The sequence below is a fragment of the Solanum dulcamara genome, chromosome 8, assembly GCF_947179165.1.
Source record: "Solanum dulcamara chromosome 8, daSolDulc1.2, whole genome shotgun sequence".
NCBI classification, from domain to species: Eukaryota; Viridiplantae; Streptophyta; class Magnoliopsida; order Solanales; family Solanaceae; genus Solanum; species Solanum dulcamara.
In genome coordinates this window covers 39,853,627-39,997,805 of record NC_077244.1, presented here as the reverse complement: position 1 = coordinate 39,997,805, position 144,179 = coordinate 39,853,627, and the positions used below count along the sequence as shown (strand labels likewise).

General features: G+C 36.2%; 1 long non-coding RNA gene and 1 pseudogene across 1 annotated transcript in view; both read left to right on the top strand.

Moving 5' to 3' along the window:
* Positions 1-33,676: 33,676 nt before the first annotated feature.
* Positions 33,677-105,523, top strand: LOC129899890 (acid beta-fructofuranosidase 2, vacuolar-like; annotated as a pseudogene).
* A 35,671-nt stretch (positions 105,524-141,194) lies between these two features.
* Positions 141,195-144,179, top strand: part of LOC129900233 (uncharacterized) — a 4,065-nt gene continuing 1,080 nt past the window's right edge. Inside the window, exons 1-3 of the long non-coding RNA XR_008769585.1 lie at positions 141,195-141,362; positions 143,016-143,046; positions 143,374-144,179. The exon at positions 143,374-144,179 is cut by the window's right edge and continues 1,080 nt beyond it. This is a non-coding gene — a long non-coding RNA (uncharacterized LOC129900233). The remainder of the gene's footprint in view (positions 141,363-143,015; positions 143,047-143,373) is intronic.

The following is a 144,179-nucleotide window of genomic DNA, read 5'->3' as shown; positions in this document are numbered from 1 at the left end:
TACTATTGTTTCTTGGGTGGTTATTCAGGATACAATCAAATCTCGATTGCTCCCAAGGATCAAGAAAAGACAATATTCACTTTTCCCTATGGAACTTATTCTTTCAAGCGTATGCCATTCGGATTGTGTAATGCACCTGCAAATTGTGAAATCTGGATAGAGTGTTAGCAAGGTGCAAAGAGACAAATCTTGTACTAAAATGGGGAAAATGCCATTTTCTAGTAAATGAAGGAATTGTCTTGGGTTATTAAGTGTCAAAGCAAGGGTTGGAAGTAGATAAAGCCAAGATCGAAGGATAGAGAAGCTACCTCCTCCGATTTCAGTCAAAGGAGTCCGCAGTTTCTTGGGTCATATTGGGTTCTATAGAAGGTTCATTCAAGATTTCTCAAAAATAGCCAGGACCATGTGCAACTTTTTTGAGAAGGAAGCAAAGTTCACATTCGATGAGAAGTGTGTATGGGCCTTTGTGTTGTGGAAGAAGAAGCTCACAAAAGCTCCAATTTTAATTGCTCCCAATTAGGAGCTACCTTTTGAGATTATGTGTGATTCCAGTGATGTAGAAGTAGGGGCAGTCTTGGGACAATGAAAAGAGAAGATCTTTCACTCTATTTATTATGGAAGCAAGACCCTTGTTCAGCTCAGGCCAACTACACTTTCATAGAAAAGGAGATGTTGGCACTGGTTTTTGCATTCAACAAGTTCAGATCCTATTTGGTAGGTACTCAAGTGATTATTTACACTGATCATATAACTCTTAGGTACCTATTCAATAAGAAAGATGCAAAGCCAAGTCTCATAAAATGGATCTTGTTTCTATAAGAGTTTGATATCGAGGTCAAAGATTGCAAGGGTTGCGAGAATCAAGTTGCCGATCACCTTTCTAGGTTAGAGAGTTTAATACATGTTGGAGAACAGTTGTAGATTAAATAAGAATTTCTAGATGAACAACTATTGGCCTTAGAGGTAATTGAATTGTCATGGTACATAGATGTTGTCAATTACCTTGTTAGTGGAGTGTATCCTCTTGATGCCACCTCGTGGTAGAAGAAAAAGCTTATGCATGATGTCAGGTTCTACATATGGGATGAGCCTTATTTATTCAAGCAAGGTGTTGAACGAATTGTGATGAGGTGTATGCCTGAAACTGAGGTGTGTCAAGTGTTGGATAGTTGCCATTCATCACCATATGGCGGCCATCATTGAGGTGAGCATACTGACCATAAGGTAATTTAATTAGGTTTATTTTGTCCTACTCTATTTAAAAATGCTGCAGGATATGTAAAGAACTGTGATCAGTGTCAACGAGTGGGCGCAATTTCAAGGAGACATGAAATGGCTTTGAATAATATTTTGGAGGTTGAAATCTTTGCTGTATGGTGAATGGACTTCATGGGTCCATTTCCATCATCCTATGGGAATCAATATATACTAGTGGAAGTGGATTATTTTTTGAAATGGGTTGAAGTCATGTCCCATCCCATGAATGACTCAAAAGTGGTAAGTAAGTTCCTAAAGAAACAAATCTTCACTCAATTTGGCACTCCCAGAGCAATTATCAGTGATAGAGGATCACACTTTATCAATCAAATAATGAAGAATCTCTTAGCTAAATATGGGGTGAGACACAAGGTAGCTACAACTTATCATCCGCAGACCAGTGGACAGGTTGAGGTATCCAACAAGGAGGTAAAGCAGATACTGTAAAAAACTGTCAATGCACAAAGGAAGGATTGGGCAGCAAGGCTAGATAAGGCATTATGGGCATACAAAACTGCTTATAAAATGCCCATCGGGATGTCCCCATATCATATGGTATTTGGTAAAGCATGTCACCTACCAGTGGAGTTAGAACATCAAGCCTATTGGGAAATCAAAAAGCTTAAGCTCGACTCAGAGTTTGCAGGACGGAAGCGGTTGGATCAATTGCACAAGTTAGAAGAGTATAGGCTACATGCCTATGAAAATGCTAAGCTATATAAAGAGAAAATAAAGTGGTGGTATGACAAGCATATTGTCACTCAAAATTTCGAACCAGGGCAAAAAGTACTACTCTTTAACTCTAGACTAAAGCTTTTTCCAGGAAAGTTGCGGTCCAAGTAGAGTGGACCTTTTGAAGTAGTGTGTATGACACCGCATGGAGCTGTTGAATTATGGAATTCAATAAAGACGACCATATTTTTTGTAAATGGACAAAGATTTAAACACTACTTCGGTGAGTAAGTTGATCATGATGAGAAAGCCATAGAATTGACAGATGAGTGAAGAACTAGCTGGGTCGTTCCGCGACAGTAACTAAGATGCTACACGGGAGGCAACCCGTGAATTGTATTAGGATCTAAAGCATGTAAATTTTACTTTGCTTGGACTTGCGCGATCTTGGCACACCGCGCCAACCCTTATCTCAAAAATTCTGCAAGTAGACGCGATTCTGACATGCTGTGCCACCAATGCGCCAGTGTCGGTTTCAAGTTTAAATTCAGAAATATATTTAAGAACCCCCAAAACCCTCCCACTACTCAATCCCTACTCTCCCACAACCTTTCCTCTTTATCTTTCTACTTCAATTCCTCCTATAAAAACCATTCTTCACCACCTATATTGTCCTATACAACTACTAAAACCCTATAACACCACTTTGTCTTGTTTGTCTAACCACCTATCATTCTCAAAACACCACCACTGTCCAAATCTGATTCTCTCTCTATAAACTCTTTATTCCTCTTCTCCAATAGCACCTAAAGAAAAACAAAAGCTTTCCCTCTCGGCTTCGTTAACTAGACAGAGGAATGGGTAACAAAAGATACCAAAAAGAGGGGGGCTTCTTCATCGGCGGAACCAACAAGTTAAAGACTACCACTACCCCGGTTCGACAAGCAAGCATTAGAGAAATAAGGGTTGGATTGGTTCGTGTCCGAAAAAGAAGCAAAGTACACTGGTGATGAATATGTCAATGAGGGTAGTCTGTAGGTGGTGTTTTCTCAAATTCACGAGATTGTGTACAATTTGGGTCTTCAATACATCCTTGAACACCAAGGTGAGTGAAATTTGAATCTAGTTCATGAATCATATGCTAATTGGAATACTGAACAGTCTAGTAGCAATAAGGTGGAAGTTAGAGGTAAAAGGATATGTTTTTCCACTCGAGCATTGAATGAATTTTTAGAAACTCCCCATTGTGACTATTCTGATTATTTAGACATAAAGTAATAACCCCCGTATAGAAATATTCATTACATCTGGTGCGGTGTTAATTCTACCATATGGTGGGATAGGGCAAAAGACATAGAGGGACACTCTACATTGAAATATGCGCATCTTAATTGTGAGGTTCAGGTAGGGTTGAAAATTGTTTGCATTGTATTCTTGCCTAGTAAGCACATGTATGAAGTGATAAGGGACATGGTTGTTTTAGTTTACCACTTGATGAAAGGGTTACAAGTGAATGTTGGGTCAGTGCTATGCCACAACATGATGAAATTCTGAAACAACAAGAGGTGGAATTTTTGTTATGAAAGTATAATTACCTGGCTGTTGTTTTCTAAGAGGGTCAAAGAGGAAGTTCATAACTTGTGTGCACCAAGAGTTCCATACTTGGTGTGTAATCTAGTAGATGTGACAAATACTAAAGCTCAAGACACTACTTATGGGCCTGTATTATCAACTAGTGATCAGCAAACACGGGATGATAGCTGGATGGGAAGGATATTTGGTATGTCAGAGTTGTAATTGCGTATTAGTGGTTATCTAGTGACAGATGAAGAGATGGAGGAGTTAGATGATCGCTATCCTCTTATGGATAGTGCCATGTACATGTACTAAATGGGCCCAGCATTTTAGGAGTCTTTGGATAATGATGAGCCCATAGTTAAAGAGATGGGAGATGATGAGGAGGACGAGAAGCCAAATGATGCTGCCACTACTTTTATGGCTGTGGATGACACTACCGCCACTGTTGGCAGCGATGATGACTGAGCTACTTAGGGAGTTCTTTTCTTCATTCTTTGGTTATGCATTAATTGTGCACTGAGGATAGTTCTTTATTTAAGTGTAGGGTGGGAGTAGGAATTCTAATTATATTTTGTATAGATTTTGTTAGTGCATGTTTATTTTGGGTTTCTTGGTAGTTGTTTTCGGTTTTTTAGCCAAGGATAGTCTCTTTTGAACTATACAAAAAAGAGTGCCATAGGTCTAAGTTAGTCTTAGTTGAAATGGAATGACTTGTTTAAGACACCTAAAGCTCTTGTATTCAACTCGAGTAATGCTGGCTTAATATTGAATTCATATACTTGTATAGTTAGTAATCTGTAGTTGACATTCTTCAGTTGTATATGTACCATATGTATGAGGATTTGTTGTGTTTTGTATGCACATATTGATAGCTAGAACTTGCCCGAAGTGTATGTGAAATGAAATGAAGATTGTGGAGTATAGGAAATGACGTAGGAATTTCTATGATAGCCTGGTTTTTGTGCCCCTCATTGTTACCTAACATGAAAGCTTAATCCCTAGTTAGCCCTTTTAAGCCTTGAAAATTTCTTTGGCAGCCTCATTATGTAGCCTATCCCCATTTGTTTCATGGAGCCCAATAATTTGAGTTGATCCAAAATCCTAAGCGCTTTGAAAGAAGTAAATACAGAACAATGGGATAAAAGAACATGAAGCTTTTGAAGTAGGGTATCGTTTTCTGGAATAAACTTACATCTTGAAAAAAAGAAGATAAAAGTTAATAAACAAAGGAAGAAAGAGGGGAAGAGAGACTCGATCATAAAAAAGGTAAGCAAGAAAGAAATGGGGTGAATTTAAATGGTTGTTCAAAGTTGAGTAAATAAGAAATGTAATGTAACAAAGCACTTGGAAAAGTTAGCAGTATCTATAATGAAATAATAGTTCCTACCCGTCCCTTAGTTAACATTACAACGTATGAAGACCTAGTGATCCTAAACTATCGCAGTCTTATATTAGCAGATCAAAACACTAAGGGAAAGCTTATAGCAAATCTTTTGTCGTACATGAAATTATTTGAGAATATGAGTGACTTTGTTATTATACACCCACTGATGTTAAACATGTTATTTGAGTGCTTATGGGTGATTCATTAGTGGTGATAGTCACATGTCCAAGTCAAAGGATTGATAACTTGTATAGTTGCTAACTGAATGACATATATGAGTTTGTTGTGTTACAGAGTCAATCCTTGAGGTTAGGAGGTGTTTAACTAGTCATGTGGTTGTATGAAATGTGAACATGCTTAGTGAGATGCCTATTGTATAGTCAAGTCGAATTGCCTTAAATACATGTTGTGTCATTGTCTATGCATAAGTCAGGTCTTTATTCAAGGACGAACAAAAATCTAAGTTTGGGGTGGTTTGTTTGCCCATATTTAGTTGTGGTTTTGAGAATATTTTAGTAGCATAATTGCATGTTTTGAATAGAATGAAGAACAAGGGTTCCTAAGATGTGTGTAGTGATTACAAGATTTTTAAAGACAAGTCGGTGCTCAAAAGAAGTCAATGGAAAAAAGTGAAAGTTGAACGGGAGAAGTAGCGAGCAAAAAATAGGACAAGCAACCCTGGCCTCGATCATACTAATGTATTACGGCGAGCATGCGAGTACCCATCCCCGGCCTCGGTCGTACCGATGTATTATGGCGAGCATCCGAGTATCCTATCCCAACCTTGACCACATTGACTATTTGGGAGAGAATCTGGGTCCCAGTTCCGGCCTCAATCCCTAAAGCATTCTTGGTTCATCATTTCTTGGAGATTCTTGGTTCGGAAATGGCATGGTTCGTCGGTTTTTGGCATTGCAGATTCTTGGTTCTTAGCCTTGGTAGTTGTAGCTATTCTATCTACTAGAAGGACTTATGGGGGTTCATTTGGGTTTTATTTAACTTGTGCACAAGTGTCACAGCTTGGCTTATGGGGGCACGATTGGGTGTAGTTACTTGTAGTTCCCTTAGATAGTACCATTTTCACCTCTGATGCTTACTATGGTTCCGATATAGGCTTATTCCTCTTTTTCATATTGTTTTTACCTTTTATGCTCAGTCGGCAATGATGAATACTTGGTACTTGTTGTCTTGGTACTAATACTACACTCTGCATCCACTTTTGTGATGCAGGACCGAGCACCAATTACCATCGTGGATAGAACGGGCATGTTACCATCAGCTTTAGAGACCAGGGTAAGCACTTGATTTTTTGGGATCATTTCTGTCTTTTTCAGTATGGATGACCCATATTTTATCTTTTTGAGACTAGCTAGTTGTTGTATATATTTTTGTTCCACTTTTGGGATTTATACTCGTAGTTTTGTTTTGTAGTAGCTCTGTACTTGTGACCTCCAACCTCTATGAGGGATCCTTAGTTATATATATCAGGTTTTGGTTTTTCTTCCTCTTGTATATTCTGTTTATCTTAGAATTTTCCATACATGGTTAGTTTTTTCCCTAAAACCCATTACTTGTCGTTTTGAGTTTACAGATTGGCTTACCTATTGGTGGGTTAAAGTAGGTGTCATCACGACCTAAGAAATCCAATTGTGACAAGTTGGTATCAAGTCCCCAAGTTCATTATTCTCACTTGGATGGAGCTAATATCTAGTAGAGTCTCACAAATAGGTGTGGAGACATCTGTAACTTATCGTTGGGAGGCTACAGGATGTCATTAGGAACGTTCGCTATGATTGTATCATTTCGTGCAGTTTTGTGTCTTATCTATTTCCTAAAAACTCATTTGTTTCAATCTTTCATAGGGATGGTTTATACATATAGAACCAATGGTGGCGATGATCCACCAGGGCCGGGAAGGATAGAGACCTGCACTGTGGCATAGGCAGGGGAGCAGCACTAGCTCTCGATCCAGATATAGCTCTTGAGCATGTAGATGTACACTAGGATACCCCTATTCCTCCTCAGTCGTAGGGGCCCCTACTAGTAGCACAGCCTCTAGCCCCACCGGTTATGATCCCAGCACTACAGGTAGTGATTTCCTAGCCCCTCACAGCTATCAGGGTTATACCATAGGCCCCAACTCCAACGGCGGACATGCCAGCGTTATGGGATCTGCCAGCACCGCAAGCACTTGATGTTTAGGCACCTCCACTAGTTGTTTCACCCCCGCCAGTAGTTTTGGAGGGTGTTATATCCTTATAGGAGCAGAAGATGTTGGGGTTTTTTAGAGACTGTCACCCCTAATATTTTCTGGAGCCATTGGCGAGGATGCCATGAAGTTTCTGACTACTTATCAGGAGCAGATCCACTCTTTGGGTCTTGTGGATTCTAGAGGCGCTGACTTTACCGCTCACCAGTTTCGTAGGTCAGCCAAGAAATGGTGGTATTCTTACTTGTAGACCAAGCTATCTGTGTTACCACCGTTGATATGGGCTCAATTCTCAGATGCCTTCTTGGATAGGTACATCCCAAGAGCGTCAGGAATCGACTTCAGGATCAGCTTACTCAGTTGAAGCAGGATTAGATGGTGGTTGCCGAGTATGAGGCTGGATTCCATTAGCTATCCTGATATGCTACGATGTTTTATGCATGGGTTGAGGCCTTAACTAAGGTTGGGGACCGAGCACTCAGTTTCTTTGGGCTTCACTTTTCTGGATGTGGTGGATCATGCCCGTACCATAGAGATTATTCATCGCTAGTCCCAAAGGGGCAGTAATAAGAGACCTAGGCACCAGGGAAGCTATAGTGGGTCCAAGTCTAGGTGCCATAATAGTTCTGACATTCCCCGCCAACGGGTCTAATAGGATAGGTACCAGCAGGGTCAGTCCATCTGGCTTGTTTAGGCCACCCTGCTAGCAGCTGAGGGTAGTCAGCCCTATTTGGGGGGTTCCACTATAGGGCAGAGCTCAAGGGGATCAGTTCTACTTCATTTTTTATTGCGTATGAGTTATCATAGGCCGCTCAGCTTCAAGTTGTTTTGATTGTGGCTCATTGGAAAACTGGGCTAGGGAGTGCCCCAGTGTCACGACTCAACCCTAGGGCCTAAATATGACATGGTGAATGAGAAACTCGAAAGTACCTCAAAAAGCCTCTTAGCATTCTTTTACCCTTTCATAGATAATGACATTAAATAAGCAAGAAGAAATCATAATAGTAAATTTTCAACTTACATATGTCCAACAATACCTCTAACTATTAGATTTAAAGGGGCTAAGACAGGTCCCTAGCTCACCCACCTTCAATCATAATAGAAAGAAATGCCATAGTAAGTGTCTAAAGATCTCAACATATTATAAGCTAGAAAGATAAATGAGTATTGTTCTCGAAACATAGGAACTCACCATAAGTAGTCTTCAAATGAAATCTCAACTACCCACATAGAGGAGAATGAGGAGGAGCACCGGTCCCTAAATGGTGATATAATATAGGCAAAAGACTATGTATTAGTACTTTGAATGTACTCAGTATGCAACCATGAATGAACATTGATGAAACATTAAAATATTTATGTAATATGAAACCTAATGCAATGCATGCATAATCAATTATATAGATATCCTTTAAAACATTCATTTTGTAGGAAAATGACCATAACCGACATTTAAGACCATGCAAGCTATTATATGGAATCCAACATAACCCCCTACGTTGGCTGGGGAAACTACTTGCCGGGTAGAACTCCGTAAACTTCATTCATTTCTTTAACTTTAACTTTAAGGGCTATTTGTGGATCCATTAGCCTAAGCCTACAAGGGATCCTATGTTGGCACATAGTTAATGAGAGAAAATGTTGCTACTAGGATTCCCTTAACGAATCCCACCTCAATGACCCATTCGGTGATAAGTCAATCCCACATAATAGTTTAATACTTCAAAATAATCATAGTATATAGCTTGAGAATTCAAAACATCATATTCGGTAGAATAGCTCATTAAAACCTTTGGTAATTCAAATATGCAAGAATTGTCCTTATTGCATAAAGAATCCATCATTCATATCATTTCATCATTCTTTCATTTCATAGGACTCCCTTTTGATCATAGACATTGCTTTCATAAACATTCATTTGCAGTCAAAGCTTTCAAGTCAAACCTCATTGAAAACGTAGTAAAACTAGGTGGGTTCAAATCACTTCAACTTTAAAACATGAATGTAAATGAAATTATGCAGAAATACTTTTTAATCCATCAATTAAAAATCATGCTTTAAACACCGCACCATGAACTTCAAGAACCTTTAAAGAGCTAAATAGAGAAAATACTTGCAAACCATCAATTCATACATATGAAATCATTTTGCATAAAAATAGACCAATAATCATTAGTTTAACCACGATTCATGCTATTAAGTAGAAATAAGAATGACCCATAACAAAATCTTACATGAAATCAAGAAATTTAGTTGTAAGAGTTTTGGCCTACATGGGTTGAAGAACCCATGGATGAATACCCACATACCATAGAGTAAAACTTAAAGAAAATAAACATAATTTATCATATAATCAAAATACTTTAGGCATGAGAGTGAAAGGAATACTCTCATTGAAGCCTTACATACCTGCAATCTGAAGTGTTACTCAGAATTGAAAGACTTAATAAACACTCTTGAATCCTAGAGTTTTCTCCTTACTGGAGATTTTTGTATATTACCCGGAGTATATGAATAACTGGAATAGTATTTATACACTACTAAGAACTAAAGTTATATTTTGAGAATCAGTAAAGGAGTATATAGAGAGAAGAGTTGCTTGAGAAATCTTGATAAATAAAATGATGAAATAAGGTGGGTATTTATAGGTATGAAGGAGGGAGCTAACAATAATTAAAATAATTATAAAGAAAAATCTAAAATTTTGATGGGAGATTGTGGAGTCATGGGTAATGTCAAATGGAGGACTATTGATGTCATTGATGATGTCAAATAGATCTAGATCTTTCCATGGTTGGTAATATAAACCTTCTTTTAACGGAATACCTTTTTTCGAAGCTGCGTTTGAAAATGATATCTTCCTAATTAGGATTTGGTGTATTCATATGAATTGTTTCTATAGAAGTCTACTTTTATTTCGTTTAAGGATCAACCAATTTGGAGCATCCTACAGTGATATATGATTTTTCTTCTACAAATACTATATTTCGTCATAGCACCATGTCTTGGAACAATTAATTTGTTTGACCTACTTAACCTCCAAAACATAAGATATGGTCTTGCAAAAGTTGTAGGTAATGATGTTTGGGTTATTCAAAAATTTGAATCTCCTAATTTTGACCATCCTATTAAAAGTTATGCCTAAAATACAGAAGCAATATCAGTTTCATCGAGAATTGGAATATCATATACAATGTTTCTAGGGGGTGTTACATTATCTCTCCCTTATGAAAATTCTTCCTTGAATGAAGAAAGACTTAGCTTGAGTAGAGTAGAGTGTAAACAAAAAACCCATCATTAATGCAATAGTGCAATTTAAAACATCATTCGAAACATATGTCATAATTTTGCAAGCATATGACAAGAAAAGTTGAAATGCAAGGATTTCAAGTATTTGAGCAAAGACAACTTAATACCTTAGGTTTGGATAGAGGGAAAAAGATGAGGGTATCGCTTAATCATATCCGCTTCCTCTTCCCATGTAACACTTTCGATTTGTTGATTCCTTCAAAGGACTTTAACAGATGCAACTTCTTTATTCCTCAATCTCTTAACTTGTTGGTCCAAAATTTCAATCGAAACTGCTTCATAGGTCAAGTTTTATTCAACATTCACTACTCTTAAAGGAACAATGGAACTAGGATCACCCACACATTTTCTCAACATAGAGACATGGAACACCGGATAAATCATAGGCATTTCTAATGGCAACTCCAACTCATATACAACCTTGCCAAATGTCTCACGATTCTACAAAGCCCTACATACCTAGGGATCAATTTCCCTTTCTTAACAAACTGAACCACATCTTTCATGGGTGAAACCTTTAGATACATCCAATCATCCATATTAAACTCAAGATCCCTTCTTCTAGTGTTGGAATAGGACTTTTGATGACTTTATGCCATCTTAAACCTTTCTCTAATGATCCTCACCTTTTCTAAAGCATCAAGTACCAAATCGGAGCCCAACAAGGTCATCTCACCTACTTCAAACCAACCAACCGATGATCTACATCGTCTCCCATACAAAGCCTCAAATGGAGCTATATCAATATTTGAGTGGTAACTATTATTATAGGCAAACCCGATGAGCGGTAGATGATCATCTCAATTTCCTTTAAACTCCAACACACAAGCCCTTAACATATCCTCTAGTATTTGAATTGTCCTTTCAGTTTGCCCATCCGTCTGAGGATGGAATGTGGTGCTCAATTTTACCTTAGTATCCAAGATCTTTTGAAACTATCTCCAAAAGTGAGAAGTGAATTGGGTACCAGATCCGAAATAATAGATAACGGAACACTATGCAACCTCACCAACTCTTGAATATACAACTTGGCATAGTCTTCGGCACTATAAGAAGTCTTCACCGATAGGAAGTGAGCTGACTTAGTCATTCTATCAACAATACCCAAATCGAATGATGACGCTTTCGAGTATGGGGCAAACCCACTACAAAATCCATATTCACATCTTCCCACTTCAAAATAGGGATTTCAATGTCTTGGGCTAGGCCACTCGGCCTTTGATGTTCAGCCTTCATTTGTTGGCAATTCGGACATTCAGATACGAACCTTGCTATGTCCTTCTTCATGTCACCCCACTAATAAAACTCTTTTAAGTATCGGTACATTTTCATCGAACTAGGATGAATGGAGTATGTTGAATTATGAGCCTCCATCAAGATCAAATTCCTTAGGCCATCAATATCCAGAACACATAGCTGACCTTGGTAGTATAGCACCCCATCTTGCCCTTGGGAAAAGACCTGTATCTTCTTTTCCTTCACCAACTTCTTTAACTCGATAAACATCAAGTCAAGATCTTTCTTTGATTTAACATCCACCACCAAAAAGGATTTGGAACTATTTTGAACAACCATATAACCACCATCAGTACCACACAACTTCACCCCTAATCTAGCCAACTAGTGAACATCTTTCACCAACTCCCTCTTCCCTTCATCCACATAGGCCACACTCTCTATAGACACTCTGCTAAGTGCATTATCAACCACATTGGCTTTATCTGGATGATAGTGCACACTTATGTCATAGTCCTTAAGGAGTTATAGACACCTCCTTAGCCTTAGATTAAGGTCCTTTTGGGTGAACACATATTGAAGACTTTTATGATCGGTATACACATCCACATGCACCCCATAGAGGTAATGCCTCTAAATCTTTAGAGAAGAAATAACGGCCGCCAATTCAAGGTCATGAGTAGGGTAGTTACACTCATGCACTTTTAATTGTCTAGAAGCATATGCTATGACCTTGCTGTTTTGCATTAAGACACAACCTAAACTAATATTTGAAGCATCACAATAAACTACAAACCCTTCTAATCCTTCTAGTAGTTTCAAAATAGGAGCAGAGGTAAGTCGATCTTTCAAGGTCTGGAAACTCTTCTCACACTCATCTATTCATATGAATTTGGCTTTCTTTTGGGTTAATTTCATCATTAGATATGAGATGGAAGAAAACCCTTCGATGAACCCTTTATAGTACCCGATTAGACCCAAGAAGCTCCTAATGTCTGAAGGAGACAATGGTCTAGGACAATTCTTGATTGCCTCCATTTTCATAGGATCAACCTTGATCCCATCATCAGACACTACGTGACCAAGAAATGCCACCTCCTTCAACCAAAATTAACACTTACTAAATTTTGCAAATAATTGCCTATCCCTCAATGTTTGCAGCACAACTCTCAAGTGATTTTTATGTTCTTCCTCACCAAGAGAGTAAATCAAAATATCATCAATAAAGACCGCCACAAAAGTATCAAGGTAAGGTTTAAACAACCTATTCATCAAGTCTATGAACGCCGCCGGCACATTCTTCAACCCAAAACTCATCACTAAAAACTTGAAGTGACCATACCTTATTCGGAAAGCCATTTTGGGAATTTCAGACTCCCTCACCCGTAGTTGATGATAGCCGGACCGAAGATCGATCGTGAAGAAATAACTTGCCCCTTACAATTGATCAAATAAGTCATCTATTCGAGGGGATGGGTACTTGGTCTTAATGGTCATCTTATTTAATTGCCGGTAGTCTATGTACATTCGAAGTGACCCATCCTTCTTTCTCATAAATAACACGAGAGCACCCCATGGTGAAATACTTGGTCTTATGAACCCCTTTTCTAATAAGTCCTTTAATTGTTCCTTCAACTCTTTCAATTATGTCGAGGCCATCCACTAAGGAGGAATAGAAATAAGTTGGGTATAGGAGAGGAGATCGATACCAAAATTAACTTCCCTTTTAGGAGGGAAACAGGGAAGATCATCAAAAAAGACATCGGGGAACTCATTGACTATGGGAACCAACTCAAGAGGAGGACTTTCAGAGTTGACATCCCTAAACCTCACAATGTGATAAATACAACCCTTAGAAATTATTGTTTGGGCCTTAAGATAAGAAATAAACTTACCCTTCACAACCGAATCACGACCCTCCCATTCAATAACGTACTTATTTGGAGATTAGAACTTGAGTCAATGAGTCCTATAATTTGTGGAAGCATAAGATGCATGTAACAAATCCATCACAAGAATGACATCGAAATCTACCATGTCAAGCTTAATGAGATCATAAGGAATAACTTTATGCAAAATAGAAATGGGACAACCCCTATAGACCTTTTTAGCAATAATCGACTCACTAATGGGGATAGACACAAAATAGGGCTTTAATAACTTTTCGAGTAACACATCAAAACTATTAGCAAGGAATGGAGTAACAAATGATAAATTTTCACCTGAATATAATAGTGCATACACATCAAAAGTAAAGACCTTTAACATACCGATAATGACATTAGGTGCGTCCTCAACCTGTCATCTCCCATGCAAAGCGTAAAAGAGGTTGGTGCGTTGGACACCTCCTTAGGCTTGTTGACCATGAGCAATTTGGCCTTGAGGACTAACACCACCATCTTTACAATCCCTAGCATGGTGGCCCATCTTGCCATACTTAAAGCATGCATTGGAGCCGGCTAAGCATTCCCCTTTGTGAGTCCTTCCACACTTTTTGCAAGCGGGGAAAGTTTGAGGAGCAACATTCTCTCTTGGAACCATTGAATTAGCACCCTTGTCCTTGTTGAACTTTGGAGGAGGAGTATTGGTGGAACCTTGTCCCACAAACTGTTGCCCACCTTGGACTTTGCCATTATTACCATAACTGAACCTTTGAGGGTTAAACCCTCTACCATCCACTCTAGCCTTTTTAAACCCCCTTGATCTCTCTCTCAAATTTTCTTCTTCAATTTTTTTGGGTAAGTCATTAACCGACAGATGTACATATCCTTGACCAACATGGACGTTTTGCACTTCTTGGACACCAAGCTTGAGACATCGAAAATAAACTTGCTCATCCTACCTCTTGGGTCAGAGACCATAAAGGGAGCATACTTTGACAACTTAGTGAATTTGAGAGCATACTCCCTCATTCTCATACTCCCTTGATGGAGGTTGATGAACTCTTGGATTTTGGCCTCCCTTAGATCCAATAGGAAGAAGCGGTCTAGGAAGGTACCTTTGAACTCTTCCGATCCTATCGGCGTCATTTCTTTATCCCTTTTAATGGCCCATTATTCATACCATACTCGAGCCACAACTTTGAGTTGATAGGCCACTAGCTCGGCCTTGTCATTCAGTGTTACACCAATAATAGCCACAATCTGGTTCACCTCATCAATGAACTCCATAGAGTCCTTATCTAGTTTAGAACCATCGAACTTAGGCGGATTCATCCTTTGGAAATATCAAATCCTAGAGGCCAAATTTTTCATTTGAGGAGGAGGAACACCTTGATTTCCTTAGTTGGCTACGACTTGAGTTAACAACGTAATGATATTGCGAAACTCGACATGGTTTACCCCTTCCTCATAATGTGGGGTAGTGGGAACTAGAGGAGATTGGTCCTCATCATCAACTCTTTCTCTTAGAGGTGCTCTTCCATGAGTCATTATCTAGAGAACATGAAATGGGTCTTTAGTTAAAGGAAAGGTTAGGAAACTCTAAGTCACGACGTGAATTTGAAAAAAAGTGAAAACTTTCCTAAATATCCCATAGTCTCCTATTCATAGTTATGGCGCACTTCACAACCATGAACAAGATCCTATTTGACATGGTATGTTAGACTCCGAGAACCATTCAAAACCTCAGGCTCTGATACTAAGTATGTCACGACCCAAGCCTAGGGCCTAGACATGACATAGCGAATGAGGAACCCAAAAGTACCACAAACAAGCCTCTTAGCATGTTTTTAGCCTTTCATAAGTAATGACAATAAATAAACAAGCAGAAATCATAATAGTAAATCTTCAACTTACATATATCCATCAATACCTCTAACTTTTAGATTTAACGGGGCTAAGACAAATCCCTAGCTCACCCTCAACCATAATAGAAACAAATCCCATAGTAAATGTCTAAAGATCTCAATGTATCATAAGCTTGTAAGATAAAAGAGTATTGTTTCTGAAACATGGGAACTCACCAAAAGTAGTCTTCAAATGAAATCTCAACTAGCCATGTGGAGAAGAATGAGGAGGAGCATCGATCCCTATATGGTGATATCATGTAGTCAAAAGAGTATGCGTTAGTACTTTGAATGTACTAAGTAAGTAAGCATGCATGAACATTGAGGAAACATTAAAATATTTATGTAATATAAAATATAATGCAATGCATGCATAATCAATTGCAAGCAAATGGTTTTTGAAAAGCGTTAGAAATAGTGGTCATAGAGATATCCTTTAAAATATTTATTTTATGGGAAAATAATCATAACTGACATTTAAGACCATGTGAGTTATTACATGGAATCCAACATAACCTCCTATGTTGGCCGGAGAGACTATTTGATGAGTAGAAATCCATCAACTTCATTCATTTTTTTAACTTTAACTTTAAGCGCTATTTCTGGATCCATTAGCCTAAGCCTACAAGGGCTCCTATGTTGGCACATAGTTAATAAGACAAAATATTGCTACTAGGATTCCCTTAACGAACCTCACCTCAATGACCCATTCGATACTAAGTCAATCCCACATAATAGTTTAATACTTCAACATAGTCATAGTATATAGCTTGAGAATTCAAAACATCATATTCGATAGAATAGCTGATTAAAATGTTTGGTAATTTCAAATATGCAAGAATTGTCCTTATTGCATAAATAATCCATCATTCATATCATTTCATCATTCTTTCATTTTATAGGACTCCCTTTTGATCATAGACATGGCTTTCATAAACATTCATTTGTAGTCAAAGCTTTCATGTCAACCTTCATTGAAAACATAGTAAACCTAGGTGGGTTCAAATCACTTCAACTTTAAAACATGAATGTAAATGAAGTTATGCATAAATACTTTGAAATCCATATATTAAAAATCATGTTTTAAACACCGCACCATGAATTTCAAGAACCTTTAAAGAGCTAAATAGAGAAAATACTTGCAAACCATCAATTCATAAATATGAAATCATTTTGCTTCAAAATAGATCAATAATCATTAGTTTAACCATGATTCATGCTATAAAGTAGAAATAAGAATTACCCATAAGAAATCTTATTTGAAATCAAGAGATTTAGTTGTAAGAGTTTTGGACTATATGGGTTCTTAACACCCATATACCATAGAGTAATGCTTAAAGAAAATAAACATAATTTATCATACAATCAAAATACTTTAGGCATGAGAGTATAAGGAATACTCTTATTAAAGCCTTACATACCTGTTATTCGAAGCGTTACTCAAAATCGAAGAACTTAATAAACACTCTTGAATCCTAGTATTTTCTCCTCACCAGAGCATTTTGTATACTATCTAGAGTCTATGAATCACTGGAATAGTATTTCTATACTACTAAAAACTAAAACTATATTTTGAGAATGAGTAAAGTAGTGTATAGAGAGAAGAGTTGCTTGAGAAATCTTGATAAATAAAATAATGAAATAAGGTAGGTATTTATAGGTGTGAAAGAGGGAGCTAACAATAATTAAAATAATTATAAAGAAAAATTTGAAAATTTATGGAAGATTGTGATGTCATAGGTGATGTCAAATGGAGGACTATTGATGTCATGGGTGATGTCAAATGGATGTAGATCTTTCTATGGTTGGTGAGGTAAACCTTCTTTTAACGGAATACTTTTTTTGGAGCTACATTTGAAAAAGATAACTTCCTCATTAGGAATTGGTATCTTCATATGAATTGTTTCTATAGAAGTCTACTTTCATGTTGTTTAAGAATCAATCGATTTACAGTGATATAAGATTTTTCTTCTACAAATACTCCATTTCGTCACAACACTATATCTTACAATAATTAATTTATTTGAGCTACTTAACCTTCGAAACTTAAAATATAATCTTCATAAAAGTTGTAGGTATGATGTTGGGTTATTCAGAAATTTTAATCACCTAATTTGGACCATCCTATTAAAAGTTGTGCCCAAAATATAGAAGCAATATTATTTTTATAGAGAATTGGAACGTCATATAAAACATTTTTAAGGGGTGTTACACCCAGCTGGGCTAGACTATTGGAAGAAGTACCACCTCCACCTAGAGGTGGAGATAGGGGTCAGGGCCGCGAAGACAGCCAACAGAGTATTTGAAGAGGTCCAGGGTGAGGCAGGTCCGATGACAGGGCAGATGGATATGGGGGAGGCTAACAGGGCCATTTCTATACTACTCTAGTGAGGGTAGAGGACGAGGCATTAGATAATGTCATCACCAGGTACTATATTTATATGTCAGTATATTATGATATCTCTATCCTCTACCACCCAGGCAAGGCGAATGTGGTAGCGGGTGCCTTAAGTCGAAAGGTGGAGAGTATGGGTAGTTTAGCTTACTTGACTAATGTGGAGTGACCCCTAGTCTTGGACATCCAGTTTTTAGATAATAGGATATTCAGGTTGAACATCTCATATTTTAGACTAATTTTGGCTTTTGTGGGAGCTCTACAATCTCTATTAGATCATATTCATGGCCGACAGTTTGAGGATGGAGCATTATTAGAGTTTCAAAAGTTGGTATTACGAAGTGAGGGTGGCCTGAATTCTATAGATTCAGATGGGGTACTATAGTTTGGTGGTCGCTTTTGTGTTCCCAGAGTTGGAGACTTTATTCAGTTGATCTTCATAAGGCCCAAGATTCTAGGTATTTTATTCATCTAGGCACCATGAAGATGTATCGGGACTTAGGATAGCATTAGTGGTAGTATGGCATAAGGAAAGATATAGCAGAGTATACATCCCATTATTTGAGTTTCCAACAGGTTAAGGCCAAGCATCAGCGGCTTCGTGGAGTGTTTTAAAGATTACCCATTACCTCGGATGCCTAGAGGTAATGGTAGTAGTTGGGTTATCATTGATTGATTGACCAAGCTAGCACACGTTTTGACACTGCGGTGTCTCTTAGTGCAAAGCGTCTAACTCGGGTTTATATTCAGAAGGTAGTCCATCTTTACGGGTTGCCCGTATCTATTATATCATACAGGGGGTCTTAGTTTACTTCAAATTTCTAGAGGCCCTTTCTGAGAGAGTTGGGCACCTAGGTTGATCTTAGCATGATATTTCACACACAGACCGATGGCCAGTCAGAGAGTACTATTCAACATCTGGAGGATATGCTGCGAGATTGTGTATTGGAGTTTGAGGGTTATTGGAGTAGTACTTGCCTTTAGTGGAGTTTATATACAACAACACCTACCACTCTAGTATTCATATAGACCCGTTCAAGGCTTTATATGGTAGGCATTGTTGCACTCTGGTTAGTTGTTTTGAGTCTTTATAGCTTGGGTCGCACAGTATTGATTTACTCCAGGATGTCATAGCTAGGGTGCGGCTTATTCAGGATAGGCTGAGGATAGCTCAAAGTAGGCACCAGATTTATGCTGACCACGAGCCTTGGCCCTTGCGCTTTGAGGTCTGAGATCAATGTGTTCTTGCGAGTATTGCCCGTGAAGGGCGTGATGAGATTGTGCAGGCGGGGTAAGCATAGCCCCATGTATATTGGTCTTTTGAGATTTTGAGGATAGTTGGAGAGGTTGCTTATGAGTTGGCTCTACCTTCATTATTTTCAGCTATACACCCTATTTTTTTTATATTTTTATACTATGCCGGTACATCCCATATGAGTCCCACATACTTGAATATAATTCGGCTGAGTTGGATGATCGCCTGACTTTTGTTGAGGAGCCAGTTGCTATTCTAGAAAGAGATGTTTGCCATCTTCATTCAAGGTCCATCTCTGTGGTTATAATCACATGGAACCACCTCACGATTGAGGAGGCTACCTGGGAGACCGAGCAAGAGATGCGGGAGTAGTTCCCCAACTTATTTGAGCCTCCAGGTATCTCCTTGTCCTTACTTTTGTGGATAAAATTTCTTTTAGTAGTGGATGTTGTCATGACCCTCCAGGTCATTTTCCTAATACTACTTCTGTTTCATCATTTAGAGCATTCCAATAGTGACCCAATATCATTTATGACCTGCTGGCGCTGGTAGCTCGGTCGCCTAGTCGTTCATTTCAATTTTAGACCCGTTTCCCTATTTTAGAGCTTTTAGATCCTTGTAAAATGGTGTAGCAAGCTAGTGCATGTTAGTTTGGCCTTAGATAGGCAGTTACTTTACTCTTATGAATAGCCTTATCCATAAGTCGGCATAATTTTGACTTTTGAGATGCGTTGGCGATACTAGACCTTGTGATTATTTTGTTTTGGCTTTGGTTCAAGCTTTGGTGGTTTATCAGTTGACTCATTAGGAGATTCTCGAAACTATTAGCATCCAGTTAGGAAGGAGAATATTCATCATCATCGGATAAATTATCTATGAGCCTCTAGGTACCAGCCCCGACCTATGTTCTAAATTTCCATCAGAGAGCATTTGGGTATCCAGCCCCGGCCTTTGATGACTTGCTAGTATGGCGATCATCCAGGGTACCCAGCCTCGGCCATGATTGTACTGATGTATTATGGCGAGCATCCAGATACCCTGCCCTAGCATCAGTTATACCGATGTATTATGGCGAGCATTTGGATACACAGTCCTGACCTTGACCACATTGACTATTCAGATGAGCATATAGGTCCTAGTCCTGGCCTCGTTCCCTAAAGCATTCCTGGTTCATCGATTCTTAGAGATTCTTTGTTCGGAATTAGCATAGTTCGTCGGTTCTTGGCATCACAGGTTCTTGGTTCCTATCCTTGGTAGATGTAGCTATTATATGTACTCAATGGGCTTATGGGGGTTCATTTTGATTTTTATTTAACGTGCTCACCAGTGTCCCAACTGGCTTATGGGGGACAAGTTGGATGTAGTTAGTTGTAGTTCTCTTAGATAGTACCCTTTATGCCTCTGATGCTTACTATGGTTCCTATTTAGGCTTATTCCTCTTTTTAATATTATTTTTACCTTTATTTCTCAATCGGCCTATGATGCCTACTGAATACCTATTTTTTTGGTACTCATACTACACTTTGTATTTTCTTTCGCGATGTAGGACCGAGTACCATTTACCTCACAAATAGATCGAGTTTGTTGCAGTCAGCTTCAAAGATCAGGGTGAGCACTTGACGTTTTTGGATATTTTCTGTCTCCTTCAGTATGGATGGCCCATCTTTTACCTTTTTGAGACTAACCAATTGTTGTATATATTTTTGGTCCACTTTTGGGACTTGTACTCATATTTTGTTTTGATAGTAGCTCTGTACTTGTGACCTCAAGGTTCTGGGAGGGATTTTTAGTTTTATATATCAGGTTTTGGTTTTGCTTTCACTTATTTATTTTGTTTATGTTAGATTTTTCCATTCATGGTTAGTTTTTACCATCAAACCCACTACTTGTAATTCCGGGTTTACAGGTTGGCTTACCTACTGGTGGGTTAAAGTAGGTGCCTTCACGATCTGAGAAATTAGATCGTGAATATGGAGCAGGTTCGAATAATTTAAGGTAGTTTGTTGACAACCCGGATTCGGGAAAAGAGTTATGCAGACTGGAGGGTTCGACCCTTACAGTTTATGGAGGGTGGTCATGTATGGCTTCGAGTGTCACTCTTGAAAGGCATGATGCGATTTGTTTAACATACCTCAAAAATCCCACAAAATACCTTAAGAATGCCTTGGAAATATGCCTCTCATGTAATGCATTATCCTTAATCTTTTAGGAAAATCTGAGTTAGAAATATCGATCATTGGGTCAAAACCTGTAAAAAAAATGGTCTCGGTGGATTTTTAGGACATGTAGAACAGAAGAAAGATTTTTGAAGAATCTAAAAAATAGTGTGATCCGCGACAGGACAGCATCGCGTACCTGGGGATAGTTTTCTGACTGAGTGGTCTGCGACAGAACTGCGTCATGGACTTGAAAAGCAGTTCTAGTCGAATTTAAATTTTTAAGGGCATTTTAGAATTTTTTCCAAATTATTAGTTACTTAACCTAGACATTTTTAGAACCTAATTTAACTCTATAAATTAACCTAAACCTCTAGATCTATTCATTCTTCTAACAATTCATCTATCAAATACTTTTCTCTCTACAAAAAGGCTCTCAAGGGTTTCCATTGAAGAGTTCAAGAAAATTCACTCAATTTCTCCATCAAAATTCTCAAATTCTTCTAAATTAATTGGTATTTTCACTCAAGGTATGTGGGTATTGATTCATGGATCCTTTCATCCATGAAGCCCAATCAATTTCTCAAGTTTTTCTATCAAATTAAAGTATGGTATTTTATGGATTTTGTGATCTCTATTCCAATTGCATGAATTTTGATTTAAAGCAAGATCATGAGACTATTTTGATATAAATTGAGGGTTATTGAATTAAATTGAAGAGTTTTTCCATGAATTCTCCTAGTTTGATTTCTAGGGTTCATGATGTAAATTATGAGTATTTGAATTATACTTCTAAAGGATATTATCTATATGAATTATGTATGGACCTATATAAAGTTTATGATCATGCATATCTTCAAGTAAATTTCATGATTTTCAAGTCAATGGATCATGCATCCATGTCATACCCTAATTTCAAGTACAAGCTATGGTCATGAATTTTCAAAGTATGAATTATGACTATATATTTCCATTATGATCATGAATTATAAGTATGTCTCAAATTATGGAATTTCATACAAGTTATGAAGTAAGGTGACTTAGGATCCTATGTGGTGACCTAAGGCCTAACGATATAAATTATGCAAATATGATTGTCATGATGAAAGAACAATTATCACATTACAAGTATGTTATGAAAATGAGCTACTCTATGATTTCAAGCCTCTGATCATGACTATGATATATGAAATTATGATCTTATGCTATGTATGTATTCCATGGGATTTAACTTAGCACCTAGTGAACTTGAGGTGGGCGCCCTACCAAAAGCTTTAGTAGCAGCCTCATATTCCATAAGTACGTACCATCGTAGGTTACCTTTATGGCCTAGCTAGTGGATCCACAAATAGCACATGTTCATGATTAGGAGTCTACCTATACAAAGTCGCCTCTTCCTTCCCAATGTGGATATCATCTGATTCCATGTTATAGATCACATGGTCTTATTGTCGGTTATGGTTCCTATCCCACTTGTGTATGATTTCTTAAGTATCTTATGACTTGAATTTATGTTTTTGAATACTTTGGTCAATATTATTTTCTCATGACTTTACATATTCTATCTTATCATGTGTTTTACTTGACCTTTGTATTCCATGATTTACATTGCATGTCACGTCCTCATACTTAGTATATTCCAACGTACTAATGCATACTTTTTGCCTACATTATCTCATAATGTAGGGGTTAAGGTTGAAGATCTTTATCATTAACGTAATTAGTAGGCATTCATATCCCAAGTTGTTGTGGTGAATCCTCATTGATCGGGGACTAGTTTCAAGTTACATACTATTTTCCTATCAAAAGACTTTTGGTTATGTTGTGTATTAAGGATGAGCTAAGGACATGTCTTAGCCCCCGCCCATACATATGTTTAGGGGCATCTAGTTGGACATATGTTTGAGTTTATGTGTCATAAGACATATTCATATTTCTATTCATGTTTTAGACTTTCTTATGATATTTCCGCTTTTATATTTTACCTTATGTATGCTTATGATATGTACAAGAGGCTTAGTTAGAGCCCTTTGGGGTTTTGATCTCCGTGTTACGGCTGGGCCCTAGGTCGGGTCATGACAAACTTGTTATCAGAGCACAAGGTTTTCCAAGTGTCCTAGGGTGTCCAATATGCCGCGTCAAGTAGAGTCTTATTCATAGGTGTGAAGCACTCCACACTTATGAGTAGAAGGCTATGAGGCGTTTAGGAGTTCTCACTTTCTTTCATGATCCATATCGTTCTATAGAGTTTACGTTAAGACTTCTTTTCCCTAACGGTCTTTCTTTGCGATTTTCAGAAAATATCTCCAAGAAGACCACCATTTCCAAGGGGAGAGAATGTTAATGAAGCCCAAGCTCCTCAGGCTTCTCAAGACAATGGTCCTCTATCGTACTAAGTGACTAATGCGGAGTTTCGAACTGCTATTACTATGCTAGATAGAGTAGTGACCAACAAGATATCGTGGCTCCTTCTAATGTTCCTACTCCAGCCTTAAGAGTAAGGGACTTTGCACGAATGAATCCTCCATAATTTTATGGCTCAAAGGTTGATGAAGATCCTCAATAGTTCATTGATGAGGTCTATAAGATAATGAGTATTATGGGGGTGACTTTAGAAGAAAAAGCAGAGTTGGCGGCTTACCAACTCAAAGGTGTTGCTCAACTATGGTACACTCAATGGAAGTCGGAAAGAGTGAATGAAGGTCATGTCGAATGGGAAGCTTTCAAACTTGCTTTCCTTGATCACTTTTTCCCTCTTGAGTTAAGGGAGGCTAAAGTGTTGGAGTTCATAAATCTTCAACAAGGCAATATGGGGATGAGGGACTATGCCCTTTAGTTTACTAAGCTATCCAAGTATGCTCCTTCAATAATTGCCGATCCACATGCCCGAATGAGTAAATTCATATCAGGGGTGTCCGACTTGGTTGCTAAGGAATGTCGCACTGCTATGCTTATTAAGGAGATGGACATATCTCGGCTTATGACTTTTACCAAACAAATTGAAGGAGAAAAGCTCAAAAAAATAAGGATGAGGGATTATATAAAGGGCCAGTATGAAGATGGATTCTCTAATGCTAGGACCGTTAGTAGCAGTGGATGCTCTCAACAAGGCTAAAGATTGGGGAAGAAGTTTGCTAAGGATAGAGTGCCATACCCTAAAGCTCAAGGTGAAGGAGGTGTAAATTTTAGTAATCCTTCTCCTCCAAAATGTGCAAAGTATGGAAGGAATCATGAAGGAAAGTGCTTGATTGGAATGGGTGCTTGCTATTGATATGGAAAGATGGGCCATAAGGGATTCGAGTGCCCTCTTGTAGCCAAAAAGGGTGTAGATGGTCGTCTTATAGTAGGCCAAGTGCAATAAGGCGCCCAAGCTCAACTAAGGGTGGCCAACACAACAACCGCTTATATGCCCTTTATGCTAGGCAAGAGGTTGATGAATCTCCTAATGTGGTCATGGTTATGTTATGAGTCTTTAACTTTAATGTATATGCATTGCTTGATCCGGGTGCCAACTTGTCTTTTGTTACTCCTTATATTTCTATGAGATTTGATGTGTGCCCCAAAGTGTTAATAGAACCTTTCTCAGTCTATACTCCTATTGGTGGTTCGGTATTTGCCAAGAGAGCTCATAAAAATTGTCCCGTATGGATCTTGCACAAAGTTATTCCATGTGACCTTGTTGAACTTGATATGACTGATTTCAACATCATTCTTGGTATGGATTGGTTACATTCCGCTTATGCATGTATATATTGTAGAACTCGTGTAGTTAAGTTTCACTTCCCTAATGAGCCTATTCTTGAATGGAAGGGTAATGATTCAATGGTTAAGGATCGATTCATCTCATGTATTAAGGCTCGGAAAATAATTTTCAAAGGGTGCATTTATCATATTGTGCGAGTTTGGGACATTGATTACAAAACTTCTACTCTTGAGTCGGTCCCTATAGTTAATGAGTTTTCCAATATGTGTCCCGATGACTTGCCCGGCATCTCTCCCGAAAGGGAGATTGACTTTGGCATAGATCTCCTTTCTAATACCCATCCTATCTCTATTCCTCCTTATCATATGGCTCCGGCAGAACTTAAGGAGTTGAAAGAACAATTGAAGGATTTGTTGGATAAGGGTTTTATAAGACCAAGTATTTTACCTTGAGGTGCTCCCGTGTTGTTTGTTAGGTATAAAGATGGGTCACTCCGAATGTGTATAGACTACCAGCAATTGAATAAGGTCACCATAAAGAACAAATATCCAATCCCAAGTATAGATGACTTGTTTGATCAATTACAAAGAGCAAGCTATTTTTCCAATATTGAGCTCCATTCCGGTTATCATCAATTGAGGGTAAGGGAGTGTGATATTCCCAAGATGGTCTTTCAGAAAAGGTATGGTCATTTTGAATTTGTAGTAATATTATTTGGGTTGACAAATGCTCCCGCTATATTCATGGATTTGATGAATCACATTTTCAAACCATATTTGGACATATTTGTAGTGGTGTTTATTGATGACATCTTGATTTACTCTCGAAATGAGGAAGATCATATGGGTCACTTGAATATTATGTTGCAAACATTGAGGGAAAAGTAACTATTCACTAAATTTAGTAAATGCGAATTTTGGCTAAGAGAGGTTGCATTTCTTGGCCATGTGGTGTCCGATGATGGGACTAAAGTAGATCCAAAGAAAATGGAGGCAGTTAAAATTTGGCCTAGACCGTTATCTCCTTCATACATTAGGAGCTTTTTGGGCTTAGCCGAATACTATAGAAGGTTTGTTGAAGGGTTCTCATCTATTTCTTTGCCTTTAACTAAGTTGACACAAAAGAAAGCAAAATTCCAATGGTCGGAAGAAGGTGAGAAAAGCTTCCAAATGTTGAAAGATCGTCTTATGCCAGCTCTTATTTTGACATTGCCCAAAAGTTTATATGGGTTTGTTATTTATTATGATGCTTCACGTGTCGGTTTGGATTGTGTCTTGATGCAAAATGGTAAGGTTATAGCTTATGCCTTTATGCAACTTAAAGTACATGAAAGAAACTATCCAACCCATGATCTTGAACTTGCGGTGGTTGTGTTTGCATTAAAAATTTTGCACCATTATCTTTATGGGGTGCATGTTGATGTGTTTACCGACCACAGAAGCTTGTAATATGTGTTTAGTCAAAGGGACTTGAACCTTAGGGAAAAGTGGTGGCTTGAACTCCTAAAAGACTATGACATGAGCGTATTCTACCATCCGGGTAAGATAAATGTTGTAGCCGATGCTCTTAGTCGGTTGTCTATGGGTAGTGTTGCACATGCTGAGGAAGGTAAAAGGGAATTGGTCAAAGAGGTCCATAGATTGGCACATTTAGGTGTATGTTTGGTTGATTCCAATGATGCAGGCATTCTTATACATAATGTTTTGGAATCGTCTCTTGCGGCAGAAGTCAAGGACAATCAATACAATGATCCAACTTTGGTCGAATTGAAGAAGCCGATTGCCGAAAAGTCCGTTGAGGCTTTCTCCCTAGAAGAAGATGGGGTACTATATTACCAAGGTCAATTGTGTGTTCCAAATATAGATGGAATAAGAGAGTTGATATTGAATGAGGCCCATAGTTCTCAGTATTCAATTCATCCGGGATCCACCAAGATGTATCGTGACTTGAGGGAAGTGTATTAGTGGAATGGCATGAAGAAGGACATAGAGGAATTCATGGCTAAGTGTCCTAATTGCCAACAAGTGAAAGTTGAACATCAAAGGTCGGGAGGACTAGCTCAAGAAATTAAAATTCCTACATGGAAGTGGAAAGATATGAATATGGACTTTGTCATGGGTTTGCCTCGTACTAGAAGACAACATGATTCTATTTAGGTCATTGTGGACCGACTGACCAAATCAGCATATTTTCTATCGTTCAAAACTTCTTCTGGTGCCGAAGACTATGCTAAGTTGTACATTCGTGAACTTGTGAAACTTCATGGTGTTCCTTTATCTATTATATCAAATAGAGGTACTTAATTTAGTTCATATTTTTGGAAGTCATTTCAAAAAGGTCTTGGCACTAAAGTCAAGCTAAGTACCCCTTTTCATCCTCAAACCGATGGGCAAGCCGAGAAAATAATTCAAACCTTGGACGATATGTTAAGGGCATATGTGATTGACCTTAGAGGAATTTGGGATGACCATTTTCCATTGATCGAGTTCGCTTATAATAATAGTTATCACTCTAGCATCCAAATGGCTCTTTTTGAAGCCTTGTATGGGAGAAGATATAGGTCTCTGGTGGGGTGATTTGAAGTTGGTGAGATGACATTGATTGATCCAGATTTGGTAATTGATGCAATTGAGAAAGTAAGGCTCATAAGAGAGATTGAAAATGGCTCAAAGTCGTCAAAAGTCCTATTCGGACACTAGGAGGAGAGATCTTGAATTTGATGTGGATGATATGGTGTATTTGAAGATTTCACCTATAAAAGAGGTAATGCGGTTTGGTAAGAAAGGTAAGTTGATTCCTAGATATATAAGACCATATAGGATATTAAAGAGCATTGGCAAGATAGCATATAAGTTAGACTTGCCACTTGAGTTGGCTTTGGTTCATCCGGTATTTCATGTGTCGATGTTGGGTAAATTTGTGGGTGATCCAAATTCTATTATACCAAGGGAGAACGTGAGTATTGAAGATAATTTGACTTATGAGGAGGTCCCAACTTATATTTTGGACCGCCAAGTGAAGAGGATGAGAAATAAAGACATTGCATCTATCAATGTGTTATGGAGGAATCAACATGTAGAGAGTGCTACGTGGGAAGCAGAATCGGACATGACGAAGCGATATCCCTATCTCTTTCCTTTCACTCAAGCCAAAAGGTACTAAGTTGATGGTGATCAAATCAATTAAACTCCTATACTTCAGTTCCACATGTCATTCATATGCATATATGATTCATGAAAATGATTTCTCTCAAGGACTATATTTTATTTTAAGTACGAAGTTTACATGTTCTATGAAATTTTCAAAGTGTCCTCATGTTCATGTCGGGTTTTTACATCCTTTTTCCATGTCTTTCCTATATTAGTTGAATCTCATTCGAGGATGAATATTCTCAAGGGGGAGATATTGTAACATCCATAAAAAATCCCACAAAATACCTTAAGAATGTCTTGGAAATAGGCCGCTCATGTAACGCATTACCCTTAATCATTTTAGAAAATCTGAGTTCAGAATATCGACCAGGGGGTAAAAAATATGAGAAAATAGTCTCGGTGGATTTTTAGGACCCGTAGAATGGAAGAAAGATTTTCGAAGAATCCACAAAATAGTATGGTCCGTGACAAGATCGCATCGCAGACCTGGGGACAGTTTTCCGACCGAGTGGTCCGAAACAAGACCGCATCGCGGACATGAAAAGTAGTTCTAGCCGAATTTAAGTTTTTAAGAACGTTTTGGAATTTTCCCAAATTATTAGTTAATGAACCTAGACTTTTTTAGGACCTAATTCAACTCTATAAATTAACCTAAACCTCTAATTCTATTCATTCTTCTATAATTCATCTATCAAATATTTCTCTCTACAAAAATGCTCTCAAGGGTTTCCATTGAAGAGCGTAAGAAAATTCACTCAATTTCTTCATCAAAATTCTCAAATTCTTCTAAATTAATTGGTGTTTTCACTCAAGATATGTGGGTATTGATTCATGGATCCTTTCATCCATGAAGCCCAATCAATTTCTCATGGTTTTCTATCAAATTAAAATATGATATTTTATAAATTTTGTGATCTCTATTCCAATTGCATTAATTTTAATTTAAAGTAAGATCATGAGACTATTTTGATATAAATTGAGGGTTATTGAATTAAATTAAAGATTTTTTCCATGAATTCTCCTAATTTGATTTCTAGGGTTCATGTTGTAAATTATGAGTATTTGAATTATACTTCTAAAGGATATTATCTATATAAATTATGTATGGAATGATGTAAAGTTTATGATCATGCATATCTTCAAGTAAATTTCATGATTTTCAAGTCAATTGATCATGCATCCATGTCATACCCTAATTTCAAGTACAAGTTATGGTCATGAATTTTCAAAGTATGAATTATGACTATGTATTTCTATTATGATCATGAATTATAAGTATGTCTCAAATTATGGAATTTCATGCAAGTTATGAAGTAATGTGACTTAGGATCCTATGTGGTGACCTAAGGCCTAATGATATGAATTTTGCAAATATGATTGTAATGATGAAAGAACAATTCTCACATTACAAGTATGTTATGAAAATGAGCTACTCTATGATTTCAAGCCTATGATCATGACTATGATATATGAAATTATGATCTTATGTTATGTATGTATTTCGTGGAATTTGACTTAGCACCGAGTGGACTTGAGGTGGGGGCTCTACCAAAAGCCTTAGTAGCAGCTTCATGTCCCATAACTACGTGCCATCGTAGATTACCTTTATGGCCTAGCTAGTGGATCCATAAATAGCACATGTTCATGATTAGGAGTCTACCTTAGAAAAGTAGCCTCTTCCTTCTCGATGTGGGTATCATCGAATTCCATGTTATAGGTCACATGGTCTTATTGTCGGTTATGGTTCATATTCCTCATATGTATGATTTCTTAAGTATGTTATGACTTGAATTTATGTTTTTGAATACTTTTATCAATATGATTTTCTCATGACTTTACATATTCCATCTTATCATGTGTTTTACTTGACCTTTGTATTCCATAATTTACGTTGCATGTCAAGCCCTCATACTTAGTACATTCCAACGTACTAATACACACTTTTTGCCTACATTGTGTCATAATATAGGGGTTGAGGTTGAAGATCCTTATTGTCCACGTAACTAGTAGGCATTTCTATTCCAAGGTATTGTGGTGAGTCCTTATTGACCGGAGACTAGTTTCAAGTTACTTACTGTTTTTCTGTTAAAAGACTTTTGCTTATGTTGTGTATTGAGGGTGATCTAAGGACATGTCTTAGCCCCTGCCCATACTCATGTTTAAGGAAATCTAGTTGGAGATATGTTTGAGTTTATGTGTCATAAGACATTTTCAGATTTCTATTCATGTTTTAGACTCTATTATGATGTTTCCGCTTTTATATTTAACCTTATGTATGCTTATGATATGTACAAGAGGCTCGGTTAGAGCCCTTCGAGATTTCGATCGCCGTATTACGATTAGGCTCTAGGTCGAGTCATGATAATTTGAGAGGAAAGGAAAGCTCTGCCCTCGATTCATTAGCCCATTCGATATTTTGGGACAAGTTGAAGGGGTGGCTTATAGATTGGCCTCGCCACTAGGGTTGTCGGTTGTGCATAACGTATTTTATGTTTCCATTCCTTGAAAGTATATTTCCAATGAGTCCTATGTGTAGCACTAGATTCAGTGGAGTTGGGTCCAGATCTGACATTGAGGAGGAGCCTGTAGCCATTCTAGATATGCAGGTCTGGAAGCTTAAAACCAAGGAGATAGCTTCAATGAAGGCACAGTGGAAACAACGTTTAGTCGGAGAGGCGATTTGGGAGACGGAGTCTGACATGCGTGCCAGATATCCCCATCTTTTTTAGGCTTCAGATATATTCCTTTACTTTATGCTCTAGGACGAACATGATTTTTAGTGGTGGATAATTAATGATTCGTTCGGTCATTTCGAGAACGGGTCCTCCTTTCATAAAAGATCCCTTTTGTAAAGTTAAAATGGAAATTTTGGATATTTGGTAACTACGGTTAATTAGTTGATGGATGATTTGAAATAATTAATTTAATTGGTGGGTTAGAATGTTAATTTATTTAATACCCTATATCACCTTATTTATTAAAATAAGTTAGTATGGTTGTAACTTAAGGTACATAATTAGTCTATTTGGAAAAAAAAAAGATTGAGAGGCAGAAACTTACCTTGCGGTCGATCACGAGAGGAAATCATAATACCTCAGATTCAGGTGAACTAACAAATATTTCCTAGTGTTAAATTTCCTGAAAACTACCAATTGTTGCATGGTTTTGAGGGATTATTTAAGAAGATAATAATTGTGGAATTGATGAGCAATCATTTGATAGTAAAAGAGAGAATGGTTGGGCCGTAATTGTCTAAGTTGCTGGGTTAGCAAGTTATGCCTTTGTTGTTTTATTTTTCCTTATGCTTCCGTGGGTATGTAGTTTACTTTCGGTTCAATTGGAATTTTATTTTTTTCTCTTATATTCATTAATTTGTGGGTTATGTTTGATACGGTAGTTTGAAATCAAATATAGGTATATTATATAATATGAGTACCATTAGAATTATGTTTATGGAGGAAGTAAGACTTAACCCTAAGCTTAAAATTTAAGAATATGAGAATTGGTATACTAATTGACATCAAAATTAGGAATTGACTATAGAATTGGGTGAGTTTTTGGGTTTAGGCTAGACATATAGTAATATGGGTGTTGTTAGACTCGAAATCTTATTGTGATTATTTATTTTACTAGATTACATTGATTTGAAAGCCCAACGAAATGGAAAGGCTCAAGTCCCGGAGTGATTGTTCGATTATTTGATGCAAGTGAACTTCTAAAACTCTATAAATATGTAGAATCCTCGAATTTCCTTTCTTGGATGCGTTGGGGAGTAATGGGGATGAGGTGATGGGTTATGTATTGATATGAGTTGATATTAATAAATAAACGGGTTAATAAAAAGGTAATGTATTTCTATGATTGTGATTGAGAAGTGTGAAATGCTTGATATTGACATTGATGTGAATCTTATGATAAGCCTTGATAGTTCCATTGTGATTGTGAATTGCTTGAACTTGTCATTTCCTCATTATTGTGTGAACATGTCGAATTACATTTTTTTCTTGGATATTGTGATGAGATGGAGAGTGTGATGTCGAGGTCACTTCCGGCAAGAATGTAATGCCGAGGTCATTTCTGGAAAGAATGTGATGTCGGGTCATTTTCGGCGAGAATGTGATGTCGAGGTCATTTTTAGCGAGAGTGTGATGCCGAGGTCTTTGCCGGCGAATGTGACTGATGCTCGATTATTGATTGTGAATGAGCATCCTTGCATATTATTTGTGGTGTATTGATTCTTATGTTTGATCCATGAGATACTTGTGATTTCGATCTTTTGATGACTTAACTCTGAGTGTGGAACATATTTGAACTGTATTTTGTGAAATCTAGGTTGGGCTGATTTCTATGCAGGTTGTAGTTATGGAGGTTCGGTTGGGATGAAAAGAATTTCTGTAGTTTTTAGATTTACCTAATTTTGTTAATTGACTTGCTGAGTACCGTGTTGTTTAGTACTCACACATTTCTTCTATACTTGGTAGGTTTTGAGCCTAGATAGTGAGTTTGAGTTATTCATTATCTTCCGAGGCTTCAAGGTGACTTAGAGAGGTAGTTGATTGACACCCAGTGATCTCCCTTGTTCCTTTTTATTTTATGCTTTGTTCTATTTCAGATACAAAGATATTTGTTACTTGTATTATCTTTCATCTCATAATTATTAGTGACTTGTACACGTGACAACCAAATTTTTGGGATTATTTGAGATTATTTAAGACTTTCGCTATTGTTTATTTGATATATGTAGTATTTTCGCAGTATTTCCTATAATTATTGGATTTAGACTGACTTAGTCTTGTGGGATAGCACAAGTGCCATCACACTTAGTTTTGGATCGTGACAGATGAGTAAAACAAATTACATAAAATAGAAAACTAAAATGATTATCATCCACTGGAATTGATCTAAAGAGCCTAACAATTTTATGGTAGTAAATGTATATGAAAATTATCATTGTTACCATGTAAGTAATTCCAAATTGGTTTCATGTGGAAGAATGGATAATCACATTATAATAACTAATCAATTCCATGTATTGAAATATTCATATTTTTTTCATCTCTCTTACAGGCTAATTTATGCACACACAGTATGATTGGTTTTAAGATACGGTCTATCAGACAAAACAACATAATTAAGATTATGCTATTTAATGTGGTCAAGCACATGTTTTTTTTCTGAATGATGTATTTTTTGTATACTTGGCCCAATTCTGTTAGGAGATGATGCAATTGGTTCTTTTGTTTTTTTATTATTTTAAAATGTCGATATATGCTAGCTTGATCCCAACATAAGAAAAGTATTTAAAAAAGATAATGAATTGCCTATTGGTCTCTAGTCCCATAGCACGCTGATAGTAGGTTGAATCTTGAAATATCACTATATATGTTCATTTTATCTCTGTTGTTAATTAAAAAGTTATTTTTTCCACAGGCAAACAATAGAAAAAATAAATTAAAAATTGAAAAAGAACCGTCAGTTATTCCCAAGTAAAAAGGGTTAGTAAATTTGTAGTGGTATAAAAGGTCGTAAAAATAGGTTGTCTACCATGCAAAAATAAAAATAAAAATAAAAATAAAAATAAAAATGTCCATCTCTAATTCAAAGCAAACAAACAACAAAGTTCCATACACTCAATTACCGGAGTTCGAAAACAATGATTATGGTAATTCTCCGGCAATGACAAGGTGCCGGAGACCCAAAGAAACAACCTCCAAGATATTAACTGGGCTACTGGCGTTTTTATTATTTTTTGTGGCGGTCAAATATGAAATTATGAAGCTACCGATGAATTAAATAGGGGACCGCAAGAGACGGTGTGCAATATGCTCGGTTCGAATCTAAGGTCATTGACAACTATGAGGACTTTGGCATGTGAAAAGGCGGATGGCGTCTCTGCCAAGCCACGCAAATATTTTTTGGGTGCACGGCCTATCCCGTGAATCCAAAACAATGTTGACTTGGCAAAGAACGTCCTTCCACTTTCAACCTAAGAAGAATTGAATGAATGGCTAGTAATCTTTTCTTTTCCATTGTCTCTCATTCTTTTAAAACTTTAATAAATCATGAATGATTTTTTTTAAAAAAAGCATTATTATACTGATAACAAAATTATTATATATAACAAATCGATTTGACTTTTTGAGTCTGTTCTTTTCATGACCCTTTTTTAATTGGAATGAGATCGAAAAGTCAATGCTTGTATGAAATAGATATCACTTTGATTCAATTGTACAAATTGATTATCTACATTACATTACATGACCATGAAGTTTAAGTTTTGTGTCTTGATCTCTAAAGAATTAAATGTAGGACAATATTACTTCTTGAGGTGAATATTAATTATGTGTTCTTATTTTGGCACGTGTTGGATTTTTTAATTGGTATTACGTTGATCACAAAAATTACTTGATTTTGTTCCTCGGATCCCAATGGTAAGTTCATATTTTACTACTACTCATTCTTATTTTGTTTGGAAATATTATCTCTACTTTCATAAGGTAGTAATATGGTTTGCATATATTTTATCTTTTTCAGACCTTATTTGTGGAATTTTATTGAATATGTTATTTTTATTCATATTTTGATAGATAAATATTTATTGATGAAATCATGACCCTGATTAGAATATAATAATAGTATTTTTTAAGTAGACAAATTTTGTCAACATGACGAAGACAATTATCTTTAGACAATTGCATGTGAATTTTCTAGGAGAAAACACCAAATTTCATCATGTCTGTCCATTTACAATATTTGCTTGTTTTGTTTCTCGACATCTTTTATTTTTCTTCAACCAAGGATGGATATACTCCACCTTAGTTTATTGATATATTTTTAAATCAAAAAGGTCTACAAAAAATATAAAAGCCTTTCATTAGTTCTTTCGAGTTGAGTAGGAACTTTTATAAAACATTATCTAAATTATTTATATCAAATTTGAAGTTGAAATATCGAATCAGAGAATACAAAAAATACATAAATGTAATCTCAAATAATATTTCAAATATTTGAAACCAAATGTTATATCCCATTTGAATAAAAAGAATTATTTTTTTTCACTTTTTCTGCATTAGTTTTTGTAATGTTGTTCCAACTCCAATTTTTAAAAATCATTTAGGTCCATTATACTACAAAGGATGGTATCATTTGTTCTATCAATACACCCAGAGACAGCTTTATGGGGAAACAATTTATGGGGCCATGCAGTCTCAAGAGACCTAATCCACTGATAGGTGTAGCAAATCAATGATACGATATTAATAGTGTCTGGACTGTATTCGCTACCTTTCTACATGATAGTAGCCTCATCATTTTGTATACTGGATCGACCAATGATTCGTTCTAGGTCCAAGAACTTGCATACCCGGCCAATCTGTCGAATGGATCAAATATAAAGGCAATCTGGTTCTCGTTCCACCATCCAAAATTGCTTATAAGGACTTTCCGACCCCACCACCTCGTGGACAACACCAAAATGCAAATGGCGGATTACTATTAGTTCAAAGGTTAATAAAATCGGAATCTCATTAGTCTATGACACAATTGATTGTATGAATTTTGAATTGTTGGAGGGTGTGCTCCATGGTGTATTGGGTACGGGTATGTGGGAGTGTGTGGATCTTTACCTAGTTTCTAAAATTGCTGAAATTGGGCTTGACACTTTGGAAAATGGGCCTGCAGTGAAACATGTATTAAAGTCAAGTCTTGATGATGATCGAAATGACTATTATGTCCTTGGAACTTATGATGTTGTGGCTGGAAAATAGGTACTTGATAATCCAACAATTGATATTGGTATTGGGCTAAGATATGCTTATGGAAATTTATGCATCAACAACATTTTATGACCAAGAGAAAAAGAGGAATTTCTTGGGCTTGGATTACAGAAAATGATAGTGAAGCTGCTGATATTTGCAAGGGTTGGGCCTCACTTCAGGTACAATTCAATATCCCTTTTTAGCCTATCATTTAGAATTTGTCCTTAGTTTAAAAGTCCTACAAACATAGCTTATAGAACTGATAAAAATATTAGATTATCATCTAACCATTTTTGAATATTTTCAGATTGCTTAAAAAGAGATTTTTAGATTGTAATCTAAAAGTTTCATCACAAGTTGCAAAAGAAATAATTATTTTTAGTTATTTACTAAACCCGGGCCAATGGATTGCCTTCTTATAAGTTAATTATGGAACCCGCTCTTTAGCCATTTATCTTTAGATACAGAGGGATTATGAGTCACAAAATTTTAAGCCCTTTCATTGAGATCCATGGAGCAATTCTTATATAGCAGACACTAGCTCCTATTGCGACTTCATAAAAATAATCACAAAGAAGATCGAAGAAAATGAAACACACAGAGTGGTTATTATAGTGGTTCCTGCTTTTCCAAGAAAACGTTCTAAAGAACCTTGTCATGATCCAAACTAGACTCTAGACGTGACACGACGATTAGAACTTGAAGACTCCAACCAAGACTCTTAGCATAATAGAAATACATAAATAATATGAAATCAAGAATCGACATAAATACAGAAGATAGTCTCAACACGGAAATCCCAAAATAAAGAGAATTCAACCATCAAATCAACATAAGAAAACATAATTTTACAGTCTAGACATGTCTCAACTAAACTTTAGACAAGCCATAAGACAAGCCCTAGCTCACCAAACATAAAAGAACATAAGTCTGAATAGTAAAGAAATAAGATGACTGGTTCTCCCTCGAATAATAAGGAAACCAAAAGCTAACTTTGAGTAGATGTCCAACTAGCCACGTAGATGGATAGGAGCATTGATAACGCTCAATTATACATCTCAAAAGAAATATAGACAATAGTTAGCTGTATATTTTATCCAACTAAGAGTTGGGGTCAATCCCACAGAGAATAGGTAGAAACAAGACTATTAGCTATCACTTACTAAATTATAGTTGCTACTTCCCGAAAATAAATGTACATAAAGTAAAGTGGGGGTTTTGTTTATTTATACAATAACAAAGTAACTACTAATTAGGTTGTGAACAATGTGAGAATTTAGCTAGGATTGTGTTCTCCATGACGTTTAACTCAATAGACCAATCGTGTTAGTGGTAACGTGTCAATGAGTTGCATGCAAAATCTTGCGAGTTATGTAACATCTAATTCGCCTCCCGGTCCTTCTTAGATGCATATCATTCATCTTCTCCCAGTCTCAGAATGTGTTCTTTACTAACTCTCGCTCTGGATCTCAGAGTACTATCCCCTCCTAGGTTCAAGTAACTTAGATGAAGTTTTATTCCTCCAAATTTCTGTTGTGATAATCTTTTCCTAATCACTACCTCCCCTCCGCACAAGCAATGAATATGGGCAGGTTCCCAATACATGCACTCATCGAGAAAGACTTTATAGACGAAGAAAATTTCAATACATACAAAACACTTAACGCAAATCACCCTACACGTTTTCCTACCTCGTTATTTTGTCATAGTTCCCACAACCCTCGTTGTGGGTTTAGCTATTCATAATTTAAAAATTATAATTTGAAAATTATAGACAAAATCTTAATTATGCAATTACAAATTGAATAGAATAAACTTGAAATCTTGAAGAAAAAATATAAAGATAGAGAAGAAAAAAACAAACCAAATTTTTCTAGCCTTCACAACGGCTCTTCCAAAACTCCCAAACTATAAAAGTCTAAGTCTTAGGTTAAAAGTTAGTTGTGAGTTGTATGTTAGTTGTATAGAAGAATTATTTTTATGTACTATTTATAAATGCAAAAAACCCCAAATAAAATAATTGAGTCCAAAACTAATTGGGAAATCAAAACCCAAAAGAATTGGGCTTCTGCGTGCGCCGCCTTCAAATTTTGTTGTTGCCTTCAGTGCATGACACGTGGAATGAGAGAATTTTTAATTTTTAATCTATCGTTCAACTATCTTTGGCATATATATAAAAATATATTATCATATTGAAATCAATCAATTAAGTTATTTGCTTGATTTTCTTCTTCTAAATGTGAGGCAATTAATACTTAAAAATATAAATTTTTGGCCTCACATCAACACCACCACGTAAACTTTTGCTCGTCCTCGAGCAAACATTAAAGCTTATCTAAAGATAATCAAACTAGGAATGCCGCCACTTTAATTGATACCAATAATTAAGACATTGAACAATTCCCAATATCAAGTACACTTTTCGATCATTAGGCAAGATATTCAACAAAAAGCAAACTTCTAACCTCCTAGCCTAAAAGACGGACTCTAACTCATCAATTTAGGTTTGCTCATCTACTCCATCAAAGAAAATTAATAAAATCACCTATCTATCATGAAATAAGTGTACTCACAAGAAGAAACAATCCACACACTCACTTTAAAGAATTGAATATAATTTAAGGACTTATCATCAAAGAACATCTCTCACACTCACAAAAGAATTTACGTGTATGCATAAAAAACCATAGACTTGCCCATTATGTACATCTTCACTAACTAAGCATGCTCGAATAGAATCAAATAGTATTTTAATGGGGTGTAATGTAGGCGAGGGGACAGGTAGAAAAACTATATAATAGTGACTTACACTTCCCTAAGCTCTTTGAACTTTCAGACTTCATCACCCATTAATGTTTTCTTTATTTTCAGCCCTTTCTTCAATAATTATTTCACTATTCATCTCATCAAGAATGCTTCAATCATTATTACTTTTTTTTCAAGTAATTTTTTTCTCTCCTTTTTTTTTCATGTCACATTCTTTCCAAGAGGGTTTCATCACTTTGTAGATATCATCGATTACCTTTTTGCACTCAACCATCTCTTATTTTTCAAACTTAACAATTATAATAAGTCTATGCTACAGTGCTCGCGGATGCAAGGTGTACCACCCTATGTTATCCTAACCTAAACTAGGCTAGATGATGATGAGAAAACTTGAGGAAAAGAACAGACTCTGAGGACCATGAATGTCATCTAAGATTCATAGAGGGTTTTATGAGTCATAGGGATGACTCGTAGACCCTTTCGCAGCTCTTAGTAAAATATGGGATTCTAATAAGCCACCTACGACTACTTTTATGAGTCGTAATGATTTAAGACTCGTAGAAGCACCTGACAGTAACCAAATCTCAGAGCTCAAATATCACTCTTACGAGTCCAATTGATGACTTGTCAAAAAGTCTAGGAGTCATAAAGATAACTCGTATGAAAAGTTCAGAGATTGAGTTTTCTCTAATTTTCAGAAATGTGCAGGACGAGTCATATCTATGACTCGTCGATGGCCTACGACTCATAGACTTGAGTCATAGACCCTTACCTTTTTTAGTCCAGTTCCATAATTGCAAATGATGACTCATAGAAGTTTCTACGATCGTAGATACGATTCCTAGGCATCAAATTTTAGTTTTTAATGAGGGATATTCGTGTCTTTTTCCACCCTTCCCAAACTAAAACCTTGATATTTTACGAATAATTTAAGTCCCTTATCAGTACCTTGAACGCATAATTCTCTCATTAACAATTAGATTATTTGCCATCGAGGATTTGAGAAGTGGAGAAAGGTTAGGATTCAAGTTCTTCAAGCGAGGTCTTCGAGTTCTTAATTGCTCTTCGTGTCTAGTTATGTAAGGCTAAACTAATATATGGATTTTGTTTCTCCATGTGCCCATGATTTGGATAGGTAGATTGTGAATAGATTGAGTCTCCATTAATGTGTTCTTGATAATTTCTTTTCTAAAATTTGCATGTTTTAATAATTATTAATAAGTTCATGCTTTTCTAAAAATGAAATACTTGAACATAGGATTTGAACTACTTGTTTTATAAACCCTAATAGCATACGGATTGGTATTGAATTGTACATATTTAAAGATTAAGTCTAGAGCCTTTAACTTGTGAATGTATGATTGTGATTGAGATGTGAGCATGATTATAGTGTCGAGGAACTGATAATCTTTTATACTTTCATAATTAAACCTAAGAGAATGGTCTCAACTGAATGTTGTCATAAATGATTATCCAAAACTTCTCTTAAAATAAATGATTGGTAATGAGTGGGAAATTAATTGGTTGAAAGGATTGATTTAATAGAACGGATGCGTTGAAAGAGTCCAATTGAGACTTATTGATTTGGTTTGATTTCGATTTACTGTCTTATGAGATTTGAGTCTTGGGAGGAGTATCGAGCACCGAATTAGGTAATAGTATGTAATAACTCAAACCTAATAACTACGTCACCAAACATAGAAGAGATTTGAACCATTAAGTCGAATGTTACCCAAATTATTGTCCTGACAGATAGGACTTGATTGGTTTTAGATCCATCATTGGTTGATTTGTTCTTACCCTAACAAGATAATGGATGGACGTAGCAACAATGTTGGCTTGTTGTACTATTATTGGCTTATAAATAATAGTCGGATAACTCTCATATAGTTCTTGATAGTACTCTGATTGGATTGGAATGAATTGTATTGGATTGTCTAAAATTGGTGTTTGCGTAAATCTTATACTTTTTTAGACTTAGGACATCTTGAATAAGTTGTTCATCTTTTGTATTTGAGATCTCTGAGTTGATTTGATTCTACTTTAATGCATGTTTCATTCTGTTGTATTACATACTCGTACATTTCATGTACTGACGTCTATTTGGACATGCATCATTTCATGATGCAGAGATAGGAACTAGAGATCATCAACAGGTGCATCGTTGAGGATCTAATAGTATTCATCTTGATTGGTGAGTCCTCCCTGCTTTTGGAGGATACCACATTTACCTTTTTAGATATTGAGTTTAGTTTTCTTTTTTTAATTTAAGGTAGCCATGAACATGTCATTGGCACCACTTAGACAATTGATAGAGGCTTCATAGATTGGATTGTTGATGTTGTTGATTGGTTTTGTTTCTAGCTAGTTTCATTCATACTAGTGTTGTTGATTTGATTAATTAGAAATATTGTTGGCCTTGGCCTCATTGATGAGTAGTATTCTTAATGAGTTTAGTCTTTCGCTGATAAAATGTGATTGAATAAATGCGTGATTAGACTAAGTGGTTTACTTAAGGACCAAAAATGGTCTTTGAGTGTTGGCCAAGTCTAGGGTACCATCTCGGGGCGTGAAAAAACTTGGTATCAGAGCCCAGAGTTCAAGAGTCCTATGGAGTCTATGAAGTCGTGACTAGTACAGTCTTACTTATTGGTGTTTTGTGCACCACACTTATAATGAGGAGGCTATAAGAAATTAGGAATTATTTCATTTCTTCCATACTTTGAGTTCTTGCTAAAGATTTTAACTCTAAAAGTTCCTTCCTAATTCGTGCATTACACGTTTGAAGATAATGCCTTCTAAACCCACAACTAGATAGAGAAACATGGACAATACTGAGGTTCTACAATCAAAGATTCCCCTACCGTTAGGAGTGAGAACTAGGGGATGACCTACAAGGTCTACCGAGGCACCCCAAGAGCCTACTTCTTAGTCAGCTCCTACTTCAGAAGCTGAGTTCAGAGATGCTATTAATATGCTCACACAACTGATAGTTATCTAGAAAGGAAACCAGAGTTCACTGGCTCCCAACTCTAGCTCTCAAAAGGCGTGAGCTTTGGTAAGGATCCGATACTTCTTGAGGATTAACCCACCAATCTTCACGGGTTCTAAGGTTAAGGAGGACCCCTCAAAATTTATTAATGAGATATGAAAGATCTTGAAAGAGATACATGCTATGGGGATTGAAGGGGTTGATCTGGTGTCTTATCAGCTTAAGGATATACCAAAAGTGTGGTACAACAGTGGAAGGAAGGTAGAGGTGAGGATATTGAGCCTGCTAGTTGGGATGAGTTTGAGGGAGCATTCCTTGATAATTTCTTTCCTAGAGAATTAAGAGAAGAGAAAGTGGAAGAGTTTGTGAACTTGAAACAAGAGGGTTTGATAGTGAAGAAGTATAGTCTAAAACTCATTCAATTGTCTAGATAAGCTCCGGAGATGGTCCCAAATATGCGGTCTAAAATAAGAAAGTTTGTCTCCAGATTGGGAAGACATGTGAAGAAGGAATGCAAAGCATCACTACTGATTGCTGACATGGATATTTCCAGATTGATGATGTATGCACAATAGGTTGAGGATGATAAGAGGAAAGACAAGGAAGAGCACTTGAGCAAGAAGGAAAATCATCCGGGCATGAGAATAAACAGAGGCAGAGTAAGCGCAATGGGTCCTTCTTTTAAAAAAGATCTTCCAACTATGCTCCATTAGTAGCAAGTGCACCTGCACCTTATAACAGATATGATCAGCAGGTACAAAGTCACCAAAATTCTAAGACCCAGGGTTCTCAATCCCAAGCTAGTGTGGCTCAAGGTTTGAAGGGAAAATCGCCTTATAGCAAGTGCGGTAAGCTCCATTTGGGAGAGTGCAGTGAGGGAAATAATGGTTGTTATAAATGTGGCTAAATTGGGCACTTTCAGAGGGAGTGTCTGACATGGGGAAATAGAGGCCAGACTTCTACCACGGCACCATACCAGCTAAAGGTAATCAGGGGTCACTACTTTGGGTATGGGCGGAGGCACAAACTACTTATATGACATGGGTAGTAGCCAAGATTAGGAAAACTCCCCATATTTTGTGATGGGTATGATTCGAGTCTTTATTCTTGATTGTTATGTTTTGATAAATTCGGGTGCCACGTTATCATTTGTATCTCCTTTTGTGGCTAGTAGATTTGATAAAATCTTTGAGTGTCTTCTTGAGCCTTTCGGTGTATTTACTCTTGTGAGTGAGTCTATTTTAGTTGAGAGGGTCTATAGAGATTGTGATGTGTCTATATATCATAAGGATACCATGGCTGACTTAGTTGAGTTGGACATGGTTGATTTTGATGTGATTTTTGGTATGGAATGGCTATATGCTTGTTATGCCTCTGTTGATTATAGAACTCAAATTGCTAAGTTCAGTTTCCTAAATGAGCCTGTCTTAGAGTGGAAAGGTAGTCTTGTTATGCCTAAGGGTAAGTTTATCTCCTACCTTTTGGATAGAAAGTTGATCTATAAAGGGTGTATTTATCATATTGTTAGACTCAAAGATGATAGTCTTGAGTCCCCTACTCTTGAGTCAGTCCCGATTGTAAATGAGTTTCCTGAAGTATTTCCTGAGGATCTGCTCGAAGTCCCTCCTAATAGAGAGATAGACTTTGGGATTAATATCCTTCTTGATACGCAACCTATATCTATTCCGCCATATAGAATGGCTCCTATTGAGTTGAAAGAAGTGAAAAAATAGTTGAAAGATCTCCTAGACAAGGGATACATTAGGCCTAGTGTCTCACCTTGGGGAACTTATGTCCTATTTATGCAAAAGAAAGATGGGTCATTGAGAATGCGCATTGACTATCGTCAACTGAAAAAGGTCACCATAAAGAACAAGTATCCCCTTCCCGGGATAGATGATTTGTTTCACCAGCTTTAGGGTGCCACTTATTTCGCAAAGATAGACCTCAGATCAATCTACCACTAGTTGAAAGTAAGAGAATGTGACATACCAAAGACTGCTTTCCAAACCAGGTATGGTCACTTTGAGTTTCTGGTTATGTCCTTTAGTTTGAAAAAGGTTCCTAAGGCATTTATGGACCTACTGAATAGAGTGTTCAAACAGTATTTAGACATTTTTTTGATCATATTTATAAATGATATATTGATCTATACGAGGAGTGAGGACAAGCATACCAATTACCTCAAAATTGTTCTGTAGACTCTCAAAGATAGGGAGCTATATGCTAAGTTTTCAAAGTATGAGTTCTGGCTTTTGTTAGTGGTGTTCTTAGGCCATATCATTTCTGGAGATGGTATACGAGTTGATTCGCAAAAGATTGAAGCAGTTAAGAATTAGCCTAATCCCACATCCTCGATTGACAATTACCTCCATATCTTTACCATTGACTAAGATGACTCAAAATAAGGCTAAGTTTCAATGGTCAAATGCTTCTGCGAAGAGTTTTCAAAAGTTGAAAACAAGACTGACTACTACTCTAATGCTATCCCTACCCGAGGGAGCAGATGGGTTTATGATTTATTGTGATGCGTCTAGAGTTGGATTTGGATTTTGGTTGATGTAGAAGGGAAAAGAGATAGATTATGCTTATAGACAACTCAATATTCATGAGAGTAATTACCCACACGACCTTGAGTTGGCCATTGTAGTGTTCACTCTCAATATTTGGCGTCACTATCTTTATGGCATACAAATTGATGTGTTCACAAATCATAAGAGCCTGCATTATGTGTTTACTCAGAAATAGCTGAAGATAGAAGAGATGGCTTGAGTTTCTCAAAGACTATGATATGAGCATTCTCTACCACTCAAATAAAGCTATTGTTGTTGATGATGCTCTTAGCAGGTTATTTATGGGGAATACTACTCATGTAGAAGAGGGAAAGAAAGAATTGGCCAAATAGGTACATAGGATTGCACATTTGGGAGTTTAACTTATCAACTCAAGTGATGGTGATACAATCATTCAAAATGGGGATAAATCATGTATAGTTGTAGAGGTGAAAGAAAAGCAATATCAGGCCCCCATTCTCCTTCAACTGAATGACAAGGTTCACAAGTAGAAGGTAATGACTTTTTCCAAAGGGCGAGATGGATTATTGAGGTATCAAGGGAGATTTTGTGTTCCTAATATTGATGGCATTCGAGAAACAATCATGGTAGAAGCCCATAACTACAGGTATTCCATCCATCCAGGTTCTATGATGATGTACCATGACTTGAAGGAAAAATACTAGTGGAGTAAAATAAAGAGTAATATAGCAGCGTTTGTGTCCAAGTGTTCGAACTGCTAATAAGTCAAAGTTGAGTATCAAAAACCTTGTGGAGTAGCTCAGAATATTGAGATTCCAGAATAGAAATGGGAGATGATAAATATGGATTTCATTACTGGTCTACCGCAGTCCCACAGAAAATATGACTCTATTTGGGTGATTGTGGATAAGATAACCAAGTCAGCCCACTTCTTGCCAATTAAGCTTATGGATATTGCAGAGGACTATGCCAGACTTTATCGTTGAGAAATTGTTAGACTGCATGGAGTTTCTTTGTCTATCATCTTAGATAGGGGAGATCAGTTCACTGCTCAGTTTTGGAAGTTATTCCAAAAAAGTTTGGGTTCAAGAGTGAACCTTAGCATTGCTTTTTATCCGCAGACAGATGGCCAAACAAAGCATAAGATACAGACTTTGGAGGATATGTTGAGATCCTATGTCATCGACTTCAAAGTTAATTGGGACGATCATTTAACTCTTATTGAGTTTGCATACCATAATAACTTCCATTCTAGCATTTAGATGGCTCCCTATGAATCTCTATAGGGGAGGAGATGTAGATTACCGATTGGTTGGTTCGAGATTGGTGAAGCTGAGTTTATTGGACCATACTTAGTTCACCAAGACATGGAGAAGGTAAAGATCATCCAAGAGAGATTGAGAACTGCTCAGAGTCGCTAGAAATCCTACACTGATATTCGAAAGAGAGATTACATTATTGGGTATACATAAAAGTTTCACCCATGAAGGGTGTGATGAGATTTGGAAAGAAGGCAAAGCTTAGTCCCCGCTATATTGGTCCCTATCAAATTATAAAGAGGGTTGGTAACTTTCCCCTATAAATTGGAATCTCTCCTAGAGTTAGCAGCTATTCATCCCGTGTTTCATATCTCTATGCTTAAGAATTTCTTGGGAGATCCTTCATTTATTTCCCTGACTAAGAGCATTGGGGTGAAAGAGAGTTTGAAAACCAAGGAGCTAGCATCTGTCAAGGTTCTATGGAGGAATCAGTTTGTTGAAGAGGCTACATGGGAATCTGAAGAGGATATGAAAGCTAAATATCCTCATCTTTTGATACCTCCTAAAGATGATATTGATGGTAATATTCCTTTCCTATCTTTGATTTGAAGTCCATTCCGAGTTTGAGTATTAGATATGTATTCCTGAGTTTGAGTAGTTGATTGTACGAATGGTTGATTGTTGAGTTCTTGATTGTATTTGTTCCTTAAGTTAAACTCTTAGCTTGGTCTTCATTCGAGGACGAATGATCCAAAGGGAGAGATATTGTAACACCCCGTATTATCCTAACCTAAACTAGGCTCGATGATAATGAGAAAACTTAAGGAAAAGAACTGACCCTGAGGGCATCAAGTGTCCTTTATGATTCTTAGAGGGTTCTATGAGTCGTATAGATGACTCATAGACCCATCCTAGAACTTAGTAAAATATGGGATTCTGGGAATCTACCTACGACTACTTGTACGAGTCATAATGATTTCTACTAGCCATAGAAAAGAATCGTAGAAGCACCTGACACTAACTAAATCTTAAAGCTCGAATGTCACTCTTATGAGTCTAATTAACGACTTGTTAAAGATTTTATGAGTCGTAATGACGTCTCGTATGAAAATTTCAGAGTCTCAGTTTTATCTAATTTTTAGAAACCTATAGGATGAGTCGTGTCTATGACTCGTCGAGTGTCTTATGACTCGTAGACTTGAGTTGTATACCGTTACCTTTTTCAACGCAGTTCCATGATTGGAAATGAAGAACCGTAGAAGTTTCTATGATTCGTAGAAATGATTCATAGGCGTCAAATTTTAGTATTTAATGAAGGGTATTTGTGTCTTTCTCCATCCTTTCCAAACTAAAACCCTAACATTATATGACCAATTTAAGTCCCTTATCAGTACTTGAATGCATAATAGTCTCATTAATAATTAGATTATTTGCCATCGAGGATTTGAGAAGAGGAGAAAGGTTAGGATTCAAGTTCTTCAAGCGAGGTCTTCGAGTTCTTAATTGCTCTTCGTGTCTAGTTATGTAAGGTTGAACTAATATATGGATTTTGTTCCTCCATGTGCCCGTGATTCGGATAGGTAGATTGTGAATAGATTGAGTCCCCATTAATGTGTCTTGAGAATTTCTTTTCTAAAATTTATATGTTTTAATGATTATTAATAATTTCACGCTTTTCTACCAATGAAATACTTGAACATATGATTTGAACTAATTATTTCATAAACCCTAATAGCATGTTGATTGGTATTGTACTGTACATATCTAAAGATTAAGTATAAAGCCTTGACTTGTGAATATATGATTGTGATTGGGATGTGAGCATGATTATAGTGTTGATGAACTGATAATCCTTTATACTTTCATAATTGAACCTAAGAGAATGGTCTCAACTGAATGTTTTCATAAATGGTTGTCTAAAACTTCTCTTAAAATAAATGATTGGGAATGAGTGGGAAATTGATTGATAGAATGGATAAATTGAAAGAGTCCGGTAGAGATTTATTGATTTAGTTTGATTTGGATTGATTTTCTTATGAGCTTTGAATCTTGGGAGGAGTATCAAGCACTAAATTGGGTAAGAGTAAGTAATAACTAGAACCCAATAACTATGTCACCAAATGTTGGAGAGGATTGAACCGTTAAGTCAGATGTTTCCCAAATTATTGTATTGACATGAAAAGACTTGATTAGTTTTGGATCCATTATTGATTAATTCATTTTTACCCTGGAAAGGTAATGGACGGACATGGTAACAACGTCGGTTTGTTGTACTATTATTGGCTCATAAATAATGGTTTTCAGATAAGAAAAACTCTCATATAGGTCTTGATAGTACTCTAATTAGATTGGAATAGACTGTATATGATTGGTCTTTGTCTAAATCTTATTTTTTTTAGACTTAGGACATCTTGATTGAGTTGTTCATATTTCAGATTTGAGATCTCTGAGTTCATTTAATTCTACCTTGATGCATGTTTTATTCTTCTATATATGGTCCTGCATCACTTCATGATGCAAAGACAAGTACTAGAGATCCTCAATAGACGCACCGTTGAGGATCTAATCGTATTCAGCTTGATTGGTGAGTCCTCTTTGCTTCCAGAGGATTCCACATTTACCTTTCTAGCTTTTGATTATAGTTTTCTTCTTTTGATTTGAGGTAGCCATGAACCTGTCATTGGCACCACTTAGATAGTTGATAAAGGCTTCATAGACTGGATAATCGATGCTGTTAATTGGTTTTGTTTCTGTCTAGTTTCATTCATACTAGGCTCGTTGATTTGATTGATTAGAAAGATTGTTGGCCTTGGCCTCATTTATGAGTAGTATTCTTAATGAGTTGATAAAATGTGATTGAATGAATGTGTGATTAGATTAAGTGGTTCGCTTGAGGACCAACAATGGTCTTCGAGTATGGGCCACGTTTAGGCTACCCTTCCAGGGTGTGTGGGCGTGACACAAGGTGCAAAACCTAGAGATTCAATAAAAGAGTCAAGGCAAAAATATGGCTACCAATAAAATGTTGCAGGCTCAAAAGGGCTAACTAGTGATATAATATAAAGAAAAGGCTAAAATTTACAAGACAAATCAAAGAAAGCCTATTATCATCTTCTAAGCAGAGCAATACTTTTTATTTCGCTTCAATAACATGCAGAGCAAGTTCTAGACTAAGATACAAAAATGAAATATATGCAAACAACCTCACCATACATGTCACAAGTCTCAATCAAGATGTATCAATTTTACTTCTAAGATAGATAGGGCCATTACAAATAATAAAATAAAATAAGTTATATACAGAGTCACAAGAATGAGTTACGTGTCAAATAGCCTGTAATTAATGAGTAATCAAGCATTCATAAGAAGGTGCACTCAAAATTAGGCCTAAATAGGAAGTATCAAATGAAAAATTTATTTTCTTTTCTCTTCCAAAAGAATGAAAAGAAAAATCTAATCTAAAAAATAAAAATAAAAGATACTTGGTTCAAAGGGACCCCCCTCGGAAAAGAACCAAAAAGAAAAACCAAAGGGTGGACGAAGTACGCACTAAAAATATCTAAGAACCATAAAAATCTATTTTAATTTAAAAAATAAAAGAAAATTCCTTTGTATTTTTGGTTTTTTAAAAACAAAATCAACTAAAAAGAAATAAAAAAAATAAAATACTATAGCATACTTCACCCTTAAAATATTGAAAGATATTCCACCCCACACTTAAAATCATAATTTGTCCCCAAAGCAATTTATAGAAAAGAGATGAAGCAAAAGGGTAAAAAATACTCCGTGAGACCTTTTAGGGCCTACTAGCAACATGTTTCTTCAATTTTAATCAAGGATCGTGCGCACCCACAGTTAGGCTCAAAACGTGTTCCTTAGCTCCAAATTTGGGTACTCGGACTTCTCCTAAATTTGAAAAATAAAAACACAAATAAAAAAATACACTATATAAAAAAAATAAGAAGTTACATTACTAGTTGGGTTACCCTCCACTTTTCTTTCACTTTGAACTTATGAATTGCACCCCTAACTTTTTTTCTAATTTTCTATTATGCTGAAAGGGTGGTGATATAAAAATAAATAAACCAAAATATAAAAATCATATAAATACCAAAGAAGTGCTAGATTGACTTGATGTTGGTGAGGTTTTGCATAAACTTGCAAGCAGAATTCAAGGAACGAACTTCACCATGCCATAAACTACCTTGTATTGGATGTTTGGAGATGAAATCAGCATGTTTTGATCAAAGGGTGCACACCGTGAGACCCTTCACGGGTTGTGGTGCACACCACTGTCCGTGAAGAGGAGCCTTCTAGTCATGAAGAGGGACACTATCACGACTCAAGCCTATGACCTAGACGTGACATGGAAAATGATGAAATCGAAACTACCTTAAACAAGTCTCTTAGCATTATTTTAGCCTCTCATAGGTAATGATAATAAATAAACAAGAAGAAATCATAATAGTAAATCTTAAACTTATATATGTCCAACAATACCTCTAACTTTTAGATTTAACGGGGCTAAGACAAATCCCTAGCTCACCCTGAATCATAATAGAAAGAAATTTCATAGTAAGTGTCTAAAGATCTCAACATATCATAAGCTATAAAGATCAAGGAGTATTGTTCCCAAAATATGGGAACTCAACAAAAGTAGTCTTTAAATAAAATCACAACTATCCATGTAGAGGAGAACGAGGAGGAGCACCGGTCCCTACATGGTGATATAATGTAGGCAAAAGAGTATGCGTTAGTACTTTGAGTGTAGTAAGTATGTAAGCATGCATGAACATTGAGGAAATATTAAAATATTTTTGTAATATGAAACATAATTCAATGCATGCATAATCAATCATATAGATATTCTTTAAAACATTAATTTTGTGGAAAAATAACCATAACTAACATTTAAGACCATGCGAGCTATTACATTGAATCCAACATAACCCCCTACGTTGGCCGGAGAGACTACTTGCCAAGTAGAACTCCGTCAACTTCATTCATTTCTTTAACTTTAACTTTAAGGGTTTTCATGGATCCATTAGCCTAAGCCTACAAGGGCTCCTATGTTGTCACATAGTTAATGAGACAAGGGGTTACTAATAGAATTCCCTTACCGAATCCCACCCCAATGACCTATTTGGTGCTAAGTCAATCTCATATAATAGTTTAATACTTCAAAATAGTCATAGCATATAGCTTGAGAATTCAAAACATCATATTCGGTAGAATAGCTCATTAAAATATTTGGTGATTCAAATATGCAAGAATTATCCTTATAGCATAAAGAATCCATCATACATATTATTTCATCATTCTTTTATTTTATAGGACTCCCTTTTTATCATATACATTGCTTTCATAAATATTTATTTGGAGTCAAAGCTTTCAAGTCAAACTTCATTGAAATCATAGTAAAACTAGGTCAGTTTAAAACACTTCAACTTTCAAACATGTATGTAAATGAAATTATGCATAAATAATTTAAAATTTATTAATTAAATATCATGCTTTAAACAATCCATCATGAATTTCAAGAACCTTTAAAGAGCTAAATAGGGAAAAAAAATACTTGCAAACTATCAATTCATACATATGAAATAATTTTGCATCAAAATAGATCAATAATCATTAGTTTAACCATGATATATGCTATTAATTAGAAATAAAAATTACCCATAAGAAAATCTTACTTGAAATCAGGAGATTTAATAGAAAGATTTTTTGACTACATGGGTGGAAGAACCCATGGATAAACACCACATAACTTAGAGTAAAGCTTAAAGAAAATAAACATAATTTATCATACAATCAAAATACTTTAGGCATTAGAGTGGAAGGAATGATCTCATTGAAGCCTTACATACCTGAAATCCGAAGCGTTACTTAAAAATCGAAGGACTTAATGAACACTCTTGAATCCTAGTCTTTTTTCCTCGCCAGAGCATTTTTGTGTACTACCCGGAGTATATGAATCACCAGAATAGTATTTCTACACTACTAAGAACTAAAACTATATTTTGAGAATGAGAAGGAGTGTATAGAGAGGAGAGTTGATTGAGAAAGATTGATGAATAAAATGATGAAATAAGGTGGGTATTTATAGGTGCGAAGGAGGGACCTAACAATAATTAAAATAATTTTAAAAAAATCTGAAAATTTAATGGAAGATTGTGATGTTATGGGTGATTTCAAATGGAGGACTATTTATTTGAAGGGTGATGTCAAATGGATATAGATCTTTCCATGGTTGGTGAGATGAACCTTCTTTTAAAAGAATACCTTTTTTCGGAACTGTGTTTGAACAATATAACTTCCTCATTAGGATTTGGTGTCTCATATGAATTATTTCTCTAGAAGTCTACTTTCATGTCATTCAAGAATCAACCGATTTTAGAGCATCCTATAGTGAGATATTTTTTTTCTACAAATACTTCATTTCTTCACAACACCATATCGTACAATAATTAATTTATTTGACCTACTCAACCTCCTAAAGTTAAAATATGGTCTCACAAAAGTTGTAGGTAATGATGTTGGGGTTATTTAGAAATTTGAATCACCTAATTTGGACCATCCCAAAATACAGAAGTTGTATTATTTTAATCGAGAATTGGAACATCATATACAATATTTTTAGGGCGTGTTACATTATCCCCCCCTTGGGAACATTCATCCTCGAATGAGGAAAGACTTAGCTTGAGTAGAGCAGAGTGTAAACCAATAACCCATAATTAATGCAATAGTGCAATTTAAAATATCGTTCAAAACATATTTCATAATTTTGCAAGCATATAACAAGAAAAGTTGAAATACAAGGATTTTAAGTAATTGAGCAAGGACAACTTAATACCTTAGGTTTGGGTAGAGGGAAAGAGATGAGGGTATCTCTTAATCATATCCACTTATGCTTCCCATTTAGCACTTTCAATTTTTTAATTCCTCCAAAGGACTTTAACAGATGCAACTTCTTTGCTCCTCAATCTCTTAACTTGCCGGTCCAAAATTTCTATCGAAACTTCTTCATAGGTCAAGTTTTCGTCAACTTTCTCTACTCTCAAAGGAACAATGGGACTAAGATCATCCACACACTTTCTCAACATAGACACATGGAACACCGGATGAACCATGGCCATTTTCAATGGCAATTCTAACTCATATGCAACCTTGCCAACACGTCTCACGATTCTATAAGGCCCTACATACCTAGGGCTCAATTTTCTTTTCTTACCAAACCTAACCACACCCTTCATGGGTAAAACCTTCAGATACACCCAATCGTCCACATTAAACTCAATATACCTTCTTCTAGTGTCAGAATAGAACTTTTGATGGCTTTGAGCCATCTTCAACCTTTCTCTAATGATCTTCACCTTCTCTAAAGCATCAAGTACCAAATTGGGGCCATACAAGTTTATCTCACCTACTTTGAACCAACAAACCAGGGATCTACATTATCTCCTATACAAAGCCTCAAACAGTGCCATCTCAATACTTGAGTGGTAACTATTATTATAGGCAAACTCGATGAGTGGTAGATGATCATCCCAATTTCCTTTAAACTCCAACACACAAGCCCTTAACATATCCTCTAGTATTTGAATAGTCCCTTCAGCCTACCCATCCGTTTGAGGATGGAATGCGGTGCTCAATTTTACCTTAATACCGAGGCCTTTTTGAAATGATCTCAAAAAGTGAGAAGTGAATTAGGTACCACGATCTGGAATAATGGATAACGGCATACTATGCAACCTCACCAACTCTCGAATATACAACTTGTCATAGTCTTCGGCACTATAAAAAGTCTTAACTGGTAGAAAGTGAGCCGATTTAGTCATTCTACCAATAATTACCCAAATCGAATCATGATGCTTCTGGGTATGAGGCAAACCCACTACAAATTCCATATTCACATCTTTCCACTTCAAAGTAGGGATTTCAATGTCTTGGACTAGGTCACCCAGACTTTGATGTTTGGCCTTCACTTATTGGAAATTCGGACATTCAGACACGAACCTTGCTATGTCCTTCTTCATGTCACTCTACTAATAGAACTCTTTTAAGTCTTGGTAGATTTTTGTCAAACCAGGATAAATGAAGTATGTAGAATTATGAGCCTCTATCAAGATCAAACTCCTTAAGACATCAATATCCGGAACACATAGCCGACCTTGGTAGTATAGCTCCCCATCTCCTCCTTGGGAAATGACCTCTATCTTCTTTTCCTTCACCAACTTCTTTAACTCAATAAATGTCAGGTCAAGATCTTGCTTTGATTTAACATTCACTACCAAAGAGAATTCGGACCTATTTTGAACAACCATACCACTATCATCAGTACCATACAACTTCACCCCTAATCTAGCCAACCGGTGAACATCTTTCACCAATTCCTTCATCCCTTCATCCACATGGGCCACACTCCCAATAGATACTCTACTAAGTGCATCGGCAACCATATTGGCTTTACCCAGATGATAGTGCACACTCATGTCATAGTCCTTAAGGAGTTCTAGCCACCTTCTTTGCCTTAGATTAAGGTCCTTTTAGGTGAACACATATTGAAGAATTTTATGATCAGTATACACATCCACATGCACACCATACATGTAATGCCTCCAATTCTTCAGAGTAAAAATAACGGCCGCCAAGTCAAGGTCATGGGTAGGGTAGTTACGCTCATGCACCTTTAATTGTCTAGAAGTATAGGCTATGACCTTACCATTTTGCATTAAGACACAAACTAAACTAATTTTTGAAGCATCACAATAAACTACAAACCCTTCTAATCCTTCTGGTAGAGTCAAAATAGGAGCGGGGGTAAGTTGATTTTTCAAGGTCGGGAAACTCTTCTCACACTCATCCGTCCATATGAATTTGGCATTCTTTTGGGTCAATTTTGTCATAGGAGATGAGATGGTAGAAAACCCTTTGACGAACCTTCTATAGTGTCCGGCTAGACCCAAGAAGCTCCTAATATCTAAAGGAGACAACGGTCTATACAATTCTTCACTACCTCCATTTTTATAGGATCAACTTTGATCCCATCACCGGATACTACGTGACCAAGAAATGCTACCTCTTTCAACCAAAATTAACACTTACTAAATTTTGCAAATAATTGCCTATCCCTCAATGTTTGCAGCACAACTCTCAAGTGATTTTTATGTTCTTCCTCATCTAGAGAGTAAATCAAAAATATCATTAATGAAGACCACCACAAAAGTATCAAGGTAAGGTTTAAACACCCTATTCATCAAGTCCATGAACGCCGGCGGCGCATTCGTCAACCCAAAACTCATCACCACAAACTCGAAGTGACTATACCTTGTTCGGAAAGCCATTTTGGGAATGGCACACTTACTCACCAGTAGTTGGTGATAGCCAAACTGAAGGTCAATCTTGGAGAAGTGACTTGCCCCTTACAATTGATCAAACAAGTCATCTATTCTAGGGAGTGGATACTTGTTCTGAATGGTTATCTTATTTAATTATCAGTAGTCTATGCACATTCGAAGCGACACATCCTTCTTTCTCACAAATAACACGAGAATACCCCCATAGACCTTTCTAGCAATAATTGACTCACCAACAGGGGTAGATACCAAATAGGGCTCTAATAATATTTCGGGTGACACATCAAATCTATTAGCAAGGAATGGAGTAACAAATGATAAATTTGAACCCAAATCTAATAGTGCATACACATCAAAAGCAAAGACCTTTAACATACCGATAATAACATTGGGTGCTTGCTCAACCTCTCATCTTTCATGCAAGGAGTAAAAGTGGTTGGTGCGTTAGATACCTCCTTGGGCTTGTTGACCGTGAGCAATTTGGCCTTAAGGCCTACCATTACTATCTCTACAATTCTTAGCATGGTGTTCCAGCTTGCCACACTTAAAGCATGCATTGGATCCGGCTAAGTATTCCCCTTTGTGAGTCCTTCTACACTTTTTGCAGGTGGGGAAAGTTTGAGCATCAATATTCTCTCTTGAAACCATTGGTTTAGCACCCTTGTCCTTTTTGAACCTTGGAGGAGGAGTATTGGTGGAACCTTGTCCCACAAACTGTTTCCCACCTTGGCCTTTACCATTGTTACCATAACCAGACCTTTGAGGGTTAAACCCTCCACCATCCACTCTAGACTTTTTGAACCCCCTTGATCTCTCTCTCAGCTTCTCTTCTTCAATTTGTTTTGGGTAAGTCATTAACTGAGAGATTTCCATCTACTTGACCAATATGGACATTTTTCACTCCTTAGACACCAAGCTTGAGACATCGGAAATAAACTTATTCATCCTAACTCTTGGGTCGGAGACCATAAAGGGAGCATACTTTGATAACTTAGTAAATTTAAGAGCATACTCCTTCACACTCATACTCCCTTGAAAGAGGTTGATGAACTCTTAGATTTTGGCCTCCCTTAGCTCCAATGGAAAGAAGTGGTCTTAGAAGTCACCTTGGAAATCTTCCCATCCTATCGGCCCCATTTCTTTATCCCTCTCAATAACCCATTGTTCGTACCATACTCAAGCCACACCTTTGAGTTGATAGGCTACTAGCTTGGCCTTTTCATACGATGGCATACCTATGATAGTTACAATCTAGTACACCTTATCAATGAACTCCATAGGGTCCTCATCTAGTTTAGAACCATCGAACTCGGGTAGATTCATCCTTTGGAAATCCTGAATCCTAGAGGCTGAATTTTGCATTTAGGGAGAAGGAATACCTTGATGCCCTTGGTTGTCTACGATATGAGTCATCAACATAATGATATTGTGAAACTCGGCATGGGTTACCCCTTCTGCATGATGTGGGGCATTGTAAACCAGAGGAGCTTGGTCCTTATCGTTAACCCTTGCTCTTGGAGGTGCTCTTACATGAGTCATTATCTAGAGAACACAAAATGAGTCGTTAGTTAAAGGAAAGCATAGGACACTCTAAGGCATGACATGAATTTGGAAGAAGTGAAAACTTTCCTAAATGTCCCATAGTCTCCTATTCATAGTTATGGCGCACTTCAAAACTATTAAAAAGATCATAGTTGACATGGTATGTTGGAATTCGAGTACCATTCAAAACCTCAGGCTCTGATATCAAGTTTGTCATGACCCAAGCCTAGGGCCTAGACGTGACATAGCAAATGAGGAACCCGAAAGTACCTCAAACAAGCCTCTTAGCATTCTTTTAGCCTCTCATAGGTAATGACAATAAATAAACAAGTAGAAATCATAATAGTAAATCTTCAACTTACATATGTTCAACAATACCTCTAACTTTTAGATTTAACGGGGCTAAGACAACTCCCTAGCTTACCCTGAATCATAATAGAAAGAAATGTCATAGTAAGTGTATAAAGATCTCAACATATCATAAGCTAGAAAAATAAAGTAGTATTATTCCCGTAATGGGAACTCACCAAAAGTAGTCTTTAAACGAAATCTCAACTAGCCACATGGAGGAGAACGAGGAGGAGCACTGGTCCCTACATGGTGATATCATGTAGGCAAAAAAGTATGTGTTAGTACTTTGAATGTACTAAGTATGTAAGCCTGCATGAACATTAAGGAAACATTAAAACATTTTTGTAATATGAAACATAATGCAATGCATCATAATCAATCATATAGATATCCTTTAAAACATTCATTTTGTGGGAAAATAACCATAATCGACATTTAAGACCATGTGAGCTATTATATTGAATCCAACATAACCCCCAACATTGGCCGAGGAGACTATTTGCCAGATAAAACTCTGTCAACTTCATTTATTTCTTTAACTTTAACTTAAAGGGTTTTTATAGATCTATTAGCCTAAGCCTATAAGGGCTCCTATGTTGGCACATAGTTAATGAGACAAGGAGTTGCTACTAGGATTCCCTTACCGAATCCAACCCCAATGACCCATTCAGTGCTAAGTCAATCCCACAGAATAGTTTAATACTTCAAAATAGTCATTGCATACAGCTTGAGAATTTAAAACATCATATTCGGTAGAATAGCTCATTAAAATATTTGGTGATTCAAATATGCAAGAATTATCCTTATAGCATAAAGAATCCATCATTCATAGCATTCATCATTCTTTTATTTTATAAGACTCCCTTTTTATCATAGACATTGCTTTCATAAATATTCATTTGGAGTCAAAGCTTTCAAGTCAAACTTCATTAAAAATATAGTAAAACTAGGTGAGTTTAAATTACTTCAACTTTCAAACATATATGTAAATGAAATTATGCATAAATAATTTGAAATTCATTAATTAAAAATCATGCTTTAAACAAATCCATCATGAATTTCTAGAACCTTTAAAGAGCTAAATAGGGAAAAATACTTGCAAACTATCAATTCATACATATGAAATCATTTTGCATCAAAATAGATCAATAATCATTATTTTAGCCATGATTCATGCTATTAAGTAGAAATAAAAATTACCCATAAAAAATCTTACTTGAAATCAAGAGATTTAGTGAAAGATTTTTGGACTACGTGGGTGGAAGAACCCATGAATAAACACCACATAACTTAGAGTAAAGCTTAAAGAAAATAAACATAATTTATCATATAATCAAAATTCTTTAGGCATAGGAGTGGAAGGAATACTCTCATTGAAGCCTTACATACCTGAAATCTGAAGCGTTACTCAGAATTGAAGGACGTAATGAACAATCTTGAATCCTAGCCTTTTTTTCTCGCCGAAGCGTTTTGTGTACTACCCAAAGTATATGAATCACTGGAATAGTATTTCTACACTACTAAGAACTAAAACTATATTTTGAGAATGAGTAAAGGAGTGTATAGAGAAAAGAGTTATTTGAGAAAGTTTGATGAACAAAATGATGAAATAAGGTGGATATTTATAGGTGTGAAGGAGGGACCTAACAATAATTAAAATAATTATAAAGAAAAATCTGAAAATTTAATGAAAGATTGTGATGTTAGGGTGATGTCAAATAGAGGACTATTGATGTCATAGATGATGTCAAATGTATCTAGATCTTTCCATGGTTGGTGAGATGAACCTTCTTTTAATAGAATACCCTTTTTTGAAACTGTGTTTGAACTAGATAACTTCCTCATTAGGATTTGGTGACTCATGTGAATTATTTTTCTAGAAGTCTACTTTCATGTCATTCAAGAATCAATCGATTTGGAGCATCCTATAGTGAGATATGATTTTTCTTCTACAAATACTCTATTTCATCACAACATCATGTCTTTCAATAATTAATTTATTTGACCTACTTAACCTCCTAAAATTAAAATATGATCTTCACAAAAGTTGTAGGTAATGATGTTGGAGTTATTTAGAAATATTAATCACCTAATTTGGACTGTCCTATGAATAGTTTTGCCCAAAATACAGATGCTATTTTATTTTTATTGAGAATTGGAATATCATATACAATGATTTTAGGGGGTGTTACAAACACCTAGGGAATCAGCCAACAATTAGGCCAAGGAAAGCACCACGAGGCACCACAACGAGCCATGGTGCTCACCACTGATCTTGGTGGTTGCTGTGGTGGGGTAGCCTACCACAAAATGCTAAGGAAAAGAACAACCCTCTACTTAGAATTGTTACTTGTCCTCAAGCCATAACACAACATAAAACCAAATGACGAGCAAATACAAGCAACTCATAGAAATATATAGAAGCCTTACAACATAAACCTCATGCCCAATTTCACTTATACAATGCAGTGATGCTCTAACCAACTCGCAAGGATTATTTCATAGCATCGCATTATTCATATATAACAAAATTAATGAAAACATTCATGTACTAATCAATATACAAACAAACAACACAATCACAGTTCCTTCACTACAAAGAACTCTCTCATATAGTGTATAAAGGATAAATAGAGACTGGAATAAAACTACTCACACTCACAAAAAAAGTTCAAACAATGTAAAAGAAAAAACCATAGGCTTTCCCTTATTTCACCACTTCAACTCTTGAATAACCTTTTTAGAATCACAATAGGACTTTCTAGGCTTGTAACGTAGGCTCGAACTTAGGTAGGATACATTTAGGATAAAAGTAACTATTTTGCCCCTCTAAACGCGACTTTGGCATAGCTATTTGTTTTCAACCCCCAAATTCTTATTGTTCCCTTATTTTATCATTCTTTCTTATCAGGAGTTGTTTTCACTTTTGTTCAATCTTACTCTTTCTTTATGAATCATTTTTGCACTTATTTTCTCTTTCATTGCAGCCACAACCCATGCATTTCTTTTCTTTTCATTCCACTATTGTTTTCATACCCTAACTTTTCTGCTTTTCCTTATGTTAGCCACCCTCAACTTAAACTTTTGACCTGAGTTGAAGTACATAATCTCCTAGAGGAGGACCAGGGCCAAGATAAAGGTTCACAAACTAAATCTTCTTATAGTATCTACCCTTAACTTCGGATTTTAGCCTAATTTGAGGTACACATTGTCCTTGGAGAAACCAGGGCCATAATTAGGATTCATAGATAGAAAGGAAAGGTGAATTGTGTTTAATCAAAGAAAGTTCTATTAAAGCTTCAAACTTTTGGTTCAAAGGGTATAATTTTATTTGGTTGGTTAAACTTAGACTAAGTGTCTCACTATCAACAAAGGCTTATGATCCTATCCTAATCCAACTATCCAATTGTTTTAGTGAGACTAACCAGGCAAGTTTGAGCTTACAAATGCATGAATCAAACCACACAAATTTAGCTTACACACATGGCATTGATCTTATGCTATTTAGTACTAATCAACACAATTATAACCAGCATTTGACCAACAAATAACTATGTAAAATGTTACAAAGATCCCAGAAAATCTGTTAACATATTTGAGATGCAATTACAATCATTTAGAAATATTTTTGAATAGGGGTTATTTTTTCACTTTCACGGGCTACTACAAACTCCTATAGACACTTATATTCACAGAAACAATCTAAACATGCCAGTTCTACTAGGTAATATACCTTTAGAGAAACAAATAGTAATATAAACTCCAAAGGGTTTTAGGATGCCCCACTCTCACCAAAATTTATGCATTATCCCAAATGCACTTAAAAACTCAAAAGTTTAAAACAAAGAAAGTGAGCATACCTGCGATGCCCTAGGCATCAGTAGTAGGTTACTTGATTACTCAAACTTTATCAAGTATCCACATGAGTTTCCTCCCATGAAGTGTCTAATTTAGTGTTGCGGCACGACATCCTTAAACTACACTATTTATCTATTCTTCGATTCTAAACAGTCTCACTAGGTAGTGCACCATTCTTCCTTTGATTTACCATGGCTGATAATTGCCCCATCTGCTACTCCAACTGCTTGATAGAGGTTGAGTGTGACTCTACAACTTAGGCCAGTTTGGACATGTCTCCCTTTAGCTCCTTGACACCAGCTTTTGTAGATTCAATATTTTACAGTACTTTGGTCATTTTCTCTTCCATCCTTGAGTTGCTTGCTCCAACTCCACCTTTATCTTTTTTTCTAGGATGCATATAAATTCTGCTTTGATCATTTTTGTATTGGTCCTTATTATTTCGGTTATCTTGATTGCGATGTTCAGTCTTATCATGGTATCCATCCCTTTGAAAGCTCCGACCTTGATTTCTAGAGTTGTAAGTCCAGAAACCCCCTGGTTATTCATCTACTTTACCTCTACATTACTAGGTAGATCATCCTAGACACCTGCAGTATCAACAACTTTTACCTTTTCCAAACCTCCATCTAATAAGTACTTGGACAACGGATCCATTTGAGTCCGCATGTGAGCCATGTCTTGGTCACACTCTTCTTCTTTTAGCTTTTTCTCTATTGAAATCTCAAAGATAAACCCTGAAGAGTCTGAATCTCTAGTATACCAGGCCCTATTGTTGTTTGAAAGCTGATACAAAATTGTTGTGGCTTCCTGAAATATCTTGGCCATGAGTGAACCTCCACAAGCAGCATCTATGACTAGTGTTTACAAGGTTTCAAGACCTATACAATAACCCCTTCAAGTGCTCATCAATCAGGTTATGATTTGGACACTGCTTTAGCTTCTGCCTGAATCTCTTCCAAGTCTCGTGCATTGCTTCGATAGGTAAGTGCTTGTGAGACCCAATCTCATCCATGATTTATAGCTTCTTAGATAGTGGGAAGAACCTCGCCAAAAATACTTCCATAGGGTCCCTCCAGGTGGGGATAGAGTCATGTAGAAGCTCATTCAATCACTTCATTATTGCCTTAGATAGAGATAATGGAAAAACACACAGTCGCACAGATGATTGGCAAACCCTAGGAATTTTAGATGACATGTAGGTGGTGATAAAGTTCATCAAATGTTGGTTAGCATCATCAATTGCTGGTCTAGTAAATTGTCCTTTTAGGTTCAATATTTGCAGCTTGATACTAGTGATAGTGAACTTTACACCCTAAGGTAGTGGTGGGAGGACTATAGCTCCAGTAGCTCCTGCCCCATCTATATTAGCATCATCATTAACTAGATAAAATTTCATAGGTCCCTGTTGTCAGTATCATCCCTGACTTGATTTTCAACAAGCTCTCTCAGCCTTTGCGCCTCACACTTTTGTGTATTCACCTTTTGAATGGACTTTTATAGTTCAGGATTATAGGGAAGGAGTGGTTCACCCTTATTGTGAGTGTTTGGCATGCACTATTTGTTCCTTTCAAAAACAAAAATTAGAAACCCAAAGTAAAATTAGGAAATATAACTACAAGCTGAACGAGCAACTAATAGACTATTTCAAAGCCGAATTCCTTGGCAACAGCGCCATTTTGATACCGCTCAATTATAACTCTCAAAAGAAATATAAATGATCATTAGCAGTATAGTTTACCCAATTAAGATTCGGGGTCGATCCCACAGGGAATAGGTTGAAATAATACTATTAGCTATCACTTATTTAGTTGTAGTTGCTGCTTCCCGAAAATAAAGAGTACATAAAGTAAGGTAGGGGTTTTTGGTTTTGATTTAAGAACAAGTAACAATGTAACGATAAGTAAACAGTACTTAGGTTGTAAAAAATATGAAGACTTGGCTAGGGTTATGTTCCTTATGACTTATAACTAAATAGACAACTCGTATTCATGATATCGATCAATGTATTGTATGCAAAATCTAGCTAGTTAGGTAACATCTAATTCACCTCCCGGTCCTTCTTAGACGTATCTTATTCATCTCCTCCCGGTCTCAAAATGTATTCTTTACTAACTCTCGCCCTAGATCCCAGAGTGCTATCTCCTCCCGATCTCAAGTTAGACAAAGTTTATCCCTTCTTTTGAAGCCTAACTATTCAAATTTCTAGTGTGATATTCTTTTCCTAATCACTAACTCCCTTCCAGGAAAGCAATGAATATGGGTAAGTTCTCAATGTGTGCACACACTAAAAAAGACTTTTGAATGGAAATATTATAATACATGCAAAAATAAATTATGAAAACCAATCCTACGTTTGCCTATCTAGTTATGTCTCATGGTTCCCACAACCCTAGTTATGGGGATTAGCTATACATAATTATAAGTAAAGCAGAAAGAATTTGTGTATAACTCATGAAACAATACTTACCAAGATATAGAAAATCAACACAATAATCAAACAATTGAAACAAGCAATCAAAACTTAATTTAAATTTTCCAAACTAGCCAAGAAACAAGTTGTCATGTGTGTTATTGTGCTACTATTCAACATCTTTTGATCAAGGAATCAAAGCTGTAAATTATATTTTAGGTCATGTATTTTAGCCTTCCAACAATACAAAAAACATAGGAAAAGTGTACCCTAAAAATATAACAAAGGTGGGTAGTTATAGAAGTCTAAAACTAGTCCTAAATGAAGTAGGAAACCTTAAAAAGTCGAACTTCAGTGATCATTGGATGGGCACCCACCACAGCAGTGGTGACACTACGGATCATGGTGGTGCTCCGTGGTTCCTTTCTAAGTATTTTCTGGCAGACCACCCCACCACAGCTAGTGGTGAGAACCACAGCTCGTGGTGGTGCCTCGTGGTGCTTCTCTTGGCCATATTATTGGAGCTTCCCTAGGTGTCCCTTTCACGATTAGAGGGCTCCTCTTCATGGAAAGTTATATGCACCACGGCCCATTAAGGTCTCATGATGTGGAACCTTGATTAAAATATGCTGATTTCATCTCCAAACATCCAGTACAAGGTACTTTATGGCATGGTGAAGTTCGTTTCTTGAATTCTCCTTGCAAGTTGTTGCAAAACCTCACCAAGATCAAGTTAATCTAGCACTTCTTGAGTATTTTGCTTTCCTTGTTCTCTATTCTCAACACCAAGATACTTTTTTAATCAAAACTCACTCACATATCTACATGAACCAATCCAAAGATCATCAACTCAAGCGTACTTCAATTTTCCTAAAAACTAAAAAAATGCATATTAAACTAACAAAATGTCCTTGAGAACTCATAATAATTACATATTTTGAGCATCGTAAATGTCATTTTTTGGAGACACATAAAGAGTCGTGACCTATATTATGAGACAATAGAGGTAAAAGTATGTGTTAGTACATGAAATGTCACGACCCACCCTGTAGGACGTGATGGGTGCCCGAATTGGACACACACGTGTACCCTCACCAACTATACCTAATTCGTCTCCTGTTTATACTCAGAATGCACTAATAGATAAGAGAACATACAAGCTGACAAGCTGTAGTAGCATATAGGGTCGTTCCATAATACACATATACACGAGCCGATAAGGCCGCCGCGACACAGGGAATGCCCAAAATCATAAGTCATATCAGTATAGTTGTACGTACATACATAAGCAACTCATATACAACCCACGTACACATACAAACCACATCCGTATCCACAAACCTCTAAGAGTAAGAAGATCAGTAACATAAGGTGGGACAGGACCCCCGCCGTACCCGAGAACAAAAATATATACATTAAAGTTCGGTACCAAAACTAGGATCCTGCACAAAGGAACACTTCTGGATCGCTGAGTGGGACTCCTATGCTGACGGATCCCCAAGCTGTATATTTGTACCTGCGGGCATGAACGCATCCCCCCAAAGAAAGGGGTCAGTACGACATATGTACTGAGTATGTAAAGTGTAGCATGACATAACTGGAAGCATATCAGAAATAGAAAGGCAAGGGATAAAGTATATCATAAAAGAAGCCTCTGTACCTGTACTCAATGAACCATAAAAGGATGCATGCTCAAATTATATCATATAGCCGGCCCTATCAGGGGTCCGGTGAATACATCTCTAAGATCATCATACTCCGTACCATCACCGCCTTATTACAACCCATCACCATATATATATTTATACATACGTATCTCAGCCCTCTAGTTAGGGGCTCGGTTAAAATGCAATGAATTGTGCACGATTACTATTCGCGGCCCGGGACTCGGTGAAAGAAGTGTTACAATATATATGAGTAGAGTCGTGAGTAACTATAGGCAATTTAAATCGACATCAGAGACTTAACTGTATAAGAGGACTAAGCTATCGTCTAAGGATTCGAGTAATAGTATAGTCAACTTAGCTTCCCTCTAAATGACATTAGGGGCTACATTAATTAGCATCTCGAGGTCCCTAGACGTATACTAAAGTAATGCTATCCATTTAAGAACTTCGGAGAACTTGCCTTCATATAGTCCTATGACTAGGAGTCCGTATATTCATTAAGTCCTCAGTACATAAAAGATTCAAGGAAAGTAGCTTAACTATCATAAAAGTTCAACATTCAAAACAGAATAAAAGAACCTTAGGAATGGAATCACTTTAGAGAGTATATCACTTTTTACTTACCTCTACGACATGCCAAAAGAAGAGAAGGGATAGGCTTCACATACCTCTTATGGACTTTCCTTAATTGTGTTCACATTGTTGCCCTCGAAACCTATTTAACACGAAACTAAAGCAAGTATTAACAACCTTAGACTTTTCAAAAACTTAGACTACCCACGAGTATTCATAGCATTCATTCCCTCGCTCGCCTTCTCGAGTAGTTCCTTAACTAGTTAAGGCGTTAACGAAAATCGGGCAACACCTCCCCTATAATGTGCCCTATCCAAATTTCCAATTACACTCCTAATACCTACAGCCAACCAACAACAACAACCTTCAGCATATGTTTAATCAATTCATATCCAAAATATACAACATAAACTTCAAACGACTCACTCGAAATTACGATACCAAAATAGAGTTTCTAGTTTCCATTTTGCAAAATCTTTAATTATACGAAACGGAGGGTAGGGTTGCTGAAACCAGAAGAACCCATACCTATTTTAGAGCATTTTACAGCACCTCAACATAACACCACACAACCATCAGCTACAGCATCACAACCATATCACAACACAACCTACTATTCGACTTTAATCTAGCTATAACGACTTCAATTTAGATTTGTTTCTAATGTCGATCATTCCTACGACTTATTCATGCTTCCAGAAATATAAAAGATGTGTAAAAAACCCTACAACAACAACATAAACTTGAAATTGGAATCAAAGAACTTACCTTTCCCGAAATTGGCCAAAACTAGCCGAAACTTGCCTCGGAAACTCTTCTAACGCGATTAAAACATCATGGCTGCTTGCTGTCCGTTTTGTGCTGCCCTAAACCATGATTTTATAATATTAATACCTCCATATCATTGTGGTATACCCTAGATAATTAATATATGGAACGAAATCGTGACTTACCTATTTTTTTCTCCCTTAGGCCGTCACTTCTTTTCCCTTTTTGTTCTAATGTTTTTGGTCTGTTTGGCTGATGTTTTGAGTAAGGAAATAACTTATGAGTCATATACTATATATATATATATGCTGCCTAGGGGGGTGAAACATGTCATCCCCTAAAGGTGACATGTGTCCAGCCACTATTGGGCCAACACATACATGCTGCCAATTAGGGGCATCCACGTGGTAGTGGGGCCCACCTCCCCCAAGAAGGTGGGTCACCTACTTGACCCCAAGCAGGTGGGTAACCTGCTTTCTTGAGGTGCTGCCATGTGTCACTCCCTCATTGGCTGCCACACATCTTTTTTTTCTCTTCCTCGTGGGTTCGTAATCTCGTTCGTGATCTCGTCTCACTTTAAGAGCCTATGAAATCCTTGATACGTAAGCTTGGTATGTAATCAAGTAACTCACATATGTAAGACTTCTAAATTAGTAGTTTATGTAGATAAGTCGATTCCTACGACTCGTTACTTGGCCTCCAACTACTTCCGACTTCTCTTGACCCTATTTCCAATCTTCCCTACTATGGGGTATCACATTCTCCCTTTTTAGAATTGCTTGATAGTGTCGTAGCTTATGAGGTTCACATGATAACTTTTAAAAAACTTAAGGGACATTCTGAGATCAGTAGTGTGGGGTGTAACATCCTTCCCCCTTTAAGAACATTCATCCCAGAATGTTAAACAAAGCTTCCCTTAAGACGTTATACATGTTAGAGGGAGACTTTTTTCCATTACAACAATACATATCTTCATCAAACAATTAATATATAAGTTTCAGGAGTTGGGGTTACTTGTAAATATCAGGAATAGGTACGGATACTTGTGTCTCATGTCCTCTTCAGCTTTCCAGGTCATTTCTTCACGATTCCTATTTCGCCATAATACCTTGACCGAAGCTACGTCCTTAGTCCGTAGTCTTCTAATTTGCCAATCGAGGATGGCGATCGTTTGTTCTTCATAGGCCAATTCTTCTATGAGCTGGATGTCATCGATGGGATGTACTCGGGATGGGTCATCAACACATTTGCAAAGCATTAATATATGAAAGACTGGATGTACTGCTTCCAGGTCTGCTGGCAAGTCTATTTCGTAGGCAACCTTGCCTATTCGGTGAAGAATCAAGTAAGGGCCAATATATCTCGGACTCAACTTTCCTTTCTTGCCGAACCTCATTACTCCTTTCATGGGAGACACTTTTAAAAACACCCATTTACCCACTTGAAATTCCAAAGGTCGGCGTCGACTATCTACGTATGACTTCTGTCGGCTCCGGGCAGCTAATAATTGCTCCCGAATAAGCTTTACCTTTTCCACCACTTGTTGGACCATGTCTGGGCCTATGAGTTGCGTTTCACCAACATCAAACCATCCAATGGGTGACCTGTACTTCCTACCATATAAAGTCTCATATGGTGCCATCTGGATACTAAAGTGATAGCTATTGTTGTAAGCAAACTCAATAAGTGGTACATGCTAGTCCCAGCTCCCTTTAAAGTCAATTATGTAGGCTCGTAACATATCCTCTAGTATCTGAATAGTGTGTTCGGCCTGCCCATCAGTTTGGGGGTGAAATACTGTGCTAAGGCTTACCTGTGTTCCCAAGCCTTCCTAGAATGACCACCAAAAGTGGGCTGTGAAATGGGCTCCCCTGTCCGAAATAATAGATGTAGGAACTCTATGAAGTCATACTATTTCCTTGACGTACAACTTTGCATAGTCCTCAGCTGAGTATGTGGTCTTGACTGGGAGGAAGTGGGCTGATTTTGTCAGCCTATCCATAATAACACATATGGAATCCTTCTTTCGGAGAGTGCGAGGTAAGCCAATAATGAAATCCATGTTAATCGCTTCCCATTTCCAAGTTGGAATCTCCATCTCCTGTAGTAGCCCACCCAGTTTTTGATGTTCAACATTAACTTGCTGGCAGTTCGGGCATTAGGCTACGAACTCTGCTATATCTTTTTTCATACCGTCCCACCAATATAAATATTTGAGGTCGTGATACATCTTGGCTGACCCCGGATGAATAGAATAATGGGCATAATGTGCCTCTCCCGGTACTTGGTGTCGTAGCCCTACAACTTTTGGTTTATAGACTCTGCCTTGATATCATAGTACCCCACCAGCCATGATTTCAAATGAAGTCTTTCCCTTTTGGAGAGTTTCATCCCTATACTGTGTTAAGACAGGGTCCTGGTACTGACATTGTTTTACTTCTTCCATGATCGAGGATTCAGCAACTCCTTGAACAGAAACCCTGTCACTACCCAAATCAGCTAAGCGGACTCCCAAACTAGTGAGCTGGCAAATGTCATGGGTTATCTCTTTTTGTTCCGGTTATATATCTGCCAAGCTACCCATTGATTTACGGCTGAGTTCATCTGCCACCACATTTGCCTTCACTGGGTGGTATAATATATCGACGTCATAGTCCTTCAGCAATTCTAGCCACCTTCTTTGGCGTAGGTTTAGCTCTTTCTGTTTAAAAATATACTGGAGGCTTTTGTGTTCTGTATAAATATCAACATGTATGCCGTATAAGTATTTTTAAGGCATGAATCACCGCTGCTAATTCCAGATCATGTGTTGGGTAGTTATTTTCGTACTTCTTGAGCTGTTGGGAGGAGAACGCTATAACTCTACCATGCTGCATCAACACACATCCTAACCCAACATCGGAAGCATCATAATAGATAACGTAGTTATTTGGTCCGTCAGGAAAAGTTAGAACAGGAGCTGTAGTCAATTTTTCTTTTAGCAACTAGAAGCTCCGTTCACAAGCATCAGTCCATTGGAACTTAGCCGCTTTTTGAGTCAGTCTTGTTAAAGGCGTCGAAATGGAAGCAAACCTTTCCACGAACCTTCTATAGTACCCTGCTAACCCCAAGAAGCTACGTACCTCCGTAGGGGTTATGGGTCTTGTCCAAGCCTTCACGGCCTCAATCTTCTGCGTATCTACGCGAATACCATCAGTCCCAATAATATGCCCCAGAAAAGCCACTAAAGTTAACCAAAATTCACATTTAGAAAACTTAGCATATAATTTTGGTGTTGGTGTATTCCCAGTACCACCCGCAAATGATCCGCGTGTTCCTTTTCTGATCGTGAATAAACCAGAGTATCATTGATAAATACAATCACGAACAAATCTAGAAATGGTTTGAACACTCGGTTCATCAGATCCATAAACACCGCTGGGGCATTTATCAGCCCGAAAGACATCACTTTGAACTCATAATGCCCGTACCGGGTTCTGAATGCAGTCTTTGGGATATCTGCCTGTCTTACCCATACCTGATGATAGCCTAACCGCAAGTTTATCTTCGAAAAACACTGAGCACCTTGCAACTGGTCAAACAAATCATCAATACTGGGGAGGGGATATCTGTTCTTAATTGTTACCTTGTTCAGCTGCCTGTAGTCGATGCACATCCGCAATGACCCATCTTTCTTCTTCACAAACAGTACCGGTGCTCCCCATGGTGATGTGCTAGGCCTAGTAAAGCCCTTCTCCAGTAAGTCTTTCAGGTGCTTCTTTAACTCTTTTAACTCCGCAAGTGCCATTCTATATAGAGGGATAGAAATAGGCTGAGTATTTGATAGCACGTCTATAGTGAACTCTATCTCCCATTCAGGAGAAAGACCTGGGAGCTCATCCGAGAACACATCTGGATATTCATTAACCACGGGCACCAACTGAAGAGTTAGCACCTCTGCTTCCAGATCATGCACGTGGCCTAAATGGTAAATATATCCTTTTCTAATCATTTTCCTCGCCTTAAGGTATGAAATAAATTTACCCTTCGGCGATGCTGTGTTTCCTAACCACTCAACAATTGATTCATCTGGGAACTGGAACCGAACCACTTTATTTCTATAATCTACGTTGGCATGACAAGAATCTAACCAATCCATACCCATAATAACATCAAACTCTATCATATCTAACTCTATCAAATCAGCCAAGGTACGATGACTATATATATTTACCGGGCAATTTCTATATACCTGTTTTACCATAATCGAGTCCCTTTACCGGTGTAGCCACCTCAAACGATTCTATTAACTCAGGCTTAATTCCAAGTCTACTAGCAACAAAAGGAGATATATATGACAAAGTAGAGCCTGAATCCATCAACGCATATACATTCCGAGAAAAGATCGATATTGTACCTGTGACCACATTTGGCGACGCTGCCTGGTCCTGTCTACTAGCCAAAGCATATATACAGTTGGAAGGGCCGCTAGAACTTAAAGCTCCACCACGGCCTCTACCACAAACTGCTGGTGTCTGCATACCCCGCCCCATTGGGCACATAGCCACAGAAAAAGAAGAACCCGCAACTGACCCAGTTGGCTGAGCTGCACCACCTGGAGTATTTTTAAATGGACATTGCCTCGAAATATGGCCTTGGAGGCCATAAGAAAAGCAAGCACCTATTATCCAGCGACATTATAAGAATGAGGCCTATTACAACAGGGACACTAAGGTATCGATGGTCTTGACTGTCAAGAACTCAGGTTCACCTGTATACCTGAAGCTCTAGAGCTTTGGCCGGCCCCCAAATATCTGGCACTCTCAACTTGTCCACCTGGAAACTGGGGAGGTACACTCCGAGCTGGCTGGGAGGGATATCTACCAAATTGCTAGAACCGCCCGCTGTGAAATTCCCCCGGATAACCAACTGACCTAGCCCTCTTACGTTGATTTCTATCAAACCCTCTGTTAGGCTGACGCCTTCTATGTCGCTCTTCTACCCCTAGGGCATATACCTGTACCCGGGCAATATCCATGCCTGGCTGAGAAGCCATGGCCATACAGCTATCAACCAAATAAAGGTCCAATCCCATGACCTACCGATGCACCCTGTCTGTCATATCAATTACAACTATAGGGGCATGTCTCGCTAATGAGTCAAACTCGAGACTATAGTCCCAAACACTTCTGTCGTTCTGCTTTAACTGTAAAAATTTATCAACCCTGACTCATTTCATTTCTGGAGGCAGAAAGTGACTAAGAAAGGCTTCTATAAATTCATCCCATTTAGCTGGAGGAGCACCCTCGCCCCTTGACAATTCCCAAGACTCGTGCCAATTAGAGTCCATATCACGCAGCCAATAGGAGGCTAATTCCACCGACTCAGTCTCCGAGGCCCTAATGATTCGCAGTGTACGCTGCATCTGTCGAGTAAACTCCTGTGGGTCCTCTTCAGGTATCGATCCATGAAATTCTAGGGGATTGCAGGCTAGGAAGTCGCGGACCCTCAAGCTATCTTATCTATTTGCATCATCTGGGCCCTGCCTCCGAGCTTGTCCTGCCATCAGTCTAGTCAGCAACTGTAAAGCATCTCTCATAGCCCTGTCTTCTGCCCTGTGTTGTAGGGCTGGAGGCTCCTGTACCCGAGATTCAGGGTCTGCAGTTGTCGCTGCCCTAACCTCCTCTGGAGGTGACGGCATAGTAGAACTCGCCGACTGAGTTACAACCCTTAGCGTAGATTGGGCGCGAGCCCTAGTAACTCTCGGGGTCTGACTGGTTTCCTCCGCTGCTGCCTTGACCTTCTGGGCGATCGTTTCTCTCCTTGGAGGCATTACTACAAACACAATGATAGGTTAGTGAAAGGTCATCCTAAGACATAGCTCTATTGCATGATCTAAGAAAAGAAAGATAATATCCTAAATTCCTTGTAGCCTCTAATTTATAGATGTGGTGCACAACACACCGATAAATAAGCCTCTACTAGACACGGTCTGTGGACACTCTAAGAAGGAACTATTCTGATACCACTCCTATCACCACCCACCCTGTAGGACGTGACATGTGCCCGAATTGGACACACATGTGTACCCTCTCCAACTATACCTAATTGTCTCCTGTTTATACTCAGAATGCACTAATAGATAAGAGAACATACAAGCTGACAAGCTGTAGTAGCATATAGGGTCGTTCCATAATACACATATACACGAGCCGATAAGGCTGCCGTGATACAAAGAACGCCCAAAATCATAAGTCATATCAGTGTAGTTGTACGTACATACATAAGCAACTCATATACAACTCACGTACACATACAACCCATATCCGTATCCACAAACCTCTAAGAGTAAGAAAACTAGTAACATAAGGCGGGACAGGGCCCCTGCCATACCCGAGAACAAAAATATATACATCAAAGTTCGGTACCAAAACTAGGCTCTTACACAAAGGAACACTTCTGGACCATTGAGTGGGACTCCTATGCTCATGGATCCCCAACTGTATATATGTACCTGTGGGCATGAATGCAGCCCCCCAAAGAAAGGGGGTCAGTACGACATATGTACTGAGTATGTAAACTGTAGCATGACATAACTGGAAGCATATCAGAAACAGAAAGGCAAGGGATAAAGTATATCATAAAAGAAGCCTCTGTACCTGTACTCTATGAACCATAAAAGGATGCATGCTCAAATTATATCATATAGCCGGCCCTATCAGGGGTCCGATGAATACATCTGTAAGATCTTCATACTCTCATACCATCACCGCCTTATTACAACTCATCACCATATATATATATTTATATATACAAATCCCGTCCCTCTAGTGAGGGGCTCCGTGAAAATGCAATGAATTGTGCACGATTACTATTCCCAGCCCGGAACTCGATGAAAGAAGTATTACAATATACACGAGTAGAGTCGTGAGTAACTATATGCAATTTGAATCGACATCATAGACTTGACTATATAAGAGGACTAAGCTATCGTCTAAGGATTTGAGTAATAGTAGAGTCATCTTAGCTGCCCTCTAAATGACATTAGGGGCTACATTAATTAGCATCCTGAGGTCCCTAGACGTATACTAAAGTAATGCTAGCCATTTAAGAACTTCGGAGCACTTGCCTTCATATAGTCCTATGACTAGGAGTTCGTATATTCATTAAGTCCTCAGTATATAAAAGATTCAAGGAAAGTAGCTTAACTATCATAAAAGTTCAACATTCAAACTGAATAAAATACCCTTAGGAATGGAATCACTTTAGAGAGTATATCACTTTTTACTTACCTCTACGACATGCCAAAAGAAGAGAAGGGATAGGCTTCACATACCTCTTATGGACTTCCCTTAATTGTGTTCACGTCATTGCCCTCGAAACCTATTTAACATGAAAGTAAAGCAAGTATTAACAACCTTAGACTTTTCAGCAACTTAGACTACCCACGAGTATTCATAGCATTCATTCCCTCGCTCGCCTTCTTGAGTAGTTCCTTAACTAGTTAAGGCGTTAACGAAAATCGGGCAGCACCTGCCCTATAATGTGCCCTATCTGAATTTCCAATTACACTCCTAATACCTACATCTAACCTACAACAACAACCTGAAGCATATGTTTAATCAATTCATATCCACAATATACAACATAAACTTCAAATGACTCACTCGAAACTACGATACCAAAATAGAGTTTCTAGTTTCCATTTTGCAAAATCTTTAATTATACGAAACGGAGGGTCGGGTTGCTGCAACCAGAAGCACCCATACCTATTTTAGAGCATTTTACAGCACCTCAACATAACACCACACAACCAGCAGCTTCAGCATCACAACCATATCACAACACAACCTACTATTCGACTTTAATCTAGCTATAACGACTTCAATTTAGATTTGTTTCTAATGTCGATCAGTCCTATGAATTCTTCATGCTTAAAGCAACATAAAATATGTGTAAAACACCCTACGACAACACCATAAACTTGAAATTGGAAGCAAAGAACTAACCTTTCCCGAAATTGGCCAAAACTAGCCGAAACTTGCCTCGGAAACTCTTCTAATGCGATTAAAACGTCGTGGCTGCTTGCTGTTCATTTTTTCCTTCCCCAAACCATTATTTTATAATATTAATACCTCTGTATCATTGTGTTATACCCTAGATAATTAATATATGGAACGAAATCGGGACTTACCTATTTTTTTCTCCCTTAGGCCGTCACTTTTTTTCCCTTTTTGTTCTAACATTTTTGGTCTGTTTGGCTGATGTTTTGAGCAAGGAAATGAATTATGAGTCATATACTATGTATATATATGCTTCCTAGGGGGTGACATGTGTCATCCCCTAAAGGTGACACGTGTCTAGCCCCTATTGGGCCAACACATACATGCTGCCAATTAGGGGCTTTCATGTGGCAGTGGGGCCCACCTCTCCCAAGTAGGTGGGTCACCTACTTGACCCCAAGAAGGTGGGTCACCTGCTTGATTGAGGTGCTGCCGCGTGTCACTCCCTCATTGGCTGCCACGTGTCTTTTTTTTTCTTCCTCGTGGGTTCGTAATCTCATTCGTAATCTCATCTCACTTTAAGAGCCTATGAAATCCTTGCTACGTAAGGTTGGTATGTAATCAATTAACTCACGTATGTAAGATTTTTAAATTAGTAGTTTACGTAGATAATTTGAGTCGTACAACTCGTTACTTGGCCTCCAACTACTTCCGACTTCTCTTGACCCTATTTCCAACCTTCCCTACTATGGGGTATCACATTCTCCCTTTTAAGAATTGCTTGATAGTGTCGTAGCTTATGAGGCTCACATGATAACTTTTAAGAAACTTAAGGGACATTCCGAGCTCAGGAGTGTGGGGTGTAATATGCATAACATGAATAAACGGACATAATAGGCATGGGCATGTATGAATGACCAAATAACTTGAAAAGCATAAAATTAAAGAATGAAATCATAAGATAAGGTCAACTCATCATAAAACAATATTTGAGAGCTTATAAAATAAAACATAATCATTTTATGGGATATGGACCGTAATAAATAATAAAACCAAGTGAGCTATAACATGGAGTCTAGTGAAACTCTTACACCAAAAAAGGAGAGGCTACTTGCCAAGGTAGACTCTGTATCATTCATTTCATAAGTTATATATGGATCCACTAGCTAAGTTATTTAAGATAACTTAGGGACTAGAGATCGCTACTAGAGACTCCCTTACCAAGCCTCCACCTCAAAGTCCTTTCGATTCAAAGTCAACTCCTAATGGAATAGACAAAATCACTAAAATTAGGAAAGAAAACATGTACAAATCCACATTCATAACATATGATAAGAGTAGCTCCATAAATCATGATTTCATAACATAGTTCAAATAGACGCTTACCTTTCTAAGCATCTAAATCATGATTTCATTTATACTGTGAGAGAACCTTTTACAATTCACACATTCATACTTGAAAACATACTTGAAACATAATTCATAGCTTTCATAAAATATTCATAAATTCTTCATCAATTTTATGATCATAGTTCATAGTTCATAATTGAAAATCATAGATATAACGCATGGGTCCACATAAAATCAATTTAAAATCATGTATTAAAGAGAATTCATGCACAATAAGATAGTGTAATATCAATTAGAATCAATTGGAAAAGGTCCATGAAGAATTGACATGAAATCCTTACTAAATTAGGTAAAATAAAATTGGAGAATTGAGATCTTTTGGGACTCAATGGATGAATGAAATCCATTGGTGAATTCCAACATACCTAGATATCAAAACTCTCGCAAGCTCTATCAGTGAAGTCTTGAATTGAAACCCTTACTTAACTTAAAGAGAAAGCCTTGGAGAGAATTCTAAAGAGAGGATTTTTTATTTGGGAGAGTGTTTGAGAGAATGAGTAGTTATGAAAGGATATCGGGTAGTTATATGCCTAGGAAAATATTTGATACACCTCCAAGTCTTAATATAAAAGAGTGGGGGAAAACTCCTGAATTACTATTAAAATTCAACTATTGCATAGGTTCCAAGAACACCTTCTATGGTCTGTGGAACACCATACAGGCCGTAAAATGCCTAATGTAAGGCACCCCAACCATTTTACGATGGGGTCTATGGCTTGTGGAACTTACCATGGTTTGTACACCTCCCTTCAAGGTTCCTTGGGCTCTCAAGTTAAGTGGTGTGGTACTTCTACAGTCCATAGAACCCACCACGGTCCGTATAAATAGCCCATGAAGTCGACCCTATCCTAAACACTCAGACATAATTCTATGAGATAGTCTACGGCTCGTAGACCTTTTCACCAACCGTGCAATCACTCATGATCCTCAACTCTTAGTTTCTCATTTATTGAAGCATTTTTCATGTGGGACATCCTGTTATACCCCACACTTTTGACATATAGGAATATCTATTTAGTTTCTCTAGAGCTATCATGTGATCCATGACATTATCAAATAATTCTAAGGAAGGGAGGATGAGGTCGTCCCAAATTTTGAATAAGCTAGCTCTATGTGAGTAGTGATGGTTGGAAATAAGTGTGGAAGGATTAGAAAGGAGTTGAAGGCCAAGTAGTAAGTCATGGTACTCGACCTACTTGCGTCAGCTACCTACTTGGATGTCTTACATAATTAAGCTACTTGAGTATATATCGAGCTTAAGTAGCAAGGATTATATAGGTTCTTAAAGTGAGCCGAGATTATGAACCTACGAAAAAAAGTAAGTAGGTGATGCACCTACTTAGAAAGTGGGCCCCACCGAGCCTGCCGAGCCATGTGGCAGCAGCTGGTTGGAGCATGGAAGGGACGGACCTATAGGAGATGGACATGTTTCACTCTTAGAATTTGACATGCGTAGTAGCTGGACACGTGTCACCCTTAGGGGATGACATATGTCACTCTTAAATGAGGTGTATATAACCCTAAGTTATGACTAAGAACAAATCATTTGTTCATCTTTTACTTAACATTAACTTAGAGAAAACTAGAGAGAAGAAAAAGAGAGTTCAAGCCATGGCAACTTTCGGCCATGGCTGAAACAAAAGGAGGGCTTCAAGTATTGCTCCTTAAATTATTCTTTAACGTAATTTCGACCCTTTTGGAAGGTGATTAGCTATGTGGATTTCATTTCTTATCTTTAAACTTGAAGAATTTTGGGTTAAAAAAAGAAAAGATAGCTACGGCTAGGGTTGCAATAAGGTAAGCCCTCCAATTTTGATCCATAAATTAATTGGCTAAGGTATTCTTCAATTAAGTAATGGTGTTTAATAGCGTAAATTAATTATTGCAGAAGCAAGAAGGTCAATGTGAACCTACAACTTTCGATAAGTTTCGGAAGCTCATTTGCTAAGGTACGGTTTCATTCCTTCTTCACACATTTTAGTAAGGGTTTAAACATGTCTTGGGTGTGTAAATATGGACTGGAAATATGAAATTATACCCGTTACTGTTGAAGGGTGTCGAAGCCATGTAGAGGGATATTTTGAAGCTATTCTAATGGGTTAAAGTTTGGCTAGTATTATTGTTAGTATGGTGTTGTATTTGGAGGTGGTTTGTATATGTTGCAGGGCTGGAAACGTGGTTAAATAAAGGTATAAGTTTTGCTGGTTGCAGCCATGTTGTGCTCTTTTCCGTAAGGTTGTGATTTTATGAAATAAAGATTGGAAACTATATTTTAATGTCATAGTTTTGAGTGGGTTGTTTGGAGCTTGTATTGAGTAGTATTGAAGTAATTTAATTATATATGGCTGCTGGTTGTTGTCGTTCGTGTGGCTGTACTACTCATAGGTTACTTGGAAGTTCGCATATGGCAATTAATAGGGAAGGTGCTGCCTGATTTCCGTTAACTTCTTAACTAATAGACATGCTAGGGTTGGACACGTGTAGGAGTTGGACATGTGTAGGGGATAGACATGTGTCACCCTTAGGGGATGATATGTGTCACTCTTAAATAAGGTGTATATAACCCTAAGTTATGACTAAAAACAAGTCATTTGTTCATCCTTTTCTTAACATTAACTTAGAGAAAACTAGAGAGAGGAAAAAAAGAGTTCAAGCCATTGCAACTTTCGGCCATGGCTGAAAAAAAGGAGGGCTTCGAGTCTTGCTACGTAAATTATTCTCTAAGGTAATTTCGACCCTTTGGAAGGTGATTAGCTATGTGGGTTTCATTTCTTATCTTCAAACTTAAAATTTGGAGAGAAAAGAGAAGATATCTACGGCTAGGGTTGCAACAAGGTAAGCACTCCAATTTTGATTCGTAAATTAATTGGCTAAGATATGCTTCGATTAAGTAACGGTTTTTAATAGCATAAACTAATTATTGCGGAAGTAAGGAGGTCAACGTGAACCTACAACTTTCGACAAGTTTCGGAAGCTCATTTGCTAAGGTATGGTTAGATTCCTTCTTCACATGTTTTAGTAAGGGTTTAAATGTCGTGGGTGTGTAAATATGGATTGGAAATATGAAATTATACCTGTTACTGTTGAAGGGTGTCGAAGCTGTGAAGGGGGCTGTTTTGAAGCTATTCTAATGGGTTAAAGTTTGGCTAGTGTTGTCATTAGTATGGTGTTGTATTTAGAGGGGGTTTGTACATGTTGCAAGGCTAGAAATGTGGTTAAATATGGATATAAGTGTTGCTGGTTGCAGACACGTTGTTCTCTTTTCCATAAGGTTGTGATTTTATGAAATAAAGATTAAAAACTGTATTTTAATGCCATAGTTTTGAGTGGGCTGTTTGGAGCTTTTATTGAGTAGTATTGAAGTAATTTAATTTTATATGGCTGCTGGTTGTTGTTGTTCGTGTGGCTGTACTACTCGTAGGTTACTTGAAAGTTCGCATAGGGCAATTTATAGGGGAGGTGCTGCCTGATTTCTGTTAACTTCTTAACTAATCGACATACTAGTCGAGAAGTATGAACAAGTCAAAGTCTATTGATAATAGTGTTACTTTCATGTTAAATAGGTTAAAGAAGTAACGAGGCGAGCTTGGTTACGGTTGATCCATAAAGGTATGTAAATCTATCCTTCTTTTCTCTTGGCATGTCTTAGCCATAAGTGGTTTGTATATGAAATATGGGGATAATTTCATTCATAAAGCTCCGAGTATGATTCATAACTCTTACCCACTTCTTGGTGTTAGAACTCCTACAATAATTGAGTTATTGCCTCTCAAGTCTTCTATATGAATATATGATGGGAAGTAGTAAGTATGTAAAGCCTAGTCCCTCTTTTCTTTTGGCATGTCTCAAAGATAAGTGATATATGATAGGAGCTCCGGGGTAATTCCATTCCTAAGGTTGAATATGATTCATGTCTCTTATTCACTCTTTGATGATAAAACTCTTAAAGTAGTTGAGTTACTACCCTCGAGCCTTTTATATATTGAATAATGATTGGAAGTATAAGCTCCTATTTCGAAGGACTCTACGATCACTTCCATAAGTTGTTTAACATTGTCTTGATACATGTCTATGGTTCCTAAGGCTCAATTTGATATGATCCCTAATGACTTCTAGAGGGTACCTGAGATGATTACTACTCTAATCCTCAAGTGATGGTTTAATTGATTACTCTCTTGAGTCTCAGATGATGATTTAAATTGCATATTGTTACGCACTACTCTGCTCGTGCATACTATAACACATTTTTCACCGAGTCCCAGGCCGGATATGTTATCGTGCATAAGTTTTCTGCATTATTCACTAAGTCCCTCATTAGAGGGACAGGTATGATATATATGTATATGGATCGGGATATACATTCTTTGGTATTATTTTACTATATAAAGATTGGGCTGTATGTTCCTTGACATTATTATATGTATGTAAGGATCGGTCCTTACATTCCTCGGCACTAATAGATATGATACCGGTATATGATAGATTCATCGAGTCCATAATGGACTGTATATGATATATGATATGATCATGAATGATTTGATCTCATAAGGCACAAGTACAGTGATTTCTTGAGTACCATACTTTTCTCCTGAACCTCTACTTCAGATGTGATCTCATTTATGATATGTTATGATTTATATACTCAGTACATATATCGTAATAAGCCCCCTCTCTTCAGAGTGCTGCATTTCATGCTCGCAGATACAGATACGCATTTTGGGGATTCGCTAGTTTAGGATTTCCACTCAGCAATTTGAAGGTGCTCCATTGTGTCGGAGCCTAGATTTTGGTACTTATCTTTGATGTATATATTTTTTTGTATAGAGGTATGGCGGGGGCCCTGTCCGGTCATATGATACCGTTGATACTCTTAGAGGTCTGTAAACATATGTATATGGGTTGTTTATAAGTTTGTTTCAGTTATGACTATACGACGTATTATAAATGTTGTTAAGTTATGGTAGCCTTATCGGCTTGCGTGTCCTTTCATGATATGATACAAATAAAAGAGGCTACATGTATATGAAAATGTTATGAACCATTGGGGTCCTCATGTATTATATCACATAGTTCATGGTTCGGCTAGCCTACAACTGATTTACATGTACATAGGGGTCCAAGTCGGACCCCAGTCACAGCCTATGGGGTTGGGTCGTGACAAAAGTGGTATCAAAGCAATTCATCCTTGAAGTATCTATAGAACGTGTCTAGTCGAGTCTTATTTATTGCTGTATTGTGCACCACATCTATAGACATTAGGCTACAGGACATTCAATATGTTACCTTTCTTTCATATCTAAGATTGTGTGATAGAGCCGAGCTATAGGAAATGAGATTCTATATACTAAGCTTTGATTATAGCTGAAGAACGACATTGATAGAAGGAATTGATTGATGATATTGGATGCTCCACAGTACACAGGGTAAGTAACAATGAGAAAGAGGCATATTAGAGAAGGTAAGAATATTGAAATATGATTGAAATGTAAAGTTGAAACTTTAAAGGAAAAGTAGATAGGAAAGTGTCACCGGTGCAGTTCGAGTTGGACATACGAGGTAAGTCCATCATTTTATACTATTGTTTATATAGGACGCCTTGTAAGGCTGTGATATGATATGATATGAATATATATGCTAGCCTTGTGAGGCATTGTTGCTATTTTCTACATACAGGTTTGAGATAATAAGAAATATAGAGGAACCTCTGCACAAAAGTTTTCCTAAGACAAAAGGAGAATGAGATATAAGGTCAAAATATATGTCTTGGAAGTTGATACCGATAAGGTAGAGGTCTGTAAACATATGTACTCTTAGAGGTCTATAAACATATGTATGTAGGTTGTTTATAAGTTTGTTTCAGTTGTGACTATACGATGTATTGTAAATGTTGTTATGTTATGGTAGCCTTATCGGCTTGCGTGTCCTTTCATGATATGATACAAATAAAAGAGGCTACATATATATGAAAATGTTATGAACCATTGGGGTCCTCATGTATTATATCACATGGTTCATGGTTCGGCTAGCCTACAACTGATTTACATGTACATAAGGGTCCAAGTCAGACTCCAGTCACGGCCTATGGGGTTGGGTCGTGACAAAAGTAGTATCAGAGCAATTCATCCTCGAAGTATCTATAGACCGTGTCTAGTAGAGTCTTATTTATTAGTGTATTGTGCACCACATCTATAGACATGAGGCTACAGGACATTCTATATGTTATCTTTCTTTCATATCTAAAGATTGTGTGATAGAGCCGAGCTATAGGAAATGAGATTCTATATACTAAGCTTTGATTACAGCTGAAGAACGACATTGATAGAAGGAATTGACTGATGATATTGGATGCTCCACAGTACACAGGGTAAGTAACAATGAGAAAGAGGCATATTAGAGAAGGTAAGAATATTGAAATATGATTGAAATGTAAAGTTGAAACTTTAAAGGAAAAGTAGATAGGAAAGTGTCACGGGTGCAGTTCGAGTTGGACATACGAGGTAAGTCCATCATTTTATACTATTGTTTATATAGGACGCCTTGTAAGGCTGTGATATAATATGATATGAATATATATGCTAGACTTGTGAGCCATTGTTGCTATTTTCTACATACAGGTTTGAGATAATAAGAAATATAGAGGAACCTCTGCCCAAAAATTTTCCTAAGACAAAAGGAGAATGAGATATAAGGTCAAAATATATGTCTTAGAAGTTGATATCGATAGGGTAGACCTATTATATTGGACTAAAGTTGTAAGAGGTACCCCCTTTTATGTCACCGGTATATGACAGATTCACTAAGTCCATAATGGACCAAATATGATATATGATATGATCATGCATGATTTGATTTCATAAGGCACAAGTACAATGATTTCTTGAGTACCATACTTTTCTCCTGAACCTCTACTTCAGATATGATCTCTTTTATGATATGTTATACTTTATATACTTAGTATATATATCGTAATGACCTCCTCTCTTCGGAGTGCTGCATTTCATGACTGTAGGTATAGATACGTATTTTATGGATCCACCAGCTTAGAACTTCTACTCAGCAATTTAAAGGTGTTCCATTATGCCGGAGCCTAGATTTTGGTATTCATCTTTTATTTATATATTTATTTGTACAGGGGTATGGAGGGGGACCTGTCCCGCCATATGATACCATTGATACTCTTAGAGGTCTCTAGACATATGTACGTGGGTTATTTATAAGTTTGTTTCAGTTGTGCCTATATGATGTATTGTAAATATTGTTATGTTATGGCAGCCTTGTCGGCTTGCGTGCCCTTTCATGATATGATATAAATGAAAGAGGCTACATGTATATGAAAATGTTATGAACCATTAGGGTCGTCATATATTTTATCACATGGTTCATGGTTCGACTAGCCTACAACTGATTTACATGTACATAGAGGTCCAAGTCGGACCCAGGTCAGCCTATGGGGTTGGATCGTGATAAAAGTGGTATCAGAGCAGTTCATCCTTGGAGTGTCTACAGACTGTGTCTAGTAGAGTCTTGTTTATCAGTGTGTTGTGTACCACATCTATAGACAGGAGGCTACAGGATATTCAGGATGTTACCTTCCTTTCATATCTAAGATCGTGCGATAGAGCCGAGCTATAGGAAATGAGATTTTGTATACTAACCTTTGATTAAAGCTAAAGAACGACATTGATAGAAGGAATTGACTGATGATATTAGATGCTCCACAATACACAAGGTAAGTAATGATTCGAAAGAGGCATATTAGATAAGGTAAGAATATTGAAATATGATTGAAATGTAAAGTTGAAACTTTAAAGGAAAAGTAGACAGAAAAGTGTCACGGGTGCAGTTCGAGTTGGACATACGAGGTAAGTCCATCATTTTATATATTATTAATATTGGGCACCATGTGTGGCTGTGATATGATATGATATGAATATATATGTTAGCTCTGTGAGGCATTATTGATATTTTCTGCGTGCAGGTTTGAGACAATAAGAAATATAGAGGAACCTCTACCCAAAAGTTTCCCTAAGACAAAAGGAGAATGAGATATAAGGTCATAATATGTCTTGGAAGTTCATACCTATAGGGTAGACCTATTATGTTAGACTAAAGCTGTGAAAGGTACCCCCCCTATGTCATTGGTATATGACAGATTCACCGAGTCCATAATGGACCGAATATGATATATGATATGATCATGCATGATTTGATTTCATAAGGCACAAGTACAATGATTTCTTGAGTACCATACTTTTCTCCTGAATCTCTACTTCAGATATGATCTCATTTATGATATGTTATGTTTTATATAATCAGTATATATATATCGTAATAACCCCCCTCTCTTTAGGGTGCTCCATTTTATGCCTGCAGGTACAGATATGCATTTTGGGGATCCGCCAGCTTAGGATTTCCACTCAGCAATTTGATGGTGTTCCCTTGTGCTGGAGCCTAGATTTTGGTACTCATCTTTTATATATATATTTATTTGTATAGGGGTACAGAGGGGGACCTATCTCGCCATATGATACCGTTGATACTCTTAGAGGTCTGCAGATATATATATGTGGGTTATTTATAAGTTTATTTCAGTTGTGCCTATACGACGTATTGTAAATGTTGTTGTGTTATGACAGCCTTGTCGGCTTGCGTGCCCTTTTGTAATATGATACAAATGAAAGAGGCTACATGTATATAAAAATGTTATGAACCATTGGTGTCCTCATGTACTATATCACATGGTTCATGGTTCGACTAGCCTACAACTGATTTACATGTACATGGGGGTCCAAGTAGGACCCCAGTCATGGCCTACAGGGTTGGGTCATGACAAAAGTTGTATTAGAGTAGTTCATCCTCGGAGTGTCTACAGACCGTATCTAGTAGAGTCTTATTTATCAATGTGTTGTGCACCACATCTATAGACAAGAGGCTACAGGATATTCAGGATGTTACCTTCCTTTCATATCTAAGATCGTGCGATAGAGCCGAGCTATAGGAAATGAGATTCTGTATACTAACCTTTGATTAAAGTTGAAGAACAACATTGATAGAAGGAATTGACTGATGATATTGGATGCTCCACAGTACACAGGGTAAGTAACATTGCAAAAGAGGCATATTAGATAAGGTAAGAATATTGAAATATAATTGAAATATAAAGTTAAAACTTTAAAGGAAAAGTAGACAGTAAAGTGTCACGGGTGCAGTTTAAGTTGGACATAGGAGGTAAGTCCATCATTTTATACTATTGTTGATATTGGGCGCCCTGTGTGGCTGTGATATGATATGATATGAATATATATGCTGTCCCTGTGAGACATTGTTGCTATTTTCTGCGTGTAGGTTTAAGACAATAAGAAATATAGAGAAACCTCTGCCCAAACGTTTCTCTGAGACAAAAGGAGAATGAGATATAAGGTCATAATATGTCTTGGAAGTTGATACCGATAGGGTAGACCTATTATGTTAGACTAAAGCTGTAAGAGGTACCCCCCCCCCCCCATGTCGCCAGTAAGAGGAACCAGTTTTACTTGGGGAGTCTTATGTCTCATAAAAAGCTCAGGTTGAAGGGAAAAATGTCTAGCAATTGAGTTTTACTCTTGTTGAAAAGTACAAAGCCCTCAACCCTTAGTTATGAACTGGATAATTTGTTCACGACCTAGGAATAAGCGTAGAGGGAAACCATGTGAGTCAAGCACTAAAAAGTACTGTGTTGCTTATTGGATTCTAGTTTTCTCCTGGTGGTGGTTGGAAAATGTTGTATGGTGACATTTTAATAGTTCTTAATTGACTAATTGGAAATAGGGTATAAGGTAGAATATAAATAGACAATGACATGGGTACACCCTAAAGGTGGGAAGTGAATAAGAGAAATACAAGCATGAGATAAAATCAACCGACATAACAACATGTTAATATGAATACTTAAACTTAGAGTGAGACCCCATGCTGGAACAAGTCAGCAAGATCTAAAAGCCAGCAACGGATGGATAGAAGCCAAGATGATATCTGAGATAGTGTTGAGAATTATTGGTAAAGACCTCGAATGGTATGACATCAAAAAATGGGTGCATACAAAAGGGATGAATACGACAAGAGAATCACAATGAGTAACTTAAAGATATTATAAGGGATAGCCATGCTATACTTGACTAAAGGTTAAGATGTTGGTAACAGAGTTATTGGCTACTGATATTGTTATATACATGTAGCAAAGAAGAAAAGATAAGAAATCTCTCCTACGGTAGAATATGAGGAAACTTTAAGGGTACGTAAAGGAAGTGAAACAAGTGTGACCAAAAGAGACTGCAAGTGCGTGTTAGTAAAATGACATATGTAGAACAGAGTAAGCCAAGAGCAGGAAAGACTATGATTAGAATTGAATGCACTTTGTACAAATTGTACAAGAATAGTTATGCAACCTACGAATATTGGTATGCTAAGAGTGCGACCAAGTGATTACTCAATAAAAAGAAGTCGATAATAGCAATCTGATTGCTATATTTAGAATACATTAAATAAAAATATAAGATGTTTTGAGGCAAAATTATTAAGCTATAATTAGTATTAAGGACAAAAGTCATAGTTGAGCCCTGACATCAACAGAAGGAGGTAAGAGACTAGAATGGCGATGCTAAGGCATCTTCTGGGCTACTTTAAGCACCTACATACGTTCATGTAAATATTACAATATGATGTGTGGTAAGAGAACTAGAAAGAAGATCTGAGTAAAAGTGCAGTAGAACATACCTAGAGTGTTACAAGTTGGATTAAGAGAAATTTTACAAAAGCTTAAACAAAATTGAGCATCAGAAGCCTGGTAGCCTATTACAGGAGATGAAAATCTCGACTTGGATATGGAAAGCAATTAATATGGATTGTAGTACAGGCTTACCTCGCATTATATGAAAGTATGAGTTCATATGGGTTATGGTAGATAGGCTAATAGGATCAGCCCATTTTCTTCCAGTAGGAATACATATTCAGCTAAGGATTGTGTGAGACTATATATCAAGGAAATAGTAAGACTTCACGGGGTTCCCATATCTATTATCTCAAAAAGAGGAGCCCAATCTACAGTTAACTTTTAGAGATCATTCCAAAAAGGGATTGGGAACACAGGTGAATCTTGACACAACCTTTCACCCTCAGACTAATGGACAGGCCAAGCGCACTATGCAGATGCTAGAAAATATATTGTGGGCCTGCATTATTGACTTCAGAGGTAGATGGGGTGAACACTTGTCACTTATTGAGGTTGCTTATAATAGTATCCAAATGGCACCATATAAAGCTTCGTATGGCAGAAAGTGCAGAGCACCTATTGGTTGGTTTAATGTTAGTGAGCCTAAACTAATAAGCCCAAACATGGTTCAGCGACCTTTGGATAAAGTGAGGCTCATTCAGGAGAACCTATTAGCAGTTCAGAGTCGACAGAAGTCATACGCAAATAACCAACGTCGATACTTAAAGTTTGAGGTTGAGGATTAGGTGTTCTTGAAATCGTCACTCAAGAAGAGGGGTAATAAAATTTGGCAAGAAAGGGGAACTTGGCCTGAGATATGTTGGTCCTTATCAAATCATTCATAGAATAGGAAAAGTTGCCTATAAGTTGGACCTACCATCTGATTTGAAGATAATACATCCAGTTTTTCACATGTTAATGTTCCGCAAATGTATAAGTGAACCCTTCCAAAATATTCTCTGTGGATGAGGTCCACGTAACAGAGGAGTTATCCTACGAAGAGTGACCTATCACGATTTTGGATGGCAGATTGGAAGGTTGTGAACCAAGAACATGGCTTCCGTCAAAGTATTGTGGCGAAACAAAAATAGAGAAGGGATGACCTAGAAGCCAAAAGAGAGATAGAGAAGAGATATATGTACTTGTTCCCTATGTGTAACATCCCCTAAAAACATTGTATACGATGTTTCAATTTTTGCCTAAACATGATACAACCTCTGTAACATCCCCTAAAAACATTGTATACGATGTTTCAATTTTTGCCTAAACATGATATAACCTCTGTATTTTGGTCATAACTTTTCATAGGAATATCCAAATTGAGTGATTCAAATTTCTGAGTAACCACAAGATCATTACCTACAACTTTTATGAAGACCATATTTTAAGATTCGGAGGTTAAGTAGGTCAAATAAATTAATCTTTGTAAGGTAGGATGCTGTGACGGAAATGAGTATTTATAGAAGAAAAATCATATATCACTGTAGGTTTATCCAAATTGGTTGATTCTTGATAGATATGAAACTAGACTTCCATATCTACAATTCTTATGAAGACACCAAATCCTAATAAGGAATTTATCTTATTCAAACGTAGCTCCCAAAAAGAGTATTATGTCAAAGATAACTCATTTCACCTACCATAGAAAGATCTAGATACATTTGACATCACTCATGACATAAATTGTCCTCCATTTAACATCATCCATGACATCAATATATTCTACTAAATTTTTAGATTTTTATTTATAATTATTTTATTTATTGTTAGGTCCCTCTTTACCACCTATAAATACCCACCTTATTTCCTCATTTTATTCATCAAGCTTTCTCAAGCAAATCTTCTCTCTATACACTTCTTTACACATTCTCAAATATAGTTTTAGTTCTTAGTAGTGAAGAAATACTATTCCGGTAATTCATATATTCCGGGTAGTACACAAAACGTTCCGGCAAGGAGAGAAGCTAGGACTCAAGAGTGGTCATTAAGTCTTCCGGTACCAACTAAAGCTTCGGTTTCCAGGTATGTAAGGCTTTAATGAGAGTATTCCTTCCACTCTCATGTCTAAATTATTTTGATTATATGATAAATTATATTTATTTTCTTTAAGCTCTACTCTAAGTTATGTGTGTATTTATCCATGGGTTCTTCCACCCATGTAGTCCAAAAACTCTTTCAATTAAGTCTCTTGGTTTCAAGTAATATTTTCTTATGGTAATTCTTATTTTTACTTAATAGTATGAATCATGGTTAAACTAATGATTATTGGTCTATTTTGATGCAACATAATTTCATATGTATGAATTGATGGTTTGCAAATAATTCCTCTATTTATCTATTTAAAGGTTCTTGATATTCATGGTGGGTTGTTTAAATCATGATTTTTCATTAATGAATTTTAAAGTATTTATGTATATTTATTTACATACATATTTGCAAGTTGAAGTGATTTGATCCCACCTAGTTTTACTATGTTTTTAATAAAGTTTAACTTGAAAGCTTTGACTCCAAATAAATCTTTATGAAAGCAATATCTATGATCAAAAAGGAAGTCTTATGAAATGAAAGAATGATGAAATGATATTAATGATGGATTCTTTATGCAATAAGGACAATTCTTGCATATTTGAATTATCAAATGTTTTAATGAGCTATTCTACCGAATATGATGTTTGAATTCTCAAGTTATATGCTATGAATATTTTGAAGTATTAAACTATTCCGTGGGATTGACTTAGCACCGAATGAGGCATTGAGGTGGGATTCGGTAAGGGAATCCTAGTAGCAACCCCTTGTCTCATTAACTATGTGCCAACATAGGAGCCCTTGTAGGCTTAGGCTAATGGATCCATAAATAGCCCTTAAAGTTAAAGTTAAAGAAACGAATGAAGTTGACGGAGTTCTACCCGGCAAGTAGTCTTCCCGGCCAACGTAGGGAGTTATGTTGGATTCCATGTAATAGCTCGCATGGTCTTAAATGTCGGTTATGGTTAATTTCCCACAAAATGAATGTTTTAAAGGATATCTATATGATTTATTATGCATACATTAAATTATGTTCCATATTACATAAATGTTTTAATGTTTCCTCAATGTTCATGCATCCTTACATACTTAGTACATTCAAAGTACTAACACATACTCTTTTGCCTACATGATATCACCATGTAGGGATTGGTGATCCTCCTCGTTCTCCTCCACGTGGCTAGTTGATATTCCATTGGAGACTACTTTTGGTGAGATCCCATGTTCCGGGAACAATACTCATTTATCTTTCTAGTTTATGATATGTTAAGATATTTTACTATGATATTTCTTCTATTATGATTGAGGGTGAGCTAGGGACTTGTCTTAGCCCCATTAAATCTAATAGTTAGAGGTATTGTTGGACATATGTAAGTTGAAGATTTACTATTATGATTTCCGCTTGTTTATTTATCATCATTACCTATGAAAGGCTAAAAGAATGCTAAAAGGCTTGATTGAGGTACTTTCGGGTTCCTCATTCGCCATGTCACGTCTAGGCCCTAGGCTTGGGTCATGACAAACTTGGTATCAGAGCCCGTGGTTTTGAATGATCCTTGGAGTCCAACATACTGCGTCGAATAGGGTCTTGTTCATGGTTGTGAAGCGCGCCACAATTATGAATAAGCGACTATGAGGCGTTTAGGAAAATTTTCACTTCTTTCAAATTCATGTCGTGCCTTAGAGTGTCCTAAGATTTCCTTTAACTAACAACCCATTTTGTGTTCTCTAGATAATGACTCGTGGAAGACCACCTCGAAGAGCAAGGGTTGACAATGAGGACCAAACTCCTCCGATTCCTAATGCCCCACATCATGAGGACGGGGTAACACATGCCGAGTTTCGCAGTATTATTACTTTGTTAGCTCAAGTCGTAGCTAACCAAGGGAATCTAGGTGTTCCTCCTCCCCAAATGCAAAATCCAGCCTCTAGAATTCGGGATTTCCAAAGGGTGAATCCACCCGAGTTCAATGGTTCTAAACTAGATAAGGACCCTATGGATTTCATTAATGAGATGTACCGGATTGTGGCTATCATGGGTGTGCCACCAAATAAGAAGGCCAAGCTAGTAGCCTATCAACTCAAAGGTGTAGCTCGAGTGTGGTACGAATAATGGGTTGTTGAGAGGGATGAAGAAATAGGATCGATAGGATGGGAAGAGTTCAAAGGTGCCTTCCTAGACCGCTTCTTCCCATTAGAGCTAAGAGAGGCCAAAATCCAAGTTCATCAACCTCCGTCAAGGGAGTATGAGCGTGAGGGAGTATGCTCTCAAATTCACTAAGTTGTCAAAGTATGCTCCTTTTATGGTCTCTGACCCAAGAGCTAGAATGAGCAAGTTTATTTCCGGTGTCTCAAGCTTGGTGTCCAAGGAGTTCAAAACAGCCATGTTGGTCAAGGAGATGGACATCTCTCGGTTAATGACCTATGCAGAACAAATCGAAGAAGAGAAGCTTAGAGAGAGATCAAGGGGGTTCAAAAAGGCTAGAGTGGATGGTGGAGGATTTAACCCTCAAAGGTCCGATCATGGTAACAATGGCAAAGGCCAAGGTGGGCAAAGATTTATGGGACAAGGTTCCACCAATACTCCTTCTACAAAGTTCAACAAGGACAAGAGTGGTAAACCAATGATTCCAAGAGAGAATGTTGCTACTCAAACTTTCCCCACTTGCAAGAAGTGTGGAAGGACTCACAAAGGGGAATGCTTAGCCGGCTCCAATGCATACTTTAAGTGTGGCAAGCTGGGCCACCATGCTAAGGATTGTAGAGATGGTGGTGGTAGGACTCAAGGACAAATTGCTCATGGTTAACAAGTCCAAGGAGGTATCCAACGCACCAACCGCTTTTACGCCTTGCATGGGAGACAAGAGGTTGAGGATGCACCCAATGTCATTACCGGTATGTTAAAGGTCTTTTCTTTTGATGTGTATGCACTATTAGATCCGGGTGCAAATTTATCTTTTGTTACTCCATTCCTTGCTAATAGATTTGATGTTTTACCTAAAATGTTATTAGAGCCCTATTTGGTGTCTACCCCCGTTGGTGAGTCAGTTATTGCTAGAAAGGTCTATAGGGGTTGCCTTATGTCTATCTTGCATAAAGTTATTCCTTGTGATCTCATTGAGCTTGACATGATAGATTTCGATGTCATTCTTGGGATGGATTGGTTACATGCATCTTATGCTTCCATAGATTGTAGGAATCGTCGAGTCAAATTCCAATTTCCAAATAAGCCTGTTATTGAATGGCAGGGTCATGATTCGGTGGTGAAGGGTCAGTTTATTTCTTATCTTAAGGCCCACAAAATGATTTCTAAGGGATGTATTTACCACATTGTGAGGGTTAGGGATGTCAACTCCAAACGTCCTTCTCTTGAGTCAGTTCCTATAGTCAATGAATTCCTCGATGTCTTTCCCGATGACCTTCCTGGTGTCCCTCCCGAAAAGGAAGTTGATTTTGGTATCAATCTCCTCCCTGATACCCAACCTATCTCTATTCCTCCTTACCGTATGGCCCCAGCAGAATTGAAAGAGCTGAAGGAACAATTAAAGGACTTGTTAGAGAAGGGGTTCATAAGACCAAGTATTTCGCCATGAGGTGCTCCCGTTCTATTTGTAAGAAAGAAGGATGGGTCACTTTGAATGTGCATAGACTACCAGCAATTAAATAAGATGACCATTAAGAACAAGTACCCACTCCCTAGAATAGATGACTTGTTTGATCAATTGCAAGGGGCAAGTTACTTCTCCAAGATCGACCTTCGGTCCGGCTATCACCAACTACGGGTAAGGGAGTGTGACATTCCCAAAACAGCCTTCCGAACAAGGTATGGTCACTATGAGTTTGTGGTGATGAGTTTTGGGTTGACAAATGCATCGGCGGTGTTTATGGACTTGATGAATAGGGTGTTCAAACCTTACCTTGATACTTTTATAGTAGTCTTCATTGATGATATTTTAATTTACTCTCGGGGTGAGGAAGAACATAAAAATCACTTGAGAGTTGTGCTTCAAACATTGAGGGATAGGCAATTATTTGCAAAATTTAGTAAGTGTGAATTTTGGTTAAAGGAGGTAGCATTTCTTGGTCACGTAGTGTCCGGTGATGGAATCAAGGTTGATCCTAAGAAAATAGAGGCAGTCAAAAATTGGCCTAGACCATTATCTCCTTCAGACATTAGGAGCTTCTTAGGTCTAGCCGGGTACTATAGAAGGTTCGTCAAAGGCTTTTCTTCCATCTCATCTCCTATGACAAAATTGACCCAAAAGAAATCCAAATTCATATGGACAGATGAGTGTGAGAAGAGTTTCCAGACCTTAAAAGATCGACTTACCTCTGCTCCTATTTTAACTCTCCCAGAAGGATTAGAGGGCTTTGTAGTTTATTGTGATGCTTCAAAGATTGGTTTAGGTTGTGTCTTAATGCAAAATGGCAAGGTCATAGCCTATGCTTCTAGTCAATTAAAGGTGCATGAGCGTAACTACCCTACCCATGACCTTGAATTGGCGGCCGTTGTTTTTGCTCTGAAGATTTGGAGGCATTACCTCTATGGGGTGCATGTGGATGTGTATACTGATCATAAGAGTCTTCAGTATGTGTTCACCCAAAAGGACCTTAACCTAAGGCAAAGGAGGTGGTTAGAACTCCTTAAGGACTATGACATGAGTGTGCACTATCATCCGGGTAAAGCTAATGTGGTTGTTGATGCACTTAGTAGAGTGTCTATGGGGAGTATGGCCCATGTGGATGAAAGTAAGAGGGAGTTGGTGAAAGATGTTCACCGATTGGCTAGATTAGGGGTGAAGTTGTGTGGTACTAATGATGGGGGTATGGTTGTTCAAAATAGGTCTGAATCCTCTTTGGTGGTGGATGTTAAATCCAAGCAAGATCTTGACCCAAAGTTTATCGAGTTAAAGAAGTTGGTAAAGGAAAAGAAGATAGAGGTCTTTTCCCAAGGGGGAGATGGGGTACTGTGCTATCAAGGTCGGATATGTGTTCCAAATGTTGATGTCTTAAGGAGTTTGATCATGATGGAGGCTCATAATTCTACATACTCCATTCATCCCGGTTCAACGAAAATGTACCGAGACTTAAAGGAGTTGTATTGGTGGGGTGGCATGAAGAAGGACATAGCAAGGTTTGTGTCCGAATGTACGAATTGCCAACAAGTGAAGGCCGGACATCAAAGGCCGGGTGGCCTAGCCCAAGACATTGAAATCCCAACTTGGAAGTGGGAAGATGTGAATATGGATTTTATAGTGGGTTTGCCTCATACCCGGAAGCGTCATGACTCAATTTGGGTAATTGTTGATAGAATGACTAAGTCAGCTCACTTCCTACCGGTTAAAACTTCCTATAGTGCTGAAGACTATGCCAAGTTCTATATTCGGGAGTTGGTGAGGTTGCATGGTGTGCCATTATCCATTATTTCAGATTGTGGTACCCAATTCACTTCTCACTTCTGGAGATCATTTCAAAAAGGCCTCGGTACTAAGGTAAAGTTGAGCACAGCATTCCATCCTCAAATGGATGGGCAAGCCGAAAGGACAATTCAAACACTAGAGGATATGTTAAGGGCTTGTGTGTTGGAGTTTAAAAGAAATTGGGATGATCATCTACCTCTTATCGAGTTTGCCTATAATAATAGTTACCACTCAAGTATTGAGATGGCACCATTTGAGGCTTTGTATGGGAGACGATGTAGATCACCAGTTGGTTGGTTCGAAGTAGGTGAGATGACCTTGTTGGGCCCCGATTTGGTACTTGATGCTTTAGAGAAGGTGAAGATCATTAGAGAAAGGTTGAAGACGGCTCAAAGTCGTCAAAAGTCCTATTCTGACACTAGAAGAAGGGATCTTGAGTTTAATGTGGATGATTGGGTGTATCTGAAGGTTTCACCCATGAAAGGTGTGGTTCGATTTGGTAAGAAAGGGAAATTGAGACCTAGATATGTAGGGCCTTATAGAATCGTGAGACGTGTTGGTAAGGTTGCATATGAGTTGGAATTACCATTGGAAATGGCCATGGTTCATCCGGTGTTTCACGTGTCTATGTTGAAAAAACATGTGGGTGATCTAGTTCCATTGTACCTATGGGAGTAGTGAATATTGAAGAAAACTTGACCTATGAAGAAGTTCCTGTGGAAATTTTGGACCGGCAAGTTAAGAGATTGAGGAACAAAGAAATTGCATCTGTTAAAGTCCTTTGGAGGAATCAACAAATAGAAAGTGCAACATGGGAAGCGGAAGCGGATATGATTAAGAGATACCCTCATCTTTTCCCCTCTACCCAAACCTAAGGTATTAAGTTGTCCTTGCTCAATTACTTGAAATCCTTACATCTCAACTTTTCTTGTCATATGCTTGCAAAATTATGAAATATATTTTAAACAATATTTTAAATTACACTATTGCATTAATGATAGGTTGTTTGTTAACACTCTACTCTACTCAAGCTAAGTCTTTTCTCATTCGAGGACGAATGTTCCCAAATGAGAGATAATGTAACATCCCCTAAAAACATTGTATACGATGTTTCAATTTTTGCCTAAACATGATATAACCTCTGTATTTTGGTCATAACTTTTCATAGGAATATCCAAATTGAGTGATTCAAATTTCTGAGTAACCACAAGATCATTACCTACAACTTTTATGAAGACCATATTTTAAGATTCGGAGGTTAAGTAGGTCAAATAAATTAATCTTTGTAAGGTAGGATGCTGTGACGGAAATGAGTATTTATAGAAGAAAAATCATATATCACTGTAGGTTTATCCAAATTGGTTGATTCTTGATAGATATGAAACTAGACTTCCATATCTACAATTCTTATGAAGACACCAAATCCTAATAAGGAATTTATCTTATTCAAACGTAGCTCCCAAAAAGAGTATTCTGTCAAAGATAACTCATTTCACCTACCATAGAAAGATCTAGATACATTTGACATCACTCATGACATAAATTGTCCTCCATTTAACATCATCCATGACATCAATATATTCTACTAAATTTTTAGATTTTTATTTATAATTATTTTATTTATTGTTAGGTCCCTCTTTACCACCTATAAATACCCACCTTATTTCCTCATTTTATTCATCAAGCTTTCTCAAGCAAATCTTCTCTCTATACACTTCTTTACACATTCTCAAATATAGTTTTAGTTCTTAGTAGTGAAGAAATACTATTCCGGTAATTCATATATTCCGGGTAGTACACAAAACGTTCCGGCAAGGAGAGAAGCTAGGACTCAAGAGTGGTCATTAAGTCTTCCGGTACCAACTAAAGCTTCGGTTTCCAGGTATGTAAGGCTTTAATGAGAGTATTCCTTCCACTCTCATGTCTAAATTATTTTGATTATATGATAAATTATATTTATTTTCTTTAAGCTCTACTCTAAGTTATGTGTGTATTTATCCATGGGTTCTTCCACCCATGTAGTCCAAAAACTCTTTCAATTAAGTCTCTTGGTTTCAAGTAATATTTTCTTATGGTAATTCTTATTTTTACTTAATAGTATGAATCATGGTTAAACTAATGATTATTGGTCTATTTTGATGCAACATAATTTCATATGTATGAATTGATGGTTTGCAAATAATTCCTCTATTTATCTATTTAAAGGTTCTTGATATTCATGGTGGGTTGTTTAAATCATGATTTTTCATTAATGAATTTTAAAGTATTTATGTATATTTATTTACATACATATTTGCAAGTTGAAGTGATTTGATCCCACCTAGTTTTACTATGTTTTTAATAAAGTTTAACTTGAAAGCTTTGACTCCAAATAAATCTTTATGAAAGCAATATCTATGATCAAAAAGGAAGTCTTATGAAATGAAAGAATGATGAAATGATATTAATGATGGATTCTTTATGCAATAAGGACAATTCTTGCATATTTGAATTATCAAATGTTTTAATGAGCTATTCTACCGAATATGATGTTTGAATTCTCAAGTTATATGCTATGAATATTTTGAAGTATTAAACTATTCCGTGGGATTGACTTAGCACCGAATGAGGCATTGAGGTGGGATTCGGTAAGGGAATCCTAGTAGCAACCCCTTGTCTCATTAACTATGTGCCAACATAGGAGCCCTTGTAGGCTTAGGCTAATGGATCCATAAATAGCCCTTAAAGTTAAAGTTAAAGAAACGAATGAAGTTGACGGAGTTCTACCCGGCAAGTAGTCTTCCCGGCCAACGTAGGGAGTTATGTTGGATTCCATGTAATAGCTCGCATGGTCTTAAATGTCGGTTATGGTTAATTTTCCACAAAATGAATGTTTTAAAGGATATCTATATGATTTATTATGCATACATTAAATTATGTTCCATATTACATAAATGTTTTAATGTTTCCTCAATGTTCATGCATCCTTACATACTTAGTACATTCAAAGTACTAACACATACTCTTTTGCCTACATGATATCACCATGTAGAGATCGGTGCTCCTCCTCGTTCTCCTCCACGTGGCTAGTTGATATTCCATTGGAGACTACTTTTGGTGAGTTCCCATGTTCCGGGAACAATACTCCTTTATCTTTCTAGTTTATGATATGTTAAGATATTTTACTATGATATTTCTTCTATTATGATTGAGGGTGAGCTAGGGACTTGTCTTAGCCCCGTTAAATCTAATAGTTAGAGGTATTGTTGGACATATGTAAGTTGAAGATTTACTATTATGATTTCCGCTTGTTTATTTATCATCATTACCTATGAAAGGCTAAAAGAATGCTAAAAGGCTTGATTGAGGTACTTTCGGGTTCCTCATTCGTCATATCACGTCTAGGCCCTAGGCTTGGGTCGTGACACTATGTCTACAAGAAATCTAAGCTCTTAAGTTGATTATATTTGTTAATAAGAGGCTTATGGACAACAACTGTTATAGATAATTCCCGAAGTCCTCGTAAGACCCTATGAGACTAGTTAACATTCCAGGATGAATGCTCTAAAGGGGGGAGGATGTTATACCCCACACTTTTGATACATAGGAACATCTATTTAGCTTCTCTAGAGATACCATGTGATTCATGTGATCCATAACGTTATCAAATAATCGTAAGGAAGGGAGGATGAGGTCATCCCAAATTTTGCATAAGTTATCTCTATGTGAGTAGTGATGGTTGAAAATAGGTTTGGAAGGATTGAAAAGGAGTTGGAGGCCAAGTAGTGAGTCATGGTAATTCACCTACTTGCGTAAGCTACCAACTTGGATGTGTTACATAATTAAGCTACTTGAGTACATATCGAGCTTAAGTAGCAAGAATTACATAGGTTCTTAAAGTGAGACGAGATTACGAACCTACGAAAAAAAAGTAAGTAGGTGATGCACCTACTTAGAAAGTAGGCCCCACCGAGCCACGTAGCAGCAGCTGGTTGGAGCATGGAGGGGACAGACCTATAGGAGCATGACATGTGTCACCTTTAGGGTTGGACACGTGTAGGAGCTAGACACGTGTAGGGGCTGGACATGTGTCACCCTTAGGGGATGATATGTGTCACTCTTAAATAAGGTGTATATAACCCTAAGTTATGACTAAGAACAAGTCATTTGTTCATCCTTTTCTTAACATTAACTTAGAGAAAACTAGAGAGAGGAAAAAAAGAGTTCAAGCCATTGCAACTTTCGGCCATGGCTGAAAAAAAGGAGGGCTTCAAGTCTTGCTACGTAAATTATTCTCTAAGGTAATTTCAACCCTTTGGAAGGTGATTAGCTACGTGGGTTTTATTTCTTATCTTCAAACTTGAAGAATTTTGGAGAGAAAAGAGAAGATAGCTACGGCTAGGGTTGCAACAAGGTGAGCCCTCTAATTTTGATCCATAAATTAATTGGCTAAGGTATTATTCGATTAAGTAATGTTGTTTAATAGAGTAAACTAATTATTGCGGAAGCAAGGAGGTCAATGTGAACCTACAACTTTCGACAAGTTTTGGAAGCTCATTTGCTAAGGTACAGTTTGATTCCTTCTTCACACGTTTTAGTAAGGGTTTAAATGTCGTGGGTGTGTAAATATGGATTGGAAATATGAAATTATACCTATTACTGTTGAAGGGTGTCGAAGCCGTGTAGGGGGCTGTTTTGAAGCTATTCTAATGGGTTAAAGTTTGTCTAGTATTGTCGTTAGTATGGTGTTGTATTTGGAGGTGATTTGTATATGTTGCAGGGATGGAAACATGGTTAAATATGAGTATAAGTGTTGCTGGTTGCAGCCACGTTGTGCTTTTTTCCGTAAGGTTGTAATTTTATGAAATAAAGATTGAAAACCGTATTTTAATGCGATAGTTTTGAGTGGGCTGTTTGGAGCTTGTATTGAGTAGTATTGAAGTAATTTAATTGTATATGGTTGTTGGTTGTTGGTTGTTGGTGTTGGTGTGGATGTACTACTCGGAGGTTACTTGGAAGTTCGTATAGGGCAAGTTATAGGAGAGGTGCTGCCCGATTTCTATTAATTTCTTAACTAATCGACATACTAGTCAAGAAGTATGAACAAGTCAAAGTCTATTCATAATAGTGTTACTTTCGTGTTAAATAGGTTAAAGAAGTAATGAGGCGAGCTTGGTTACGATTGATCCATAAAGGTATGTAAATCTATACTTTTTTTCTCTTGGCATGTCTTAACCATAAGTGGTTTGTATATGAAATGTGGGGATAATTCCATTCATAAAGCTCCGAGTATGATTCATAACTCTTACCCACTTCATGGTGTTAGAACTCCTATAATAATTGAGTTATTGCCTCTCAAGTCTTCTATATGAATATATGAAGGGAAGTAGTAAGTATGTAAAGCCTATTTCCTCTTTTCTTTTGGCATGTCTCAAAGATAAGTGATATATGATACGAACTCCGAGGTAATTCCATTCCTAAGGTTGAATATGATTCATGTCTCTTATTCACTCTTTGATGATAAAACTCTTAAAGTAGTTGAGTTAATACCCTCGAGCCTTCTATATGTTGAATAGTGATTGGAAGTATAAGCTCCTATTTCGAAGGACTCTACGATGACTTCCATAAGTTTTTTAACATTGTCTTGATACATGTCTATGGTTCCTGAGGCTCTATTTGATATGATCCCTAATGACATTTAGAGGGTAACTGAGATGATTACTCTTCTGATCCTCAAGTGATGGTTCACTTGATTACTCTCTTGAGTCTCAGATGATGATTTAAATTTCATATGGTTACACACTACTCTGCTCGTGCATACTGTAACACATCTTTCATTGAGTCCCAGGCTGGGTATGTTATCGTGCATAGTTTTTCTGCATTGTTCACCGAGTCCCTCATTAGAGGGCCGTGTATGATATATATGTATATGGATCGAGCCGTATATTCCTCGGCATTATTATATGTATATAGAGATTGAGTTATACGTTCCTCGGCACTAACAGATATGATACCGGTATATGAAAGATTCACTGAGTCCATAATGGACCGGATATGATGTATGATATAATTTCATAAGGCACAAGTACAGTGATTTCTTGAATACCATACTTGTCTCCTGAACCTCTACTTTATATGTGATCTCATTTATGATATGTTATGCTTTATATACTCAGTACATATATCGTACTGACCTCCCTCTCTTCGAGAGGCTGCATTTCATGCCAGCAGGTACAGATACGTATTTTGGAGATCTGCCAGCTTAGGATTTCCACTCAGCAATTTGAAGGTGCTCCATTGTGCCCTATATTTTGGTACTCAGCTTTGATGTATATATTTGTTTGTACAGGGGTACGGCGGGGGCCCTGTCCCGCCATATGATACCGTTGATACTCTTAGAGGTCTGTAGATATATGTATGTGGGTTGTTTATAAGTTTGTTTCAGTTGTGCCTATACGACGTATTGTAAATATTGTTATGTTATGGCATTCTTTTCAGCTTGTGTGCCCTTTCATGATATGATACTAATGAAAGAGGCTATATGTATATGAAAATGTTATGACCCATTGGGGTCCTTATGTATTGTATCACATGGTTCATGGTTCGACTAGCCTATAACTGATTTACATGTACATGGGAGTCCAGGTCGGACCCCAATCATGGCCTACGGGATTGGATCGTGACACATCCACAGGTTGTACAACTGAAAATGTTTGTTAAGGACCTCGTGGAAGACGAATAGTTGCACCAGAAGAGTTTTCTAAGATTTTTCTTTTCTGTATCAATTTTTCAACTACTAGGGTATTACAATATCTCCCCCTTGGGAATTTTTGTGGTCGAATGAGACTCAAGCTAACAAAAATAGAGTAGGGAGAAATATCTAACAGTCCAACATGAATGCAAAACACATCAAAATGCATAAAAACAAGGAGTAATCAACCCCAAGCTAAAACATGACCTTAAAATGCATTTCATGAACATTCATGAATATGAAAACATGTGAATGACTGAGATGCATGAATTCGAAGGAGTCAACATGTGGCACCAAAAGAGTTTTCTTCAGTTTTTCTTTTACGTATTGACTTTTTAACTTTCGGGGTCTTACAAACCTGCACCGAATAGAGGTAAAAGTACAATAAGTAAATACATAATTTTGATTGTGATCAGAGAAATAAAAATATGACAATAACAGAGTGGCTTGTGATTGAGTGATAGATTAATCGATGATAATGAAGAAAGTAACTTTACGACAACTATTACAATTGTCGAAATGGGACATTTTTGCAATTGTGGTTTAATTGATTGAACAATTGATAACGTGTGATGGTTTTTTTCCTTTTCAAAAAATAGTCAATTCCAAGGACTATAAGTATGATAAGAAGACTGAAAGCAACATAATTACATGGACAATGGTTGAAGTTGAGATTTTTTTATCAAACAACAACGAATTCGACAAGGTTATAGTTAAACCAGGCTCAGTTGTCCCACTAGAAGTTAGTTATTCCACTCAGATTGGTACATTTTGTTGATTGAATTTAATTTATATACACTAAAAATATAAAATATATATACTGGTATCATTGAATTGTTAATTATTGTTATAGTTGGACATAATGGCTGAATTTGAAATAGATCCAAAGGTGTTGAAAGCAATAGATGGAAGCAATGCTACATATAATTATAGAAACAGTGGTGGATCTGTTGAACGTGGTGCATTAGGACCATTTGATTTATTGATTTTAACAGATAATGAATTATTAGAACAAACTCCAATTTATTTCTACATTGGTAAAGATGTTACTGGCAATTTCAACACATGTTTTTGCAATGATATCACAAGGTGCTACTAATTTTCTCTCCCTCTGGCATCATCATCTAAAAAGCATCATCATAATTTAACTTTGAACTTCTTATTTCACCAGCTTTTATAATCGTACAAATTTTATGATCCGATTTACGCAAATCACTCTTTTTCTTATACCACCATTTAAATTTTGTCCATTTTTTAAAAAATTGTGCATATATTTTCCTTGTGATTACAAACATTAGATTATCATATAACAACTATGAAATTTTAGACATTGATATAGCATTTTCTCATAAAGAAGTTCAGTTTAGTCTAAAAGGTTCATAAATTCTAAGAAAAATAAAAATATGATTATATATTAAACAAATATCTTAAAAGGGAGAACTGGCGAAAAATTCCATTTAAGACCAAAGTTGTAAAATATTAATAACTATATGAATGTTTAGACATATTTAAATTTACAAGTATCAGAAAAAAATATTGTTTCTTAAATTATGTCGAGTCAGCTATGTCATAAAAACTGAGGCGGATGAATTATTGTTAAGTAGGATAATAGTGATTATAATATTTACTTGCTATATTTATAGGTCATCTGAAGCAACAGATGTTTGGGAACTAATCTATGGCAGCATTGTTTTAGTTCTTCAAGGAGAAAAACTTTCTCTAAGAACACTGGTAATATTAATTTTTATTTTTATCTTGTTCATTTTCTTAAGGAAAAGGAGAAAATATACCTTTTAACTTTTCAGTTTAGAGCAAATATATCACTCGTTAAAAGTGGTATATACATACTCTTACCGTCTAAAAAATAGTGCATATATACCCTCGTCATCTAACAAAAAATTAATAGTGTATATTTTAATGAAAAAAGGTAAAATATGCATGTCACGACCCAACCTACCGGGCCGTATGGACACCTACTCTAGCACCTAAATAGGAGAACCTTACAAAATATCATGCGGAAGTTTAACAAAATACCATTAATAGTCCTAAAAGAGTAGTAAAGACATTGTTTATAATGTAAAGCTCCAAGGTTGATTACAAGAACAACTTTAACACCCCTAAGGATACTAGTCTAAACAGGTATAAGAGATTTTAAAGATACAGAGTATAAATAAAAATAAGACATAGCTCCCACCATAAGGAAGGAAGAGTAAAAGTTGTTGGAGACTCATCTTCGTCTTCACCTGTGAAACATCTCCGACCTTGCAACTAGACTATGTCAAGTGGCATAGCAAGAGTAGTATTAGTACAAAAAACATGTACTGATAGGCAACATCGTTCAACTCGATACCCACCGCATAATATAAATGAATCAACGAGAAGAAAACATGTTCTTAAGGAAATTCACCGCCAAAACCTTTGCACAACTCTTATCCCTTCTAGCTGGTTCGCAACCAACTCTAATATAGATCAACGCCTAGCCCTTCTAACACATAGAGGAATCTCTGAACTATGGATCACCACTTACTCGGTTAAACTAGTCAGTTACCTTTAGCTTTCACACCAACACTTGGATCTAGAATAATTAACATCAAACTTGAAAGAGGGAAATATTTAGGTAGACTAAGACTTACCTTCTAACCATATTAGCCCATCATGGTGGGACCTATCCCTCTATGATGGCCTCACCACAACAGGATTCCTCCCGCCAGGGTGACCCACCAGAGACAGAATCTTCAAATTCTCTCCAATCTCCCCTTTTTCCAGATATACCAACAAGATATCATCAATATCTGATTCTAAGTCACTAATCTTGCTAAACCACACGTCAATTGCTCTCCACTTGTTTATCACTGGCCTTATACTTATGATACGGATGCATCTAGCAAACATTGCATAATCCAAGCATGCATATACAGAAGCACATTATCAATTTACCATTTCAAGAGTAATATACAGTTTCACATTGTAAATCTCAAATACAACAGTCAACATGGTAACACTTGGACCATCGGTCCTTTCATATCTATTATTACATAAGATGAGCATACTCAAGTATAATTGGGTCAGTTTCTATATCATCACACACATAATCAAGATCAATTCACGGATGATAGCTATACAATGGTTCTCTAATGAAACCTACACCCAAACTATTAGTGTGTTAGCATGACACTCGATCCATTATATGTGTCGAAATGTGACACTCGATCCAATATATGTGTCGAAACTCGACATCCGATCCAATATATGTCTTAGAACATGACACTCGATCCAATATCACAATCACTAATACAATCACAGTCCACAACAAATAGTTCGCATACTTGTGCAATCAAATAACAAATATTTCCTTACACATTAACTTTACAAGGACCATCAGCCATATCAACAAGAAGTATTAAGGTTAATAATCAAGAACTAGACTATCATCACTAGTCATAGCATAATCACAACCCACATAGTATATTCCTACCCTAAACAGCAATAACAACACATTCAGCCATCCAGACTTCATGCCCGAAGGCCTACATATGAAATCTCTCATCAATCTACGATATATTATGTGATGAGAAACAGGTCTATAACTACTCAATTTAAAACCTACCCTACTTGGACGTCAAGCAACTGCTGCAGAAGTTTGATCGCGAATCTTGACTCCTTTAGTGAAATTTTAGCTTGTTCTTGGTCTAAAGTAATAGTATAATACAAAATCAATCACAAATGGCCTAAATATTTTCAGATTATATGCAAATCTCAAATCTCAGGGCAATTTCATGATTTTCCCATCAAAACTAGGATTTTAGTACCATTAGTTTACCTAAACTACTAATTTCATTGTAACATTAGAAAATTGTCATAAACAAATAGAGATTAACCATTCTTAAGATTAGCTCAAGGTCTTACACCCTAAAATTCTCATGAAATCAGATTTTTTCCACTTTAGAATGAATTCAAACCATCTCCTAAGGCCACAATTATATTTTCTGAGGACTAAGGAATCAAATGAGCGTTAGATTGATGGAAGGACTTATTTTAAAGAAGAAAATCGATGAAAAATTGAAGAAATCACCCATCCTTTGTCCTAACTTGACCTTGGACGATTTTTGGGAGTAAAATAATACTTTAGGCCTGAAAATAATATTTAACTGTGTGTAGCCCACCATGGCGGTCCCACCATAGCGGCTTCAGCACAGACAATGCTTAGTAAAAAGGGCATAACTTTTTACTCCGAACTTCAAATGAGGCAAATTCAGTAGCGCTGGAAAAAAGACTCATAGACCTTTAATTTGATGGGTCATGAGATCCTAATTCATTATAGGCTGAGAGATATGGTCGTTTGAAGTTTACCATAGTTTAAAGTCAAGTCCGAAACTAAATCGGAACGACACTTTCAACTTAACTTGGAGATAGGGATATTGTTCGACCTTAATTTACAACTAATACACTCGCATACTAAGGAATTGATCCTAGTGTTATGACGAATGAGATTCGTATATCTTTACCGCAGATATTTTTAGTAATGACGGGTTGAATCGTTACAATGCACCATTTAATTTATTAGATGACGGCGGTATATAAATACCCATTTTTTGACGAGGATATATCCCCTCTAAATCACAAAGTTGAGAAGTATATTTGCCCCCTTTTCTCTTTTCTTAATTGTTTGTCCCGAATTCTTGATTAATTATTTTTTTGTGCTTATAGGTTAATTTTACTAAGAAATAATTAATTAATTGCGTAATTAACCGGTGGATCATTCCATAATAGAAAGTTTTGTGCAAGGTGGAAGGATATCAAGGGTATATCCGACAAATGCAATATATGAAAATGCTAAGCTCTATTTATTCAATAATGCTACAGATATTAGCGTTACTGCCACAATCATGATTTGGCAAATGAATTATGCAAATATACAAAGTAAATAAACTGTACCTAGATTTAATTTGTTAATTTTGAATTTTATATCATCTATTTGTGGCATTCTTTTATTTTTATTATAATTTCATTGTCTTTTTTCATTTATGTACTCCGAATATCTTTATTAATGAAATTAAAATAAGGAAAAGGGCTTGATTTACTCCTGAAATTTATGATATGGATCTGATATAATTTTCGTTTAAAAACCAGTTCATATATACCACTGTTGTTATTGAAGCTTTGGCAATATCGGTAGAAGGCATCATCACTGTTGGCGGCTCCATATTCTGCAAATCCATTTTTGATTCAGTGAAATTTCCTAAATCCATTTTTAGTTCTAGTAAATTGCTTCCTTGAGCATGGAGATCGTATGAAATGGGTTTGTTTTATTTGAGTGGGTGGGGTTTTTGCTTTCAATTGGGTTAGATGGGTATGGTGAAAAGTTATTGGGCAGGGATATTTTAAAAGTCACATGGCATTTTTTCAAATTAAAGCCAAAAAAATGAATTTTTAATTTATTAAAAAGTAATTGTTGTAAAATAAGACTAAATTAACAACTTAATAATGAAAGAGAGAGTAAATAGGAGAACAAAAGAGGAAGCAAAGCAAAGGAATTTCCGTGTATTTATATTTTTGTGCGTCTGTGTGTATAAATTTTGTTGCCAAAGTTGGCAATATATAGGCAGAAATGGTGAGCAAATTGCCAAGAAAAGGTGGGCAATTTGCCCAAGTGGACATCCACATCCACTGCTGTAAGTGGACATCCATATATACTTGCATAATACTCCCCCTTGGATGTCCACGTAAAAAAAAACTTTACAAGAAATAATATACATAGCTATTGTAAACATCCATAAATATTGTGTCTACATATCTGGTAATACGCCTTGATTGCTGCCTCATTAAAAACCTTACCAGGAAAATCCAGTGGGACAAAACCTTGGTTAAGAAAAAAAGAGTGCAGCGCGTATTTTACTCCCCCTGATGAAAGCTTCATTTGATATTTTGGAGACGACGCATTCCAACTTTATATCTTAATTTCTCAAAAGTTGATGTTGGTAATGCCTTTGTGAATAAATCTGCAAGATTATCACTTGAACGAACTTGTTGTACATCAATATCACCATTCTTCTGAAGATCATGTGTGAAGAATAATTTTGGTGAAATATGTTTCGTTCTGTCTCCTTTTATGAAGCCACCTTTCAATTGAGCTATGCACGCGGCATTGTCTTCGAATATAATTGTGGGTATTTTAACATTATTTTCCAGACCACATCTTTCTTTGATGAACTGTATCATCGATCTCAACCACACACATTCTCTACTTGCTTCATGAATTGTTATTATTTCAGCATGATTTGAAAAAGTAGCAACAATGGACTGTTTTGTAGATCGCCATGATATAGCAGTCCCTCCGTGTGTAAACAGATAACCTGTCTGAGATCGAGCTTTATGTGGGTCTGATAAATAACCTGCATCTGCATAACCAATAAGGTATATGCAACCTTTGTTAGTATAAAACAAACTCATATCAATAGTACCCTTCAGGTATCGCAAAATATGTTTGATACCGTTCCAATGCCTTCGCGTTGGGGATGAACTATACCTTGCTAGCAAATTAACAGAAAATATTATATCAGGTCTAGTTGCGTTAACAAGATACATAAGTGCGCCAATAACACTGAGATATGGTACTTCAGGACCAAGAATTTCTTCATCCTCTTCTGGAGGTCGAAATTGATCTTTTTCCACTTCAAGTGATCGAACAACCATTGGAGTACTTAATGGATGTGCTTTGTCCATGTAAAATCTTTTTAAGATTTTCTCCGTGTAGGCAGATTGATGAACAAAAACTCCATCTGCTAAATGTTCAATTTGCAGACCTAGACAAAGTTTTGTCTTTCCAAGGTCTTTCATTTCAAATTCTTTCTTTAGATATTCAATTGCCTTTTGTACCTCTTCAGGAGTTTCAATGAGATTTATGTCATCAACATAAACGGTGAGTATAACAAACTCTGATTCCATTTTCTTAATAAAAACACATGGACAAATAACATCATTAATATAGCCTTCATTTATTAAGTACTCACTTAGGCGATTATACCACATGCGCCCTGATTATTTCAGACCATATAATGATCTTTGCAATTTTATTGAGTATACTTCCCGAGACTTTTTACATGCTTCAGGCAATTTTAATTCTTCTGGGATTTTCATGTAAATTTCATTATCAAGTGAACCATAAAGGTAAGCTGTAACTACATCCATTAGATGTATATTAATATTTTTATGTACAGTTAGACTAATAAGATATCGAAATGTTATTCCATCCATAACAGGTGAATATGTTTCTTCATAGTTGACTCCGGGTCTTTGAGAGAATCCTTGTGTAACAAGGCGTGCCTTGTATCTTACAATTTCATTTTTCTCATTTCGTTTTCGAACAAAAACCCATTTGTAACCAACTGGTTTTATACCTTCGGGGGTTTGGACTACTGGTCCAAAAACCTCACGTTTAGCAAGTGAGTCTATTTCTGATTGAATTGACTTTTGCCATTCTGGCCAATCACATCTACGTCGACATTCTTCGACGGATTTAGGCTCAAGACTTTCACTATCTTGCATGAGGTTAATTACAATATTATATGCAAAAATATTATCCACCGTAATTTTCGATCGATCTAGATTTATCCCATCACCGGTAGAACTTATTGAAAGTTCTTCATTCACTTGAGTCTCGGGTTCACTGATTTCTTCAGGAATATCAGGAATACTCAAATCTTGACCTTCTTCAGGAGGTTCTTGTGTAGTATCATCTTTATTATTTCTTACGCTTCTCTTTCTAGGATTTTTATCCTTTGAACCCAATGGTCTACCACGCTTCAGGCGTGTTTGGGATTCAGAAGTTATGATACTAGTAGATGGTCCTTTTGGGACATCAATCCGGATAGGCACATTCACTGCAGGGATATGTGATTTAGTTATCCGTTTCAAATCAGCAAATGCATCTGACATTTGATTTGCTATTTTTTGTAAGTGGATGATCTTCTGGACCTCCTGCTCACATGTGCGGGTACGTGGATCAAAATATGATAGTGATAAAACTTTCCACGCAATTTCTTTTTCTTTTTCGGGTTCCTTTTTCTCTCCCCCTAATGGCGGGAAAAATATTTCATCAAACCGATAATCTGCAAATCGAGCAGTGAATAAGTCTCCAGTCAACGATTCAAGGTATCGAATTATTGAGGGTGAGTCAAACCCAACATATATGACCAACCTACGTTGAGGACCCATTTTTGTACGTTATGGTGGTGCTACAGGCACGTATACCGCACAACCAAAAATTCTTAAATGGGCTATATTTGGTTCATGACCAAATACTAATTGTGACGGAGAGTATTTATTATAATGTGTTGGTCTTAGACGTACAAGTGTTGCTGTATGTAAGATAGCATGACCCCAAACAGTAATTGGCAATTTTGTTTTCATTAGTAGAGGTCTTGCTATTAATTGTAGGCACTTAATAAATGACTCTGCAAGGCCATTTTGAGTATGAACATGAGCAACAGGATGTTCAATTTTTATCCCAATTGATAAGCAATAATCATTAAATGCTTGGGATATAAATTCTCCAGCATTATCAAGGCGAATGACCTTAATTGGATAATCTGGGAATTGCACTCTCAATCTTATTATTTGTGCTAACAATTTCGCAAACGCCAGGTTGCGAGATGATAACAAGCACACATGAGACCATCTAGATGATGCATCTATTAGGACCATAAAATATCTAAACAATCCACTAGGTGGATGAATAGGTCCACATATATCTCCATGTATACGTTCTAAAAAACCAGGAGATTCGATGCCAACCTTCAGGGTCGATGGTCTGGCAATTAATTTGTCTTGATAACAAGCAGCACATGAAAATTCATCATTTGTAAGAATCTTCTGATTCTTTAACGGATGTCCAGTTGAATTTTCAAGAACTCGTCTCATCATTATTGATCCAGGATGACCTATTCGATTATGTCATAGCACAAATATATTTGGATCAGTAAACTTCTGGTTTACGATTATATTTGCTTCAATTGCACTAATTTTTGCATAATATAGGCCAGATGACAGAGCTGGTAATTTTTCCAAAATATATTTCTGGCCTGAGACACTCTTGGTTATACCAAGATATTCAATATTCATTTCATTTAATGTCTCAACATGATTCCATTTCTGCGGATATCTTTAAAACTTAACAAGTTTCTTGGGGATTTAGAAGAAAATAGTGCATCTTCTATAACATTTTTTGTCCCCTTAGGCAGAATTATAGTAGCTCTTCCGGAGCCTTCTATCATTTTTGAATTACTAGAAATTGTAGTAACATTAGCTTTTCTTCTAAGTAAATTGGAAAAATATTTCTCGTCTTTAAATATAGCATGGGTTATTCCACTATCAATTACACAAATATCCTCGTAATTTATCATTGATCCAAACAAGATTTGAGGCATTTCCATATTTTCTTCAATAAGAAATAAAATATGTATTAACACATGGTATATTACACAAATTTTTATTTATTTACATTGATTAGAAAAATACAAACATCATATTTAATACCGATAAAAAAAATATTTACATATTATTAGTCCTGTCAATATTCATATTTTCATCTGGAAAATTAAAGAAATCAGCTATATCCAGATGTATAGGCTCAATATTATCTTCAAAGATAAAATTTGTCTCTGGATTATTTTCTGCCCTTTTTAATGATGTCTGATATAGCTGAACCAGACGTTTTGACGACCGGCAAATTTGCGATCAGTGCCCCACACCTCCACATCTATGACATATTGTTTCTGAATTATTTTTCGGTAAAGCTTCTGGCTTTTTACCCTGCCTTTTATATTGCTGGTTATTTCTCGGTGCCAGCCGAGCATCATTATTAAATTTTTTTCTTTGAGTACGACCACGACCACGACTGGGGCCATGGCCTCTTTCTCATTGGTTAGAATTTGCCTGATTCACTTCAGGGAGTGGCAAAGAACCAACTGGCCGACTATCATGATTTTTCATTAATAGTTCATTATGTCTTTCAGCAATAAGAAGGTGAGAAAGTAATTCATAATATTTTTTAAATTCTTTTTCGCGATATTGCTGCTGCAGGAGCATATTCGCGGGTGGAAATGTGGAGTATGTCTTTTCAAGTTTATCTTGCTCAGTGATCTCTTCTCCGCATAAATTTAACTGAGCTATAATTCTAAATAAAGCAGAATTATATTCAATTATATTTTTGAAATCCATTAATCTCAGATTTAGCCAATCATGACGAGCCTGTGGAAGCATGACCAACTTCAGGTGGTCATATCTTTCTTTTAAATTTTTCCACAATTTAAGGGGGTCTTTTAATGTAAGATATTGTAATTTTAGCCCCTCGTCAAGATGGTGACGGAGAAATATCATGGCTTTAGCACGGTCTTGATTGGATGCCATATTATCATCTTTAATGGTGTCTGCCAGACCCATTGATTCTAAATGAATTTCGGCATCAAGTGCCCATGATGAGTAGCCTTTTCCAGAGATATCAAGAGCAGTAAATTCAATTTTGGAAATATTTGCCATTTTATAAAAATAAAATTAAATAAAACTCTTATCACTTTTTTTATCTTGAAAAATTAGTCGGAGCCTCGTGCTGATAACGTGTTGTAAAATAAGACTAAATTAACAACTTAATAATGAAAGAGAGAGTAAATAGGAGAACAGAAGAGGAAGCAAAGCAAAGGAATTTCCGTGTATCTATATTTTTGTGCGTCTGTGTGTATAAATTTTGTTGCCAAAGTTGGCAATATATAGGCAGAAATGGTGAGCAAATTGCCAAGAAAAGGTGGGCAATTTGCCCAAGTGGACATCCACATCCACTGCTGTAAGTGGACATCCATATATACTTGCATAATAGTAATTTATTAAGTAAAAAGTCATATATGTGTCATTTCAGTAAATGTAAGGTATATATGAGCTAATTTTTAAGTGGATGATATATCAACTTCATATCATAAAGTTTAGGGATAAATCAAATCTGTTTCCCTTAAAATAATGAAGAAATCAGAGTGTGTTTTGCTTTATGCGTCTATGTTTTAGCATGGATTATTTTTGTGCAATTTCAAAGGTCATGGAAATGGATAATCTATACTCTATTAAAAACATAAAAACCCTTAAAATATTGATTGAACTTGTTGTCCTTCATTGAAAGACTCCGCTTTAGACTATTTTTCTTTAATTATTATATCATTATTTTAATGATAGTGAATATTGACTACAATAAACATAATAAAAATTGAATTGAGAAGAATCTTTTTCCAACTAAAATAGACTTGATCCAAAATTAATAAACTATTTTTTATTTAACTCTTTCCTTATTTAAAGTTTTAAACTATATTAAAAGTCCTAACATTTAAGACTTTAGAATCAATTACAATTTTATTAACATATAACAACCCTTTCTTTATTAAACTAACTAATTATAAGAGAAATACTAAACAAAATTAAAGAAGGAAACTAACGTATTATACTATTTCAAGACAAAATTAATGAAGAAAACTAACGTATTGTTCCTAGGGGCGGGCGTTCGGTATTCGGTTCGGTATTTTCAAAGTTCGGGTTCGGTAATTCGGTAATCGATAATTCAAAGTATATATCAAATACCGAACTTTCAAACTTCGGTTCGGTAATTCGGTAATCGGTAAATCAAACTTCGGTTCGGTACGGTATTCGGTAATACCATATTTTTTTAATAGTTAATATACAATAAAAATGTATCCGCATTTAATATTTACATTAACCTAAAGAATACATATCTTAACTTACATTTTTATTACTACACCATAATTAAGTAAAATATGCATTTTAACTTGCCGAATATCGAAATCGAAATTGCTCGTAAGCCACATTCTACGGAAGAGAAATGATACATCGTAAACAAAGAGAAAATAATTTATGAATCGATACAGAATAAAAAAAATATTACCATGTAATAAAAATAATGAAAAAGAGTGAAAATAAAAATCTCTAATATATCATACATAATTTTTATACATATGTTTTTCTTTGAATTATCCAAAAACTCTACATCACTGCACTAATTATTAATTAGTTCCTGCAAAGATATGAAAGAATTGGAATCTTTCGTTTTCAATGTAACTACCAAACAATTTATGTAGATAACTAACGTGGGAATCATGCAGAGTGAAATTAGAATTCTTAATCAATTGCATAAATTTGAAATTAGAATTTATAATTTTTACATGTACATGAATTAAATTTTAGCAGTTATCCACAATGTACGTATAAGTGTGCATATAATATACGGTAAAAGTGGGAAAGTTGAAATGAAAATGGTAAGGGAAATGAAAAAATGAGATAGTTTCCTCTTACTATACTCTTATTTTTTTGGTAATTTGTTTTCCAGATTTTTTGTAAAAAAAAAAAAAAAAAAAGTTCGGTATTCGGAAAATCCCGAATACCGAAATATCAATTTTGATATCGAATACCGAACCGAAATACCGAATTACCGAATACTGAAATACCGAAATAGCCGATTCGGTTCGGTAATTCGGTTTTCGGTATTTTATGCCCAACCCTAATTGTACCTATTTCAAGTTCATATTTATTTTAGTTTTAAGAAATATACTAACAACACTTTCAAAATAATAGGTAAAAAATGATTTTGAAAAAGGTCCAAAAAAGGGTTTTTTAAAAAGTCAAAAAAATATATATGGCCAAAAAAAAATTAGTCAAAATTTTTCTACTAACACTTAATTTCTAAGTTTATGAGACACTTCTAAATAAATTAATTTTTATTAAATTATTATTTGATTATCTTTATAATATTGACTACTAAAATATATGAGAATAAAAATAAAAGAGTCCTAAAATAGATGGTAAGAAGTGTTAGTAAACTTAAGGTAGACTCCTAAAATATATTGAAAGAAGAGTTAGAAAAAAAAGTCTTAAAATAAAATATATGAAAAAAAAAATTAATGTTTGAGTGAATTTAATATAATATAATATTGTTTTTTTCCTCAAAACAAGGATTTCAAATAATCTTGGATACTTTATACGTGCATTAGTTTGTTTGGGGGGGGGGGGAGGGAGGGGGAGGGGGACGTTACCCTTAAACAAATTTATTCTTTTTTTTGAAATTAAAAATGAATAAAATATTTAAAGACTTCAAGTTAGATATATCTAGTCATGTTTAGATACTTCGTAAAATTATTTAACTTCAATTCCTTTCTAATTATTTTTTATATACGTCAATTGTTCTAAATTTCTTTTCATATACTTCAATTCATGTTTTTGTTTGTACTAATTGTGATTTAATCTATTTCTATTTTTGTTTATTTAATTGAAATTGTTCTTCAACAAATTTTTGATTAGATCCATGACATGTATTTTTGTTTTCGGGATTTTATTTTCACAAGGAAGAAAACAAAATTGATTTGTTTTTGATATTATATTATTCAAAAAACTGAACGGGTCAGTTATATTGTTCGATATTATTTTTATATATGTCAATTGTTGTGAATTTCTTGTCTTGTACTTCCATTCAAGTTTTGGAAAATTTTGTCCTAATTGTGATTTAATTTGTTTCTATTTTTGTTTGTTTAATTGAAATTGTTCTTTAACAAACTTTTAGTTAAGTCCATGACATGTACTTGTGGTCTCAGGATTTTCACAAAGAATGAAATAAAGTTGATTCTTTTTCGATATTATATTGTTCAAAAGATAAAAAGGTAATTTATATTGTTTGATATTATTTTTATATATGTCAATTGTTGTGAATTTCTTTTCATGTACTTTCATCCAAGTTTTTAAATTTTTTGTCGTAATTGTGATTTAATCTATTTCTATTTTTTTGTTTATTTGATTGAAATTGTTGTTCAACATATTTTTGATTAGGTCAATAGCATATACTTATGGGTTTTAGATCTTATTTTTGCAAGGAAGAAAACAAAGTTGATTCGTATTGGATATTATATTATTCAAGATAATTTACTTTATCATTAAAAAAAATTGTATGATTTGATTAACTTCTTACAAGATACTAAAATTGGAAATTTAAAGGAACATTGTTTGAAACATCTTTGTAGTACTAACTAATTAAGAGTCCTTATATTTTTCTCTTTTTCCCTTTTAAAGAACCCTACGTGCAAAAAGTTTTTCCATGAAAATTAGTAAGCTACAATTTTTCGTCACTAATGTAGTTCGTTTTTCTTTTACCTTACTATGTAGAGTGTAGTTTCATGTATTAATATCGATATATTTTTGACTTTTGATATCAATGGTGAAAGTTCGCTTCATAATTGTTAGTGTAATAGTGAATTATCATGTTTCTCTTTAAGTACATTTTTTATTTAAATATTTTACTTTTTTTCTAAAAAATAATTTACACTTAATAGTATAAAGTACACGCAATAATTTATATTTTCTTATATATATTTACTATTAATTAATGTGTTACTTTTTTTCTTAAATTATTGTTTAATTATTTTTATAATTTTTTAAATTAAAGAGTCATAAATAATGTGGTAAAAAGTGTTATGTGGAAAAATAGACGGGGTTTAAAAAATTGATTTAGAAATAAACCAATTTATAAGGAGTCGCCACTTAATTTTTTAAAGGATTAAGAAAACTTTAATTTAAAAGACCTTAACAGAAACAAGTCTTAAAAATTTAGACAAAAAGGGTACGAGGTTTATATTACTATTTTAAGAAGGTTTTAGCACTTAAAATAGCCGCTAACATGTGGTTGTCCAACGACATAAATTATTTAACTATTTAGAAAATATAAAAAGACACTTGAGTTAGTTTTGATAAAATTTAATTTTTTTTTGGAAATATTTTGAAAGTAAGATTTGTGGTCAAAATGACCAAGAATATATATATATATATATATATATATATATATATATATATGTATATATATATATATATATATATATATCATTTAGGTAAAATTATTTTAAAAGAATAAATTATTCATAAAAGAAAACGGTTTCTCTTTTAGGGGGATTTAATTCGTTAAACCTAACTACAATTAACATCTAAGCAGAATAAATAACATAAATACGTAAATAAATTATTACAATCCAAATTAAATATAAATGAATGAAAATAGTGAAAATCTGACCCGACACTTAGTTTTTGTACGCCTGGACTAAGCTGTTGGGCCACCTGTATTTTGAGACCTTAGGCCCAATTTCTCTGTATATCAGATCGTATATCGCGTGTATACGATCCATTTTAGCCCCCCGCAACCTATAGTATAGCTTCCATTTCCGCTCCTTGGATCGATAGAGAGATGACTCAAGGAACAATGAGTTTTAAGTGTGGGGTCCAAATGACTCGAACGAGGGAGGTTCATGAAAATAAAGAAAGAAAAGAATAATGGTTAATAAATAAATCAACAACAGGCTGGTTTAAACGACATTATCAATTAGTTTAAGTAGAAGAAAACTCAAACATTTTTATCGCAGGTCAAATAGCAACTCGTGCTCACACTAAGAGCCCGTTTGGATTGGCTTTAAGTTGGTCAAAACCAACTTAAAGCCCTTTTCAGCTTTTGGATGTGTTTGCCTAATGCTAACTTTAAGCCAGAAAGTTCTTAAAGTCAGTCAAAAATGAAAAGTTAGGATTCCTAACTTTTTTTTTCTAAGTGCTTAAAGTCATTTTCTTTGACCATGGAAATTACTTTTATATCCCTTATATTTCAACTAAATTCCCAAACTACCCTTTTTATTCTTTTAACCCTAAAATTCACATAATTTTCCTCATTTAAGCACTTTTATCCAAACACTCAACTGCTTATTTATAAAAATAACTTTCAGCACTTTAAAGTTCTAAAAGCACTTCATACATAAAAGTTATTTTTTTTAAGCCCATCCAAACGGGCTCTAAGAACTAAAGAAATCATAGCCCCAACACATATGCTTGAAGACAATAGACCACACTGATCCTAGATATATTAGAATTAAACGAAACCGTATATAGCACTAAAGAATCGCCTAGTTTTAAATTCAAATAGAGACTAAACATTACATCCATTATTTAATAATTTTTTTCACAGAATATTCATATAAAGACAAAAAGAAATAAATTATGAATGATATGTGTTTATAAATAAAAATGCAAAAAACGCTATGCAAGGTCATTTTGAAGAAATGATTTCTCTGTTATCCTTCTATTTGAAAAATAAAAAAAATTATAACCTATAAAATCATCTATTATCATATTTTTGAAGTAGTCAACTACCTCAAAAAAAAAATTTAGACCCCGCATGATTTTAATAAAATAACAAGCTGATAAAAAAAAAAAAATAACAAGCTGATAGGGTTTGTATTAAATAAATATGTTCAACAGTGACTTAGAAAGCATATAACTGACCCTACAAATTCAATGTTAACAAAAAGCATTTGAGTTTAATACTTCTTTATGATATTTAATACTTCATTATGATAGCAACATGGGCAACATACAGAACTCATACTAAAACAAAATAATAAGCTACTGAAATGAAAATCGCTAAAGAAAAAGACAACGGGTAAATTCATTCTTCGGTCAAAACTCACAACATATTTACAAACAACACAAGAGTAGGCGCAACTAAAAGGAAAAAAGAACAGAAATGAATTTACCTTTCTCGGAGCAGCGAACCAGAAACGAGAACGAGCTAGCGATACCCGAGCTTCCTCCACCACAATTTTGATTCGAGAAGCAGAGAATCACGAACAAAACTTTAGTTGTCGTGCTTAGTTTCTCTAAATTTTCGTAGTTCTAAAAAATTGTCTTTTTTTTTCCTTCCTCCAAAAGAAAAAATCCCCCTCCCACTTCTTTGATGAGCAGAATATGTATTGTTGACTGGGTACGTGAAGGAAGACCCAAGGTGATGGATAGATAATGGGTATAATATATATTAATTAAGGGGTTGGGAAGTGGAATGTTGCTGCAAAGTATAGGAATTAATATTGGGGCATGTGGAAATGAGTATGTGTCTTATTTTATGTTGTAATGGGTTAATGAGATTATAGAATATGTTGTAATTACTATATTAGATAATTGGAAATTAGCTTGGAGAACCAAGGGAGGTGGGAATGTGTATATATTTTCAGATTGGCATATAAAATTTAATAAATTAAAAAATTTAACTCTTAATTTTTTGACAATCAATTGTGTAAGACAACGTTGGTCGATTGGAAGACCATTACATTTAATTATGTTATATTATTATTTAATGTGATCGTTTATATCATTGTATTTTATTTAATATTTTTTTTTTATTATTATTTTAATAGGAAAGATGGGCGGAAATATTATTTATTGTTATTATTATTATTATTTTTATAAGAAGGGATGACGGAAATTTTATTTATTATTTATTTATTTTATAAGAAGGGATGGTTATATTAATATAGTAGTGTTGGGGTATGGGTATTGTAATATTTAGTAGTGTTAGAATATGTGAGGGGTAGGTATGAGTTTTCTGAAAAGGGGTGGGAATATTGTATGGGTTAGAGTTAGTAGTATGGGATGGAGAATATAATAATGTAAGGGGTGGTTAGATGTATTTAAAATGGTTATAAAAAATGGCTATAATAAAAAATAATTAACCTAATCATAAACTAATTAATTCGAAAAATAAAAGTTGTTAATTTACGAAATAATTTATAATAATAAAAAAAATAATATAATCTTTTTTTAGATCAATTTTGAATATTCTTAAAAGGTAATAATTATACAAACCATATACATTATCTTAAAACAATAAAAATGATAAAAACTACTAAATTTTTTTTTAGTATTTTACTAAAGTAATTATTTTGAATTGTTTAAAAATCGAAAAAGTTCGATAACTAATTTACATTGCGGGTGGTCAAAATTGGGTGTCAATAAAAAGTTTAGAAGAATTAATAATTAAGGAATTCTAAAATATATCCTAAGAGGAATAGAAAAATATATGGTAAGAAGTAATCAGAAAATTAACAATTAAGGTGTCGTATAAATATATAGTAAGAAGTATTAAAAGAATTAATAATTAAGAAATTAAAGAGTCCTATAATATATGGCAAGAGGAAGAGAAAAATATATGTAAGAAGTAATGAAAATTAATAATTAAATAGTCCTAAAATAAATGCTAAGAAGTATTATGAGAATTAATAATTAAGGAGTCCTAAAATATATATAAAGGGCAGCCCGGTGCACTAAAGCTCCTGCTATGCGCAAAGTTCGGGGAAGGATCCGACCACAAGAGTCTATTGTACGCAGTCTTACCTTGCATTTCTGCCAGAGGCTGGTTCCAAGGCTTGAATGATAAATTAAAATATATTTTAAAAATTAAGGAATCCAAGAAAATATGGTAAAAGAAAAACTATGGTAAAAGTTCAAAGATATTGTACCGACCTTAATTGTACGTTCTTTGCACTTTTAGTACATACATACTTTAAAAGTTAAAGGGCAATACATATGGTCATATGCATAACTAAAATATTAAAATAACATACTTGCACTGATTATTTAGCCTGGGCTAATAGGCATTTTCAGAACAAGTATTTAGGGCATAATACATTGTTTTTTCCCGGGCCCTTTGCTTTTTTGCATTTAATTGCAAACTAAGATATAAATTATGTGATTTAATTGTATTTTTAGGTATATTAATTTAGTGACAAAACTATCATGTTGTTAGTATCTTGGTGGATGACGTTCAATTTTATTCTATTGCAACTTTCAAGTTGTCAACTTTTGGTTTGCTATAATCCTTTATGTAATTGTAAATTGTTACAAGAAGTTGTGTTGTATTATTATGCTTATATATAATATAGTTTATTTTTTCTTTACCTTATTGCTTAAAGTGTGTTTTGTTATATCAATACCAACATAATTTCGACTTTAGATATCAATAGTGAAATTTTGTTCACCACGTTTAATTTTGCTCATTAATTGTTAATGTGATGGTGAGTTATCATGTTCTTTTTTAAATATACTTTCACGATCCAATTTCTTAGGTCATGATGACACCTACTATAACCCTCTAGTAGGTAAGCCAACCCGTCAACCCGGAACTTCAAGTAATGGATTTGAGGGAAGAAACTAAATAAGAGTATCGAATTATAAAAGTAAACAGAATGAATAAGCGGAAGTAAACCAAAACATGTTTTAAACAACTAAAGATCCCTCCCAGAACTTGAAAGTTACAAGTACAGAGCTGCTACAAAATAAAATACGAGTACAAGTCCCGAAAGTGGACCAAAAATATATATAACAACTGGCTAGTCTCAGAAGACAAAAGACGGGCCATCCATGCTGAAGGAGACAGGAATGATCCAAAAACGCCAAGTACTCACCCTAGTCTCCGAAGTTGACTGCAACAGGCTCAATTTATCCACGACGATAGCTGGTGCTCGGTCCTGCATCGCAAAAGTAGATGCAGAGTGTAGTATGAGTACCAAGACAACAGGTACCCAGTAGGCATCATAGGCCAACTGAGCAGAAAAGGTAAAAACAATATGAAATAGGAGAATAGCCTAAATAGGAGTCAACATAAGCATCAAAAGGGGAAAGAGTACTACCTATGAGAACTACACCTAACTATACCCAACTAGGCCCCCATAAGCCTAGTCGGGACACTCATGCGCAAGTTAAATAAAAATTCGAACGAACCCCCATAAGCCCACCGAATACACAGAATAGCTACAACTACTAAGGCTAGGAACCAAGAATCTGCGATGTTAGGACCCGAAGTACTATATTATTTCCAAACCCAGAATCTCTAAGAGTCAATCGATCTAGTGGTGACTTAGGGGTCGAGGCTGGAACTGGGACCCAAATGCTCACCCGAATGTTCAAAGTGGCCAAGACCGGGATTGGGTACCCAGATGCTTGCCATAATACATAAGTGCGATCGAAGCAGGGACTGAGTACCTGGATGCTCGCCGTAATACATCGGTATGATCGAGGTCGAGACTGGATACCCGGATGCTCGTCATACTAGCAAGTCGGTAGAGGCTGGGGCTGAGTACCCGGATGCTCCCCAATAATTTAGAATGGAGGTCGGGACTTGATACCCGGATGCTCACAGATAATTTATCCCATGATGCTAAACATTCTACTCCCCAACTAAAATACAACAGTGCCAAAAAAATCTTTTCCCAAATGAGCCAACCGATATGCCGCCAAAGATGGAACCGGAGCCAAAGTCAATGATCATGAAATCTAATATTGACGATGCATCACGAAAGTCACAATTGTATCGATTTATGGATGAAGATAATTTTAAGAGCAAGGGTAACGCCTAACTAAGGCCAAGCTATCAGGAACTAGCTCGCTACACCATTCTACAAGGATCTAAGTCCACCGGAGCGACGCCGGAACATCTAAAGCAAGTTTACATCCTATAGTAAGGCCAACATACCCCACAGTATCAACAATATGCGCATTCAACTATCCTTATAATACTAACAAATAACGACAAGATACACATGCTTCTAAATATCCGAAAACCCGATAATAAGCCTAAAGCATGATTTCTAACACCTAAGATATACAATCAAATTACCCAACCCAAATTCCAACTATTTCAACATGATTTCACACATTCCAACTCAATCTAAAGAAAGGTAAAACCGTAGCCTACTTGTAGGCTAAACACGCGAGCTTCAATTCACTGTGTTGGAGCCTTTCTCTTTCGAACGACCTCGGAACGCTGCCAAGCTGTCAAAAACAGAACCACAACATCGATACGGTCGTTTAGACACTAATTTCAAATTTTTTGAAGATGGACCAATTTCGGGATCGAAAATGGGAATTGTGGGACCCACATATGAAATTCTAGATTTGACCCCCAAAACAGGTTCTAAATGTCACTTCAAGCTCACAAATCAGATTTATAACACAATTCGAGGTGGGAAATTACGTAAGACGATCAAACAATCAATTCCCACATTTTCAAACTAAGAAAACAATATAAGGCAGCCTCTTTACACGTCGATTTCTCAAGAATGAAAATCTTTCAATCAAAACAAATTATACCATTACATTCCTTGCGAAATACCCCACAATCTAGCCTCAATAATCACTCAAAATGGAGTTATATTAACCAAGATACACTCTTCCAAAATTCTACAAAATTTCATTCCAAAAATGACTAAATCAGTAACTAAAAACACATTTTTACCTTAAACGAAGCTTCTTCTTGCATTTCTGATATTACCATGAGATTTATCACGAAATTCTCTTGAATTTAGACCCTTAAATCACCAAAATCGGGTTTATATAGGTCAAGAAACAATTACTCAAAGTTCTTCAAAAACTCAATCCGAAAATGGACACAGCTGCAATTAAAATCGTGATTTTTACCTGAATCGAATGCTCCAAATTAGTTTTCAATCTCTCCAATGCGTTCTCCACGAAAAACCTCACAATTTTGAATTTTGAATCACCCAATTTGGAGCCCTAATGCTCAAGTTATGGGGTTTTAAAATTGTAGAAAAATTCCAAAAATGGGACTACTGCTTGCTGTCATTTTCAGATTTTGGATTTTCTAAAATCGAATTCGTTCGGAATCCGATAAAAATAAATCAAATATGCTACCCCACTAAAATTGACATTTTGGACTCAATGGTGCATTCAGAATTTCCATATGAGATTATTTTAATAAAAAGTGGGTCCCACACCCAAGAGCCATTTTAAGCCATATTCTACAACAGGCCTCGATATTAGTCCGGAAGCCTTGAAAAGCGAACGAAGGGTCGTTCCAAACCAAAATCAATATCCCGGAACTAATCACGCTGTCATAATTTTCATTCGAGCGCATTTTCCAAGAATATTGACCAAAGTCAACCATAGACTAAGTTTTAAAGTCAAAAGCGTCAAATGACCCCAAACTCGTATTGATTGCCTTGATAGTCATTCCAACAGTGCTACTAGCCTAATTTGGTCATTCCGAAGCTGATGGAACCATCAGAATTTGAATTCGAGATTTTGTTGATCCAAAACTTGAAAAGTCGCAACTAAACCAACTTAGGCCTTCAAAATACCAAAACGGACTCATAACCTCTAAAAATTCAACCAACACTTCTTATAGACCAAAAACCATATCCCGAATCCAATGGAGTTTTCAAAATTCCATTCCGAGCATCGGAACTCCAAAAGTTGGTCAAAGTCAAACCTTGGCTTAAAGTTCCTCAAATTCTCAACTCAAGGCCTCAAATCTTCGTTACAACTCCAAAACTGATTCCGTAAAGTCTTCTAAGCCTTTTGCATTTTGGAGCTGCTGGAATCGACGGAATTCCATTCTGAGACCCGTAGCTCCAATTGACCCCAAATACCACCTTTTAATACTTAAAGCTTATGAAACTCAAAATTTCCAAGGACTTAATTTTTCATGGAATTTTCTAAAAATCAACACCTAGTAACAATTAGAAATGACTCGGGGCATCTAAAGGGAGGGATAAAATGGTTATTTTACAAAAGTTCCAAAAAAATGACCTTCAGGGTCATTATAAATACATACGTATAAAACACGTACATTTAACTGGTAATTAATAAATATTGCTGTGAAAAATAATTACTCCATAAGAAAATGTAGTTGGATATTATCATGTGCAATCAATGACAATTACTCCATAACAAAATGTAACTAACTAGAGACTTCGGATGCGTATTTAAAATTTTTTTATAATTTTTTAGTAGCGAATATTTTTTTAAAATTATGCATAAATATTGCATATTAAATGAAAAATATATTTTGTAAAAATATTTTGACAAAATTTCTCATTGATCAATCTGAATAGTATATCAACTCAATTTTTATGAATTAAAGTAATAAGTAAGTAAATCAATAATCAAATCAAATATAAGTGAATTGAATCGATCATATTTTCGCCATTTCATTTTGTTATCCCTAATCTAAACAAAATTAAAATTCTAGGGTTAGTAGTGGAACCACTACACAATCCAATATGCATCATGGTCTAACTTTTATCTGTTGGCTTTCATGTATGGTCAATTTATGCACCGCTGCTTGCATTATAATACAGTAGCAAAGCAAGAAATTTAGTAAAAAGAATGCAAATATTATGCAAATATTCTTCTTAATTATGTTAAGATTATATAAAATTAAAAATATATTCATAATATCTAATATTAAATCTCTATATATACACTATATAAATTTTTAACAAAAAATGTGCATCAGACCACGTTTCTTTGCCTACGGTGGCTTCACCTATCGGGTGGAGGAGTTAAACATAAATTAGTGTTTTTGTTTATGTTTTTGTCAGATGAGGGGCATCTTGAGGATAAAACTGTTTGAAGCATATTCCCACAAGTTCATTTTAACTTTGATTATTATCTGTTGCCCTCACGTGAGCTAATGACGCTACATAAAATTGATTGTTTAGGTAATTTACATTATTATATGTGTATTTTTATTGACTATAATTAGTGATGTATGTATGAATTTTCATAAGAGAACATATTGATATTTGAAAACAAAAAATGATCAAAATCAATGTAACAACATCGTATTATACTACAAAGGGATGAAGTAAGATACATGAGATCTCTGAATTAGTCGAGCAATGAGCTTCGAGTATCAGATAATAATCAAATTAGAAAAAAATATATTATTAAAAAATATATAATTCAAATGCATTATTATAATGTCAATGCTCAAATCCGGGTGTGATGTCACTTATCCTTTCCTACAAAATAAGTCAGTCTAAAACTCAATAGTTACGGAAAATAATGCGGAAATAGTTTAAAATAGATAGATAGTATACAAAAGCGGAAGTCTTAGTCAATTACAATACCCTCCAAAGGACTAGTTGTCACATGTACAAGCCTCTAAAATAAGAGAAATGAAAATAAGTACAATGTATGAATGCCTTTGTCACTCGAATAGAACAATGCAAAATGAATGGAACAAGGGAGGTCGGCGGCATCGAACAAATACCTTTCAAGTCTCCTCTAATAAGACTCAGATGAAAGAAAGAAAATTGGATCACTGTCCGGACTTGGAACCTACACAAGTATAATTAGTAAGGAGTGAGTACCAACAACACGATATCTAGCAAACAAACAACTAAGACTAAGCAAAGAAAAATAGAATACAAGTACTCCTGTCATACCAACCGAACCCCTCAGACTATAACCTGAACAGAAATCAGTCCAGTCTAACAGTTCTAACAGCACAAGTATGTATGTATATATATATATATATATATATATATATATATATATATATATAAATCATCAACAATACAGTTCAAGTCTCAGTCAAATCACACCAATCCATAGTATAAATCACGGGAATATCATGGATAAACACAGTCCACAAATGACAAACGATGTATGATGCAATGCCATGTATAATGATACATGTCTATCCTAATGATACACATTCACTGACTAGCAGGTCGGAATCCATGGGGACCACATATGGACCATGTATTTGCCGGAACCATTTTTCTTTGGCATAATCATCACTCTCCGTAACCATTTCCCTTCGGCATATTCCTCAAATCAATTCCATTTCAACATATTAGAACCAAATCAAATAGGCAATGTTCATGTAATCACAATAATGAAATGATATCAACAAGAAGTCTTAACTCAAGTCACAATAATCTATTCACATCAAGGACTTAATCATATGGGTTTCACTATAACTCCTCAATTTTTGCCATTTATTACTCCATTTCTTCGTTATCAAGTTCAATCATATAGTCAAATAGTTTCGAACCACTTCCCATTACTCCCCAACATACAAAACAAGAATACAAGATCCTACAAGCTTAAACAAAGGTTTACAAGTTTACTTGTCTCGGATTTAACTCCAACTACTCTAAAATTTGAGCCTTGACCTTATGCCAACACTTTGAATCAATTGAAAATTGGGCCAAAATTGATCTAAAAGTCCGATTCTGGAAATGAAGGGCAAATCTGAAAATTTTTACATGAAAACATTCATTGGATTATTTGGAAATCAATGGTGAAAACCAATTTAAAAACAGAGTTGAAATCAGTCCATAATCATCAATTTTACTAAAATTCACATCCTTGAGAAAACTCCCAATATCCTGATCTGAAACTTCGACTCAAATGAGATATTTCTTGAAAAATATCTTATCTATGTTTAGAAAAGTTCAAATATGAGATTTAATTAAAAAAATGGAGTTAAAATGACCTAGATATCCTCAATTTATCAAACTTAACTTTACCAAGAAAAACCCAAATAATATACAGTTAATATGATGAAAGCAATCGATGAATCAATAAATTTTTATCAAAATCAGTTTACCCATAATATAAAGATCCTAAATATACCTTTCTCATAAAAAATGAAGTTTGAATCAACAAAACCCCAATTTACCTCAAGAATTTTACGGATAGGAAAAGAAAACCAGATGAAGAAATCATGAGAAAATGTCGAATTGAAGATCCGATACTAACCCTCATATTAAATCGAGAAGAAATCCACAAGAATCACTCTATTCAGAGTTCTATAACTCCAGTATGTTCAAAATACCAAATGAACACAATCTAAAATTTATATAGTTATACAACTATATTTTGCACCAAAAAATCAGCAACATAAATTTTTACTAAAAGATTCATAACTCCCTCATACGGTAGAGAAATGCCTCCATTCTTTTTTTAAATATCTTAAATAATAACACAGACCTACGCATTCAATCGAAACTCAATTTCATGCTTGTTTTCCCAGTCAAATACTATTTTAGCTCGGTAAACAAATATTTCATATTTTTTTTTATAAAAGTCCAATCTCAGTTTAATGAAAATGCACCAAAATTTTGTAATGACCCTTCAGGTCATTTTTGAATTTAAGTATTCATTCCGTCATTTAGAACATTCCTGTAGAGACCCCAAGTCATTTATGACTTGCTGGCACTGGCTGTTTTGTCGCCTGGTCATTCATTTGGGTTTTAGGTCCTTTTCCCTTTTTTGAAGCTTTTATAACCTGAAAAATTGATTTTGGTCATAACTTTAGGAAAACAACCTCAGAACACAATTCTGATGGTTCTATAAGCTGTGAAATTGGCCAAATTAGGTTAATAGCATGGTCGGCACGAGTATCGAGGCAATCAATATGAGTTTAGGACCCTTTGGCACTTTTGTCATTGAAATTTGGGCTATAGTTGACTTCGGTCAATATTCTTGAAAAATGCATTTGGATGAAAATTCTGACAATGTGGATAGCTCTAAAATGTTGAGTTTGGTCTAGAACGACCCTTTGTTCGCTTTTCGAGGCTTTCGGTCTAATCTCGAAGCCTGTTGTAGAAATAGGCTCAAAATGGCACTGATTGTGGGACCCACTTTTTATTAAAATGACCTTGTATGGGAATTTTGAATGCGCTATTGAATCTAAAATGTTGAATTTGATGGGATAGCATATCTCGTTTGTGCAAATGGGGTTTCGAACGAATCCCTAGCACCCCATCGAAGGATTTAGCATATTAAGTTCATTCATACACCAATTATGTCTGGTGCTGTCGCTTAATCGACCCCTGGTCGGTAAAGTGAGTACACTATATCGACCATCCCTCTTGGGCAGATGTCGCTTAAGCGACAGCCTTGTCGCTAAATAAATGCTCGCCTTTTAGGTGGGTTTCGCTTAAGGCATTGCTGGGTTGTCGCTAAAGTGACATCAGAGGGTTGTTCTTAAGACCCAATTTCCAGATTTTATATCAAACTTCAAACCTTATTTTCTCCTTCAAATCTTGGGCGAGTTGGGAAATTCAAAAGGCTAACTTGCACAAATTTTCAAGGGGAACCCAGTGGTTGTTCAGAATTAGGAGTTGACGCTTTCTTTGAGGTAATATTCCCTTTCTCTCCTGCGTTTCTAAGTTCTTAGGCCATGAAATTGATCATTTATACATGTTGGGTTTGGGTCAGTTTTGATGGGTGAATTATATTCTCTTTTGGAACCTGAGATGGGGGTAGTATTTGGAGCCTATTCTCGGAGTCAATTCCATTAATTATGGAGCAAGTCCCATAATTCCTGATTTTTAACTCCGAAATTGACCCATCTCCAAATTTGATAATTTTAGTGTCATAATAACCGTATTAACATTGTGATTCTATTATTGATAGCGTGGCAGCATTCGTAGGCCGCTCGAAAGTAAAGGCTTTAGTTTCGTTAATTGAAGCGCATGCGGTCAGTCTACATGTAGGCTATGGTTTTCCCCTCGTAAGACTGAGCATGTTTAGGCAATTGGATATTGAAGTGTATGAGTTGGAGGGGTTGGGGTGCTGAGCATGCTAAGTTTCTAGAATTCATGTCCTAGGCTCTATTTTGGGGAATTGGTGGACTGTTTAAACATGATTCTTGCTATTGTCGTTCATCTATGCCTTGTGTAGTATGCTTTGCATGTGGTTATATTTTTGGAAGCATGTTGGGCATTAGTCTAGGCTTAGACTAGTGATTGCCTTAGCCTTGAGCGATTTTGGTGCCGTTAGGCCTTAGAACTTCTCCGACGTTGTTTTGGACGGTTAGCTCCTTGTAGACTGATATAGCAGACTTGAGTCTGATAGTCTGAGCTTTAGCTAGGCAATAACTCAGCTTGCGACCTTACTCCATATTGACCTATTCTCCTATAGATAATGTATTGCCTGGTTCTTGATTCTGGGCTCTTCACAACAATTCTGGTTGTATATGGTTTGGGCTGGAGTGATGTATTAATGGCACTCGATTTTGGGGTACTCTCCGTGATGCTCGGTTGGTCGCTGATTCTAATTCGGTTTGATCCATTGGCTATAGATACACGGTTTAAGTCTATGATCTAGCTTACTTATGTCTGGTTCCTTTGCTATCATTACCCGATTTAAGCCCGTGGTCTAGCTTACTTGTGTTTAGGCTCCTTAGCTACAGATACCCAGTTGAAGTTCGAGGTCTAGCTTACCCATGTTCGATCCCTTAGCTGCAGTTACTCGATTGAAGTCTGTGGTTTAGCTTACTCGTATCGACTCATTAGCTACAGTTAACCAGTTGAATGCCGTGGTTCAGCTTCCACGTGGTTCAGCTTCCACGTGGTTCGATTCTTCATTTTCCCTGAGCTTTGGGTTAAGGTATTAGAGTTTGGGAATAGTTCGGTTCAAGTCTGGGAAATGGTATTGGAACACTTTTGGCTCCGTTCATTTTACTTCAGCTTTTCTTGCACCTTTTGGGCTTATGGGAGTCCGTGTAGGTGGTTACCTTATACTTGTGCACGAGCGTACCCATTGGGTTTATGGGAGCCCATGGGATTTAGTTAGGTTTTGCCTTTTCATTTGTTAAGTACTCTCGTGTAACATACCTACAATTACTTCTTGCCCCATCTTTGGTTGTGATCATTTACTCGCACTTTAATTTACTTTTGCTTATCTTGCTCAGTCAGCCTATGATGCCTACTGGGTACTCATTTTTTTGGTACTCATACTACACTCTGCATCTATTTTCGTGATGCAGGTTCGAGTACTAGCTACCGGAGTTTACTTCGAGCCAGCTGCGGTCTTGATCGGAGACGAGGGTGAGCACATTACATTCTAGATTTACCCGTCTCCCTCTGTATATATACATTTTACCTGTCTTTTGCTTTTTGAGACAACTCTACTTTTGTCACGACCTAAGCCTAGGGTCTAGACGTGACATGACGAATGAGAAACCCGAAAGTACCTTAAACAAGCCTCTTAGCATTCTTTTAGCCTTTCATAGGTAATGATGATAAATAAACAAGCGGAAATCATAATAGTAAATCTTCAATTTACATATGTCCAACAATACCTCTAACTATTAGATTTAACGGGGCTAAGACAAGTCCCTAGCTCACCCTCAATCATAATAGAAGAAATGCCATAGTAAAATATCTTAACATATCATAAGCTAGAAAGATAAAGGAGTATTGTTCCCAGAACATGGGAACTCACCAATAGTAGTCTTCAACGAAATCTCAACTAGATACGTGGAGGAGAACGAGGAGGAGCACTGGTCCCTACATGGTGATATCATGTAGGCAAAAGAGTATGCGTTAGTACTTTGAATATACTAAGTATGTAAGGATGCATGAACATTGAGGAAACATTATAACATTTATGTAATATGGAACATAATATAATGCATGCATAATAAATCATATAGATATCCTTTAAAACATTTATTTTGTGGGAAAATAACCATAACCGATATTTAAGACCATGCGAGCTATTACATGGAATCCAACATAACCCCCTACGTTGGCCGGGGAGACTACTTGCCAAGTAGAACTCCGTCAAATTTATTTATTTCTTTAACTTTAACTTTAAGGGCTATTTATGGATCCATTAGCCTAAGCCTACAAGGGCTCCTATGTTGGCACATAGTTAATGAGACAAGGGATTGCTACTAGGATTCCCTTACCGAATCCCACCTCAATACCCCATTCGGTGCTAAGTCAATCCCACAGAATAGTTTAATACTTCAAAATATTCATAGCATATAACTTGAGAATTCAAACATCATATTTGGTACAATAGCACATTAAAACATTTGATAATTCAAATATGCAAGAATTGTCCTTATTGCATAAAGAATCCATCATTCATATCATTTCATCATTCTTTCATTTCATAAGACTCCCTTTTTGATCATAGATATTGCTTTCATAAACATTTATTTGGAGTCAAAGCTTTCAAGTCAAACTTTATTAAAAACATAGTAAAACTAGGTGGGTTCAAATCACTTCAACTTGCAAATATGTATGTAAATAAATATACATAAATACTTTGAAATCCATTAATTAAAAATCATGCTTTAAACAACCCACCATGAATTTCAAGAACATTTAAATAGATAATTAGAGGGTTTACTTGTAAATCATCAATTCATACATATGAAATTATGTTGCATCAAAATAGAGCAATAATCATTAGTTTAACCATGATTCATACTATTAAGTAAAAATAAGAATTAACATAAGAAAATATTACTTGAAATCAAGATATTTAATTGAAAGAGTTTTTGGACTACATGGGTGGAAGAACCCATGGATAAACACCCACATAACTTAGAGTAGAGCTTAAAAAAATAAATATAATTTATCATATAATCAAAATAATTTAGACATGAGAGTGGAAGGAATACTCTCATTGAAACCTTACATACCTGGAATCCGAAACTTTAGTCGGAATTAAAAGATTTAATGAACACTCTTGAGTCCTAACTTTTCTCCTCGCCGTAATGTTTTGTGTACTATCCAGAGTATATGAATTAGCGGAATAGTATTTCTTCACTACTAAGAACTAAAACTATATTTGAGAATGAGTAAAGAAGTGTATAGAGAGAAGAGTTGCTTGAGAAAGCTTGATGAATAAAATGAGGAAATAAGGTGGGTATTTATAGGTGTAGATGAGGGACGTAACAATAAATAAAATATTTATAAAGAAAAAATCTAAAAATTTAATAGAAAATTGTGATTTCATGGATGATGTTAAATGGAGGACAATTTATGTCATTAGTGATGTCAAATGTATCTAGATCTTTCCATGGTAGGTGAGATGAGTTCTTTTTAATAGAATACTCTTTGTCGGAGCTGCGTTTGAATAAAATAAATTCCTTATTAGGATTTGGTATCTTCATAAGAATTGTAGATATGGAAGTGTAGTTTCATATCGTTCAACAATCAACCAATATGGATAATCCTATAGTGAGATATGATATTTCTTCTATAAACACTCCATTCCGTCACAACATCTAGTCTTACAAGAATTAATTTATTTGACCTACTTAACCTCCGAAACTTAAAATATGGTATTCACAAAAGTTGTAGGTAATGATCTTGTGGTTATTAAGAAATTTGAATCACCCAAGTTGGATAATCATATGAAACGTTATGTCCAAAATACAAAGGTTGTATCATATTTAGGCGATAATTGAAACATCGTATACAACGTTTTTCGGGGATGTTACATTATCTCTCCCTTGGGAGCATTCGTCCTCGAATGAGGAAAGACTTAGCTTGAGTAGAGTAGAGTGTAAACAAACAACCCATCATTAATGCAATAGTGTAATTTAAAACATCGTTTAAAATATATTTCATAATTTTGCAAGCATATGACAAGAAAAGTTGAGATGTAAAGATTTCAAGTAATTGAGCAAGGACCACTTAATACCTTAGGTTTGGGTAGAGGGGAAAAGATGATGGCATCTCTTAATCATACCCGCTTCCACTTTCCATGTTGCACTTTCTATTTGTTGATTCCTCCAAAGGACTTTAACAGATGCAACTTCTTTGTTCCTCAATCTCTTAACTTGCCGGTCCAAAATTTCCACAAGAACTTCTTCATAGGTCAAGTTTTCTTCAATATTCACTACTCCCATAGGTACAATGGAACTAGGATCACCCACACATTTTTTCAATATAGACACGTGAAACACCGGATGAACCATGGCCATTTCCAATGGTAATTCCAACTCATATGCAACCTTATCAACACGTCTCACGATTCTATAAGGCCCTACATACCTAGGGCTCAATTTCCCTTTCTTACCAAATCGAACCACACCTTTCATGGGTGAAATCTTTAGATACACCCAATCGTCCATATTAAACTCAAGATCCCTTGTTCTAGTGTCAGAATAGGACTTTTGACGACTTTGAGCCATCTTCAACCTTTCTCTAATGATCTTCACCTTCTCTAAAGCATCAAGTACCAAATCGGGGCCCAACAAGGTCATCTCGCCTACTTCGAACCAACCAACCGGTGATCTATATCGTCTCCCATACAAAGCCTCAAACGGCGCCATCTCAATACTTGAGTGGTAACTATTATTATAGGCAAACTCGATGAGCGGTAGATGATCATCCCAATTTCCTTTAAACTCCAACACACAAGCCCTTAACATATCCTCTAGTATTTGAATCGTCCTTTCGGCTTGCCTATCCATTTAAGGATGAAATGTTGTGCTCAACTTTACCTTAGTGTCGAGACCTTTTTGAAATGATCTCCAGAAGTGAGAAGTGAATTGGGTACCACGATCCAAAATAATGGATAATGGCACACCATGCAACCTCACCAACTCTCAAATATACAACTTGGCATAGTCTTCAGCACTATAGGAAGTTTTAACTGGTAGGAAGTAAGCTGACTTAGTCATTCTATCAATAATTACCCAAATCGAGTCATGACGCTTCTGGGTATGAGGCAAACCCACTATCAAATCCATATTCACATCTTTCCACTTCCAAGTTGGGATTTCACTGTCTTGTGCTAGGCCACCCAACCTTTGATGTTCGGCCTTCACTTGTTGGCAATTCGTACATTCGGACACAAACCTTGTTATGTCCTTCTTCATGCCACCCCACCAATACAACTCCTTTAAGTCTCGGTATATTTTTGTTGAACCGGGATGAATGGAATATATAGAATTATGAGCCTCCATCAAGATCAAACTCCTTAGGCCATCAACATCTGGAACACATACCCGACCTTGGTAGTATAGCACCCCATCTCCCCCTTGGGAAAAGACCTCTATCTTCTTTTCCTTTACCAACTTCTTTAACTTGATAAACTTTGGGTCAAGATCTTGCTTTGATTTAACATCCACCACCAACGAGGATTCAGACCTATTTTGAAAAAACATACCACCATCATTAGTACCACACAACTTCACCCCTAATCTAGCCAATTGGTGAACATCTTTCACCAACTCCCTCTTCCTTTCATCCACATGGGCCACACTCCCCATAGACACTCTACTAAGTGCATCAACAACCACATTGGCTTTACCCGGATGATAGTGCACACTCATTTCATAGTCTTTAAGGAGTTCTAGCCACCTCATTTGCCTTAGATTAAGGTCCTTTTGGGTGAAAACATATTGAAGCCTTTTATGATCAGTATACATATCCACATGCACCCCATAGAGGTAATGCCTCCAAATCTTCAAAACAAAAACAACGGACGCTAATTCAAGGTCATGGGTAGGGTAGTTACGCTCATGCACCTTTAATTGCCTAGAAGCATAGGCTATGACCTTGACATTTTGCATTAAGACACAACCTAAACCAATCTTTAAAGCATCACAATAAACTACAAACCCTTCTAATCCTTCTGGGAGAGTCAAAATAGGAGCAGAGGTAAGTCGATCTTTTAAGATCTGGAAACTCTTCCCACACTCATCTGTCCATATGAATTTGGATTTCTTTTGGGTCAATTTTGTCATAGGAGATGAGATGGAAGAAAAACCTTTGATGAACTTTCCATAGTACCTGGCTAGACCTAAGAAACTCCTAATGTCTAAAGGAGATAATGGTCTAGGCCAATTTTTGACTGCCTCTATTTTCTTAGGATCAACCTTGATCCCATCACCGAATACTATGTGACCAAGAAATGCCACCTTCTTTAACCAAAATTCACACTTACTAAATTTTGCAAATAATTGCCTATCCCTCAACGTTTGAAGCACAACTCTCAAGTGATTTTTATGTTCTTCCTCACCCTGAGAGTAAATTAAAATATCATCAATGAAGACCACCACAAAGATATCAAGATAAGGTTTGAACACCCTATTCATCAAGTCCATGAACACCGCCGGTGCATTCGTCAACCCAAAACTCATCACCATAAACTCAAAGTGACCATACCTTATTCGGAAGGCCTTTTTGGGAATGTCATAATCCCTCATCCGTAGTTGGTGATAGCCGGACCAAAGGTCGATCTTGGAGAAGTGACTTGCCCCTTGTAATTGATCAAACAAGTCATCTATTCTAGGGAGTGGGTACTTGTTCTTAATGATCATCTTATTTAATTATCGATAGTCTATGCACATTCGAAGTGACCCATCCTTCTTTCTCACAAATAGAACAGGATCCCCCATGGCGAAATACTTGGTCTTATGAACCCCTTCTCTAACAAGTCCTTTAATTGTTCCTTTAACTCTTTCAATTCTGCTGAGGCCATACGGTAAGGAGGAATAGAGATAGGTTGGGTATCGGGGAGGAGATCAATACCAAAATTAACTTCCCTTTCGGGAGGGACACCAGGAAGGTCATCGGGAAATTCATTGACTATAAGAACCGACTCAAGAGGAGGACTTTTGGAGTTGACATCCTTAACCCTCACAATGTGGTAAATACATCCCTTAGAAATTATTTTGCGGGCCTTAAGATAAGAAATAAACTGACCCTTCACTACTGAATCACGACCCTGCTATTCAATAAAGGCTCATTTGGAAATTGAAACTTGACTCGACGATTCCTACAATCTATGGAAGCATAAGATGCATGTAACCAATCCATCCCAAGAATGACATCAAAATCTATCATGTCAAGCTCAATGAGATCACAAGGAATAACTTTATGCAAGATAGACACAAGGCAACCCCTATAGACCTTTCTAGCAATAACTGACTCACCAACGGGGGTAGACACCAAATAGGGCTCTAATAATATTTCAGGTAAAACATCAAATCTATTAGCAAGGAATGGAGTAACAAAAGATAAATTTTCACCCGGATCTAATAGTGCATACACATCAAAAGAAAATACCTTTAATATACCGATAATGACATTAAGTGCATCCTCAACCTCTTGTCTTCCATGCAAGGCGTAAAAGCGGTTGGTGCGTTGGACACCTCCTTGGACTTGTTGACCATGAGAAATTTGGCCTTGAGTCCTACCACCACCATCTCTATAATCCTTAGCATGGTATCCCAGCTTGCCACACTTATAGCATGCATTGGAGCCGGCTAAGCATTTCCTTTTGTGAGTCCTTCCACACTTTTTACAAGTGGGGAAAGTTTGATTAGCAACATTCTCTCTTGGAATTATTAGTTTACCACTCTTGTACTTGTTGAACCTTGGAGGAGGAGTATTGGTGGAACCTTGTCCCACAAATCGTTGCCCACCTTGGTCTTTTCCATTGTTACCATAATTAGACCTTTGAGGGTTAAACCCTCCACCATCCACTCTAGCCTTTTTGAACTCCCTTGATCTCTCTCTAAGCTTCTCTTCTTTAATTTGTTCTGCGTAAGTCATTAATCGAGAGATGTCCATTTCCTTGACTAACATGGCCATTTGCACTCCTTGGATACCAAGCTTGAGATATCGGAAATAAACTTGCTCATCCTAGCTCTTGGGTCGGAGACCATGAAGGGAGCATACTTTGACAACTTAGTGAATTTGAGAGCATACTCCCTCACGCTCAGATTCTCTTGACGGAGGTTGATGAATTCTTGGATTTTGGCCTCCCTTAGCTCCAATGGGAAGAAGTGGTCTAGGAAGGCACCTTTGAACTCTTCCCATCCTATTGACCCTATTTCTTCATCCCTCTCAACAACCCATTGTTCATACCAAACTCGAGCCACACCTTTGAGTTAATAGGCCACTAGCTCAGACTTCTCATTTGGTGGCACACCCATGATAGGCACAATCCGATACACCTTATTAATGAACTATATAGGGTCCTCATCTAGTTTAGAACCATCGAACTCGGGCGGATTCATCCTTTAGAAATCCGGAATCCTAGAGGCTGGATTTTGCATTTAGGGAAGAGGAACACCTAGATTCCCTTGGTTGGCTACGACTTGAGATAACAAAGTAATAACACTGCGAAACTCGACATGGGTTACCCCGTCCTTATGATGTTGGGCATTAGGAACCGGAGGAGTTTGGTCCTCATCGTCAACCCTTTCTCTTCGAGGTGCTCTCCCACGAGTCATTATCTAGAGAACACGAAATGGGTCGCTAGTTAAAGAAAAGCTTAGGATACTCTAAGGCATGACAAGAATTTGAAAGAAGTAAAAATTTTTCTAAACGCCTCATAGTCTCCTCTTCATAATTGTGGTGCGCTTCACAACCATGAATAAGACCCTATTCGATGCGGTATGTTGGAATCTAAGGAACATTCAAAACCTTGGACTCTGATACCAAGTTTGTCACGACCTAAGCCTAGGGCCTAGACGTGACATGACGAATGAGGAACCCGAAAGTACCTCAAACAAGCCTCTTAGCATTTTTTTAGCCTTTCATAGGTAATGATGATAAATAACTAAGCGGAAATCATAATAGTAAATCTTCAACTTACATATGTCCAACAATACCTCTAACTATTAGATTTAATGGGGCTAAGACAAGTCCCTAGCTCACCCTCAATCATAATAGAAGAAATGCCATAGTAAAATATCTTAACATATCATAAGCTAGAAAGATAAAGGAGTATTGTTCTCGGAACATGGGAACTCACCAATAGTAGTCTTCAACGAAATCTCAACTAGATACGTGGAAGAGAACGAGGAGGAGCACTGGTCCCTACATGGTGATATCATGTAGGCAAAAGAGTATGCGTTAGTACTTTGAATATACTAAGTATATAAGGATGCATGAACATTGAGGAAACATTATAACATTTATGTAATATGGAACATAATATAATGCATGCATAATAAATCATATAGATATCCTTTAAAACATTTATTTTGTGGGAAAATAACCATAACCGACATTTAAGACCATGCGAGCTATTACATGGAATCCAACATAACCCCCTACGTTGGCCGGGGAGACTACTTGCCAAGTAGAACTCCGTCAAATTTATTTATTTCTTTAACTTTAACTTTAAGGGCTATTTATGGATCCATTAGCCTAAGCCTACAAGGGCTCCTATGTTGGCACATAGTTAATGAGACAAGGGATTGCTACTAGGATTCCCTTACCGAATCCCACCTCAATACCCCATTCGGTGCTAAGTCAATCCCACAGAATAGTTTAATACTTCAAAATATTCATAGCATATAACTTGAGAATTCAAACATCATATTTGGTACAATAGCTCATTAAAACATTTGATAATTCAAATATGCAAGAATTATCCTTATTGCATAAAGAATCCATCATTCATATCATTTCATCATTCTTTCATTTCATAAGACCCCCTTTTGATCATAGATATTGCTTTCATAAACATTCATTTGGAGTCAAAAATTTCAAGTCAAACTTTATTAAAAACATAGTAAAACTAGGTGGGTTCAAATCGCTTCAACTTACAAATATGTATGTAAATAAATATACATAAATACTTTGAAATTCATTAATTAAAAATCATGCTTTAAACAACCCACCATGAATTTCAAGAACCTTTAAATAGATAAATAGAGGCATTACTTGTAAACCATCAATTCATACATATGAAATTATGTTGCATCAAAATAGAGCAATAATTATTAATTTAACCATGATTCATACTATTAAGTAAAAATAAGACTTAACATAAGAAAATATTACTTGAAATCAAGAGATTTAGTTGAAAGATTTTTGTACTACATGGGTGGAAGAACCCATGGATTAATACCCACATAACTTAGAGTAAAACTTAAAGAAAATAAACATAATTTATCATATAATCAAAATAATTTAGGCATGAGAGTAGAATGAATACTCTCATTGAAACCTTACATACCTGGAATCCGAAGCTTTAGTCGGAATCAAAAGATTTAATGAACACTCTTGAGTCCTAACTTTTCTCCTCGCCGTAATGTTTTGTGTACTATCCAGAGTATATGAATTAGCGGAATAGTATTTCTTCACTACTAAGAACTAAAACTATATTTGAGAATGAGTAAAGAAGTGTATAGAGAGAAGAGTTGCTTGAGAAAGCTTGATGAATAAAATGAGGAAATAAGGTGGGTATTTATAGGTGTAGATGAGGGACGTAACAATAAATAAAATATTTATAAAGAAAAAATCTAAAAATTTAATAGAAAATTGTGATTTCATGGATGATGTTAAATGGAGGACAATTTATGTCATTAGTGATGTCAAATGTATCTAGATCTTTCCATGGTAGGTGAGATGAGTTCTTTTTAATAGAATACTCTTTGTCGGAGCTGCGTTTGAATAAAATAAATTCCTTATTAGGATTTGGTATCTTCATAAGAATTGTAGATATGGAAGTGTAGTTTCATATCGTTCAACAATCAACCAATATGGATAATCCTATAGTGAGATATGATATTTCTTCTATAAACACTCCATTCCGTCACAACATCTAGTCTTACAAGAATTAATTTATTTGACCTTCTTAACCTCCGAAATTTAAAATATGGTATTCACAAAAGTTGTAGGTAATGATCTTGTGGTTACTCAAAACTTTGAATCACTCAATTTGGATAATCCTATGAAAAGCTATTCCCAAAATACAGAGGTTGTATCATGTTTAGGCGAGAATTGAAACATCGTATACAACGTTTTTAGGGGATGTTACAACTTTTGTGGTTCACTTTTGGGACTTGTACTCATTTTTACTAGTAGCTCTGTACATGTGACTTCGAGGTTCTGGGAGGGATCTTTTTGGTTTGTATATATTTAGTTGCTTCCAATCATTCATGTAAACTCTTATTAGTTCTTTATTGTTTTAGATTGAATTGCTGGTCTTCTACCCTGACATCTCATTACTCCCAGTTCCGGAATATGGGTTGGCTTGCTTACCGGTGGGTCGTAGTAGGCGTCATCATGACATGAGGAATCGAGTCGTGACAACTCTGCAGCTCAGCCCTATAATTCATGCTCAAAGTTTAAGAAGTTTCGGAATAATTTATTGATCTGTAAAACTAATAATGAACATTTTATTTGCCATAATTTGCTGAAACAACGTCAAAGCACCCAAGAAGCTTAAAAACTCACCTAAAACTCATCCGGAACTTCATGAACACAAACCAAATATGCTACTAGCTTAGAAATAATATTTCGGACTCAAGAGAACCTTCATAATTTGAATTTGAGTTCCCCTTGATCTGAAATCCAATTAGTCGCAACTAAACTAACTTTAGGCCTCAAAATACCAAATCGAATTTGGGACCTCTAAAAATTAAACCAAAACCACTTCTAGGCCTAAAATCATCCCCTGAATCCAACAGAGTCATCGAAATTCTATTTCGAGTATCGAAACTTCAAATGTTGGCCAAAATCAATTCTATGATCAAAAATTCAAGAATTTCCAACTTAGGACCTCAAATCTACATTACAGCTCCAAATTTAATTTTGTCAACTCTTTGAGACCAAATTACACATTTTGAAGCTAACGGAATTGATGGAATTCCATTCTGAGACTCATAGCTTTGATTGGTACCAAAAATCACTTAACACTTTAAGCCTTTAAAATCTCAAAACTTCCGAAAACTCAACTTTTCAAAGAATTTCCCAAAACTAACTACGAGAACTGATCGATCATGAATTGGGGCAAGAAATGGGAGTGGTAAAATGGTTATTTTTCATAAATCACCTAAAATGACCTACAAGGTTATTATATCATCCACCACTAAAAATCATGTTCGTCCTCAAACATAAAGAAGAAGGAAGAAAAATACTCGATGTTACCAAGAGCCTGAGGTAAGACTTTTAAATTCGGTATTTGCTTCCCCAAGTGAAATCATTCTTAGACCATATTGTCAAGATCAATTTCCAAAACTGAACTTCTAAACCAAAATTGAAAAATTCACAAACCAAGAGTGATTACCAAGCCAGGGACTAATACATGAATCAAACCTGAACCGAAAGTCTCTAAATCACAAAAAAATCATTGGAATGAAACCTTTTCCCACATAACCATGAGAAGATTCTGAACTTCTACCTGCTAAAATCAGGAGTGAATCCAGAAACAGCCACCAAACATGCATAATGCGCAAACCCATCACTGATCTTAGTTAAATTTCCTTTTCTCAACATAATCCTTCCACGATCTTTAGCTGCAAATACCTGATATTTATAAAATATCTCATCAAGCGAGAACCCAAATAATCTGATTCAAAGAAGGAGATGATGAAGTAACCACCAGTTAAAAATACACCCAAACATACAGAAGCTCTAATAGCGTTGTCGGGATGTTGGAACAATAGTTGTGATCATAGAAAATTCTTGAAAATGGTAGAACTAGGTCCAATAGTCCTCAAAGTCAATCACATATAGCTGAAACATGTCCTCAATGACGAGATAAATACCAAGACTATCGAGAACCTACAATTCTCCATGATAGACCTCATACAAGCACTCTCAACAAGGTTCGCACATACAATACTACTAGTATACCCTAATTGCCAAAAATTCTGCTCTGTCTTACTTAGAATACTCCCTCCCCAGTATCCACTATTATAAATCCTTCAATTATTTTATTTCCATCTATTTGACTCCTCTCTCCATATGATATATGATTTGATCACCAACACAGCTCGAAACATACTTAACTCATCAAAATCCAACATATTCACCATAATTTGATAATTAAAATCGAAAATCTGAGTATTATTTGTATTAACTCTATTCATGTCTGGTACCAATCTATCTAAACTGGGACTTGGACAGTCTTTATTGATCATAAGTTAATCTTGTCCGTTAATTTAAAAAACTATTCTAATATCTGTTTAATTATGGATTCTATTTCTTCAATTTTATTCTTTTTGGAGAGTATTTTCTTTTTTAAAGCTTCTCCATGAGTAAAGGACTTTGGTAATCATCTTCGTGATGAAAAACCTTCATCTTCACTTTTTGGAAAATTGACAGCCATGAACGGATATGATAAGTCTTTACTGGCTACCATTTGAACTGGACCAGCTGTATCATCATCCGATACAGTGGATTTCTTTGCATTTATTGGGGAATGCACACCATTCTCATCTATTTTTTTTGAGATGGAAAACTCGGTTCTAATGTCTATGTACCAGTATTCACCTTTTGAGGGGTGACTTTGCCTTTGAGTATTTTCACCTGTTCCATTAATTTGATATTTTCTTGGAGTAAGGCATCTATTTTAGCATTAAGTCTCTTGAAGGCTTCAGTCATTGAAGAAATATAGTCAATATATATATATATTTATATATACAAATTTATTTTTTATCATTGATTTGAATCTAAACTTAGCTCGGACCAAATGACGCTAATTACTAATATATAAAAGAGGCTAAGAGGAAGTTTCTCTTCGTCATCATGCCTGCTTTTTAATAGGGGTAAGTTTGTCTTTTCAAGTTGTGGTATTTTGTGGCTTCTTCAACCCTCCACACGTGTCCTAACTAAATAGTAACATACCACTAATTACACCACTAACGAGGCAGTAACACACCGCTAGAAGAAGAAAATTGTACATATGTTTCATCGGATTCACTTGGTGGTACTTCCCCATGCTTAATTTGGTATGTGTCTCCGTCCCTTTTTGAATTTACTTTGTCTCTTCTCTACTAATTCCTTGTTTTGATGGTTTGATTTGGAGCTTTATATGTGCTTGAATTTTGTTGCTTTATCATGCTTAATTATGAATTTTTAGAGCTGAATTCCAGCCAATTCAGTGTGAAGTATGTTTCTTTTCTTGAGTTATGGTCGACAAAACTTTGGGTATTTTGGTGGGATTTAGTCCTCCTCTGTGCTTTTTTGTGTCTTGGTGTGTATATATGTTCGGCCCACAACTATTTATGATTGTGAGGTTTACTATCTGCAAATTCAACTTTGGTTGTACTTTGTCTAAACTATTGGTCTTGACCACTTCGGACTTATTATCTTGCGCAATTTTTCTAAAGGTATCACTCCCGCTGAACGATGATTACAGTATGACCAAAATTTAATATGCACCAATGGCTAATTTATGTGATAACAGCGAATTGAATCTCTGTCCTAAGAATTTATTGTGTGCCTTTGAGTTTTACCTTATCTTTTGTCTCTTTGTCTTCTCCTATTTGCCATTTTGCCTTCAACAAATTTGTCTACAGGATTAAATCACATACTTTTAGTTCTCTCTAAAGTATTTGTTGGTCTCTATAGTTTTTTTTATAGGATTAAGTTAACACATTTTTAATTCTCTTTCATCTACTTGTTGGTCTCTATAGAAATCCTACCATATTTTTAGTCCATTTTCACTTCTCCTTATATTGGGTTGGCATAGTATACTTTAAAAATAATAGATATAATAATAATTTTACTACACTATACATCTTTGAATCAAAATTCTATCGAAATTTAAACTAGTCAACTCATTCGTATGATATTTGGTGCTTGGTAAAAGTTTCTTCGTACAAAGTATTGTCAGAGTATGCAACGCTGTGCTCATTGTCATACCCATCTTACTAATGCTATTGGAGATTCTTTTTCCTCATGTTACCACATCTTTTTGTCTATATAATACGAAAGGGGCCAAAGCTACAAGAAATTAGGTTTGGAAAAAAACATTATTCTTGGTAGTGGACATTTTCTTCCTGGTAACGCAAGTAAGCTTTCTGTCTTCACTAATGTAAATTTCACTTCTTTCTATCTCGCTTATCTCGCTATGTATCAACTATTATTTACTAGATTACAATAACTTTTTCTTAAAACCCTCATACAAATGAACGTTAAATAATCCACACACATAAAATCAAATACCTAAAGCCACCTGATATGAGACAACTCAGTTTAAACAATGAACTTCAGCTCATTATTTTTCCTGTTCTTTAGTATTCATATCTCGCCTCTACAGAAAAGGATAACTGCTTTGTTACTCCAAAATGTCCAGATCCCTCTAAATCCTCTTTGTTTGCTGGGATCTCACGTTTCATCATACCATTTTAAAATCAAATTCAGATATCTTGCTAGAAAGCATTTTTGAGGCTAATGATGGATCCCAAAATGATGCATGAATTATTGATTTACAATGTAATATGTTCCCTTCTGATGAATTCTTATTGTATTTGGAATGAATATGTTTTTGTTGTAACTTGAAAAAAAGTGACCATTGTGCTATGTTTTCATCAAGTCAATGTGTTTATTTAATCATTTGGTCACAACTTAATTAGTTTTGTGCAATGTTTTTCCTACAGGCTTCTTTTGCAATTATTTTGGAAAGAAGAGGTACACCAATCCATTTTCAACTTACAAATGTGACATCATCATAGTACTTTCTCATCTAATTTTTAGCTATTTTGTATTGACTAGCTTATACTTTAAATTTTTGACTGTGGGATTCATTTATTCATGCACCTACTATTACACACTACCTATTCAGCCATTAACATACACACTGGCAATTTAGTCCATGTAGATGCTTAAAAAGAAACATGTAATATTATTTCCCTCGAATGTTTTCGATTCCAACTTCCTTTATCAGTTTTCTGCACAAAGCTTAGTTCTAACAATGTCATTGTTTCTTGTCTATACTGCATTATCGCAATGGAATAGAGGCTTAATATTGAAGCAATCACACCCTCAATTAAAGAATGGACCTACAAGGTTTTGGTGGTTGATAAATATCACCCTCGCGAGAACAAAAATTAGACTATTCATTTCCAGACAATAGCTGTACAGGATGAAAATGTCAGCTTACTATTCTTATCTCTCCACAGTGATTGCATCAAGAATGTGTAGACATATTAAAGACCTCTTCTATTTTAATCGATTGCAGGAAGAACATGTTTTAATAGTTTTGTACAGTGATGACATTAGCAGGTGTCATAAATTGTTCACCCCTTTCAAGACGTATTTGGTTTTGGGTGCAAGGGTTAGGGAACTACGATTTTACTTAGTATGATTCAAAAACTTTGAATGGGTTGTCGATAAGTACACAATTGTTGAATCTATTACAAATAGGAAAGTCGGTGAGGCTCCATTACCCCTTCCAACAAAGTTGAGCATACTTTCTTTTTTGCATCTCGAATAATAACTTCAAGGAGTTGAATTTTGTGAGTCTTCTTATCATATCTTCACTTCTTTTCTTTCTTGGTTAAATAGATCTTTCAAACCGAACTGAACAACGACATTTTACTGTTCGTACCAACAGATTTGCTAGAAGTGGTTTGAATGAGAGGACCCAATGCATATTTTAAATTGAAAATCAAAGGGATAATTTGAGAAGAACCTTGGGACTCCATAGGTGAAAGGGTCCATAGATGAATTTCCACATACCTTGCTGAATTTTGACCTTGAGTTGGGAAAAAAGAGACTTGATCTTGAAGAAACCCTAGCAAATTTCTTGATGATGAAGAAGA